At 38.3% G+C, this 144,179-nt stretch overlaps 1 protein-coding gene and 1 long non-coding RNA gene across 2 annotated transcripts; one reads left to right on the top strand and one right to left on the bottom strand.

The window, feature by feature from the left end:
• Window positions 1-34,795: 34,795 nt before the first annotated feature.
• On the bottom strand, window positions 34,796-58,305 carry LOC118605325. The gene is made up of 3 exons (XR_004952065.1): window positions 58,206-58,305; window positions 49,205-49,309; window positions 34,796-34,981 (listed from the first exon to the last, which is right to left on the bottom strand). It is a non-coding gene; the product is annotated as an uncharacterized LOC118605325 (long non-coding RNA).
• A 17,427-nt stretch (window positions 58,306-75,732) lies between these two features.
• On the top strand, window positions 75,733-114,533 carry SRD5A2 (steroid 5 alpha-reductase 2). The gene is made up of 5 exons (XM_016136070.2): window positions 75,733-76,054; window positions 106,483-106,646; window positions 109,411-109,512; window positions 111,899-112,049; window positions 113,990-114,533. Exons 1-5 carry the CDS (start codon window positions 75,774-75,776, stop codon window positions 114,054-114,056), a joined length of 765 nt encoding a protein of 254 aa, XP_015991556.1. The 5' UTR covers window positions 75,733-75,773; the 3' UTR covers window positions 114,057-114,533.
• The last annotated feature ends 29,646 nt before the right edge of the window (window positions 114,534-144,179 follow it).

Below are 144,179 nucleotides of genomic sequence, written 5' to 3'. Positions count from 1 at the left end.
TTTTCATAACGGCTGAACCAATTTACATTCCCATGAACATTGTATGAAAATTCCATTTCCTCTGCAACTTTGCCCCGCCTGTTATCTCTTGCCCTTTTGATGATAGCCATTATAACAAGTAGAAAGAGATATCTCATTGTGGTTTTGAATTGCATTTTCCTGAAGATTAGTGATATTGAACATCCTTTTATGTATCTGTTGGCTGTTTGTATATTGCCTTTGGAGAAATGTCTATTCAGTTCCTTTGCCTATTTTTTAATCCTTTTTTTTTTTCCTTCTTGTTATTGTGTTCTATGAGGTCTTTATTTACTTTTGGATAGTATCCCTTTATCTGATATGTGGTTTGCAAATATGTTCTCCCATTGCATAGATTGCCTGTCCATTTCATTGATAGTTTTCTTTTGCTATGCAGCATTTTCATTCGATTTAGTCCTACTTGTTGATTTTCGCTTTGGTAGCTTGTTCTTTTGGTGTCATATCCAAAAAACCATTGCCAAGAGTAATGTCAAGGAGCTTTCCCCCTATGTTTTGTTTCTAGGAATTCTTTTTTTGGTTTCAGGGCTTATTTTAAGTATTTAATACATTTCAAGTTAAGTTTTATGAGTGGTTAAGGGATCCAGTTTTATTTTTCTGCATGTGCTCGTCCTATTTTTCCAGCACTGTTTATTAAAGAGACTATCCTTTCCCCATTGACCAGTCTTGGCTTCCTCATCAAATATTAGTTGACTGTATATTCTGTTCCATGGATCTAATGTGTCTGTTGTAATGCTAAGTACCAAACTGTTTCTATTATTCTAAAATTGTAGTATAGTTTGAAAGCAAGAAATGTGATACATCCAGCTACGTCCTTTCTCTGGATTATTTGGCGATTCAGGATCTTTTGTGATTCCATACAAATTTTAGGATTTTTTTTTCTATTTCTTTAAAAAATGCCGTTGAAATTTTAATACAGATTATACTGAATCTATTGATGGCTTTGGGTAGTATGAACAATTTTTTTTTTTTAACAGTATTAACTCTTTTTATCCATGAACATGGGATATCATTTTTTTCCCCTAAAGTACCTTTGGCAGGAAAGCTGCTGTCAGGCACAGAGTGTGATCTTACTTTACCCTCTGTCTCTTCTCGATGAAGTTTGTCCAGAAAGAGCTCTTAGCATTTAGTATGGCGGGTAGTTGAGAAAACAAATTCCTTTTATTTTGTTCTGTATATGGTTGTGAGAATTTTTCTTCAACTGAGGGTAAACATCCTCTGCTCCTTTACATCTGAATGACTTCTCACTCCATATTTGGTGGGCAAAATGAACTTTTCCCTGGGGGTCCAATTTCACCCAAGTGTGAGGTCACAGGCAGAGGTGAGGGCCAATTTCTGGCACCTTTTTTTTCTGTGTTCCTGGCTCTCTGGAAGACCCTGGCAATTCATTGTTATGGATGTAGGTCTCTGGAAAATGGAAGGTTGCTCAGATGAGCTCTGGACACTTTTTAGCTGTAACTCTGAGTTCTATGAATCTGTCTCCAAAGTGATTGGTCACTATCTTGAGCCCCTGCTGCCAGCCCGGGGTCATTTTTTGGAGGCAGTCTAATCAGGTGAGATTAGCACAGGGCACTGCTCCTCCAGGGCACTTCTTCCTCACACTCTTGGTGGTGGTGGTGATGATCACCTCTGCAGATAGCTGTGGGTTTCAAGTAGAGATCCACCCACTCTGAGCCCAAACACACACTGTTAGTACTCAGGGGCTGGGTGTGGCACTAGAAGCCCACCGATAAATAGCCTTGCCTCATTTCTTGACAGTTGACTCTTTCTTTGAAATGCCACATTTCCTCTCTGGTAAAATCAAACCTGAAGGAGGGAAGTAAAGCTCTTTACAGAAAAAAAACTAAGTGTCTATCAGTAGAAGAATGGATAAAGAAAATGTGGTATAGATATACAATGGAAATTAGCCATAAAAAAAATCTTACCATTATGACAACATAGATGGACCTTGAGGGCATTATGCTCTAGTGAAATATGTCAGACTGAAGCCAGTTAGTTAAAAGTAAAAATAAAAACAATAAGATCCTGACATATAACCTTTTATCTTCCTAGAGGGCCTAGGTTTATATCTTGTCTCTATTTTATTACAGATTCCAGGAAGCAAAACAGTCCTTTAGCTGGCCAGTTATCCGCCTTGCCCCACCCAGCCTCTTTCTCCTGGGCCTCCTGTGTCTTGCCGGCCTAGTGGCTTTTCATCCATTGTCTGTGAGGCCAGAATCAACCTGTCACTACTCTGGGCTGTATGTGTTTCCACCTTGCATGTCACAGAAAGCCTGTGGTCTTGGAAGAGGATCAGAGCAGTGTTGCTTTGGTGTCTTCCAAATTGTAATGGTGGTAGGGAGGATGGCCCATAGAATCAGTGTAGGTGGTAGAGTTCTCCTTAGGGGGCAGAACCATCACAGTAGATTAGCCGTTATGGCTGTGGAAAGACTGATCCTCAGGACATGCTCTGGATGGGTTATAAAAGTGAGACAGAGAGATAATTGGGGGTCTGATTGAGCCACGAGTGGGAATGAATCAAAGGAAAGACAAAGGGGGCCCAGGAACATGAGAAGGTAGAGCTTAAATGTGAGGCAATCAGTGAAACTTTCCAGGAAGCAGGGGTAATTGAGAACTTTTAAAATAACAGGAATATCTAATTATCAGTACTTTGTTGGCTGGAGCACATCCCCTCTCTATTGCCCCAGACTCTCAGCCTTGAGTTAGTAGTGTTCCAGAAAGAAAGGTGATTAAGGAGTCCACCAGCTTGATAAAAGAAAGTGAAATACAGATCAGATTTCAAGAATTTAGTGAAAGTGGGCATTCAGAATTGAAATGTAACCCCCAACAGAGATATTAAAAAGGTTTCCAGTTTTCCCGATTTACATGGGATGGAGGTTTGAGCCAATTTACTTAAACCTTAGAAGCCAAGATGAGTCAAGCAAGTGTAAGATTTGGGGGTTTTCAAGAGACTGATTCATGATATGATACCATAAGCTCTGTCATTGAGAGTGGTGTTGTTCAAAGAGTGACTCTGAGCACTGGCTTTGTCAGTTTCTCTTCACCAGTAAGAGTTTCATAATGAACTGAGTCTGGGAGGTGATGGGTGGTCTGCCACTCAGCTTGCCTTGCAGAGCTGCAGCTCACATTAGTGTGTTACAACTTTGGGAAGTCTGGCAGGGAAGATTAAGATTATCTAGTTGCTTTTTTTTTTTTTTTTTTGAAGCCTAAAACAACAACAACAACAACAACAACAAAGGAACGCATTTTGGTTTCCAACTACTTGCTAGATTTTTCTACCTTTGTTTAACAAAAGCATTGCCAAATCAACATGTCTAAAACTAATAGTCTTTCCTATGAAGTACAATTATCCTCTTGTCATTTTACCATCTTGGTTAACAAGATCACCACCACCTAAGTCATCCAAATTAGAAATCCAGTTTATTTTTATTTCTGACCCTTTGTTCTCTCTCACATCTGCCACACACATGATCCATTTAATTTATTATCAGATCTTACTGATGCCTGTAAAATCATATATCCCTTGCTACATGCCGGCATGGCAGAGTTTTTATAATTTTCATACATGTTGAATATTTAAGATACATCAAATCCACACAACATGAAATTATGTTTCCATATTTCAAGCAACAAACAATTGGAAATTGAAATTTAAAAATACCATTTATGATAGCATCGAAAAAATGCAATATACTTAGGGATAAATCTGACTAAAGATGTGAAAGACCTGTACACTGGAAACTACTAAATTTTACTGACAGAAATAAAGAAAATGTCAGTAAAGAGAGAGATATGCCTTGTACATGGGCTGCAAGTCTCAATATTAAGATGTCAGTTCTCCCAAAATTGATCTATAGATTCAGCACAATCCCAATCAAAATCTCAGGAGGCTATTTTAGGTAGAAATTGGCAACCTGATTCTAAAATTTGTATGGGAATGCCAAGGACTTAGAATATCTAAAACAACTTTGAAATAATAATAAGAAAGTTGGAGGGCTATTTGATTTTAAACCTAGTTATTAAGCTATAGTAATCAAAACACTGTAGTATTGGCATGAAGATAGACAATTACATCAAGGGAATAGATTACAGAATTCTGAAATAGACCCACACATAAATGGAAAATTTATTTTATTTTTTTATATCAGTGCAAAGGCAATGCAATGAGAAAGAATAGCCTTTTCAACAAATGGTGCTCGAATGACCGGATATATATATATAGCTCGAGTCAATTCCATGCACCAAGTAGAAAAACTAACTCAGAATGGATCATATACCTTAATGTGAACCCTAAAACTATAAGAAAACATGGAGGAAAATATGTGACATTGAGTTAGGCAATATTTCTTAGAAAAGACACCCAAACCATAGTCGATAAAAGACAAATTAATAAATTAGACTTCATCACAATATAAAACTTCTATTCTTCAGAATACATTTTTTAAAGAGAATAAAAAGAGAAGCCACAGACTGGGAAAAAATTTTTTGGAAAGCATATATTCGATAAACGACTTGATTCCAGGAATATAAAGAACACTCAAAACTCAACAATAAGAAAACATAACCCAATAAAATATGGCCAAAAAATTTGTATAGGTGCTTCACCAAAGAAGATGTATAGATGGCAAATAATTACATGAAAAGATGTCTAATATCACTACTTATTAGGGAAATGCAAATTTAAAACTATAGTGAGACACTACTACATACCTCAGAATAATTAAAATTAAAAAAAAAAAATTGGGAACAGAGGAAAATGGTGGACTAGGTAAAAGTTGGGTTCATCTCCTCCCAGGACAGCATTGAAATTACAACCATATTATAAAATAATCAATATGGAGAATCACCTGAAGTCCAGCTGATCATAACAATTACATCCGATAATATAAAGGAGCGACATCGAAGCCGCAGGCGACCAGTGCTGTGAGCTGCACTTCATCGGTGGGGGTAGGCAGGTCACTGCTGCCATCACGAACATGGGCAGATATTGAGGGCCTGTGGGCCAGTCTCAGACAGCAGCTGAGACCTGGGTCTTATGCAGGAACTCACGACAGTTACCAAATTTGCAGCAAGACTGAAACTGTATCTACCTGACTGCTACTGTCTCTCTGAGACCCCGTCCCACCCAACCTGCAGACTGTTTGGGACACTGTATTGGCTTGCTGCCAAGCTCAGCTCTGAGCGATTCAGGACCAAGTGTTCACAGCAGGTGGCCATAGTTGTGAGTGGCCTTCCCAATCGCAACAAAAGTGGCCAGCCTTGTAAGCTACATTTCAGTTCCCAGAGGGTGACCAGTGCTATGAGCCGCATTTCAAGGGAAAACATGGCGGAGTGAGATGTCCTCAGATCTCTCCTCTTGAAACAATAAGAAACTGAACATCTAAACCCCAAAAAAAACCACTCAAACTGCACACCAGCATGTCTGAGTGTGGGATCTGTACGTAAGAGCTACCATAGGTATTTAAGGCATGATATAAATCAGGCATCCAAGAGGCTTAGATGCCACCTACTGGAAACCAAAAGGAAAACACCTTCTTTGCAACAGACTACAGACAGACCTTGATAAAATAAACCTTTCTGGAAAACAGCATAATACACTTTCATTAATGCCTAGGCAGAGAAATAGTCCATTAAACACAATGAACAACCAAGGTGACAAGGCATCTCAGAAGGAAAGAGAAAAATCTCCAGAAAATAAGCTTAAAGACATAAAAATACGCAACTTAAGTGACAGAATTTAGGATGGTACTTCTGAAAAAACTCAATGAGATGGAAAACAAATCATATCAACAATTTCAGGTATTGAAAAACAACTAGATGAGCAGAGAAAGGAGATTAAAACCCTCAAAAAGAACCAAATAGAACTTCTGGAGATGAAGAACACACTGCAAGAGTTGAAAAATGAAATAGCAAGCTTAGGAAATAGAGTTGACCAAATGGAGGAAAGGATCAGTGATATCAAAGACAGAAATCTAGAAATAAATCAGAAGAAAGAAGAGAGAAACCAAAGAATGAAAAATAATGAAAGAAATACAAGAACTAGCTAATACCATCAGGAGAGGAAACATAAGAATAATAGGCATTATCGAAGGTGAGGAAAAGCTGCAGGGGACTAGAAAGCATTTTCAGACAAATAGAGGGCAAGAATTCCCCAAATCTAAGGAATGAGCTGGAGCTTGGAATTCAAGAAGTCAACAGAACACCCAATTATCTCAACTCAAAAAGGCCTTCACCAAGACACATTGTATTAAAGTTATCAAAAACCGACAACATAGATAGAATTTTCAAGGCAGCCAGGGAGAAGAAAATGGTAACATATAAGGGTAAACCCATTAGATTATGATCAAACTTCTCAGGACAAACCTTACAAGCCAGAAAGAAATGGAATCGAATATTTAAACTATTGAGTGAAAGGAACTACCTGCCTAGAATAATGTATTCAGCTAAGCTCTCCTTTAGATATGAAGGAGAAATTAGAATCTTTTCAGACATACAAAAATTGAGGGAATTCTCCACTACAAGATCTGCACTACGGGAAATACTGAAAGGGGTCAGGTCATCTAAAACAAAATAACAACTACAACAACAAAAATACATAATTAGGAGTAAAGTGACTATCAGGCAAATAGAAGCAGAGGAATGCAACCCTTACTAAGAACAGGGGATTATAGCTTAAATAATAAGCGAATTGTTATAACAAGATAGTAATGAACATTCAGCGTACATAGGGACAAATCGAGACAATAACTAAAAAGGGGAGCATTCAAAGATCGAAATCTGCAAAGGGGAATGGAGGAGATAAGGCATGTGCAGAAGAAAATGCACAACTGTATATGTATATAATTATCCTTTTCATATTTGTAATGATAACCACACACCAAAGATTCAGAGCTGAAGTATATAACATAAAACAAGAAGAACCAGAGGCAAACCCCACAAAAGCCAACCAAAATAAAGAAAACAGAAATATAGGACAAGGAAATAAGGGAAACATCAAGCTACCAGAAAGCAAAAGATAAAATGGATATAAGAAGACTTCCTATTTCAATAATCACCCTAAATTTAAATGGGCTGAACTCACCAATAAAAAGGCACCGAGTTGCAGAATGAATCAAAAACCAAAACACAACCTTATGCCACCTCCAGGAGACACGTCTCAGCTCCAAAAATAATTATAGACTCAAAGTGAAAGGGTGGGAAATAATATTTCAAGCAAATGGCATTCAGAGAAAAGCTGGAGTAATGGTACTAATATTGAACGAACTAGACTTCAAAATAAAAAAGGTAAAGAAAGATACTGAGGGACACTTCATAATGATAAAGAGAATCATGCACCAAGAAGACATAACATTTATTAATATCTATTCTCCCAATCAGGGAGCCCTGAAATATGTAAAGCAATTACTAACAGAACTAAAGGGAGAAACAGACCAAAACACTATCATTGTAGGGGATCTAAATACCCCACTGTCGTATATGGACAGAAAATCAATAAGGAAATAACATCCTTAAATGACACATTATACCAACTGGACATAATTGACATTTACAGAGCCTTCCATCCCAAAACAGCTGCTTACACATTCTTCTCTAGTGCACATGGAAAATTCTCAAGGATTGACCACATACTGGAACACAGAGACAGCCTCAATAAATATAAGAGGGTTGAAATCATACCAACCATATTCTCTTATCATAATGCTTTGAAAATAGAGATCAACTGCAAAAAAAAGGGAAGAACCACAAATACGTGGAGATTAAACAACATGCTGCTCAGATTTCAAATTATAATGTACACCTGAAAATTATGTAATTGTATTAGTCAACGTTACCCCAATAAATTTAATTAAAAATGAATAAAGAAAGAAAGAAAGAAAATGATAGAATAAAAATAAAAGTTTGACTGGAAAAAAATTTTTAAAAGATTGACCATACCAAGTGTTGGAGAGGTTGTGGAGGAACTGGAACTTTCAGGTGCTGGTGGTCTGAATGTAAAATGGTACAATCACTTTGGAAAACAGTTTGGTAGTTTCTTAAAATGTTAAGTATAAATTTACTACATGAACCAGCATTCCACTCCAAGATAATTTATTTACCGAAGAGAAAAGAGAATGTATATATCTATGTAAATATTTGTACACAAATGGGTATAACAGCTTTATTTACAGCCCCAGATGGTAAGCAACCCAAGTTTTCATCAACGGATAAATGGATAAACAAATGACAGTATATCTATACAATGCAATACTATTGGCAATAAAAAAGAATGAACTGTGAATACAGTCAACAACAAGGATGACCCCCTAATTATGCTGAGTGAAAGCAGCCAGTCTAAAAAGAGTATATACTATGTGCTTTCATTCTTATAAAACTCTATAAAATTCAAACAAGTCTTCAGTGACAGAAAACAGATCAGTTTGGGGAGGGGAGGGTCATAAAAGAGTGGAAGAGCAAAGAAGAGTGGAAAAGGAAGGGTTGTAAAGGTACATGAAATGAGACTGGGCGATGACTCAGATATTTACTGTCTTGATCGTTAAGTGATGATTTCATGGGCGTTTGCATATTTCAAAACTTATCAAATCATACACTTAAAATATATGGTTTATCTTATGTCAATTATATTTCAATCAAACTTTTTATTAAAGAGATGGTTCCAACATCTGTTTGAGTGTTTGAGGTGTGGGTGGGTAATTCTGGTGAACCAGTTTAGGGTTGGAAAAGGGAATCTGAAACTTGGGGGGAAAACTGGGAAAAAAAAGATTACAGGAGTAAGTTGTTCCTCTCTCTCTCTCCTTCCCTTCTCACTTTTCTTTTCTTCCCTTCATCTGACCACCATAAAGACTTGAAATGATAAATATTGTTTGTATAGTCAATAATTAAAAGTATGAGAAAGGCTGGTTGCATTGAGGAGTGAGTACAAAGAAAGGTTATTGTGGAAAGAAACTTTAGAAACACTTGGCAGATGCTCGAAGGGGATCCTGAAGAATAAGAGAAACCAGTGCGCTAAGAAGAATGGTGGGCACATAGGGAAAGACTTAGTACAAGAATTAGGACTACATTGTATTTTCCAGGGCTCAGGAATATCTCCACTCGGATAAAGAAACCAACCATCCACAGGGACTGTGCTAATTAATGCCCTGTTGTTTCTGATGGAGCAATGTGCTGTTTAAAGGATAAAAGGCACGAAGCTAAGCCTCAGTGAAACTAATATCCTCAGCAGATGGGAGTCATTTCACATGTATCCCTTCAGCTAGCTCAACAAAGCAAACGATATTTGCTTGGAACCTGCAACTTCTGCTTTTATAATGAGACCATATGAAATGCTGAGAGCCTTTAAAGAGGTGTAGTAATTTATCTCTTGATATTTGGCATAAAGTGAAGAACAAAAATTTAATTTTATAGAACAAGAGTAGGAAAAAAAAGTATATAGAAACACGTGTGATGTCTTTAAACTGGTGTCCTGACTGCAGGCTCTTTGAGAGCTTTTCAGGCTTTCCTGCTGCCCCTGCCTGAAAAGGCCTGATGATAATTTCTAACAACTGCTCAGTTCTTGGATTAGTAGTATACAAATGCACCAAGGGTGAATTAGTCAGTTATTTCAGAGAAACCACAGGAAATTGTAGGAAAGAACCCAACAGGGGTTGAATTTCTATTTTCTTATATTTAAATTCCTATAATAAAAAAGAAATGATTATTGAAATCTTAAGACTTTCCAGGAAAGATTTAATATTAAGGTTAATTGAATGAAGTATCTTATCCAAAATCTTTAGAAAGAAATGGGCTGGATTTTATACCTATGGCTTAAGTTAACAGTATTCATGGGAGAGCAGGAACCAAAGAAAAGCCAGCCAACTGATCCAACAAATAAAGAAACTGAAACTCACAAAGATAAAAACACTTTATATACCAAATAAAGCATCCTACGCTGAGTGGTTTACACGATGGCACGCAGACCTGTGTTCTAATCTCTGTTCTGACTTGGATTAGTTGTGTGACTTTGGGAGGTTGCCAGTCTCTCTGGGTCTCTGCTCCTCTGTAAGAGGGCCCATAACACCTAGGTTACCAAGAGAATGTGATAAGGAGTATGAGAAGGGATCTCTGGGCAAGCGCCAAGCCCAGGTTACCCATAAATGACCATTTAGTTTTCTCCTCTTTGTCGGAGAATAACCAGTGCTGACAGTGTAGGGTGCAGGCAGATAGTTTGCTGCAGAGCATAAACCAATACCAGTCTCCCTTCCTTTGCTGCTTCTGCTCCTGTACTCTCATTGGGAGCCTGAATGAGAAAGGTTCTCTCCTTCTGACATACAGGTTTGGGTAGGGTTAGTCAGAAATGTGATCTGTCTGGCTTTTTCCCTGTTACACTATGTCTTTGACCATGTTTCCACCAGCCTGTGGCCTCTGTGCTCTGCACTAGCCAGGCTCTGGTGCTGAGTCATCATGGATGAGAAAGTAGGAGGTGAGGAGGCAAGTTATGTTCGGAGCTCAGAGCTGGTATTTCCAAATTCTTCTGAAGTGCCTCAAACAGGGCACTAGCCTGGTACAGGCAGGTCCTCTCCCCAACAGGCTTCTCCTTTAACCTTCCAGATGTCCTACACTGTATGAAGGGAGGGGAGTGGTCCATGGCTTCAGCACTAAAGGAGTGGAAAAGTCCTATCCCAAAGAGAGGGTGCTTCTGTTCTGGCTCTGTTTCTGTTTTGTTTTTAAACTTCAGGTTTTCTTTATTAGGAAGGATTTAAATTCGCTTACAGTTATAATCACCATTTGTTATCTGTCATGCTTTATATTCATTAACTCCATTCTCACAACCTTGTAATATACATATTAGTCCCATTCTACAGATGAGAAATTGGAGGTTTAAACAGCTATTAGGATTGCAAAGCGACAAGGTTAGTGACAGTAGTATTAGAGCCCAGATATGTTTTAAGAAAAATTAAACCTGTTGTCTCTGATCCTAATTTATCTGATTCTCCACTCCTTTCATGCCACCTCGCACCCCCCAAAAGGCATTCTGGCCTGCAGCAAGTACTAATTTAAAGGATTTATTTTCCATGTAAATCCTGAAAAGTGATCTCTCTCATTGTCTCATCCCTGGGATGTCATTATAGAGAACTTGCCAGCTGGGAAAAGATGCAAAGGACCCCATAGCATCAGTGAGCACAGTGTGTCCTCATAAAACTGGTGCTTTAAAAGCAGCTACATTTTACTGAGAATTAAATAGCCAAAAGTTGAGGGTGATTTTTTGCAACTGAACGAATGGAGCTGCATTAATTATATATGAACCTTATTCTGAAGTGGTCCTCAGTTCACAAATTCCAAAGGAAGCTGGAAGAGTACAGTATGCAACCTTCTCAGAGGTGACTGATTGATCGGTCTTCTCAGGTTAGGAGGTCTTATTGGGAGCAGTTATGATACTGAATTGTTTTATGGCTTTACTCTTTTAAAAGGCTCTTTTAAGCCCACAGAGCAGAACCAGGCTGGCCCATCTCAGAGCTCCAGGGCTAGAGCCTAAGTGCGTCAACTTTTTTTTTTTTCTAGCTAAACAAAAACAAACACAGTATTTCTTTTAAAACTGAAAAAAAAAATTAAATTAATGAAGAGTAGTCTGAGAAACAGGGTAAAAAGGACAACTTATTTTGTAAGAATGAACTTTCAGAATTTGAAGTCCTTGTGAATTGAATCTGTTTTAATTTTCATTCACATAAAGGCCTAGGCCCAGGTCTAAAATTATTACCATAATATTCCATGAAAAACTTTCCTTTGTCATCCACATTGTAGTTGAGCGATTGGAGCAATAGAATTCTCTTTACAGTCAGAATGGACATAGAAGCATGGATGGTCATGCAGTATGCACAAAGCTGTTAGCAAAACTCAGAAATAAGCAAAGATCTCATTACACCAAGTGTAAATCTTATATAACAGGATTTGGGGCATTAAGTGGTTTTAAAATTTTAGTATTCAGTATGACAAACTTTTATTGCCTCAGAATTTCTTTGTTGTTATAGGCGTTCAAAGCACCTTATTCATTCTGAGAGAATCAGTTTTTATGACGGTAATCAGCTCTTAAACAGATGAGGAAAGTGATGCCTGATGTTATGACATGAACTCTGCTAGTCAGCTGTAGCTATCAGTTTAATTTGTGACTATCAAGTGACTTACTCTGTTGCAGCTGCAGAAAAAGGGGTACAGGCTTTGGAATCATGTTTCTTTGTATTTTTATTTTGTCTTGGGAAATCACAAAAGATTCTTAATGCAGACTCTGCTTGCATAGATGGAGGGGGAAGCTGAGATTCTGCTTTTCCGACCGGCTTCCAGGTGATGCTGAACCTGGTGGTCTGGCAACCACACTTTGAGCGACAGAACCTTAGTTTTCTCATATGTAAAATAAGGATGGAAAGTACTGGTTGGGTAGACTGTTAGGAGCAGTAAATGAGTCAGTGAGGTAAAGCATCTGATACATAGGAGGATTACCAAAAATATTAAGGTCTTACTCTCCTTTCCCCATTTTATTCCTACCTATCTCTACAGCTTGTTTGGCTTTTCAATTTTCCTCAGTTGCAGTTTTCACTTGGTTCATTTCCATAATTGTGGCATAATCAGGTTCATGGCAGAAAGGCATGTATGAATAATTAACAGTCATCCTCTGCCCTCTTTCCCCAGATCAGTGTTTTGTATGATATCCAATGTTACATGGAAAATCTATGCCAAATGTGAATGCTTAGACTTGAATTGACAAGCAACTTATTCAAAGTAGATCTAAACTGTTACTTAACCATTAACAAAAAAATGATAATTTGGGATCACAGAACAAAACATAATTATATTCTTATAAGATATACCTGAAAAATAGTTTTTTCCCACAATGGTTAAAAATAAAAGAATGGACAAAAGTATGCCAGGCAGTCAAAACATAAATGAAATGAGGGTTCTAAACTTAATACCAGACAACTTAGAATTCAGTTCCCAAACTATTCTAGACAGTAGAAGAGAACACTTCCCAACCCATCCTCTGAGGCCAGTTTTATCTTGATACCAAAACCAAAGACATTTCAAGAAAAGAAATCTATAAGCCAATCTCTTATGAACATAGATGCAAAAATCACTCTTGAAAAAATACTGCAAACTCAACCTATCAACATATAAAAAAGAATTATATAGATCCCAAATTGGACTTATTAACATTTGAAAATCAATAAACGTAATATACCACATTAATCAAAAGGACAAAAATCACTTGATTGGTGCAGAAAAAGACACAGAAAAAGAATTTGATGAAGTCTAGTTTTACTCAGGATAAAAACAGGATAAAAAGTGTTTGACAGATTATGAGTAGAAGGAAAGTCCCTCAACCTGATAAGGCTCATCTGTGAAGACCTATAGTTAATGTCATACTTAATGGTGAAGGAGTGAATGCTTTCCCTCTAACACTTTGAACAAGACAAAGATGCTATTCGTACCACTTCTATTCAACACTATACTGAAGGTTCTAGCTAAGGGAACTGTCTTAATAAATTCAGGCTGCTGTCATAGAATACTGTAGACTAGGTGGCTTATAAACAAAATAAATTTATTTTTCATAGTTCTAGAAGTTAAGTCAAAGATCAAGGTGCAGGCAGTTTGGTGTCTGCTGAGGGCCCACTTCCTGGTAGACAGTCATCTTTTTTGCTGTCTTCTCACATGACAGAAGGGGCAAAGGACCTCTCTCAGGCTGCTTTCATAAGGACAATAATCTAGTTCACGAGGGCTCTATCCCCATGGCCTAATTACCTCCAAAGATCCCACCTCCTAATGCCATCATGTTAGAGGTTAGGATTTCAACATGAATTTTGGAGGGACACGAATATTTATTCTATAACTAGCAATTAGTCAAGAAAAAGAAATAAAAGACATCCAGACTGGAAAGGAAGAAGTAAAACTATTCACAAATGTCATGATCTTGTATATAGAAAATCCCAAGGAACCCACTAAAGACCTATAGAATTAATAAACAATTTCAGCTAAGTTATAGGATATAAGATCAATATGAAAAATCAATGGCATTTCAATGTATTAGCCATAAATAATCTAAAAATGAAATAAAAGATAATTCTTTTTATAATAGCTTCAAAAAGGATAAAAAAGTAATTTTAACAAAGTTCATTTATGAAGGGAACATTATAGTTAACACAATTTGACAAAGATAAATACACTAAAACAGAAAAACAGACTAATCTTACTTATAACTATAAATGAAAATGAATAGATAAAATACTAGGCAACAGAATCAGGAGCACCTTAGAAGAAAAATCCATTATGATCAAGTGGGGTCTAGTCCAGGAATACAAGGAAAGGCTCATTTTAGAAAATTAAAAATAATTTTTCATAAACAAGAGGAATAAGGTAGAAATAGTGGCAATTTTAATTGAAATAACAAATCTCAGCTCAAATATCAGAACCATGCATTTTGGCATTTAGCATTTTATGCTAAAATCAGGAACAAGTGCCTGTTAGCACCATTGTTACTTTACAATGTGCTGGAAGTACTAGCTAATGCAATTAGAAGAGCAAATAAATTATAGAGACATACAAATTATAAAGGAAGAGGTAAAACTCTCATATAGAGATGACATGATTGTATACTTCGAAATAGAATAGTTCGAAAACTTATGTGAAACAATAACAAAATTCAATAAAATAGCATACAAAATTAATACAGGGAAGTCAGTAGTGATGTATTTATATATCTATATATACATATATGAACTAGTTAGGAGATTAACTCTCACTTAAAACAGCAATAAAAAGATAAAAGACCTAAGAATTTAGCAAGACACTTATGAAGAAAACTAAAACTCTCCTGAAAGACAAAAAGAAGATTTGAACAAATGCAAACTTTTTGCATGGTAGAAAACAATTTCATAAAGTTGACAGGTCTCCCCAGGTTAAATTATACATTTTATATAATCTCATTAAAAATACCTGTACATTCTTCCCCTGAAATGGTAAAGTTTATTCTAAAATTCACATGACAAACGAAACAAACAAGATCATTTGGTGATCATTTTGCAGTACATACAAATATTGAATCATTATATTGTATACCTGAAACTAATATGTTATATGTCAATTATACCTCGAGAAATAAAATAAAAAGAAAGAAAGAATAACCAGGAAATTCTAATAGAGAACAATGGAGGAAGGTTTACCCTATCAGATATTAAACCATAAAAGATCAACAATTTTAAAAGTATGGTAATGGTGTTTGAAAGAGGCAGATGGGCCAGTGGAGCTGAAGGGTGTCCAGAAATAAACCCATATACATACAAGAATTTAGTAGATGATAAAGTGATAAATGTGCGGTGGGGGAGAGGGGAGGTGGACTGTCTAAATAATGTTGGGACAACTAGAGAGTCATCTAGAAAAAGATAAAATTGGATCTATACTTCATGTTACAGTAGAATAAATTCCAAGTGAGTCAAAGATTTAGATGTAAAAAATGAAGTCAAATCGATGCAAATAAAATGTGACAGTTTAAAAGTCTTTGTCTAGTAGATCAGCCATCAGGTCTTCAGGGCGTTTCTGTTGACTTTTTTTTTTTTCCCTTTGGTGGGCCATACTTTCAGTTTCTTTGTATGCCTTGTGATTTTGTTGAAAACTGGACATTTGAATCTAATAATGTGGTAAACTCTGGAAATCAGATCCCCCGCTTTCCCCAGAGTTTGCTATTTTCTGGACTTTTTTGTGTGTTTTAATTGTTGTAGGCTGTCTCTGTGTGAAATATCAATTTGAATATAAACTTAAGGTCTTAGGTCTTTTCTGAGCCTTTACCTTTCCCTGGGCAAGCATGGTCACTTTGTAATTTTCCCCGTCTATGCGGTTTTTTTATATCCCCTGAAAATTATTTTAATTGGAGCGTGGGAGGGGCTTGCAACAAACTAAGGGCATGCTACAACAATGGTTGCTGTCTGTCTGTACCTCTGTGATCAGTAGCAACAATCAATAATCAGTGCATAGAACCTTTGTTTGGAGGACCAGGTCCTTTTTGCCCACCCTGGTTCTCATAAGCTATATGCAAGCTGTTCTAGGAACATATGCACAGCTTCCTGCCGTGTGGCTAAGGGTGAAGGTTAGGTAGCTAATACCATGTCAAGAGCTGAAATTGACCCAAATTAACCACACTTTAGTAGAAGTCCGTTTTGAATTTCTTTCTAGCCTGCTATCTTGCCCTCTGACTTTCTATCTCAAGACTATGACATCAATTCTTACTTGAATTTGCAGCCTGCTAGTCTGCCCTACAGATTCTGGACTTGCCATCTTCCATATACATGTGAGACAGTTTTCTAAGATAAATATTTCTGCCTCTGTCTCTCTCTTTATCTATCTGTCTATCTATCTATCAAAGAGAGAAAATGGAGCAAAGAACAATTGAGACAAGTAGAGAATAAATAGCAAAATGACAAACTTAAGTCAAACCATACAATGTTAACATTAAATGTAAATATTTTAATACTTCAATTAAAATTAGAGATGAATAACTTGGATAAAGAAGTAAAACCCAATTATATGCTGTCTCAAGTAATGCACCTAGATTATAAGAACACAAATGGCTTAGAAGTAAAAGGATGGTGTATCAGTGTGGATAACCAATAGTCTCCGTCTCTCTTTTTCTCTTCCTGTCTGACTTTAAAATTAATGCTTCTACTGTGCCACCTAACTTCTGATAGGTATTGTTTATCAATATGAGGTTTTTAAAATATCAGTAATAAATTAAAATTTTGTTAAATAATTTTTTAAGAATTTGTTGAAATGACCACATAGTGTTCTCCTTTGCATCTATTTTGAATAAAATTAGTATATTGTTTTCTATCTGTACTATCCTTATTCTGTATTGGTATAAAAATTATCTTAGCTTCTTAGAAAAAGATAGGAAACGTCCTCCTTTTATATGCTCTATAAATCTTCGTGGGCTTATTTTAGTAGCAAATATTTTTATTACTTTTACATGCTTTTATATGGTTAGTATTCTGTTAAATTTTCAAAAAATTCAAAAAGCTTTTTAATTATATCTTTCTTTTTAACATCTTTATTGAGATATAATTCACATATAAAATTTACGCATTTAAAGAATACAGTGTAAGGTTTTAGCATATTCAGAGTAGCAAAATGCAGTAGGTTTAATGGTGTCCCCCCCCCCCCCACCAAAACTGACCCACTCAGAACCTCAGAATGTGATCTTGTTTGGGGTAAGGACCTTGCATATGTGACAATGTGAGGTAACGATCTCAAGAGCAGATCACTCTGAATTAGGGTGGGCCCTAAATCTAATGACGAGTGCCCTTATAAGAGACAGCAAAGGAAAGACACAGGGAGACATGGAGGGAAAGCCAAGTGATAATGGAGGCAGAGATTGGAGTGGTGCATCTGCAAGCCAAGAAATGTCAAGGAAAGGCAGGAAAGGCAGAGCCACCAGAAAGAGGAGAGAAACATGGAATGAATTTTCCTTCAGGCTCCAGAGGAACCAGTGCTGCTGCGACCTTGATCGCAGACTACTGCCCTCCAGAGCCGTGAGAGAATACCTTTCTTTCTTTCTTTCTTTCTTTCTTTCTTTCTTTCTTTCTTTCTTTCTTTCTTTCTTTCTTTCTTTCTTTCTTTCTTTCTTCCTTTCCTTCCTTCCTTCCTTCCTTCCTTCCTTCCTTCCTTCCTTCCTTCTCTTTCCTTCTCTTTCCTTCTCTTTCCTTCTCTTTCTTTCCTTTCTCTTTCTTTCTTTCTGCCACAAGTGTATGGCACTTTGTTTTGGCAGCCCTAGGAAACTAATACAGATTTTGGTACCAGAAAGTGAGGTGTTGCTGTAACAAATACTCAAATGTGGACTTCACTTTGGCATTGAGCAATGGATAGGGACTGAAAGAGTTTTGAGGTACGTGATAGAAAAAAGCCTGGATTTCCTAGAAATGCAAATGTTAAAGATGATTCTGTTGAGTACAGAAGAAAGTAAAGAGTATGGTAGAGAAAGCTTTTTTCATCTTAAGGAATACATATTTAATCATGAACAGAAGTGTAAAAATATGAACGTGAAAGATGCTTCTGGTGAGATCTCAGAAGGAAATGAAGAACATGTATTGAAAAGTGGAGGAAAAGCAGTCCTTTCATCAACCACAAAGTGAAGATCTTAAAAACAGCCAGATAGAAGACAAATCACATACGAAGGAATGACAGATTAAAACCTGACAAATAATGAAAGCTAGAGATGATAGAATAATATCTTCAAAGTGCTGAAAGCAAATAACAGCCTACTTTGAATTATATATTCTGGAAAACAGTCTTTCAAAATTAAAGGTGAAATAAAAAAATTTTTCAGGAACACAAAACCTGAGTACTTATTATTGACATGTTTTCACTTAAGAAACTTCCCAGATACATATTCAGGAAGAAGGAACATAATCTGAAAGGAAAAGTCTGAATTGCAAGAAAGAATAATAAGCCAAGAAAGTCACGTAGATAGTTGTCAATGGTCTACAATGGCTTTGGCTGAGACGACTCAACCCACCTCCATGTGCTTGCCACATTTATCTGGCAGACTAGCCTGGTCATGTTCTTGTGGCAAAAAACAAAAACAAAAACAAAGACAAAAACACCACCCCCCCCCCCAGACCGAGAGAATGCAGAAAGACACAAGTACTTTTTAAAATTTCTGCATGTATCAAGCCTGCTAACATTCTATTGGTTAAGTCACATGACCAAGCCCAGATTCAAGAGGAGAAGTAGACTCTACTATTATGTAGAAAAAACTGCAGAGTTCCAGGCCAAAGGGAATGGCTACAGAAGGAGGTGAAGAATTGATGCCATATATTCAATCTACCATAGTATAAAAGCAAATTCTAGAAGAACTAAGCAAATAATATGATCTACTAAAATTTGGTGGTGGAATAAAAGGAAGAGGATGGATAGAAAGTGAGAGGAAGTAGAAGTGAGGGTGATATTAAAAATGTTATTTAACAACCAGTAAAGCGTGGACATCCATTAATTAGAATAGACAATGGCCATTATAGGAGTAGGATCCTGGGGAGCATTTGCTGTGGGAGACATTGATTCGTTTATTGCATGGAAGGGTCTGGGGGTCCCAGAGGAGAGGTAGGGAAAGGCACTTTGGAGCCTATTGTGAGGATATGTCAGTATTTGAGCCACCGTTACAACTGTAGTAGTGAGAGACTGCATATTACAGACAGACAATGGCCAGACCATCTATAAAAAGAACTGCGACGCACAATCTGCAACAACCGTCCCAGGAAAGTAGCCCATTACCTATAGTAACTCCACCTCAGACTAGCCAGAGAAAGCCAAATATGCACACGTAACCAATCACATAAGATGCCTTGCTTCTAGGTAGCCCACCTACAGCTTACCCACCAATAACCTCCAATTAGGGCATACTTGAAGGCTTCCCTTTTTTCCTGTTATAAAGCTTTATCATTTCTCTGCCTGCTTTTGAATCTGTCACAACACAAATGATGGCGACTGACTCCCTTGGTGTAGAAAGCTCTCAATAAATAGCCTTTGCCTCTTCCCATTTGGTTGATCATTTATTTCCACAGCAGTGTGCATGTCCGAATACCACTCCTGAATGGCAATGTACTAATGTCATCATTACTCATTATGGGGAGCTTATAGATTCTGTCTAAAGAAATAAAGTATTAAGTGTATATAAAGAGATTAAGAATTGGATGCATTACATACAATCATAGTAATTTTATCAGACAAGATATTTTCAGCTGCATGTTACAAAAATAACCCTCAATTTATTCAAACAAGAAATAAGAGTCTCCTTCACCCTGCCCAAGGGGGTCTGCTTCTTTTCATGTGTGCTTTTCCCGTCAGTGAGATCAGCGAGTGAGGAAAATGTTTTTCTTCACACCTTCTTCTCATGTCTTGGTTGGCCAGAAGAATGTGGACTGGCAGGAAAAAATGGGACCATCCTGCTCTGCTTAAATCAGTTATGAATCATACCTTTGGGGCTGGAAGAAAAGAGCCCATTTACTAGCAGCAAATACAATAAAATACTCAGAAATATACTTAACAAGAAGTATAGAGCCCCATAAAATGAAAAAATTTAATGCTATTGAGGGACACAAAAGACAACTTGAATAAATGGAAAGGCATACTTTGTTTTTGGACATCAAGACTCAATTTCACAAAGATGCCATTTTGTAAATTTATAAATTTAATGCAGCTGTAGTGGAAATACCAAAAAGATTTTTAAACCGGATGAGTTAATTTTAATACTTGGGTGGAAAGGGAGACATGCAAGAATAATCAGAAACAATTTTTAAATTTGAAAACTGGCTTTTTCTGCAAGATGGGAGGGTGCTGGGAATCACTTGTCCCTCCAATAGATATAACTTCCATGGCAGTGGAAAAGTATCATTTATAATTTAAATAATTAAATAAAATTTATTTACAGTTTTACTTTAGAATTGTAAAATAGCTCAAAGACATGAACAGGCCAAGATAAGCTGATGAACTAGGCAAAACATTCACTAATCTTTTTCTGTCCATTTCTAAGCTTTCGTGAATTTTTTTAAAATTAAGTTTATTGGGGTAACATTGATCAATACAATTATATAATTTTCAGGTCTACATTATAATTTGACATCCGTATATTCTATTTTGTGTTTACCACTCAAAGTCCAGTGTCCTTCAGCTACCATATATTTGATCCCCTTTACCCACTTCACCCTCTCCCTCCCCGCTATATTTGACCCCCTTTACTCCATCTACCTCCCCACTATTCCTCCACCCCACTAGTAACCACTAGTTTATAGTCCATTTCTGTGAGTCTCTGTTTGATTGTTCTGCTCATTTGTTGCTTGTAGGTTTATATCCCATATATAAGTGATATCGTGTGATTTTCAACTTTTTCTGTCTGGCTTATTTAACTTAGCATGATTATCTCGAGGTCCATCCATGTTGTTGCAAATGGCAGTATTTCGTCTCGTCTCTTTTTATGGCTGAGTAATATTCCATTGTATATATGAACCACAGCTTCTTTAGCCAATCATCTGTTTTAGGACACTTTGGTTGCTTCCATGTCCTGGCTACTGTGAATAATGCTGCTATGAACATCGGTGTGCAAATATCTTTATGGATATGAGTTTTCAAGTCTTTGGGGTAGATACCCAGTAGAGGGATTGCTGGATCATATGGTAGATCAATTCTTAGTTTTTCGAGGAATCTCCATACTGTTTTCCACAGTGACTCTACCAATTTGCTGTCCCACCAGCAGTGTATGAGGGTTTCTTTTGTTTTCATGAATTTTTCTGACAGTACCCCTAACTTGTGATCATAATAATCTCAAAAAAAAAAAGAGAAAAATTATTTTTATCATAAAAATAAAGCTAATTCATTAGATTTGGCTTTATTATTTATTATAGGTTAAACAAGTGTTAATTTGCTATAGAGGCCTCCTAAGTTTGCTTTGTCAAATCAGGAGCCGTGTGGTATTGAACGGTTACAAAATTAAGTTCTATTAGGAAATTTTCAAAGGAATCTTGGATTGCACTTTTAAAAGCCTCTATTTAGGGGGATTTTCAACATAGAGCATGATATTAGTTTGAGGCATATAACAATGATTCGATATTTTGTATATATTGCAAAACAATCACTACATAAATCTGGTTAACATCTGTCACCATACATAGTTACAGAACTTTGTTTTCTTGTGATGAGAACTCTCAAAATCTACTCTCAGCAACTTTCAAATACGCAATCAGTATATTATTAACTATAGTTGCTATGCTGTACATTACATCCCCATGACTTAATTATTTTATAATGGGAAGTTTGTACCTTTTGACCCCTTTACTCATTTTGCACCCTGCCCAACTGCCTGCCTCTGGCAACTATCAATCTCTTGTCTGTATCTATGAACTTTTTTTTTTTTAGATTACATGTGTAAGTGAGATTATGTAGTATTTGTCTTTCTCTGTCTTGACTTATTTTACTTAGCATAATGCCCTCAAGTTCCTTCCATGTTGTTGCAAATGGCAGGATTTACTTATTTTTTTATGGCTGAACAATATATATTTGCCACATATTTTGCTATATATATATATATATATATATATATATATATATGCCACATTTTTTTGATTCATCTGTCCATAGACACTTTAGTTGTTCCCATATCTTGGCAATTGTAAATAATGCTGTAACGAACAAGGGGATATCTTTTTCAGTGAGTGTTTTTGTTTTCTTCAGACAAATACCCTAAAGAGGAATTGTTGGATCATATGGTAGTCCTATTTTTAACTTTTTGAGGAAGCTTGGTGGTGTTTTTCATAGTGGTGGCACCAATTTACATTCCTACCAACAGTTCAGGGATGTTCCCTTTTTTCTACCTCCTCTCCATCACTTGCTATTTCTTGTCTTATTGATAATAGGCATTCTAATAAGTGTGAGGAGATATCTCATTGTGGTTTTAATTTGCATTTCCCTGATGATCATTGATTTTGAGCATCTTTTCATGTACTTGTTGGCCATCTGTATGTCTTCCTTGGAAAAACATCTATTCAGAACTTCTGCCCATTTTTTAGTCAAATTGTTTTCTTTGCTATTGAGTTTTATAATGTATATACATATACACAATAAGTTTCAGCTGTACACTTTAACAGTAAGGCATACATAGATTTACACTGTGTGTTCCCCACCCATAGTTAGATTTCTTTCTGTCACCACATATTTGTCCCCCTTTACCCCATTTACCTTCTCCCTCCCCCTCCCCTCTGGTAACCACTAGTCTATTACCCATAAAAGAATTTTGTTTAAAAAGATAAAATCATGACTCCAATACAAATATAAAATGAACATGTGTTAAGATTTTATTTAACCAATTTATTAATGAGGGGACCAGTACGATATCACAACCATTACCTTGTTTCCAGTATTATCAAAAACAAACCCAAAACTCAGAATGGAATCTCATTGGTCTGGCTTAAGTCATTTATGTCCATATTTGAACTGATCACTATGGCCAGAAAAATGGAATGCTCTAATCATCCATGTTTGGATCTATGCCCATAGAGGGACTGAGAATGGAGGAGGGATGGTTCTTCAATAAAAAATGAGGGTGTTGGTATTGACAATAAAGAAGGAGGATGGATATTCGGCAGACAAATATAACAGCTGTCTACTATGTCAGTATTTGGCTGAGTAAAAAAAAATAGACTAGAGATGGGGAACTTAATTTATTCACTAGAATAGGCTGTCTAATACTGGAGAGATAAAAAGAGAGATTGCAGGTGTAGACTCAACTAAACTTGGCAAAAGGATTAATATGAAAGTAAAAGATGTCAGAGTCTTCTAGCCTGTGGACCTGGGATGATGATTGGAGTCATAATAAAAATGAAGAACACATAGAAATAGCAGATATGGGTAATAAGAGGAAGAGTGAAGTCTGAACACCTAAAGGTATATTGAGACTTTGGTATATTTCCAGGCTCAGTCAGAGAAGTTAATAGAACAGGAAAGGGTGAGATAAAAAAGAAAAAGTAATTGATGGAGCAAGAGCTCAGCCAAGATGGAATTAAATGGAAGGTCTGGTGTTGCAAATAGTTTGGTATGCTTTTTCTCCAGAAACAAAAGGGAACAGTCAGAGGATGGCTAAAGCTATGGAAATGATTTGAAATAGAAGAGAGAATTGAGGAAGTTCATGTAGGATGACTTCAAACCTCTTAGAGGAGGAGGAGACAGAGATGGATTTACTATGAGCCTAATAAAACTTAAAGCTTTAGAATCTCTTACTTTCATGGACCCTTCTCTTTCCTATCAATGTGCTCACATGTTTTTACAAAATTTGCAAAAGTACGATATTTCAGCTACAGCTGGTTAAGATTGCTGTTTCTTCTTCAGCCTCTTTTTTTGTCACAGTTTTCCCTCTTGTGGATTGGCCATGGAGTGGTGAGAACATTTTTGGGATCTGGCAAAGGGGAAGCTGAGTTGGGGACATATTTAATTTGGGTTTAGTGCAATATGTTTATTTTGTGTTCAGTCATTTCTCTATAATCGAGTCATTTCTAGCAAACTTGGTATGCTAGAAATGACTTGAATGGCTTACTGGTATATTCTACTGCCCGCTGAGCTGACTTAACCTGACATCAGGACATAAAGGTACAGGGCCACAGGTCATAACCCAACATAAACATGTTCTACAGTGCTTGGCATCAGAAGTATATGGACAATGGAGAAGAAAGAAGATTTGAAAAATATAAGGAGGCATAAGCTAATTTGTGGGAATTTTTTTCATATCTTATAGCTTATATAGCTTACATATTTAGCTTATAGAAAGAAACTTAGTAGAGGTTTTTCTAAATTTGACCGTGATCCAAAAAATTTATACTACATCATCAACAACAGAATTGGGAAATTGAAAAACTTTTCTAAAATGTCAGTATAAAAAAACCTATAAATTTTGATTGACTATGCTAAGGGAGAGACTGAATTATCTTCCTGTTCTCTCTCTGGAAAATGATATTACAAAGCCATTTGTCATGCAAAGAGATGATTAAGAGTATATAAGAAAAAAATTATAAGGAGAAATATAGAGGTATGTTGGGCAATTTATTACTAAAAATATTGCGTAATTTTTCTATATATTATAACATTGTGGCATTTTCTACCTACAAAAACTTTGTGCTTTGTGTTATTTCTTATGAATACAAAATATATTCTTAATTTTGTATTTCTTTCCTTAAAGAACCCTTCTCCGCAAATCATATACGCTTCAGACCTCACAAAACCTCCTAATAGGAGGCTCACTCATCTGTGCAGATGGTGCGGGGCATGTGGGTGAGAGCATGGTGTGAGTTTCTATTTGAGGGCTTCAGGAGAGTGGAAAAAGTCTGGAGTGATGACTGTAGAACTGGGCTGGAGAATCGACCAAGAAGAGAGTGAAGGGGCAGGAGAGCTGACTGGGGCTTCTGCTCAGGATAGGTAGCATATCTTCATTTTTGAAATGGAGAACAGCTGGCAGGAATCCCTTGTAAAACAGCATGGCACCATTATAGATTTTGAGTGAGCGGTGAAGATCAGAGTCAGATTGAAGATTTAAACAAAGCAGATCTGACAGCTGATAGAATGACTATAGCTAACTTTGGCAGAATCTCGTGAATCCTTTACTGACTCACTAACATTTGCTCCTGAGATGATCTCACTTTACACTGGGCTCTTGCCTTGTTCATCACTGGTTTATCTCTTGTCGAAACACCTGTTCTAATGGGCATGAGTTTCACAGTTTGTGAGCCATACACCAATGTAGTTCCTCTGACACACATCTGTGCATAGCCTCCTCCATGGGGATAAGTCTCTTTTCTCTCTTGGGATGATCTAAAGGCAGATGTGTGGTCTAACCTTAATTAGTGCTCTTGAAACAATCTCAGTAGCTGGAGCAGCTTCTCTCTGCTTGGACAGTTTCTCATCAAATGTTTGGGACAAGACCCCAAGTGCTGATGCTAGTGAGTAGAGAGGAAACAGTGTAACCTGGCCTTTGCATCCATGCGGTCTTTCCCGAAGTCTAGGAAACTAACCCCATGGATGGCCAAGTGGAAAAGTGGTCTTTGAAATGCAGAGGGGAGCTAGCTTCAACAATGCACCGGTGAAGGCTGATGACTAGACTCGCAATCATCCCTATTACTAAGGCATCTCTTGATAAGGTAAACCCAGCTGCTTTAGGGTGACTGGGTTTCAGGAGAAATTATACAAATGTTGCTTAATTTTATTAGGTTCCCATTCTAATTCTGTTTATAATATCTTACTGTTTTCCTTACCTGGGAGTTCAGAACATAAGCTATTCTCCACAGTAAACAGAGGCTTATTAAAACTTGACAGAAGAGGAGAATGGAAGAAGTAGATTGGATAGATATGGGGTAAAGTAATAAAAACATAGTTAAGATTTATTCAATGGTTAATGCTTGTCAGTGTGATAACTTGCATTCATAATATCTATCTACCTATCTATCATCTATCAATTATCAATCTCTCATTTTCACTTAATTTTCACAGTGGTATATGAGGCATATGCTCTTATCATCCTTCTACATATGAGAAAACTGAGTCTTAGAGAAACCTAGTAACCTGCCAAGGTCATACAGTTAGTGTCAGGGCCAGGATGCAGTCCAAGTATATCTGACTGCAAACCCCATGCTCTTTACCCCTATTAGAAGCTGAGAGGTTGCTAGGTGAAGGTGAGTGTCAGTGGTTATAGATAGGACACAGTAGCAGGCATGAAGAAGAATAAGTGGTCATCACAGGAATGGAGCAACAGGTATTACTTCTGGTGACACTAATCGATACTACATTGCAAGTAATTTGTGCTACTAATAATTTGTTATTGCTAATAATGTAATGTTTGTAAATGGCTTACATGAAAATAATTTAGAGCAGATTTAAAAATCACTCTTAATATCACTCTTACCTAGATTCTACTATGCGTCTCTTTAGCGAGAAAGAATGGAGTTACAGGTGGCTGCGTTCCTACACTGAGGAAGGGATCCTAGGTGTGAGTCAACGGTCATGGGAGTGAGGCAGCAACAAGGTAAGAACCACTAGACTGAAGATGCTGTTTACAGAAGGATGTTGCAGCTCCTGTGTCTATTGCTCTCAAACCTCTGTGCAGCAGATAGCAAGCAAGCAAGACCTTTAGTTTCAGTGGGCTACGGGCCCTGGAAAATGGCACCTTAATAGCATATGGGAATGTCCTTAACTCTTGTTTCTTTCTCTCTATCCTCCCACACACAGTTTCAGTGGACCTCCCTGCTATCCCTCCATTGCCCAAATTTCTGCTTCCCCAAGTACTTGAACACACCACTTTCCAAGCAAAAACTTTTAGGAACACTTTTAGAGGAGTTGAGATCCCTGACAGGCCTGGACCCCAGTTTTTGTTAACATTTGATAGGGTGTTTGAGAATTAGTCCTGAAAATCACTACTTTTCCCCTACATGGATTTTTTTTTTTCTTGGAAGGCCATAAAGATAAAAGGGATTAACATTTTTACTAGGTTGATCAGGTTACATACTGCCAATGGCCTGACACATCACAAACAATAAAGTAATAAAAAGCATTTAAACACAGTCTATTTTTTTTTTTTTTTGCCAGCAGTCTTTTCAACAATCATAAAACATTAGGATATGACAAGTAAGAGATTGGAATCAGACGTGCCTATAAACTAGTGCTCACTCAGCTTGTGCAATCAGGATGGGAGAAAACTTGAAGGGTATGACGGGTTACATAAACCGAGATTGTGAGCCAGTGATGAAAGCTCTGGGCTCACCTTCTTCCCTCCGCCCCTTTGGCTCTTCCGGTGTCCTCCTACTAATGAAAATTTGAACCTAGTTTGTTTATGACTGCTCTGACCAGCAGCTTTGGGCCCCATCTCTTCCTGATACTAAGGGCATTTAAAATGCTGCGCATGACATTTTACCCAGTGCCTAAAGCCCTTTAAATTTAGTCTTTGAGAAGTTAAGACTAGAAGAGTGATGTTATCAAAAATGGCGATTTCCTTTGGAGGAAGTTAAAAAGTGCAGATCGTGGCAATATTTCAGACAACATTCAGTTTACATTTCTTGACTCTTATTCACAGTCCATACCCCTGTAACTGGACAGGGAGCTAGGATAGAGAGGGATCCTGTCTCCCACGCAAGTCAGTCTACTTCACCCATATTTTATCGTGGAATTTACCATTGCCTTGTCTCTTCCATTTAGATTGTAAATCTCTTGAGTGACTGATATCTTAGCGTTCATTAAAAGTTGACCTTTATGTTCTTTGCCTAACTAGGTCTATTAATTCTTTTAGATTTAAAAATCACCCTTTCATCAATGTAATTTCACCTCAAATGATATGATCTCTCCTTGGCAATTATCTACTTGACTCATGACATATATATATATATATATATATATATATATATATATATATATAATGTGTCTATTATACATATATAATGTGTATATTATACTGCACACACATATAGTGTAATAGTTATGAAGATACTAAGATTTCTGAGATTTGCTTACATATTATATATGTAAAAGTTATAAATCTCTCATGGAAAGTTCAAAGTCAAAATGTAAAAAGGGCCAACAGAAGTTTACTCCCCACCAACCTGCCCTTTCTGATGCCCATCTTCAGATTTTCTACATCTCAGTACATGATACCGAATCCATTCAGTTACTCAAACTGGGAGCTGAGAAGTCACCTTTTGTTCTTCCCTTTCCTTGACCCAGACATTCTATTCACCATCGAGGCCATCTCCCAAATATGTCTAAAATTCTACTCTCCTTTATTGCTTTAATCTGAGTCACCATCACCTCTCACCTGGACACAGCAATGGGCTCCGAAATGGTTTCCTGTCTACATTCTGGTTCCTACCAACCCATTCTCTCATTCTCTACACAATAGTCTTTTTATTCTGCATCCATACTCACATCCACTTCTTACATTCCTGGGTTAGCTTTAAGCAAATCTCAGACAGCTTAGTGTCTTCATCCATAACTATTACACTGTGTATGTATAGTATAGTATAATATACACATTATATATGTCCATATGTATGTAAGTATACGTTCGTATGTACATGCATACGTATATGTTTACATGTATATGTATGTACATACAAACACATATGTACACTCCTTTTTTTGTACACATAACCACACCAGTATTAGCATGCTTAAAAATGTAATATTTAAAAATATCAAATTCTTTTGAGTCAGTATTCAAATTCTCGATTATGTCATAAATTTCGTAGCTTAACAGTTTTTAAAGTATCAGGATCCAAAAATATACTTTGTGAGTCTTTGATACGTCTTATAAATCTATTTTAATTTCTTTAATTAACTCTCTCTTAATCTCTAGGGCCTCCCTACTCTCTTTATTTCCCCCTTGCAATTATATCCTACAACCTTGCTGAATTTATTACTCCTCATAGTTTTTTAGTGGACTATGCAGGATTTTCTATTAAAAATCATGTCATCTATGAATAGTGTTGATTCTTCCTTTTCAATCTGAATGCTTTTTATTTATTTTTCCTAATTGCCCTTGCTAGAACTTCCATTACAATGATAAATAGGAGTGATGAGAACAAGTATCCTTTTCTTGTTTCTGATGTTAGAGGAAAAAGATTCAGTGTCACTCTTTATAGTATCTAGTTCCTTGATAAAAATTTTAAGCTCCAAATTTATCTCCACAAATTTAGTAAGCATAATAGTTCTACAGTTCATATCTGATAATTCCAATATCTCATGTCTTTGTGGATCTGCTTTTTTCACTGGTTCTGGATTCTGTTGTTTTATCTCTTGGTGCATTTTATTGTTTCCGATAGTCTTCAGGTCATTTTCTTTTTAAATTACTTACAGAAGTAATTTGAAGCCTTAGATGGTATTATCTTCCTTCAGTGGGGGTATTTCCCCTTTACCAGGAACCTGAGGATTCTAGTTGTTGAAAACCCAGATTTTATGAGTCACCAAGATGACCTACTGAAGTATAGTTGTATCCCTAATTCCCAAGGCATATCTTCTTGAGGTCTTAGTCCTGAGCAAGGAATATTTTAATAGTTTTTGTCCTTTTGACTGTGCTGGACTCAAATCCTTGTCTCTGCCAAGGTAAAGTATAATTCTACCATCCATCCTTCTCCCTGGAATGGGCATACCTCCAGGGCAGAGACATTTTTAAATGGTGCAGTTCTTCAGGATATCAACCTCCTGACTCCAGTTCTTGTCTCCTTCCAGCACTAACCTGCCAAAAGTATAGCTCTGTCCCAATCATTGAAGATCTTCAAGGCAGAAGTATCTGGTTCATCTTTTGAAATCACCATCTTGTTAAAACCACCCACATATTAAAACACTTATAAGAGCATCCTAATGTCTCAGGAGAGAGTCTGAACTGTTTGATTTTTAAGGACCCTAGATTTGGGCCCCAACCTATCCTTCTAGCTGTATTTCCTACTACCCCCCTTATAGAAACTTCTGCTCCCTGAAAACTCATTTGCTTTCCCAAAGACATTATGCTCCATTGGATTGCCACACTTTTGCCAGTTCCCTCCTTTTTCCTTGGAATGCCCTATTCATACTCTTCCATCAGAGATAGGGTTAAGTCCTACTTTCTCAAACAATACTTGTTCTACTCCATGTTGCTGTCACAGCAATTATTTATATGATCCTCAACATAGATTATAGTCTTGCATTTCCAAATCTCTAACCTCAAGTTCCTCTTCTATAAAGTGAAGCAATTAGAGGAGATGCTTTTTGAGTTTTCTTCCAACCACAGTAGTTTATTGTTTACCCATTTCTTTGTGATATTGGCTTTTTCTTCATATTGACTGAAATGCCTTTCAGTTTATCAAATTTCTTGAGACTCTGCTATGTGTCCAGATCTGTATTTGGCCTTGTGGAGAGTACAATGGTGAATATCAGAGTCCCAGATTCCCAGGGGCTCTCAGTCATGTGTATGTATGTGGGAGTGATGGGAGAGGGAGCAGAGGGGAACAGAGACAGATTCATTCATAAGAAACTTGGACATAAGGCAAATTAAGAGAGATGCTATTGAAGAATCATAAGGTGGAATGAGAGAGGGGAGAAGGAGAGATTAATTTCAACTGGGATCATCTGGAGAAGTCCCAGGGCAGAGATGTGATGGAGCTGGATTTTGGCTGATAACAAAGACTTTAAGAGTAGATATGGAGTTGTGAAGAGGAAGGGCAAAGAAAAGGCAATAATAAGGGCATGAACATGGAAGTGGGAGAAAACAAGGAGGGCCCTAGAAATGGTATGGGATTTCAGCATGGCCAAATCATGGAGGGGCGGGGGTGGGTGGGCATGAAGCATTCTTCTCCGAGATAAGGTTATAGAAGGCCAAGACATTTGGATTTTATTCTTTGTGATATTAGTGGAGATTTATTGAGCAGGGCTGTGACATGATTATTAATGTCTGTTGGTAAAGGGAAGAAAAAAGATTGAACAGAAGTTTGAAAGGAGGACAGTCTCCCCACCAATAATCAATAAATAACTATTGCTAACAGTAGAGAGGAAGACACAGCAGCGTATTTGAGAGATGAGGAGAATTATTTTAATTAACTATTTAGGCCTATTGTGCGCCTAGAGCCCAAGTAATCCCTCTTTAATAAGGATCTAAGGTAAGGCAAACTTCACTTTAACATTTTATTCATTGTTCCTGGGTTGCCTTTTTAACGCTGTGGGTGGGAATGAGGTGGGCTGTGGTGGTGGGTGGTGGTGGGGGGACAATATGTGTTTGTAGAGAATTCTGAGGAGTGTCACTTTCTTTATGTTGGAACAAGGTGGCAAGGGGCTCAGCTCATCCTCTCTCTCACCAGGTTGCTGCGGTACAGAGGTATTTCTGGAACTCCTGCCTTTGTTAATATTATTAACCCAGGGTTCTCAGAGACCTGGGGCTTTCAGAACTAATAGAAAGGAGGAGAAATTTAGAAGTAATCTTTAGATTGGCGTGTTATGTGTGTGTGTGTGTGTGTGTGTGTGTGTGTGTGTAGAAACTCAACTGATAAGAAGGTCAAGAGATAAAAAGGTCTCCTGTTTTGTCTTTCGTGTGTTCCTATGTTCTTATCTCTTGGATTATAGTCCTCAGTTCTCTGGTTCTTGTTTTCCTGCCTGCCTCTTAAATGTTCTACTATAAACATCTCTTCCTGCTCCAAACGGTTTTTGGTGGCCTCCATGGTTTCAAATTCCAGTGACAGACAGATGACTCATAAATCTTTATCTTCAGCCATAACCTCTCTCTGAAGCTTCACACCCTTTTTTTCCAACTGTGTGCTCAGTATCTCAACCTGTGGTTTGTCCTTTAGGCGCCTTGAAACTAAGATGTCTCAAACACAATTCCTCATATCCCCTAAATATGCATCTTCTCCTCCACGTTTTCATGCATGGTACTGTCTACTCGATGAGTCAATCTAGAAACTTCAGACACATCCTTAGCTCTTGTTTTCCTCAATACTGTGGCAATGGGATGGAAAAGAAGAGGGGGGAGAAATGAAGTTGGGGGATTTGGGAAGCAAACCTTGTAATGAGACAAACAAGGCAAGGAAAGCAGGGAGGTAGTGAGTGGTGAGAGAAGTAGACAGGGGCCATATCTCACAGGGCCACATAAGTCATGCTAAGAAATTTGGATCTGATTCTGGAGGCAACAGGGATCCATCCCTTGGAGGGCTTTACAAGTGGGGCACACGCGATGAATTTTGGGCTTTAGAAGGCTTGCTCTGACTGCAGTGCGAAGGGCAGATTGCAGGGGCTCACATTTGAGTCAGGAAGAATGTCGGGATCTGTGTGCAGAAGGGGAAATGATGAGATGACAAAGAGGAGAAGATTAGGTCCTGAAGAAAGGCAAGGCATGAGCTCAACGAGACAAAGCCGGAGTTTTAGGTGAAGAAGAATCCTTGGAGGATGGCTACTTGGAGGGCGAGTCCTACCTCAGCTACGGACATAGAGACGGGGACTGAGAGGGGAAGTCTGAGTGTGAAAACATTCAGGGACAAAAAAACTAGCCTATGAGAGTGAGGACCCATCTTTTCCCTTCATCATGGAGAAACAATCAGGAGATAATGAATAAAAGTAATTGTGGAATAAATTACAAGGGCAGAACTTAATATTAAAAATTGGTGCACAACAATTGAAATAGGAACTGAAAGGAAAGGATTATTTTCTTACAAACTGTAGTGCTGATTATTCACAAGTCTTTACTGTCGTCTTCAAGAAAGTGGACCAATTTTAATGTCCAGCTGCGGTTCATGGCCCCGGTTACACAGTGAGTGGTTGCAAGGTTGTTTTCTTTTGCTCAGAAGCCTATCTATAAATCATTCTTTGAAGATAAAGCTTTCTTTTAAAGAGATGTTAATAAATTTACAGTGCTTCTCTGCTTATAAGAAAGTGAAAGGAGAAACTGAAAAGTCAGGAAAAAAGAATTACTCATACATAATATCTCTGCTAACAGAGACTTAGAATCATGCCAACCAAGCAACATTTGTCATTTTTGTTGAGAATAATTAGAATACGGGAGAAGAGAAAAATTGATTTCTTTTCCAATGTGACCTCAGGACTGATAAAGGGAGGTGTGATCTGGCTGAGGGTACTAAGGTCAGTTTCCATGAGGCTCTTTTATGTTCTAGAAAAGGTGAAACTTAAGTTGTTGTGGAAGAGATTACTACTCACCCGTGTAGTAATGTGGAGGCTTTCCTGTTAGCTTGGTTAAGCAACTTAAGTCTTTTCTTAAAAAATCAATATAAAATTTAACACCTTTTTTACCCTCAGGAAAAACAACTCAGTGAAGATTAAACTTCATTTACAAACTTTTCAAGTTCACATATGATCCTCATTAGTGAACATTCAGACGCATTTGTATTGTTGCATGGTTTCATGCACTGAACTAAAGAATCATTCAGTCACTGAGCTCTTTACTATCTCATCCGCTTTGCAAGTACACAGCAAGAAATGGCTCCTTAGTCTGAGGTGGCCAAGTCATTTCAGCAACTGAGCGTTTGCTGCTTAAATCATGCACGGGTATAAGCATTTAAAGGCAGCATTTTTATATATTTGATGCAATTGTTCAAAACTAGTCTTATTAAACAACCAAACTTACTGTTTATTGAACACCATACCCTCCATGAATGCATCTAAGCAAACAGAGAAATAGATCTCAAAATTGTCATCAGTTGCTCTAGGGTAAGAAAAGAACACAAACATTTTCCAAGAGGCAGAGGCAGAGGCTATAGCTAAGTTTCAAGAGAGGATGGAATATCATTCAAAATGGGATCTCAGTGGCCTTGTTCAAGTATATCATGATGCTCACTTTTAAGCGAAGGTTCATTTCATAGTATTAATATCACAAATGTGGACAAAGTGTTCCTGAGATCTAGCCATCAAGAATGGCGAAGATATAAACCTTAATGACTTCATCTCTGAAATTCAGTTAAAAAATCAATGATCGTTATTAACTTTGAGAGGGAAAGCCCTCAAATGTGTCCTCTCTGTCTCACCCTGACATCAGAAGTGTCCTTCATACACTTTTGTTCCTTTTCTTTCTAGTGCATTAAAATTAATGGGGGTGAGGGGTGGGGGGGCTAAAGAAATGACACGGAGTCAATGGGCATGCCAGATCTTGTTACTTTTTAAACTGAGCGTCTAGTGGCTTGTAGTATTGCCTTCTTGGAAAGAACAGGAGGCTAAGGTGCAGATTTCCATTTCAAATAGAATTTTATGAAATGTAAGGGTGATAATTTTTAACTTAATAAATTCCATATTGTTTGAATAACAGGAATATCGATACCTGGTCAATACTTTAAATCATGCCAGTATTCTCAACAGTCAGATAAATAATGTGAATTTGAAATAACCAAATTTTAAGTTATGGTTTATTCTGATAAGAATAGAAATTCTGCTTGCATTGCTGACATAAAGGAAAAAGTAATGCCCTTCCTACCCTTGGAAGATGTGGTGGCTCCTGCCAGTTGCAGGCGGTGTAGATGTCTGGTGGTTGTCAAGTGTGGCACTGGTTTGTTCCAGATGTTTGGAGTGTTGTTCTGTCTGTGTTAGCAGGTTAGATATAGGGAACTCTTTTGATCATTATATTATTTTTGTATTGTCACTATAGTAGTTACCATAAACTTGGTGGTTTAAAACAACACACATTTATTTTCTTACATTTCTGGAGGCAAAAGTCTGATCAGTTTCACTGGCACGAACCAAGGTGTTGTGAGGGCTGTACTCCCTTCAGAAGCTCATGAAATCCGTTTCCTTGACTTCTCTAGCTTCTAGAGTGACACTGCTTGCATTCCTTGGCTCATGGTCTTTTCTTCCATCTTCAAAACCCACAGTGTAACATCTTCACATCTCAGTCTCTATCTGTCTGCTGAGGACGTCATCTTGCCTTCTCTCGTCTGTAGTAGAATCTCCCTCTGCCTGTCTTTTTATAAAGATACATGTTATTATATTTAGAGCCTGCCTAGATAATCCAGGATAATCTCCCTATCTCAAGATTCTTACCTTAATCTCATCTGCAAGGCCCCTGTTACAATATAAGGTAAAATTTATAGGTTTAAAGAATTAGAACCTGTATGTTTAGGGGGACATTCTTCATCCTATTACAGTCATGAATCCTCCTTTTGCCCTTCCTTTACTTGAGTGCCTATAATGTGTCCATTATTGCGATAGTTCCTAAAGACACTTGGATCAATTAGAGTTTATCTCTACCTTCAATAAATTCAATTTAAATGGAAGTATATGCATATAATAATGACTGTAATGATATAGACACCACCAGAGAGGTTTACAAACTGGGTTTTCAAAATATCGAGGAAGGATGGTCATTTCTCACTGAAAAAGCAGGGAAGTCTTAGAGATTTTCCTATGAGAATATTTTAAGTGACACAATAACACTGCAATCTGGAGAATGATGAGGATGGTAAAGTGTCTGAAAATTGCCATCTGAGGAATAATTAAATAACCCAGAGAAAAGAAAATTTAGAGGATATTTATGGAAGAAGAATTGTTCTTACTTTCAGTTACATGGGAGAGAAGAACTAAGATTAATGTGTAGAAATAATAGGAAAGTAGATTTGACTCCTCATCAGAAAGTACTTCACAATAATTTCGCACAAGATAGTGCATGTCCATCACTGAGAGTGGATAGGCAGAGCAGGATGGGTGTCTGCTGGCATTGGGGCAGAGAGCATTTCTATATTTTAGGGCATTTAGGATAGACATCCTTCAAGGAAAATTTCTAAATTACACAAATTAAGAAGATTTCAAAATAACTTAGAGATCTTATAGGAATAGTAAATCAGTCATGATATGCTATGTAATGCTATAGTAAAAAAAATCACAAAATAGGCTCATTTCTTGCTCAGGTTACATATTTGTTTCAATTTGATTTGGGGCTCTGTCTTATATTGTCCCATTTGGATGACAGAGGCTCCATTTGGAATATTGCTGGTTGCCGAAGCAGGTGTTCTATAGTGTTTCATATAGGCAAGCAATTAAAATACTCCAGCCCTATATTACATATGCCCCACATTATTGCCCAGAACCAGTCACATGGTCAATTCTACCATATATCTTGAAGGTGAATAAAACTAATATCAACTATAGCCCACTTTTTTGACACTAAATCTTTGGCTCACTCTCTTCCCCATGCACAGAATGCCTCCATCTCCTCCACAAGAGAGATTATCCCCAAAACAAGGCTCTCTGGGTGAAGACTAGAGTCTCTACATGTAGTCCATGTGTGGCTCTTGATTGTGAGATTTATGAGATTACAAGTTATCTTCACCCTTCCCCCTACAACTCGAACTGTGTCCAGTGCTTGAACAGGGATAGGATGACCACAATAAACATTCCCACTCAGAAAGGAAAAAAAAAAAAAAAGGAGGAACAAGAGATATTGATATCTAGCAATTATGAAATCTACCTGGGTAGATATTTCTGAGAGCTGTTTACCCAGTGACGGTCCCTAAAGACACATAGGTGAATGAGAGTTTACATTTACCCTCAAAAAAAACTCAGCTTAGATGAGGACATAGCTGCATATAGTTGGCTGGAATGCAAGAGAATGCAAAAACAGTTTTTTGTCGTAAAGGAGGGATAGTTAATTCTCAAAGAGAAATTTGGGAAACTCATAGAAGTCTATCTTATGAGACTGTGTTAAGTGGAACATTCCCATGTTTGGCCCCAGTTAGGCTCTCTGAGGACCCTGCAGTCCAGTCGCTGTAGCCCTCGGCCCCACCCTTAGGGAAGCTTCTCCCCTTGACATTAATCTCATTGACCACAAACAAAACAGTGAGAACAGCCTTCTTGGACCACTTGCTGTCTCTGGAGATTTGGAGTCCTAGGGTTATTATAACTTTTAAACAGTCAGTGACTCTATTAGTCCAAGCCCGTACTTCTTTGGTAGTTCATACATCTCTTTATCGGTTTGATTAAAATCAATCCCAAGTGCCAAATAGTCATATCTGCAGTTCCTTTCAAGACATCATCCTCAGATTTTCTGTATTATCTTGATCTCTCTTTTGAGTTTAATGGTATTCAGTGGGATAACCAGACCTTTAGCACATTTTTCCTGAGTTATTTTACCTAATTAAAAGAATTTCTTTGGTGGTCCTATAATAGGATTTTTTTGTTGTTGTTTGAGATTTCTTAATCCATTCATAGGTGTCAGCTCTCAGCATAATGGCTCTTGCTGTGATTCTTTCTTCAAGCTGAATTTTGATCAAATTTATCTTTATTGCTGGAGTTAAGAAGCAGGTGCCTCTTCCAAACCTGCTAAGACGTCTCGTATTTCCTTTTGCTCTAGCTTGAAAAAAAGCCAGTTCTTTTATGAGCTATTTTTTTTCATAATTCTTTGCCAAATGCAGCAATAAACACATTCAACTCTTGTTTCTGGTTTCAGATATTTTATACAAGTTCACTGAGTACATGACTGCCTCTCATGTTATTGTTAGCTATAGTTTTACCAAATGCTATGCCACTAGGTAACTGAATAGCCATCTTTCCAGCCTCCAATATCAGTTTCCTCACTTCCCATTACATGATCTTTTACCCAAGGCCACATATTTTAGATTATTATTTAGCAATATCCCTTATCCCTTCTGTTATCAGTATCTGTATTATTTAAAATAGGTTAAACTAGGTTACGGCAATAAAAGAACACCAAATCTCTGTGGCTGTAATCAATAAAAATTTATTTCTTGTTCTAGCAAAGTCCATTATGGGTTGGGAACTCTCCAGAACATCTGTCTTTTATATGATGGTTCAGCATCTTACCTCCATATCAACATTTGCTTCTATGATTACTCCAACAGTGGAACAATAGGGTGGAGTGTTGAGCCTTAGCAATTAAAAGATTCATGTGGAATTAAAATGTGTGACTTCTAATTTCTTTGGCTAAAGGAAGCTACATCTCAAGGAACTCAAGGAAAATCAATTCCCTGGTAAGCTTGGGGAAAAAAAGAATTGTGCAGCCCTGATATCTATCACAGATGTCAACTTTCATTTTTTTCCAGGTAAGAACTTTGAACACACACACACACACACACATACACACACACACACACACACACACAGTACATATATACACTATACTGCTGCATCATAATATATAATATGTTATACCACATTACAATATATATGTTACATACACATTATAATACACACATTTTATATCTATATACGTGTGTGTGTGTATAAAAAATCAGGGTTGAGCAAGCACTAAATGTTCACACAAGTTGTATTAGCAAGTAGTGCAGACTCCTGGGGAGTGCCCTTTGACCAAATAATAAAGGAGAAAATACTGTGCTTAAAGAGTATTCCACATGATATTCTGGTACCAGCTATGGCATCACAGTCCCACTCATGGGTAGCCCTGAAAGACGGTAAAGAAATGATCTATTGTTTAGTTATGGGGCCACTGGAAGACAACACCTGGTAAGTTGGGGGTGCTGTTCTACAAGATGTGGTATATCCTCTGAGCCAACATTTTATATAAGGTGCTGTTTCTTTCATTTTCTCCTATTATTCCATAGTTCACCAAGAGAAGGAAGTAGCCTGGCTCCTTGCTCTATTGTACCTAATAACCCACTCACATTCATTTTGCTTCCCATTTCTGTAACTTCGGGATCTGTTGGTTTAGGAGTCTTAGTTTCCAATAGAAGTTTAGTTCCAGTAGTGGGTACAAAACGGTTCAATTAACCTGGAAGTTAAAAATGCCACGTGGTTATTTTGGATTTCTCATGTAACTGAGGCAAAGAAGAGAATCACTGTACTGTATGGAGTTATTGATCCTGGTTTTTAAGGGGGTATTAGGGTTGTTGGTACAGAGGAATACGTTAAGAACCTAAGAGATTCTTGCAGTGGTCCCCAATGTTTTGGCACCAGAGACTGGTGCCGCTATGAGAATTTAATGCCTGATGATCTGACGTGGAGCTGAGGCAGTGATGCTAGTGCTGGGGAGTGGCTGCAAATACAGGTGAAGCTTCGCTTGCTCTCTGGCTGCTCACCTGCTGTACGGCCTGGTCCCTAACAGGCCACAGACTGGTACCGATCCACAGCCTAGGAGTTGTAGACTCCTCCTCTAGAGCATCTCCTAGTGCCTCCATGCCCTATAGCAAAAGTTAATTGCAGACTATAGCAACCCAATGCAAGCTAGTAACTCAGATTCTTCAGGAATGAAATCTGGAATTATCTGATTAGATCAAGAAACTTCAACTGGCTGAAGGCAATGGGAATATGGAATAGATAGTGGAAGAAGGAAGTTATAGATAGCTATGATGGATCAATTGTAGAAACAAGGACTTTAGTAGCTATCAAGAACCTCCAAAGTAGCTTCTATATATTAGTTCCATTTTACAGATAAGGAAACCAAGGTAAACAGAAGTTAGCGTGCCTAAATTCACACAGCTGTCAAGTGTCTGGGCCAAGCTCTAACCAGATCTATCAGACTCCAAAGCCCATGTTTCTTCAGTTATACTCCAAAGAAGACAAAGCAGGAATGTAACTTAAAAAAAAAAATGGGTAAATAATTGGTATAAGGAAATGAAGGTATAAGGAAAAAAGTTCATGTAGAGTTTCAATAACCTGGAAAAATCAAGACAAAACTTAGTAGGATAATCCTGCCATAATTCCAAATCCTGTGGCAGGAAGCACAAAAGTCCCGCAAGGAAGGAGACTTTTAGCCCGAGGAGCCTTCTAGTGTGAAGGGAAGGTACACCCACCCACCCTCCCCTCTGCAGCAAACCATTTCTGTGCATGTGGTTGTTAGGTAGGTAATGCCAGCATTGAGCCAGGCATTAATCCCACGGAAGAACAAAGCCATGGGTCTGTCATGCACTTTGCAACTCTTAAATATCACGCACTGCAAAGTGATCAGGAAGCTAAGTGCTTACTTAGGACATTGTGGGGTGAGGCTTAAAGATAATCTGTTAGACACAATTTTGCATTCTCTTCAATCCGAGATGGTGCTCAAAAGGATCCAAGACCACAAAGAGCATTTTTGGGTCTCAGCCTACTATTGTTTGGAATCAGAGCTGCTTCTGGTGTTCTGAAGGAACTGGAGGGCACATCTGGAAGGTCACATCTGGAGGGTTGCTCAAAACACCCAAGAAAGCTCTGCCATTTTATCTTTCCAAAGTACTGCATAAAAATTTCTCAAGCACGTAAATGGAGTATCAATTCCAGACTTTGTCTCTTTGGGACAGCAGAAGTTTTGAACCTTCTTTAAAAACAAGATTCAGAGTAAAGAAATAGAAAAGTTTTACAATGGGAAGGAAGTCCTCATAAAAAGCCTCTTTCAAAATGGGAGGCCCTGAGTATTAATAGTACTGAGGTGTCCTCATCAAACTCCTGTTGCTCTGTGCAAGGCCACGTTTTGGTGCTCAGAGGAATTGGGTAGAGGTATGACAGGTGCTCCAGGCCACAAGAGAGCAGCACCCACTGCTGTCTCTGTCTCCATCTCTCCTGCTGGGGTTGCCCTTACAGATTGCCCCTGGGTTTTCAAATGGGCTGGGGAGTTGCCACCACTACATATAGCCCTCAGGGTAGAGTTCCTTACAGAGTGCTTGTAAACCACAAGCATCAGTGTCACCTCGAGTGGCTCTAAAAAGGCAGATCCCTAATATCTACTCCAGACTCCCTTGGCATCTATATTTAAAGAAGTTTCCCTGGTGATATTATACATGAAAGTTGAGACCCATCTATGTCACCCGATAGTAGCAGTTAACCATCTATTGAATGCTTATTATATGCCACACATTTTATTTTTAGAGTTTTATCTATATTATTTTATTTGCTCTTGACTCCGTTCTCCAAGGTTAGAGCTATTATTATCCCCACAATTTTTACAGAAGCTGAACCTGAGGCACAAGGAAAATAAATAACTTCTTCCAGGTCACGCAGTAATTAGTGAAGTCAGGATTTGAACCCAGGGAGTATTATAGAAAACGTGTTCTTAGTCATTATGTTATACTCTGAATTTGTCCTTTTCCTTATTTTGGCCAAGACAAATAAAATTTTTAAAAGATGAACTATCCTAAGAGATGAAGGGAAATTGCATTTCAGGGGAGATTTCTTTATCTCTGCACCACAAGACTATCTGGGCATGGTTGGTTTGGTTGGCATATCTTCCTCGGTACAAAGTCCCCTTTCACTTCCTGTCCCTTACTCAGGAGGAGACATGTTGCCCCATCTGTACTCCAGCCTGCATTCCAGCCTGACTTCCTGCTCCTCTGCCGGAGCCCCAGCTCCCGGTCAGCGGGTCTGCACTTCCTCGTACGTACACCTTGGCCCAGTGTGATCGCTCCGGTTTTCCCACCTAGCGAAGGACAGTGGATCCTTATACAACCTTAAGGACTGGCCAGTTCAGCTCCTCCTTTCTCAGAGAATCTAGCAGGAAACCCACAAAAAATCTTTTTCCTGAACGCGTCAGGCCCACTTTTCAGCCCTCAGCCCAGTTTTCTGCATTCTTCCTTTCTCTCCTGGAGTGGGTGGCAGTGCTTAGCTACCTCTCTTAGAGCTTCTCTAACTGGAGGGGTTCTGTTCTCATTGTGACAAGAGGAGCATAGGACTCAGTTTCCTTATTGCCCTAAAAGCAGACACATGGTTCTTTTCCTTTGAAGAGTTTTAGTGCCATTTGTTACACAAGTAGAGCAAATCGTGCAGTTTAAGGAACTTAACTCTATTTTTGTTGTTGTGCCTGGTGCACAGCCCTTAATTCTCTTCCCGAGATGGCTACTGAGATGGACTTTCAGCTTTCTGTTTCCCCTGAGGGTGAAGTTTCATCAGCATCTTTCCTCTTAACATAGTTAACATAGTGCAGTGCAGTGCAGTGCCCTGTGTCCCAAGCTGGGTATCTCCACTCCAGTGACTATAACCTGTGTCACCAAGCCTGCGTCCTGCTCAGAAAGGCCTGCTTTTGGGCGTTGGCTCTCAGAAGTCTTCCTGGCCCATTTCTTTTTGAGATGAGCTCCTCAGCTCTTAGGTCAGGTATGAGAGAACAGCCCCATCCTTACTTTATCATCACTGTTACTGTAAGTATATATGCTTAACTTTAATATTATAGTACTGTCGTAATGTAAATTCTACAAAATTAAATAGATAAAATAAATTAAAATTTAATTAAATCGATTAATTTACTTAATTTATTTAATTAAAATGAAATAAAAATAAATGCATTAAATTCCGTAAAATTAAAATTCTGACTATTCCCCTGAAAGAAAGCCCAGAGTAGTAGAAGAGCAGGTTGGCGGGGCCACATCAGTGCTCACGATCGAGCCGTCATCTCTTAATAGACATTTTCTGGGCAGGGGAGAGAGAAAATCTGCTACTGTTCTGGCTTTGGAGGTTAGTTGGTGATGTGAGGTAGAGAAATCCTGAGGAAGATAGAGCTGGCTTTGGGGGGCACTAGAGTGAACAGGCTAAGAATGGACATTGGAGTCGGACGGGCTAGGTTTGAATCTGTCCTGCTTAAACGTCTGTGGTAACTTAATGTGGGCAAGTTAATAAATTGCTATGTCTCAATGTTCTTATCTGTTGAAGGATAATAATCATACCTACTTTGTAGGGTTGTTGTAAAGACTAATGAGATAATACACTTGGCTTCTAGGAAATGTTGTGTAAGCGTTAGCTATCTGAAGCCACATGGCCAGAGAGAGAGTGGAAGAGAGAGAGAGAAGCTGCTGCTTCTGGTCTGAGTACCACATTTTGAATAGCAAGACTGAGGACAGGCGTCAAAGTCCAGGGGAAAATGCAGGGAAATCCTGGAATGATTGCAAGAGGAAATGAGGAATGGGAGAGTTGGAAGGAGTTGTAGCTGCTGTTTTCTTGTCTTATATGTAGACAAAGTAGCTTAATGCAGAATCACCCGACATACGGAGGCAGTTATAGACTCCTAGGTCCTATCTTAGACTTACTGAATCAGAATCTTCAGGGGAGGATTTCGAGAGTCTGTGTTTTTTATAAGCATCCCAAGTGATCTGTATCATTAGACAGGTTTAGGAAATACTGACAAGAGTGTTGAGGAGAAAGGCAAGACAAAAACTACTAAGCTAGATTCAGACTTTGACCTTACAGTGGAAATCCAAAAATTATATGTGATATGAGGGAGGTTTTCTGAGTCATCTGTAATTGTTTTACGCATTGCTTGAAGAAAATTTCCATTTTACTGAATATTTGTTTAATGATTTGCAGGCAAAATTCACATGGTTTTATGGCTTTAAGTTCAGAAGATGATAGGAAAACTTTGGAGATGAGAGAAAGTGGTAACAAAAAATTGGAACAAAATACCTGGGAAATGTGAGTTCCTGAAAAATCTGAGTTTCTAGAAAGAAAAATGACATTAACAAATGAAACATTAAACTCCTATCATATGTTGTATTAGGAGATCATCGAAACCCTGGTAAGCTCTAGATTTTAATTGTTGTCTTTGAAAATCGGTGTTAAACTTGAAACTCCAGAAGAGTGTCTTCAGACATGCTTTGCAAAGTTGAAAGTATTGATTAATGGGGTAGCCAATTTCATCATATTAGGAGCCACAGATATGTCTATAAATGTGATCCTCAGGACAAAAGTAAGGTGAAGTGAGGTTCTACCTCAAAGGAGCTCTCCCACCTCCCCCGCCCCAAGCTCAGAACAGAGATTTGATCTCATGAGGAAACTCGACTTTGGACCTCTGAGGACACTCAGTGTATGTAGCTCAGTGAAGCTCACCTGGTGGCATAGATTCAGCCTCAAGATTTCCAAACTTCATTATCATTTTCCACATTTTTTTCCTAGCATTATTTTTATTGTGGTAAAATACATATAAAGTCTACTACCTCAATTATTTTTAAGGGTGTAATTTAGTGGTATGAAGTACATCACATTGCTGTGCAACCACCACCACCATCCATTTCCAGAACTCTTTCATCTTGCAAAACTAAAAAGGTCTCCATTAAAGAATAATTTCCCATTTCCCCGTCCTTCCAAACCCTGGCAACTACCACCATTCTACTTTCTGTCTCAATGATTTTGACTACTCTAAGTACCTCATATAAATAAAATCATACAGTTTTCATTTTTTTTGGTGTCAACTTCCATTTTTAAAGCAGGGAAAATTTGTCTTAATCCAAGTTTCTGCCCCTTGTGCTTTTTCTCTCATGTTTACACATCACACCTTCACATACACTTTGTCCTATCACTCTTTTCTCTTTACTCACATGTGAAACTTTTCAAAATGTTGATGCAAAAGATGAAACATATTTTTGTTCTTACTAAACTGTTAAGGATTGTAATTCTTAATGAATATTTTCTTAGTGGAAATATTTTCGATAGAAGCGAATACTTTAACAGAAACAACTGCTTAGCAAAGAAATAAATCTCAGATATCAGTGAGTAAATGAAAGATATTTATGTTGGATGGGAAAATATGGGTAAGGGTAAAAATTCCAAGGCCTAGGCCACAGCCCAGCCCAGTTAAATCAGAATCTTGGGGGGTGGGCTCCAGGTATCTGTGTTTTTTTGCAGTTCCCCCAGTGACTTCATTGTGCAGTCAAGGTTGAGAGTCGCTGTCCAAAGCAAGCACTAAGACAGTGGCTGTCTGTCATGCCTGCTCGTGAGAATCCTTAGGGGAGCTTTAAAAAAAGCGCCCAGTGCTTGAGCCCTGTCTCAGACCAATTAAATCAGAATCTTTGGGGAATGAGGCTGGGCAACGAATGACATCTTTTTAAAAGCTCCCAAGTGATGCTAATGTATAGCCGGGGTTGAGAACTACCAAACTGAAAGATGAACCTTTTTGAGAGATTAGTAATAAATTCATCATTGTGTTTAAAGCAAGCCCCATAATTGAGTATATGCATTATTTTTTTAACCTTAAAATAAAAAATAATTTTGATGCTTCATATATAGTTTCTGCTTATGGAAAAAATAGAATACTACTATAAAGCAAAGGACTGAGAATGGTATAAGTGCATATCAAAAAAACGAAAATAAACAAATGATAATAAAAGTCTCCAGATATAATCACTCTTAATTTTTTGATGTATATAATTTCTTTCTTCTAATTTTTATTTCCATATTTAAATGAATTCATATCGTACATACTTAAAAAGAACTTTATTGTGGGGCAATTTTGAACATATACAGAGCAGCCTGAATAGTATAATAATCTTTTATTCTCAGTCACTTCACTTGTATCATTTTCAACTCATGATTCATTTTGTTTTATCTAAACTGTCTTCACTTCTTCCTCTCTTGAATTGTTTTTGAAGCAAATCCAAGGCAGTATATCATTTCTCCATAAATAGTTTTTAAATTTAATATATTATAAATATTTTTCTGTGTCACTAAATATTTTCCTATTACTCATTTTTAATGGCCTTATAGTAGTTCATCCTATGACTCTATCATTATTTATTTGGACAAGCCCCTGTTGTTGGACGTTAAAATTGTTTCTAATGTTTTACTACTAAATACAAACCTTTAATGAATCTCTTAGTGAATCTTAGTGTAAAATCAATTCTCAGAAGGGGAACCGGTAGCTCAGAAATTTTGCATGCTTTAAACATTTTTTACATGTTTCATCAGACTGCCATATTCTGGGTAATTAGGTCTGGCCCACACTCAGTGGAAAGGAGTTACACAAGGGCATGAATAACGGGAATTGGGGCTTATTGGGAGCTGTTTAGAAGTTATCTATCACAAGTTCCATGCCAAAATTTGAAGCTTGACTCATCTTCAAGAACATATGAACGTAGTTATTTTATAGTCTGTGTCTAATATTTCTAAAATTCCTGTGGGCCTTTTAATGTAGACTTTTATTTCTGCTGGTTCCATCTCAAGGCTTCTTTTCTCCTTGCATGTCTGATTATTTTTAGTAATGTGGATTATCCAGTCATTAAAAAAATTGTGAAAATAATTTGAGGCCTAGGAGGATGTTGTCTTTCTCTGAAGAGGATTTAAAAAGTTTGATTTGGTTAGATTATGGTGGTACAGGGGAGAGGTAGCAATTTGGATTCACGTAAATCTGAGGTGAGGGAATGGGATTTTCTGTATTACCTGGAGAGCTTGAAGTTGGTTTGCAGTCCATATAAGGGCTTGTTTATTTTTAATTTATTCTTCCTCTTAACAAGTAAACTTTCAAGGTTCAGTCCAAGATGGGGGTTGTTTCCCAAGGTCCCACACGCTTTATGGTCTTTGATTCTAACATTTGTATTCGATTTTCCAAAGCATGACTCTGCCTTTTACTTATCCTTTCCAGAGTGATAAATGTCCCCAGGACAAAAACAGCCCAATTACAGGGATCACCTTTTTGAGTTCCTGCCTTCTTCCTAGATCTTGGTCCAGTAATTATTCTACCATCATGTTAGCTTTTTGATACTTAAAAAAAATTTTAAAAATATTTCACCACCTTTTTTAATCCATCTTTGGTGGCAGGGTTAGTCTGAATGACCCAGTCCACTCTTCAGAAGCTGAGGACCCAGATGCTTTCCTTTAAGTTTTACCACAAGTTTATATTTCTAAAAAATATATTTAGGTTTCTTTTTCGAATTTATAAACACTTTTTGTATGGTATGTGTTATTCTGAACCTTGCTTTTTTTTTTTTTAACACAATATTATGTTTCTCAGTGTCAGGCATGTCGATGTGTGCAGCTGTACTTCATTAATTTTCACCAAGGTATAGAATTCTATTATATGCTTATATCACTTTATCAATCTCTTATCAATGGGTACTTGGGTTATTTTCTATAGTTTTTTGATTATGAACAGTGCTATAGTTACATTTATAACATTTAATGAAAATATTTTGAAAAAAACTAAATAAATGTAAAAATATGTCATGTTCATGAATAAGGAAATTCCGTATTGCAAATATGTCAGTTTTCCCCAGATTGATTTATAGATTTTCTTCTAAAACAAGCTAACAAGTAAAAACCTCAACAAGCTCACTCGTTATTTTGAATCCCAGTGAAATAATTTTTGCATCCCAGAGAAATAATTGCTTCATTCAGAGATTACCAATGGATATAAAACCATTAGCTGGAAGTTGTTTGGAAAAAGGATATTTGCATAATGCCAAGGTATCATGCCACAGCTGACTTGCTAATTGCAAACGGAAACATGGACTTTTACAATGGAGAGATCTGGCATTCACTCTCTTAACCAGGGAGCAAACTCAATATCAGTAATGGTGGGACAATCTGTCATGATGTGACTCATGATGCGATGTAGTATTAAGTACCCAACAATAATGATGAAGTATGTGTGCCAAAAGTATTTCACCTAAAGTTAGCCAAACTTTCAAGTTAGCCATATGTTCCACTTACAGGAAATACGAGATATAGAAGAGAAAATTAAATAACGCTATTAAGAAATAATCAGACAAATCTAGAATGTGAGACAGGTATAGGACAACTAATTTGATAGCTATAAAATGTCAATGTCATTTAAAAAAACGATGAGGGGATTATTCTAGAATACAAGAGTCTTAAAAGACATAATAATTAAACATGATATGTGTGCCTTGATTGCATCCTGGGACAACATAATACTAATTTCTAAAGACGTGGACTGAATATGAGATGCTTATAGGGAATTGTTAGTTTTCTTAGATGTGATGATAGTATTATAGTTATGGAGGAGGAATCTTTCTAGCACTGGAGAAGCTCGAAGGGCCCCTGGCAGATGTTCAAAGTCCCTGTAATGGACTAATGGAAATTGAAGACATTTGAGAACCAATTGCTTCCTTTAGCCCTTAACTCCAGTCTCCTTTCCAAATCCATATTAAACCCTAACTACTACAAATGGGAGAACTGACATGCTGAGTTACTTCCTGGACTCAGGCTTAACAGTAGTACACATGGCCAAAAATCTCTAAAAGGGGAGAAAGGAATAGCCAAGCCCGCCAAAATGCTGCAATGTCAATCTCCGCATATACAGAGCTGGCTGAGGAGCAGCAGAACTGATGTAGGAACTGGATGAAATCTAGGTCACGCATGGGTGCCAGAGGCAGGTGGGCGTTCATGAGGAGCCATATCAAGTACTGTTTCTCAGATTTGCCTCCTTGGGATAATACCCAACCCCTCAGGGTTTGGGGTTTAAGTGCTAGTTAAATATTTGGATTTCCAGGTCTCTCTCCAGACTTGCTTCTTCTTAACATGCAGATGATAACCCTAGAATCTTCTTTTAAAGCATGTTTAGAAAACACGGGCATGGAGGAAAGTGCATTCTAAATTGGGATTTGGCCTGTTAACCTAATCCTCTGTTAGCTCTCTGCCGAAACGTTTGCTTTTATTTGTGACTGGTGATTTGCATTTATGCTATGATTTCAGACTCTGGTAACATGTGGGGGCCTTATTTGGATAGAAATAGAGATCATTGTTGCTCAGTGAACCCTTTCAAAAGTCCAGGAAAGGGACAAATACCAACCATTTTCTAGATATGGTGCCAGGCCTTTTAAACATGCATTATTTCGTTTATTTCTCATAGCAACCTCAGGTAGGTAATATTTCCTTTAACACAGGAGGAAAATGAGGCTCACATAGGCTTAGTAACTTGCCTCAAATCATAAATTTAAAAGGGCAGGACTAAGATGTCTTTGAACACTCTGGTTGACATTAAAGCCCTTAGCTGCTCTGTGAGAAAGGAATGGTTACATTGCCTTTGCGACGAGCAGGACACTCCATCTTGGGGAGGAGGAAAGTGACGCACAGAGGTATGAAGTGAGTTGCTGAAAGTTATACGGAGAGCGATGGTGGATCCAGGATGGATCCCAGGACCGTTAGGTCCTGTTCTGGGGCTCTTTATATCAAGCCATTTAGGTGCCTGCTTGTAAGAGGAAACCAGGGTCCTGCGGGCCCCCCATGGTCTCCTGCACAGAGTCCTTCCTGGCAGAAGGTCCCCCTGTGGAGGTTTGCACTCTGGACTGTGTTATGTGCTTCCTGGCTAGCTTCACTGACCACACTCAAACCCGAGTCTCTCTGCTATGATCTCAGGCCTTTGTATTACCCATCTCTCGTTTGCTATTTCCCATACATTGGAACAACTAAGAAAACCATATAAAAGCACATGTGTATGAGTTGGCTCTGTTAGATGAGGTTTTTAAAGAAATTTCCCTTGAAATAGAAGCCAGGCATTTTGTTTTAATGGCTGCCTGTGAAAACTTACCTTGTACTCATTAATAAAGCAAAAGAGGAAAGTCGCCAGGCAGGGGCACGGAAAGTGACCACAGGAGACAGATGATTCAGTGGGCCGCAGGCTGTGTTCTTTGACCTGGTGAACCAAGGAAGCTCTCTGTGAGTCACAGTTGGTGCCCAGCAGCCTCAGGACACCGCGGGAGCACGGACCTGCACATTCCTTTCCCTCCCCCTCACCCCCATTCCACGGCCTCACCATGTTCTGGGAATACACTCCGAGCTTTCTTCATGAGCGGTGTAAATATGTTCCACACCTTCTCTCATGAAATCCCCTCAGCCAGGGATGCTTTTCCTGATTTTTCTCTCTAATCGAGTCCTAGTCCTTTTCTAAAGTTAAGTTCAAATTCTTTCTCCTCCGTGAACAGCTTTTCATCCCTTGCATGGAGACAACCGCTCTTACTGGGGTTGAAGGATGACTGTGTATTTCTGTGCCTGAAGCTGTGGAACTGGCCAGCTTGGCCCTAAAGGAGGGGAGGGGACGGCCTCTGGGAAGAGGGCTGGGTGCCCACCCCTCAGCTCTCCTTCTGGAGGACATTAGAAGCCTAATGGAGTCCTTAGAGAGATGGTTGCAATGGACTGTGAAGACGCTGAAAGGACTTTAAGAGAAATCTGAGGGCACACTAGGAGGAAGGAGCTGACACCAGAAGTGGTTTTCAGAACAAGGACTGTTCAGGGCAACAAAATCACAGGCTGAGTAGTCAGAGATGTGCTAAGTCTTACAGTGGAAAATGGTACAACCGCTGAGCCTGGATTCTAGTGACTTCATAGAGTGTCACTGGGACTTAGGCAGAAAAGGCTTGTCTTTTTAAAAGACTAAGAGAGCTAATGAAAGCATTTATGGCTATGAGATGGGTTCTTTTTCACTTGGTCTCACACACTCTCTTTGAGGATGCCTCTGTGTGGGGGATTTGATCTGGAATCGTCTAGCTGTGTTGCGGGCCACCACTGACCTGTGTCCTACCTATGTCCCTTAGGATCACCTGAAATTGTCAATCTAGTTTTGAAGATCAAGGTTTCTCTTAAAGATATTTCCACAGTTAAGAGAAAAAATACTTTTCAGTGGTTGGACCCTGCTAATGCTCTCTTTTCCTATAGTGTCTTACAGAGCTCAACACTCGTCTCAGACCCCACAGTGCTCTGAGGGACCCCTCAGCTCAGTTTAGAGTCAGATTAGTTCCATGGCCTTGTGTGGGCTTCTAAGGGAGAAGGAAAGAGGAAAATACGATTATCCTTCTGAGTAGAGAGTGAAGATAGAGATAATGTTGGAGGTAGATGGGATTGTATTATTAATTTATTGGAATGGGTATAGAGGTATGCTTATGAAAAGTTGACCCCAGAGCAAACTCTTGAAATTGGAAATATTTTTTTGTTAATCTTCATAATTAAACAGAAGGTGATTTTTCAGCAGGAAATTTTAATCCTAAAGTGGTACAAATTGTACTTTCCAAAAGTAACCTCTTCAAAAAATCAGACACTTTAAGAGAAAAATGTTTCGATAAGACATAAATGATGATTAGAAGTTGCAACCTATCCATTTGATGACGAATGGAACATGTTGTATTAGAAACTGGGTCGCTTTCATTGCCAGACTCCTTGGTGCCCTAATGGAGATGTTTGTGGCATCTTGGAAAATGTAGTGAAAAGAAGGACTAATTGGTCTTACAGAATCTAAGGAAACTTGATTCTGTGCCATTATAGCATGGCACCCACAATGAAGTTTTCTACTTTCCTCCTCTTTATCAAGCATATAGAATCAGTACAATTATAAAATACAGGCACTCCTCACTTTGCATGGTTCCAATATGAACAAATTTCTATGAACGTGAATTAAATAACAGCAGTCTCCCAACAACACAGTTCAAATGTCAGTTACCACAGTATAGTAACTGTGAGTAATTGCATAAAGTACAAACTTCACTGCTAACTCTTCCACAAATTACTGTGTAAATAACAGATGCATATCATGACCACTGACCAATTACATCACTTCTTTCAAAATCTCTCGATGAGTAGTTACTGAGCCCCTGTTATTCAGACCACCTGCAGACAGGAGAGCCATCTATAGTTAGATTGTTTCCTTGTTACATATAACAGTAAAAAATTTTTTTTAATTGAGAAATTAAAAAAATGAAAATGAAATTGAATGAAAATTGAAAAACAGAACTGCCTAACATAGATGAAAGTGCCGGAAGGAAACAAGGAATGATAACAGTGGAAATGAAATTTGAATTGAACATAAATGGAATTCTAGCAGAAATAGCTGACTGTAGAGATGTCAATACAAGCACTGTTTAGGAGATTCTAGATACAAGTCTTGCCTTCACCAAGACATAGAAAAGAATTTTGTTTCTTATCATAAGTCATACAGCAAGGAGGCAAGCACGGTTGGAACTACTCTTGATAATATATTTTTTTAACAAAGAAATAAGTCACTTTACTTCTCAATGTTTCTTATTTGTTAAATTATAATATACTAAACACACATTAGCTTTACTATATTTCATTTCCCCATACATTTATGACCAACAGTAAGAGAGTTTTTAATGCTTTGACAAAAGTGTTTAAAGGTCATGGAACAATTGTAATTTTTCCCATTGATTATTAAAGTGGCTTTGCATGATTCCAGCTTGCATAGTCATTTTTAAGGTATCGTACTACTGTGCAAAGTGAGGACTGCTTTCTCACACACACACACACAAACACACCCACACACCCTTCAGGCTTTGATTTGCTAATTTTTGTTTGGGATTTTTTTGCTAATTTTTGTTTGGAATGTTCACTAGAGATTGGCTTATAGTTTTGCTTTTATAGTAGTGACCTTATTAGGTTCTGTAATCAAAATTATTTTGGCCTCAAAAATTGGAAAATACTTCTTTTCTTTCCTATTTTATGAAAATGATTGTGTATAAGATTGGCATTATTTTTCAAATATTTGAAAGAATTTACCATTGAAGCCATCTTGTTCCAGAGATTTTTTTTTGTGGGGAGGTTTACAATTAACACTTCAATTTTGTTAAAAGATACCAGATTTTCTTTTTTTTTCTTATCTCAATTTTGATAAGTTTTGCTTTTCCAAAAAATTTTCACGTCATCTAAAAATTTAAATTTATAGCTATAAGCTCATTTATGATATTCTTTTACTATTATTTTGATATTTGTAGAAACTCCAGAGGTATCTCCTTTTGCAGTCATGATATTGGTAACACGTGTCTTCTATTTTTTTCTTAAGTGTTGCTAGAGGTCTATCAATTTTATTAAATTTTTCAAAACAATTTTTGTCTTTGTTTTCCTGTATAGGATTGTTTTCTATTTCGTAATATTTATTTCGACTCTACTCTTTAGAAATTCCTTTTTATTGTTTTGAGTTTAATTTACTCTATTTTTTTAATCTATTGAGTCTGATACTTTAATAATTGATTTTTAGCTCTCCTTCTTATCTAATTCATATATTTAATGTTACAGAGTCTCCTTTTAGCACTACATTAGCTGTTTGCAAGTTTTGATGTCCCCCTGTTTTTATTTCCATGTAACTCAGCCTACTTCTTAACTTCATTTGTGAATTCTGCTTTGATCCACGGGTGATTAGAAATATTACTGGTTAATTTCCAAGCTTTTGGAGTCCTAGCTGTTAATTTCACCTTGCTGTCTAGCTTCATTTCACTATGGTCAGTGTCCTGAGTAATTTCTGTCCTTTTAAATTTATTGAGGCTTGCTTTTATGGGTAAAATTATGTCTCCCCAAAGATGTTGAAGTCTGAATCTGTGAATGTGATTTTATTTGGAAACCGAGTCTTTGCAGATTAACAAGTTAAGATAAGGTCATTGGGTGACCGTAATGACATATGACTGTGTCCTTATAAAAAGGGAAAATCTGGACATGGAGACAGAAAAATACCAGGGGAATGTCACGTGAAGATGAAGGCAGAATCTGGGTGATGTATCTATAAGCCAAGGAACAGCAAAGATCGCCAGCAAACCACTGGAAGCTAGAAGGGAGACATGGAACAAGTTTTTTCTCATAGATCACAGAAGGAGTCAATCCTGCCTACACCTTAATCTCAGACTTTTAACCTCCACAACTGTGAGATAATAAATTTCTTTAAGCCACCCAATGTGTGGTACTTTGTTATGGCAGCCCCAGGAAACTAATGTATTTGCTTCATGGTTCAGCAAATATTTGATTATGCAGCATAAAAGAGTAATAAAAGATCAAGAAAGAGCTCCTGGAAGATAAAAATAGGATAGCTAAAATAAAACATTCAGTAAAAGGGTTGGAAAATTAAGTTGAGGGAATATCACAGGCAATGAAGAGACAAAAAGAAGGCAAATAAGATAGAAAATATAAGAAAATTAGAGGATTAAATTATGAGGTACAACATCTGTTTCATAGGAGCTGCAAAAAAACCAAACTTCTGAGTTAAGTTCAGGTAGAAGAAATAATAAAAAAAAAGTGAGAAAAGTTTCCATATTTGAAGAATATATCTCTACATTCAAATGACTGAGTCTGCCTGTAAAAAGTGAAAAATGACAAAACACAAGGAACATCATTATGAAGTTTCAGGGTATTATTCCAAGTGATGGTTCTAAAAACTTCCAGAGAGAACCTATATGATGAAAACTATAACACCCTATTAAAAGAAATCAAAGAAGATACAAAGAAATGGAAAGATATTCTATGTTCTTGGATTGGAAGAAACAACATAGTTAAAATGACATTACCTAAAGCTTTATACAGATTTAAGGCAATTCCCATCAAAATCCCATCGATATTTTTTAAAGAAATAGAACAAAAAAGCATCAGATTTATATGGAAGCACAAGAGACCCTGAATTGCCAAAGCCATCCTGAGAAAAAATAACAAGGCTGGAGGGACTGTAGAATAATTCGAATTATACTACAAAGTGACAGTAATCAAAACAGTATGATATTGGCAGAAAAACAGACATACAGATCAGTGGAACAGAATTGAGGGTCCAGAAGTAAACCCTTGTTACATGGGCAAATAATTTTTGACAAAAAAAGCCAAAAACATACAGCAGAGAAAGGAAAGCCTCTTCAATAAATGGTGCTGGGAAAATTGGAAAGCCATCTGCAAAAGAATGAAACTAGACTGGTGTCCATCACCACACACCAAAATTAACTCAAAATGGATTAAGGACCTGAATAAAACCTGAAACAATAAATTGCATGGAAGAAAACATAGGAAATGAAACTCATGAACCTTGGACTTAAAGAGGATTTTATGAATTTGACCTCAAAGGCAAGTGAAGTGAAAGCAAAAATAAATGAATGAGACAACACCAAATTAAAAAAAACTTCTGCACAGCAAAAGAGACTGTCAATAAGGTAAAGAGACAACGATCCAAATAAGAAATTGTATTTGCAAGCAATGCCTCTGATAAGGGCCTAATATCCAAATTATACAAAGAACTCATACAACTCAATAATAACAACAAAAAACAAATGATCCAATCAAAAAGTGGACAGAGGACCTGAACAGATACTTCTCCCAAGAAGACATACAAATCGCCAACAAATATTTGAAAAGATGCTCAGCATCGCTAGCTATTAGGGAAATGCAAATCAAAACCACAATAAGATACCATCTCATACTTGTTAGAATAGCCGTCATCAACAGGACAAGTAATCACAAGTGCTGGAGAGGATGCATAGAAAACAGAACCTTCATACACTGCTGGTGGGACTGCAAATTGGTACAGCCACTGTGGAAAACAGTACGGTGGTTCTTCAAAAAACTAAGAATTGATCTACCATATGATCCAGCAATCCCTCTACTGGATATTTACCCCAAAGACTTGAAAACCCATGTCCATAAAGATATATGCACACTGATGTTCATAGCAGCATTATTCATGGTGGCCAGGACATGGAAGCAACTGAAGTGTCCTTTGAAAAATGACTGGCTAAAGAAGCTATGGTACATATATACAATGGAATATTACTCAGCCATAAGAAGAGATAAAATAATGCCATTTGTGACAACATGGACAGACCTTGAGATAATCATGCTGAGCAAAATAAGCCAGCCAGAAAAAGTTGAAAATCACATAATATCACATATATTGGGCTATAAACCTAAAAGCAACAAACAAAGAGGACAAACAAGCAAAGACTCATCGACATGGGCAATAGACTAGTGGTTACCAGAGGGTGGGGGTGGAGAGGGGCGGGGGAGATAGATGGGATAAAAGGGGTCAAATATGCGGTGATATAAAGAAATCTATCTATGGGCAGTGAACACAGAATGTAATGTATATATATGCCTTACTGTTGAATTGTATGCCTGAAACTTACTGGATTTCGTTAACCAATGCCACCATAATAAAATTAAATTAAAAACAAAGGAAAAAAAAAGATCAAACAAAAAAAGATAGATAATAATGAGTTTCAGTGAAAACAAAAATAAAAAATAAAATAAATAAAAAGTTCCAGAGAGAAGGAACATTCACATTTGAAAGATAACAAATAAGAATAACATCTAATTTTTTAACCTCAACATTTGGCAGCTAGATGATAGAGGAAAAATAAAATTCTGAATAAAAATACTTTATAACCTAGAACTTTATATTTAATCAAAACATGAAACTAGAATGAACACTTTTTTCGAACATGTAAGGTTTCAAAAAAAAATTACCTATCATATACATTTTATCAGGAATTTACCAGAGAATATACTCCACCAAAATAAGGAAAAAATCCAGGAACTAGAGATCCAGTTTAGAATAGCACTAATGGGAAGTTCCTAAATGGAAGTTATGCAGCAATCCTAGAGAAGCAAACTGCAGAGAAAAGTAAGAGTTTGGAAGAGTCTGCAAGGGCGGGGTGTGCTTGAGAGAAGGAAAGTGGTATATTTACAAGAGAGACAAAGAATATTCATTGTATATAATTGGAGACCCTGAAAAAGAAAACCAAAACAATAAACCAGAACTAATATGTAAAAATTATAATTCGAGGAAAATCACCTGAAATAAAAGAAAATCCCTATTAACATATTAAAAGGACACACAGTGACTTGGGGGAAAATTCCCATTATAGTTAACTTTAGATGTTTCTTAATAAAACTGTTATATTTTAAAGATAAAGAAAAAAATCCCCTGGGCCTCTAGGTAAGCAACCTAATCACTTGCAAAAGCAAGAATATTAAGGTTTCATCAGACTTCTCAATAGCAATATTTAACGCAGAAAGTTGTTTAAGAACTTCGACATAAGGAAAGAAAGTCTGAGCCAGTGATTTTATAGCCATCTAATTTGTTCTTCAAGTATCAAGGATACATAACAGCTGTTTTGAATATGCAAGTACTCGTTAGCTCATGCTGTGCAAGCTACTAGAAGACAGGCTTCAGCCAAGCAAGATATGATTGGAGAAACTTAGGCCAAAGAATGGATGATGAGCATTGGATATATTCAGCTATAGACCTAAGAATGAATCAGAGGAGGAAATAAAAGTGGAAAATGGTACCAAAATGTTATGTGTATGATAAAGTATAAAAAAATCAAAATTATAAAAATAAGAGGGAAAGGGGAAAGGAGGGGAAAAGTAAAACAAGTGAAATGATTTCCATACAGGTTTAATTACATGTAATAATATAAAGCTGTCAAGTCCGATAATAGAAGCCAAAATAATATTAAACATACTGAAATAGGCACTAAAAATAGCATTCAATGACATTCTAGTAGCATAGTATCCCTAGCGGCCAGATTTTGGTTTATCAGTCCCATTTTCCACAAAAAGGACACCTTAGGTAGATGGCTGATTTCACATCTGGGGCAGAGAATATATACGATGAGCCTAAAATCTCTTGTTTTTCAGAAAGCAAGTAAGTAGTCAAAGAGTAATGGGATCATGTCACAAAGATACAAGAGCCAGCCTGGGGGGCTCACACTGGCCAAAGTTGGGACAATTTGATGATCAAAAAGAACAGTGACTATAAATTATTAAAAGATATTAAACATAAAAAAATCAATGAATCCTAATCATTTGTTTGAGAAAAATCCCAAACAAAGCAAAACCTTGCTTACTAACCATTGAGATGACTACTACAGCAACTTCTTACCCTGAATATTAGTATTTAAAAAAAAAAAAATCAAGCACAAAGTAGAGACTTGTGTCAGGACAACGACATTGATTCAGGTTTTAAGAGATGATCTTCCTTACTGAAGAATGCCTGCTAAAAAACAAAGAGTTGGAGAACTAGATAGTCACAACGTATGCAGCTCAGACCCAGAGCTGGCACCAAGGGGAAAAATGTGAACTTACTTGGAGGGATCTGGTAATCACCATATTGGCCCCGATGATTAAATCAATATCCAAACGGTGAGATGACCGGAGACCATGTGCGGTCTCCAGGGGTGAGGCAGGGTGATGCACGTCGCATCACTTAGGACCTATTCTTGCTTAAAATGTTTAACCTAATTAAGCTGTTATCTCTACTTCAGTTTATAAGTAATACAGGTGATACAGGGAAAAAATTAAATAATACCATAAGAAAACATAGCAAAATCCAAAATGTGGCTGTTCTACAAGACAGGTAATTACTTTGATCTTTTTTAGTAGGAGAAAAAAAAGAAAAGGTTGGCCGTTCTCAGTTAAAAGAGACTTCAGAGACACATTCACCAAATGCAGTGGGCGGTACTCGCTTGGACAGTGGTTTGAATAAACCAGTTACAAAGGTATTTTTTTTGGGGGGGGAGTAACTGGGAAATTTAAATATAGAGTAGGTATTAGGTGATATTAGGAGATTATTAAGAATTTCGTTAGGTGTGAAAAATGCTATTGCGATTATATAGAAATAGGGCCTTACTTTTCAGAGATATATCGGGGTGAGATATTGTAATGTCTGTTATTTGCTTGAAAATACTTTAGTAGAAGAAAAATAAAGAAAGCATTTTTGGTTTAATTATCTCACCTATGAGTGAAATCATATGGTTCTCAACTTTTTCCATTTTACTTACTTCGCTCAGCATGATGAACTCAAGATCCACCCACGTTGTCACAAATGGCAATATTTCATCTTTTCTTGTGGCCGAGTAATATTCCATTGTATATATGCACCACATCTTTGTCCAGTCATCAAGGGAGGTCAAATATTTGGTGGCAGCAGCAAGTTTAATTTTGGATGGTGAAAACACAATGCAATATACATATGATGTATTATTGAATTGTACACTTGAAACCTACTTGATTTGATTAACCAATGCCACCCCAATAATTTTAATAAGAAACAACAACAAAAAAGTTTTAAGACAATACTAGTAAAAATGTTTTTTCAACAACAAAAAAAACCCAAAAAACAAAAAAAAAGCAAAACTATTGCAAAATATTAACAATTGCAATGTCTCGGTGATGTGTATATGAAAGTTCATTATACCATTTTCTCTACTCTTTTGTATGTTTGAAAATTACAATAATAAAATTTTTTTTAAAGCTTTTGTAGCTAAAGATGTCTGACAATTGAAATGCCTGGCTGCCTCAGTATCCTTCTGGTTCCTCTCTGAGGTTAGTGGAGAGGGAACTGGAAATTATTCGGTAGAGTGATAGGATTGTTTCATTACTGGCTATGAGCTTTAAGGCCCTTAATCATAAGGTTGGAAAGTGACCAACAGGACAACTGACCAGGACACAGGGTGTGACCACATGTTCAATGGCTTTTTCCTCGGTTCCATCTTGGCCTGAGGCTTCAAGTGCCATCTCACTGGAGGCCAGACTGTCCTGGACAGAGTCCCTTAAGCAGTGGAGCAGTCATTCAGATGGTATTTCACAACTTGTGGCCTCCCCTCTACCCCATTAGGGAGGTTCGACTGGGATCAATTATTTGTCTATTACTTCTAGCTCTGAGAGTCATTTATCCTCACATCCTTGTGTGTCTGGCCCAGTGAAGACTTGGGACCTAGGAGAAAGCATGAAGCTCCTCTAGAGAACTAAATCACTCTATCTTTGCCTGAAAACACCAGGTTTGAGAGAAATAGGGACTTTGGTATTTAAATAATTAACACTCTAATTTCTAATCTCAGCGGATTAAATACAGATTCACTGTAATGTATACCTGAAAATTTGAAGTGAGCCTTTCATTTATAGATAAAGACAATGTAGTGCAGAGAAAGGGAGTTTGTAGGTAGAGCTGGCCTCTTCTTTCTGAATTCAGATTCTTTTCAACTTACCATACTTCCTACTCAGTTGCTTCAAACTCTTTGCCTCCATCAAAATCCTTTCCTGGTGTTATAGCAGTTTTTCAGATGTTTCTACCTTCTTATGCCTTATAGTCGACTTTGATAAACATTTAAAGGACCAGATTGTGCTTTACTTAGAAAATTGGGGGAATCACGGCACCTGTAACATAGGCAATTATGGTGAGGACAAATGAGTAATGGGTACTGATGTCAGAGAATGCTGCTGGAAACAAACACGGAGGGAGGCTGGGTGAGGCTTCAAGGTGGTATTCTCAGTGGGATCCTCAAATTGAAGTCAGTCTTGTAGGACAAGAAATTTTGTTTTTGTCTGTGTTTCCAGAGCACAAGACGGTCCAGACCCAATCTACCCATCTGAAATTAGCAAGAGATTTCTGTGTAAACCAGCAAAACTTTTCAGAAAGACCTGCCTGGCTATCCAGAGGCCCTACTATTTGTGTCTGTGTTCAGGGCATTCTCTTCCCAAGGGACATAACTGTCAAAACCATCACCAGCGGTTTGCCTGGTGAATTTTGAATCAGAGCAAAGGATGTTGGGTAAACTGGGAGGACAGAGTATCTTATGTGAAGTCAACTAAGTAAACACTGAGGGAAGAGGGACACTACTTTGACTTAGGCTCGACTGTCTCCCCCATGTTTTCTACATCCTGGTGCCCAGTATCAGAACTGTGCCAAAACCTCCGTTAGCTTGACTGCCTCTCAAGTAGATTCAATGAGATGCTAAAGGGTGTTCGAAACAACTTCCATAGATGCTCTAACTTGTTCCCCTACCCCACCCCCAGTCTGCTGGCTATGGTTAGAAATCTTGCTTCCTGACAGACAGAATGGCACTGTGAGACAATAGCTGCCTTTGTGCTTTGATCCTACATTTCCCCGGGGCCAAGCCAGACTGTGTTTGAGGATAGGAGAAGAGCGTGAGTTATTTTCCAGGTAAGAACCATCTCAGTTCAGACCCTTTCTGTGTCAGGTTCTGCTTGAGGTTTGGACTCACCCAGGCGCCACAAATTCTGATTCACACCAAAGGTAGGAGGTTTAAGGAAAGGTTTATTGGAGAAAGCACAATGAGGCCCCCTGTTGAGGTCTAAAATAGCCACAGGCTTTTGTTTTAGAAGCCATAGAGACCCCTCCTGATGATAAAGCTAGTTCAGATTCCTGGGTGTCAAACATGGCCCTGGGACAATGAACCCAGAGTTTGAACTTGATTTTGGAACAAAGGTTGCAGCTACTCGCTTCTAGGACTGTGCCAGTTTATAGCAAGGTCTTCACTGGAGTCCTATGGACTGTCTGTGTCAGATAGTTAACTGTTCTTTATAGAATGGTAAAGACTCTCCTTTACTCTGTAATTCTATTTTTCTATTTTTTTAATTTCAAAATGTTATATTCTTGTATGAAACTTATAATGGCAAATATTATTTTAAAAAATTAAATATGAGGTGGGGAGAAAAAAAATAGCATAGATGATAGAGGCTCTGTTCATCCCTCTGGCAACCAAATCAAAGTTGTGACAGAAACAAGAAGCAGCAGCAAAGAAAAATCGCCTGAGATCTAGCCATACAACTAGAGAGAAATCCAAAAAGCACCCTGCAAGGCAGAAGGTAGGATGGGGCGAGGACGCGGGGCTGCCGGTCTGGAGCAGCTGAGCGAGAGGGAGGCTGTGGCAGCAGCAGTGGCAGAAGCCTCTTAAAGGGGCCACGGCCGCGAGGAGATTTTCGAGGTGACAGACCTGCATGCTCTGAGCACCAGTGCCATTCGGCTGCGCACAGGGGTACTGGGGACTTACAGGAAGACATTGTGAGAGTGAGGGCCGAGGTGGGACTAGCTCAGTAAGGAAGTGTGTGCGGCATCCATTTTTTCCCTGTTCAGCCCTCCCCCTCCCAGTGCGCAGACTGAGCACTGCCCTATTCGTGACATCCTCAAACTGGGTAACGGAGGTCGCTCCGCCCAGAGGATTCCCTGAAACCCCGCCTCCCCCAACCCCACAAGCCACATCCAGGTATATCCTCAGCTAGTCAGATGTGCCTTGCTGAGCAGCATCTAGACTCACACTGGAGGCAGCTGGCCTTGGTTTCTGGCGTGGTCTTTTGAGGCAACTGTAAGCACAGTATCTGTGGGTTGCTTGCTGAATCTTAACAGGTGGCTCTGGAGGGGTAGAGGCTTGGGCTAAGTTTGGCCTGCAGCGGAACCCCCCTCAGGACTGTGCCACTGAACATCTACTACACAAATCCACACTAATAAGACTAGGAAAGTTAGGAGCTTTGCTTAGTACATAGAAATAGACATGGAAAGGCAGCCCAAATGGGAAGACAAAGAAGCAGAAACCATATGAGAGAACAGAGTAGAGATCCAGATACAATGGAGTCAAGTGATCTAACAGATACAGAGTTCGAAACTCTGGCTATAAAGCTGCTCAATGAACTTTTGGGAAATGTAGAAAACTCTAACCAAGAGATAAAAATGGAGATAGAGATTATAAGAGGGAACCAGTTTGAAATGGAGAACATATGATCTGAGACGAGAAGTATATTAAATGGAATAAACAAAGGAATGAACAAAGTGAATAAAGAAGAGGATCACATGCCCTATCTAGAGGACAGGAAAGCCAAATGAGGACACTCAAACAGAATGGCAGGAAAAAGTTGGCCAAGACTATAAAGGTGATTTAAGGGCACTATTAAGGTTCCAAATATTCGTCTGATCGGCGTAAGTGAAGAAAATCAAGATGTTGAACAGATGTTTGAAGAAATAATGATGGGGAACTTCCCTAATCTGGTGAAGGAAATGAACATAAAACCCCAGGAAGCTCAGAGGATTCCGAAAATCAGGGATCCAAAGAGGCCCACACCAAGACACATCATAATTAAAATGCCAAAAGTTAAATACAAAGAAAAAATTTTTAAAGCAGCAAGAGAAAAACAAATAATTACATATAAGGGAATACCCATATGACTGCCAGCTGATTTCTCAAGAGAGACTATGAAGGACAGAAGGGCTTGGCAAAAAAATATTCTGGAAAATGAAGACCCAGGATATACAACCAAGAATAATTTATCCAGCAAAGCTATCATTTAGAGTCGAAGGACAGATAAAGAGCTTCCAAGACAAAAATAACTAAAGGAATTTGTCACTACCAAGCCAGAGTTACAGGAAATGTTGGAGGGACTTCTTTAAGAAGAAAAAACATGTATCAGAAACAGGAATAAAGAATAGTAACAACTACATCCCTATCAATAAGTACCTTAAATGGAAAAGAATTAAGTGCTCCAACCAAGGGATAGAGTGGCTAAAAGGATAAGAAAACAAGACCCCTACATATGAACAGGAAGGGAATGGAAAAAGGTATTGCCATGATGAACCGAGAAGGTATTTAAGTCAGACAGAGAAAGATAAACACTATATGATTTCACTTCTGTGTGGAATTTAAGGAATAAAAAGAACAAACTGATCAAAAACAGGCTCACAGATATAGTGGACAATTAGGTGATGGGCAGAGGGTAAGGAGTTGGGGGGCTGGGAGAATGGGTGAAGGGTTAAAGAAGTACAAATTAGTAGCTGACGGATGGTCACGGAGATGGGGAGCATTGCATAAGGAATGCAATTAGCATTAACATATTGGCTAAGTCGAGGGTCAGGGAAGGAAGGAGCAATTGGGGGGATCATTTTACTAACTATATAGATGTCTAACCAATGTCCTGTATACTTGAAACTAATTAAAATTTATAAAAATAAAAAGAAATTGAAAAATTAAAAAAAATTAAATTTAATTAGCAAAGTAAAAAGTTGGCAATTCTTGGTTCCCAATTTTAAAGAAATTAAGTGTAGTCTGTGAAATTTCAAAGTGTAAGAACCACTGTTTTTGGTTTTCCGAGAATAAATTAGTTTCCCAGGGGCCTAGGACTGGGAGGGAGTGTTTTTTAGAAGAGTCGGATTTAAAGCTAGGTGCTTCTAGATTCATTCAGCTCCTACTGCCCTCATGCACTATTCCTTTATTACACCTTATTTGCCCTTTGCTTTGACCCAGATTTTTCTTTGCGTGGACCTGCTTCTTCAAGAACGCAATGAACTTGGCCCACCAGAGCTGTGGTCTGTGTCCACCCCCATAGCTTATATCCTTTGATGTTAGTACTTCCCTTACTAACTGCTTGTTCATTCTCATTCAGTACACAGAAGGGGATGTCTCCTGTTTTTTCTAATGATACTTTTGCCTGACAACTGGGGAATAGGATCACATTAATAACAGAGTGTCCCACAGAACAGGCTCTAATTTGATGATATGATTTGAAAGCTCTGTGTAACACTAAAATATTTTCCAGGAAGACCTGCTACCCTGTCTAAAAATTCTCACTGAGTCATTGTTTAGGAGTCTTCCAGAAAAAAAGTTGTTGTATTGAAATGTGGTATACTGGGGAGTAGTAGCACGTTGGCATAGTTTAATAGAGCTGGATAGCCCGCGATCATAAAAGAATTTACTTCATCAATATTTTCTTATCACAGGGCCCTGGGAGAATAGGACAGGGGCAGGCAGGTTTTGATATTGGGTTGAGACAGAATGTGCATCAGAGTTTTCTAATTAGCATAGGTTTCCATCTGGGTACAGTAGGTTGCTAAAAAAATGTCATGATGTGTATGTAAGTGTGTGTGTGTGTATTGAAACACAGAGAGGTAATGATATTTAATAAATGACCGGAACGAAAAGAAGGTATTGTGTGCTCCCAAATATATGGATTAAAGGCATTAGCTATAAACTCTGCCTGCTTCCCAATTCTGTCCAGGTCTGGGCTTAGGGGGAGAGGCACCCCCAGCCCTAATATTTGTGGGGATGGGCAGAGCCAAATCGAAGCACCAGTTTCATATATCTAACTATTTAAAATTTATAAATCAAGCTATCGAACTATTAAGTAAAGTATATTCTTTGTTTTTTTTTAACTTAACAAATAAATATACAGTTGATCCTCATTATTGTGGATTCTGTGTTTTTAAATTTGCCTTCTCTCTAAACTTTATTTCTAACCCCCACATCAATACTCGCAGCATTTTCTCAGTCATTCACAAACGTGCGGAGTGGTGAAAAATTTGCGTTGCCCAGTGTGCATGTTCCCAACTGAAGTCAAACAAGGTAACACTCTGCCTTCCTTATTTATTTATTTTTTTTTAAATTGAGATGTAATTGACATATAGCATTATTTAGTTTCAGGTGTACAACATAATGATTCAATATTTCTGTATATTGTGATATGATCACCGTGAGTCTAGTTAACATTCATCACCACAGTTACAATGTTTTTCTTGTAATGAGAACTTTTAAGATCTTTCTCTTAATAATTTTCAAATAAACAATATAGTATTATTAACTATAGTCACCATGCTGTACTTTACATCCTTAGGAACTATTTATTTATAACTGGAAGTTTGTATCTTTTGACCCACTTCACTCATTTCATGCACCCTTATTCCCCTCCCCGCAGCAATCACCAATCTGTTCTCTGTATCAGTGAGTTCAGTTCTTTTTGTTTGTTTGAATTCAACACTTAAGTGAGATCATACGGTATTTGTCTTTCTCTGACTTACTTCACTTAGCATAATGCCCTCCAGGTCCGTCAATGTTGTCACAATGGCAAGATTTCCTTCTTTTTCTATGGCTGAATAAAATTTTATTGTATATATGTATATACATATATATCACGTTGTCCTTATCCATTCTCCATTGATGGATAAGATGTTTCTATCATCTTGACAATTGTAAATAATGCTACAATGAACACAGGGGTGCCTATCTGTTCGATTTAGTGTTTTTGTTTCCCAAACTGCAATTGATAGTATACGGTAGTTCTATTTTAATTTGGGGGGGAAACTTTCATATGTTTTTTATAGTGGCTGCAGCAATTTATATTCCCATGAACAGTGCACAAGGGTTCCCTTTTTTTTTCACATCCTTGCTCAAGCTTACTATCTCTTGCCTTTTTGATAATAGTCATTCCATCAGGTATAAGGTGATATGTCACTGTGGTTTTGATTTGCATTTCCTTAATGATTACTGATGTTGTAATCATTCGGTAGGTTGCCTTTTCATTTTGTCAATGATTTCTTGCCATGCAGAAGCTTTTTAGTTTTGTATAGCCCCTTCTTTTTATTTCTGCTTAGCTGCCTTTGCTTTGGTGTCAGATTTAAAAAAATTATTACCAAAGCTGATGTCAAGGAACTTACCAGCTATATTTTCTTCTAGGAATTTTATGGTTTTAGGTCTTACATTCAAGTCTTCAATCCATTTTGAGTTAGTTTTTATGTAGAGTATATTATAGGGGTCCGGTTTTGTTCTTTTGCATGTGGCTGTCCTATTATCCTGACTGTTTATTAAAGACTGTCTTTACCTCATTGTATATACTTGGCTCCTTTCTTGCAAATTATTTGATCATATACGTGTAGGTTTATTTCTGGGTTCTATATTCTATTGCATTGATTTATGTGTTTGTTTTTTTGCCAATACCATACTATTTTGATTACTATTGCTTTGTATGCAGTTTAAAATTAGGGAGCATTATACCTTCAACTTTGTTTGTTTTTTTCAAGATTGCTTTGGCTATTGAGGTCTTTTGTATTTCCATACAAATTTAAGGATTGTTTTTTTCTATTTCTGTGAAAAATACCATTGGAATTTTAATTGGGATTGTATTGAATCTGTAGTCTGCTTTGGATAATATGGACATTTTTACAATATTAATTCTTTCAGTCTAAACACATGAAATATCATTTCATTAATTCTTGTATTCTTCAGTTTCTTTCATTAAAGTCTTATAGTTTTCAGTGAACAGGTCTTTCCTTGGTTAAATTTCTTCCTAAGTATTTTATTATTTTTGATGCAATTTTAAGTGATATTGTTTTCTTAATTTATCTTTCTGATAGTTCATTATTACTATATAAAAACAACAGATTTTTGTACACTGATTTTGTATCCAGCAACTTCATTAAATTCATTTATTAGTTTCAACAGTTTTTTAGAGCGTTTAGGGTTTTCTATATATACTATCACGTCAAATAAAAATAGTAACAGTATTATTTTTTCCTTTCCAATTTGAATGCATTTGTTTCTTTCCCTTGTCTAATTGCTCTGCTAGGACTTCCACTGCTGTGTTAAGTAAAAGTGTAGAGAGTGGGCATCCTTGTCCCATTTCGGATCTTAAAGAAATGCCTTCAATTTTGAGTATGGTGTCAGCTGTGAACTTGTCATGTATGGCCTTTATTATGTTGAGGTACATTCTCCTTATACCCACTTTGTTGACTTTTACTATAAATGGATTTTGAATTTTGTAAAATGCCTTTTCTGCAGCTATTGATGATCTCATGATTTTAAACCTTCATTTAGTTAATATGATTAAATTGAGGTCATTGAAACAATTTTGGGTGGTAAACACAATAGAATATACAGATGTCAAATGATAATGCACACCTGAACATTATATAGTTGTATTAACCAATGTTACTCCAATAAACTCAATTAAAAATTAAAAATAAATAAATAAATTGAGGTTGTTGAATCATCCTTATATCCCTGGAATAAATCTCACCTGACCATGGCATGTGATCCTTTTAATGTATTATTGAATTTTATTTGCTAATATTTTGTTGATGATTTTTGCATCTATGTTCATCAGAGATATTGGCCTGTAATTTTTTTTTTTGTGGTGTCCTTGTCTGGTTTTCTTATCAGGCTGATGCTGGCCTCATAAAATGTGTTTGGAAGTATTTATTCCTCTTCTATTTTTGGGGAAGAGTTTGAAAAGGATTTGTATTAATTCTTCTTTGAATGTTTTGTAGAATTAGCTAGTGAAGCCATCTGGTCCTGGACTTTGTTGGGAAGTTTTTGATTATTGATTCAATCTTGTTACTAGTAATTAGTCTGTTCAGATTTTCTATTTTTTTATGATTCAGTCTTGGTAGTAGGTCATATGTTTCTAAGAATATATCCATTTCTTCAAAGTTGTTCAATTTGTTGGTGTATAATTGTTCATGAAAGTTTCTTATGATCCTCTGTATATCTGTGACATCAGTTGCAACAATTTCTCTTTCATTTCTGATTATTAATTTGAGTTTCCTCTTTTTTTTTTTTCCCTTGGTGAATCTAGCTAAAAGTTGTCAATTTTGTTTGTCTTTTCAAAGAAACAGACCTCAGTTTCATTGATCATTTCTATTCTATCTTTAGTCTCTATTTCTGATCTTTGTTATTTTCTTTATTTACTAACTCTGGACTTCATATGTTCTTTTTTTAGTTACCTGAGGCATAAAGTTAGGTCGTTTATTTGAGATCTTGTTTCTTTTTTTTTTTTTAAATTACAGTTGACAATATGTTAGTTTTAGGTATGCAACATTGTGACTAGACATTTATGTAACTCATTAAGTGAGCACCCCAATAAGCCTAGTACCCATCTTACACAATACATAGTTATTACAATATTACTGACTATATTCCCTATACTGTTTTATATCCTTGAGACTATTTTTATAACTGGAAATTTGTACTTCTTTTCTCTAACTTTTCAATTACAGTTGACATACAGTATTATAGTAGTTTCGGGTGTACAACATAATGATTAGACATTTATATATCTTACAAAGTGATCACCTCAATAAGTCTAGTACCCATCTGACAAACTACATAGTTATTATAATATTATTGACTATATTCCCTATGCTGTACTTTAGTTCAGTCCCTGTGACTATTTTCATAAATGGCGAGTTGTACTTTTTAATATCTTTACCCTTTTTACTGATCTCCCAAACTCCTTCCCATCTGGAGACCTTCAAATTATTTTCCATATCTTGGTCCCTACTGTCTTTTGTTTTTCTTGGGTGCAATCACTGCTGGTTTTCACAGCCAGATGTTATGGGGATTCATTTTCCTGGCATTGGCACTTCAGGCTGGAGAGCCTGGTGTGGGGCTGGAACCCCTTGCTCATCAGGGGTGACATCCCATAGCTAGGATATCCCTCCCAATTCTTGATCACCACTCTGTGCGTGTGGGACCTGCCCATTTTGAGTCTCCACCCCTTCTACCAGTCTTGTCGTGGCTTCTTCTTTATATCCTTAGTTATAGGACTTTTGTTCAGCTAGTCTTCAGGTGGTTCTCGATGATGGTTGTTTTGATGTGATTATGGGAGGAGGCAAGCACAGTTTACCTATTCAGCCATCTTGACCAGAAGTCCAAATTAAGTTATTCTTTAGCTATACATGGTAGTTGGCACTAATTCTAAAATATGTCTTTAGTTTCTAGTGTGGTAGTCATAATGTGTGCTTTCTTTTTAGCTTTGCAAACAATTATTTTAAATACAGTATTGGTTTGGCCCAGTCCATTGGTTATTTTTTTCCACCTGAAACATTCCAGAGATTTGAGGAGTAAGATGTATAAGACAGTTTCTCTGGGATAGCAACTCTAGGACCCCATTTTATTTTCCACACTTTATACAGGTAAACCATTTTTATCTTTTATACCATACTTTCACTATGCCATTTCTATGTTTAAATATATTTAGATACATAAATACTTACCGTTGTGTTAAAATTGCCTACAGTATTTTAGTACAGTAACATTCTGTACAGGTTTGTAACCTAGGAGCAATAAGCTATAACATAATGTCTAAGTGTGTAGTTGGCTATACCATTTAGGTTTGTGTAAGTGCACTTTATGATATTTGCACTGTGACAAAATTGCCTAATGATGCATTTCTAAGAATATATCCCTGTCATTAAGTGATACATGACTGAAATGAACTTGATTTTCTTTTCTCTTGAGAATGTGTTTTATTTCATTGAGGCTTCCTATGTCAGGTAATCTTGACTTATATCCCGGACATTGTGAATGTTGAATTGTAGAGATTATAAGTTATATTATTTTTCTCTCATGTATATTGTTTACTTTGTTTTAGCAGGAAATTTTCCTGGCTATGCTTGAACTTTGAACTCCGTTTCTTAGGTCACTATTCAGAACTTTGGTCTTAAGCTGAGTAGCTTTGTGTTTGTTTTGCATGTGTGCTATTCAGAATGTGGGTAGACAGAATTTGAAGATTCTCTAGTTCTTACCTTTTAAAGAATATGATAGGTTTGTTTGTTTGTTTGTTTGTTTATTTATTTTTACATATGCCTCTGCTGTTGCTGTATGTACTATTCAGACTGCACTTAGCTCAGGCTTAAAGTTTCAAAAAAAGCAAAAAAAAGAAAGAAAGAAACTTATGGTTATAGCTGTCCATTTCCCTGCTCTATGTGAATGTGAACTCCTCATCAGTATCTGTCTGATGCTATTAATTCTCCAGAGTGTCTAGGTAGGTTTTTTTTTTTCCTCCCAGGATTTATCAGTGGTCCTTGCAGTGTGTGTGTGGGGGGGGGGGGGGGGGGCGGGGGGCAGAATCTTAGTCTATCATGCCTAGAAGTAAAACTCACCTTTATTTTTGAAGGATATTTTCACTGAACATAAAATTCTTGGTTGAAAAAATTATCTTTCAGCACTTTAAATATATCATTCCATTGTCTTCTGGCTTGCATAATTTCTGAGAAATCTGTTGTACTTATTACCTTTGTTTCTCTATGTCAGTTTTTTTTTTCCGCCTGTTGCTTTAAAAACTTTCCCCTTGAGTGAAGTGGGTAAAGGGGATCAAACTGGACTTTGGATGGTAAATACAATAGAATATATAGATGTGAAATTATAATGTACACCTGTAAATTATATAATTGTGTTAGTCATTTTTATAAAAGATAAAAATGGTTCACCTGTATAAAGTGTGGAAAATAAAATGGGGTCTTAGAGTTGCTATCCCAGAGAAACTGTCTTATACATCTTACTCCTCAAAATTTTTTCAATGTTAAGTTTTTTTATAAACTTAATAAAAAAAACTTCCTCCCTTTTCACTGGTTCTCAGCAATTTAATTATGATATGCCTTGTTGTAATTTGGGTGTGTGTGTATTCATTTTGTTTAGAGTTTATCAAAGTTCTTGGATCTGAAGATGGAATTTTCATCAAATTTGAAAAGTTTCTAAACATTATTCATTCAGCTTCTTTCCTTTTCCTTTCCTAACTTTTTCTGGGATTCTATTATGTATATGTTAGATTTCTTGATATTGTTATTGATACAGGTCACCAAGTTTCCATCCTCCCATTTATTTTTACTCTGCTTGATTTTTTTGGATAGTTTTTATTACTGTATCTTCAAATTTCTTATCTTTTCTTGTGCAATGCCTAACACATTGTTAATCACATCCAGTGAATTTTTCATTTCAAACTTTTTCCATTTTAATATTTTCCATTTCTCTCATTATATTTATTCTTAATCCTTAAACATATTAAACATACTTAAAATGGGTATTTTAGAATATTTACCTGTTAATCCATCATCACTGTCATTTCCAGGTCTGTTTCTGGTGATTGACTTTTCTTTTGATTATGTGTCACATTCTTCTGCTTCTTGACATGTGTCTAGTGAAGAATTAACTTTAGCCAGACTGAAGTCTGATCTTTGTCCTAGCAACTTGGGAGATAGCCTCTAAACTGTTGAGATTAAGAATTGGCTGATTTTAGGACATAGAAGTAACCGAAGTGTCCTACAATAGATGATTGGATAAAGAAGTTATGGTACATATATACAGCAGAATATTACTCAACCATTAAAAGGGATGAAATACTGTCATTTGCAACAACATGGATGGACCTTGAAATAATCATGTTAAGTGAAACAAGCCAGACAGAAAAAGTTGAAAGCCACGTGATATCACTTACATGTGGAATATAAACCTAAAAGCAACAAATGAACAGGACAAACAAAAAGAGACTCATGGACATGGACTATAGACTAGTGGTTACCAGAGAGTAGGGGGTGGGTAAGGAGGGGGGAGGTAGATGGGGAAAAGAGGGTCAAATATGTGGTGACAGGAAGAGCTATAACTATGGGAGGTGAACACACAGTGTAAATATATATATGCTTTAGTGTTAAAGTGTACAGCTGAAACTTATTGGATTTCGTTAACCAGCATCACCATAAAATAAATTAAAAAAAAAAAAGAATTGGTTGGTTTTATCTCCAGGTCCTGGAAAGTTACTTTTACATCTTTTGAATTTTCTGAGTTATAGAAATATCTTTGCTATTCACATGGCCCCTGATAGTTTATACTGACTAGATGACTCAGAATTGGGACTGGTTATGCTGGAATGACAAACAATGTAATTAGAGGTTGGGGCTTTGACCCACGTGATATCAACCTGACCTCTGGGGATCAGAAGGGTCTGGAGGTTGATTTCAATCACCAGGGCCAATGATTTAATTGATGTGCTTACATAATAAAATCTAATAAAAACTCTGGATACTGGAACTTGGGTGAGCTTGTCTGGTAGATGATATACTATGTATTGTCCCACATGATGTGCTGGGAAGGTAGTGAATCCTGCTTGCATGGGGAGAGAACAGGAAGCTTCATGTTAGGGACTCTCCCAGACTTTACTTTATGAACTTTTTCTTTGGGTTAGTTCTGATTTGTTTCTTTTCTTTTTTTGTTATAACAAAACTATAATCATAAGTATAATGCTTTCCTGAGTTCTGTTATTGAACCTGAAAGGTTAGTGGGAACCTTCAAATTTATAACCAGCTGTTCAGAAGTGTGTGTGGTCTGAAGACCCCTGAATTTTCTGGTGTCTGAAGTAAGGGCAGTTTTGTGGAGGATACTGTCCTAAATCTGTGAAATCTGACTCAACTCCAGTAGACAGTGTCAAAAGTCAACAAAACACGTTTAGTAATTTGGGTGATGTTGGATATTGCGAAAGCTACATTGTTTCTTGTCTGGATTTCATTGTCATCCTTTCAAGAGGATTGGGCTTTGTTAAGTCACTTGTGAATCATCTTGATCCCTTTGGGTGATTAATTTTACATTTTGTTAAGGAGGTAGCTTTCACTCTAAAAATCCCTACCACTAAAGCATGACCTTCTGGGATCATTACTAAATTTTAGATGATTTCTAAGTTTCTCTCTCTCTCTCTCTCTCTCTCTCTCACACACGCACATGCGCGCGTGCGCACACACACACACACACACACACACTCACATGTACCATGCCACAACCATCTCTAATTTCAAGCTCTTATACTCCGGACCACTCTTCACCTGTCCTAATCACCTTAGAGCCATGTACCAGACAACTAGAGATAGTCCCTAAAATCAAGAGCACACTGAAATTATCCAAACTATCCAGCTCTAAATTTAACATACTCACCCTATTTGTCCATTTCTTCCTGTGGAAACTACAATAAAAGCTCTTGTCCGTGTTTTCCTCTCATTCCTTCTGCCTCCCGACTACCCTGCTTCTTCCCTCTGTAGTCTTATATGATGTGCTATGCCTCCTGTTTCTAGGGATCTGTGCATATAAACTTCCTTCCTGACAGTCATTTTCGTGTCTGTGTGTCTTACCATACCTGATTAAAACAAATCTTGGGTACCATTAAAACACACACAAATAGTAAATACCATAGTGATTACATTTGTATGAAGTTCAAAAGTAGTCATAGCAAATTACGGTGTTAGAAATCGGAGTAGTGGTTATTCTGCAAGGAGATATAAGGAGGTATGCAGGGAGATTTTGAAATGCTAATAACCTAAGTGCTGGTTAGGCAAATGTGTTTAGTTTGTGCATATCAGTCAAGCAGGATATTATAATTTGAGCACTTTTTCTATGTCTATAATACAGAATGTTTGCATTATGGGTTCCAATTCTCTATCTCTCCCTGTATTCTTGTCCTTTGCCATGTAACTTTGCAGTACTCTCCCCTCTGATTCTGGAATCCACCATGTAACTTGATTTGGCCAATAGAACCAATAGGGACTAAGAGTATACTAGTTCTTCGCTTGAGCCTCAAGAGGTCTTGCGTGTTTCTTGTACTCTTGTGCTTCTGTTATTGAGATTACAGAGACATGGCAGGACTAGCTCACTCATCCTAGGATAAGAGCCATGTGGAATGGAACAGAGCTGCCTCAGCTAAGTTTCCTTATCCAACCCCAGCTTGCAGCCTGTGGGCTCTCAGTTGCTCCACAGGTGAATGAATGCACACAGCTGAGGTCAGCTGACCCCATCTGACTCACAGATGCATAAACTGAAGATAATGGATTCTAATAAGCTACCGACTTCTAGGATAGTTTGTTATGCTACAAAAGCTAAATGATACCATAACAAAAAAAAATAATAATGAGGGCCAAAATTGGACACAGTTAGGAAAAAGGAGCGGAGGAAGTTGAGACAGGAGAAATTTCATTTAAAAAAGAATTATTCTGTTGATGTGGGTTTGAAATGTCACATTGCTTTTTCTCCCAATATTTATGGCATCAAGAAATCTGTGGTTTCCTGCATCTACATGCCAGCCTCTTAGGGAAGCTATGGCTATTGACAGAGAAGAAGTAACAACCAAGGATGCCAGAGGGAGGATCTGGGTGTGGATAGGTCATAGAAGAAAAGATAAATTGGTTAAGCTTTGGGTAGGGGTGAATTTCGGGTCACTAAAGGACATCAAAGTGGAATGATTCAGCAGGAAGGAAATATAGATCAGAAATTCAGGTCTTTCCTGGAGATCTAGAATCGAGTGTCTTCAACTAGCAGGTAGTACCTGAGGAAGGCGTAAAGCAAAAACAGCTCTGAGAAGCTCTGAGAACCAACACTCAGTTACTCCATGAAAACGTACTTAAGTCAGTATGGGTGATTCTTACGTGGTCATCAGTTGAAAGTTGAAGCATGATTGCTATTTAATTTATAACCTAACAGGGAGATGATAAATACCTGTTGGTCAGCAAGCAGAGGGTACAGTAGCACTAAAACATCACCATATTCCATGTGTCCCAGAAATCAGAAAACACCCCCAAAACGGGCCAGATGTGACAGTGGCTTTCATTGGAACATGAGGGCAGGAGTGAGTGGGGAGATAGGCGCAGAGCTCCTGAGAGGCTGTGAGTTGGAGCTAAGGGGGAAGAATGAAGAGAGCGCCCAAGAAAGACAAGAGAGAGAAGGGAAAGGACTGGGTGGAGTCCGAAGTAAGGACCAGAGGAGAAAATTAATAGGGATAAAGTAATCAAGAAGAGTGGGACAAGAAGATGTGCGACAGCAGGTGGGATGTACCACCCTCAAGTGGGAAGCCAGGCAGGCAACGAGGGATGAGAGGACGAGGGGCACAAAACGCAGCTGGAGGGCAGCAAGGAAGTCTGGGTGCTGGATCACAGAAGGGAAGAGGAATCAGATAATGAACGAGGTAGGAGAAAGGCTGGGTGGCGGTGGAGAGAAGGGCAACAAATGGGAGGAAGAGAGAAACGACCACAGCAGGGAGTTCAGAGCGCCCCGGCTCTCCAGGGGCACCAGCATGTAGAGCCCACCTCACCCGCTCGAGGAGCTGGGACAGGGCGTCTCGCCGGGGACGCCCTCGACGGTTGCCTGAACCTGGCCAGCTGCAGAGGTCCCGGGGAGGAGAGGTTAGGGCACACGAACAGGGTCACTGACTGCTTCCACGCTCCGCGCGCAGCGGATGCGCTGCTTTGACAGGCAGGAGGCTCAGGGGCGCCCCCGGGGGTGCAGAAGAAAACCAGGGAGGAATTACTGCCTGGGAGAGGCTGGTACCTGCCTGGAGACGTGACGGTGCAGAGAGCGCCTGATGCCGAAAGTGGCAAAGGAGCGCGGTGCCCGTCCGGAGGGGCTGGCGGACGCGGCCAGCGCCTGGAGTCGAAGGGCCGGAGGTCGAAGGAAGGATACAGGGTGGGGTGAGAGCGAGTGAGGAGTGAAGGGAGCACAGGGAACCAGAGGGGTGGGGGAGATCCCGGCTCGCGTTGGTTCTAGTGGAGGGGCTCTGTGGCGACAGCACGGAGGACGCGTGTGGGGCCGAGAAGCGACCTGGGCTAAATCGTCCCTGTGGTTTTCTCTCTTAATTTCTTAGTCACAGAAGTTGTAGCGTCAGAGCTTGATGGATGAGGAGCAAGTTTTCGAAGGGCAGTCTAAGGGGCGGGGGACCGGTGGCAGGTTGTGGAGAGAGTGGCCGCGTGGGCGGAGGCCCCGACAGGGGCTCGTTGAAGGCTCCGGGGCCTCTGGCCAAGTTTTGGCCCCGCGAAAGCCTTCGTCCTTCCCTCCTCCCTTGGCCGCCTTCCGAAGCCCCGGCCCTGAGAGAGGGGCGTTGCTGCTGAGCCAAGACAGAGGGGGCCGAGCCCAGGGGGAGGCAGGGTGGAGGGCGGGAGCCAAAGCTAAAGGGGCGGACACAGGGTGGTGTCTCGCGCTCGATAAAGGGGCCGCGGGGGCCGAGCTCTTCTCTGCTCGGGCAGCGGCCACTGGCGGGGACACGGCGCGATGCCCCTTCGCTGCCAGCAGAGCCCGGTGCTGGCGGGCAGCGCCGCTTTGGCCGCCCTGGGTGCACTGTTACTGTACTTCGGGGAGCCCTCCGGCTACGGGAAGTACACAGGGAGCCTGACGCCTGCGGGTACCCACCTGCCCGCCCGCGCCGCCTGGTTCCTGCAGGAGCTGCCCTCCTTCGTGGTACCGGCGGGGATCCTCGTCGGGCAGCCGCGCGCTCTCCTGGGCCCGCCTGCGACTGCCCTTCTGGGGCTCTTCTGCGCTCATTACTTCCACAGGTAGCGTTTCCCCGCTGAGGGCGCACCGCGAGGCTCCGGGCGCGCACCGAGGACCGCTAGGGGCAGTGCTGGCGGCTGCTAGGGACGGGGAGCCACCTGTCAGGGCCCGGGCTGCGGGCGGTAAGCGAGCAAGCGGAGAGTGGAGAGGTGGTCGCGGGGTAGACGTCGCTTTCACTACCCCAGGCCGCGTGCGCACATCTCGGTTCCGCTCCGAACTCTCTGGCTGCTCTGGGGAAGAAGGTGGAGTGGGGTGGGAAGAGAGTGGGAAAGCTCAGGCTGGGCAGGGCTGTTGACCTAGACAGTTCCCTCTCCACCTCTGCAAGGTGTGCCTCCCCTTCCCCTCCCCGCCCCCCCCCCCCACCCCGCGCCTTCTCTTTCTTCCTTCACCTTTCCTGTGCAGGGTAGGGGCGGGCTCGTTCAGGGATCTTGAGAGAGTCTAAGTGTTGGCACCTCTCGAAAGAAACTCGAATCAGAGGGACTGATCAATTTAATCTGTGCTGGTCTGAGGAAGGAGGTGGGCAAAGTAGGGCTCGGACTTCAATGGTGAGAAAGAGAACTGACGGGAACCCACCGGCCAGGGAGGGAGAGAGCCCCACTTCTCAGGCTCCACCAAAAAGGGACTGCCTTCACTACCAACTCCTCTACCTTTCCAGTTCCCCTGGGATGTAAGTGTGACTGGGTCGAAGTTAACCGTAGAGCTCAAATATTCCAAATTAAAAATACCACATTCAGGAGAACTTTGCCATCTGGTCTGAGAAAGACAGGAAAGAAACCAAGGGCTTTTAGATTCAAATGACTGCCAACTCCCCTGCCCCCCGCCCCCCAAAGACACACCGGGGAAGGGAAGGAGACACGATCAATCGAGTTGCCAGTTGATCCTCAATCATTTAGCACCTATTCTCTCACATAACCCAAAAAGTAAACTTGTGAGATATGCATTTATTATTCCTACTTTATAGACAAAGAAAATGAGACTGAGCGAAGTTAAGTGACTGAATGAAGATGATACAGCTAGTGCCCAGCTAGACTAAAATCTAAGCTTGTGAAACTCTATGGTTCAAGACCTTTTCACCATGTTAAGCAGGCAGATACTCCATGCAAGGGAAGACAGGTCCATGGACAGAGAAAGGTTGCCAAATTAGGTCAAGAACTTGGAACAGAAGCACAGCCTTATACTTAGGTAGAGAATTTCTTGGATCCAAACATCAAGGGAATCTAAATTAGAAATCAGGGTAAAGACTGTCTCTGGAAGCTGAAAGGCATAATTCCCTTTCTCTTATAAGGGAAAAATGATGCCCCATGTCAGGAGAAGGAGGTGTTAGAGAAATTCCAACCTGTTTTTTCCTTGTAATCTTTTATTATCCTCTGGATCATTTTTATTAATCAAGATTTAATATTTACACAATCATAACTGTGTTTTCACTCTTTTAAAAAAAGTATTGGCAAGCAATAAGAACTACAGTTTCGGAAATGGGTGTCCTTTCCACAGTTATTTACTAAAAGCCTGTTATTTTACCCAGATTTAGATGTTTTAATCTGCACAGAAAGAAGGATGTTGAGTGCAGGAGATAAGAGACCAGCTTTTGATTTCGGTGTTTTTGGAACAGACATTTGATAGAAAAATATGATTCTATCAGACGATTACTTTTTTTAAAATTTAATTTTATGGTGACATTGGTTAACGAAATCCAGTAAGTTGCAGCTGTACACTTTAACAGTAAAGCATATATATATTTATACTGCGTGTTCAGACAATTACTTTCATTTTCAAATTTACTACTGTCTGTTAGTACCATAAACAATATTTTTATGTAATCACTTAATCTTAATGATTCGTGTTTTCTGAGAATCTTATTAACATAACTTTTAGACTGGTTTTTGAAACCAAAAGGCACTTTGCATAATAAATTATGACTGGCACATTAAAAAAAACAAGGTAATCACCCATAAAATGAATGTTGACATATTCTTCATCTTCTTTAAGGGTAGATTTAAAATATAAATATAATATAAATAAGCATTTATATTTATTTATATTGATTCTGCCTGAGGGAAAATTGCCCACTGAAAATACAACTCTGATTTAGTTGTCCTGAGGCATGAAGAGGTGATGTTTGTGCATCTTTGCACTCGTGTGAACTCTTTCTTTGAATCTACTGTAATATTGGATCTGTTATCATTTTGAATACAAGATGTTCTGCTCTGTGCTAAATATTCTATGTGAATTATCTACTGATCCTCATTGAAATCCATTTAGATAGGCACCAGTATCACCCCCATTTTGCAGGTGGGAAACTGGGGCAAGCAAAGATCATGCAGTAACTTGGGACTCAGGGTTCAGACTCAGAGAATTTGAGTCCAGAATTCAGGCTCTTAGATAAACTATTTTATGATTAACTATTTAATATTTGTACATGCTGCCTTGTTCTTGGCTTTTAAAAACTATATTTAGGTTTAAGTTATATTTTTCTTTAAAAATTGTTTTAATTAATTTATTTTTTAGGGTAATGTTAGTTAACACAATTCAATAAGTTTCAGCTGTACACTTTAACACTAAAGCATATATATATTTACACTGTGTGTTCACCTCCCATAGTTATAGTTCTTCCTGTCACCACATATTTGACCCTCTTTTCCTCGTCTACCTCCCTCCTCCTCCCCCACTCCCTACCCTTTGGTAACCACTAGTCTATAGTCCATGTCCATGAGTCTCTTTTTGTTTGTCCTGTTCATTTGTTGCTTTTAGGTTTATATTCCACATGTAAGTGATACCATGTGGCTTTCAACTTTTTCTGTCTGGCTTGTTTCACTTAGCATGATTATCTCAAGGTCCACTCATGTTGTCACAAATGGCAGTATTTCATCTTTTCTTACAGCTCAGTAATATTCCATTGTATATATGTAGCACAGCTTCTTTAGCCAGTCATCTATCGTAAGACACTTTGGTTGCTTCCATGTCCTGGCCACTATGAATAATGCTGCTATGAATATCAGTGTGCAAATGTCTTTTCAGGTCTTTGGGAGTAAATACCCAGTAGAGGGATTGCTGGATCATATGGTAGATCAAATTCTTAGTATTTTGAGGAACCTGCATACTGTTTTCCTTAGTGGCTGTACCAATTTGCAGTCCCACCAGCAGTGTATGAGGCTTCCTTTTTCTTCACATCCTCTCCAACATTTGTTATTACTTGCCCTGTCGATTATAGCTATTCTCACAGCTATGAGATGGTATCTCATTGTGGTTTTGATTTGCACTTCCCTAATAGCTAGTGATGTTGAGCATCTTTTTATATATTTGTTGGCCATTTGTATATCCTCTAGGGAGAAGTATCTGTTCAGATCCTCTGCCCATTTTTCGATTGTATTTTGTTGTTGTTGTTGTTGTTGTTGTTATTGAGTTGTATTGGTTTTTTATATATTTTGGATATTAGGCCCTTATTGGAGGCATTGCTTGCAAATATATTTTCCCATTCGGATGGTTGTCTCTTTACCTTGTTGATGGTTTCTTTTGCTGAGCAGAAGCTTTTTAGTTTGATGTAGTCTCATTCATTTATTTTAGCTTTTACTTCCCTTGCTTTTGAGGTCAAATTCATAAAATCCTCTTGAAGTCCAAGGTCCTTGAGTTTCATTCCTATGTTTTTTTCTATGTATTTTATTGTTTCAGGTTTTATATTCTGGTCTTTAATCCATTTTGAATTCATTTTGGTGTGTGGTGAAAGATACCAGTCTAGTTTCATTCTTTTGCAGATGGCTTTCCAATTTTCCCAGCACCATTTATTGAAGAGGCTTTCCTTTCTCCACTGTATGTTTTTGGCTTTTTTTGTTGAAAATTATTTGCTTGTATAAATATGGATTTACTTTTGGACTCTCGATTCTGTTCCATTGGTCCATGTGTCTGTTTTGGGGCCAATGCCATGCTGTTTTGATTACTGTCACTTTGTAGTATAATTTGAAGTTGGGCAGAGTGATGCCTCCATCCTTGCTCTTTTTTCTCAGGATGGCTTTGGCAATTTGGGGTCTTTTGAACTTCCTACAGATCTGATGATTTTCTGTTCTATTTCTTTAAAAATGCTGATGGTCTTTTGATGGGGATTGCATTAAATCTGTATAATGCTTTAGATAATATGGTCATTTTCACTATGTTGATTCTTTCAATCCAAGAATACAGAATTTCTTTGTATCTTCTTCGATTTCTTTTAATAGGATCTTATAGTTTTCCTTATATAGGTCATTCACTTATTTAGTTAAATTTATTCCTAGGTATTTTATTATTTTCATTGCAATTGCAAAAGGAATTATTTTTTCAACTTCTTTTTCTGACATTTTATTATTAGAGTATAGGAATGCTATGGATTTTTGAACATTGATTTTGTATCCAGAGACTTTACTGTATTTACTTATTGTTTCTAGTAGTGTTCCTTTGGAGTCTTTAGGGTTTTCTATATAGAGAATCATGTCATCTACAAATAGTGACAGTCTGACTTCTTTGTTTCCTATTTGGATGCCTTTTATATCTTTCTCTTGCCTGATTGCACTCGCTAGGATCTCCAGTCACCATTATATTAAATAACGGTGGTGACAATGGACAGCTTTGTCTTGTTTTTGATATTAGAGGTAAGGTTTTTAGTTTTTCACTATTAAATATAATGTTGGCTGAGGGCTTGTCATATATGGCCTTTATTATGTTAAGGTACTTTCCTTCTATACTGATTTTAAGTATTTTGATCATAAACAGATGCTGTGTCTTGTCGAAGGCTTTATCTACATCTATCGATATAATCATATGATTCTTATTTTTTAATTTGTTTATGTGGTGTATCACATTAATTGATTTGCATATGTTGAACCATCCTTGTGTCTCTAGGATGAAGCCCACTAGATCATGCTGTATAATCCTTTTAATATGTTGCTGTATTCGGTTCACTAGTATCTTATTTAGGGTTTTTGCATCTGTGTTCATAAGAGATATTGGTCTGTAGTTTTCTTTTTTTGTGTGTCATCCTTACCAGGTTTTAGTATCAAGGTAATACTGGTCTCGTAAAATGCATTAGTAAGTATTGCCTTGTCTTTGATTTTTTGGAAGAGTTTGAGAAGACTAGATATTAAATCTTTGAATGTTTGGTAGAATTCATTGGTGAAACCATCTGGTCCTAGACTTTTACTTTTTGGTAGTTTTTGATGACTGTTTCAATTTCCATACTGCTGATTGGTCTATTTAGTTTTTTCAGATCTTCTGATTCAGTCTAGGAAGGTTGTATATTTCTAAGTCCATTTCTTCTAGGTAATTAAATTTGGTGTTCTGTACTTTTTCATAGTATTCTTGTATGATCCTTTGTATTTCTGCGGTGTGTGTCATAATTTCCCCTCTTTCATCCCTAATTTTGTTTATTTGTGTCCTTTCTCTTTTTTCTCTAGTGAGTCTAGCCAGGGATTTGTCAATTTTATTCACCCTTTCAAAAAACCAGCTCTTTGTTGCATTTATTTTTCTATCAATTTTTTTGTTTGTTTTCAATTTCATTTATTTCTGCTCTAATTTTGATGATTTCTTTTCTTCTGCAGACTTTAGGCTTCATTTGTTCTTCCTTTTCTAGTTTTTTAAGATGAAGAGTTAGGTTGTTTATTTGGGCTCATTCTCATTTTTTTTTTTTTTTTTGAGATTGGCCTGTAATGATATGAACTTTCCTCTATTACTGTTTTTGCAGTGTCCCAAACGTTTAGATATGTTGTACTATCTTTATCATTTGTTTCTATGTATCTCTTGATCTCTCCTTTTATTTCTTTTCTGACCTAGTTTTTGTTCAGTGGCGTGTTGTTTAGTCTCCATGTATTTGTGGTTCTTCCCGTTTTCTTTTTACAGTTGATCTCTAGTTTAAAGCATTATGATCAGAGAATATGGTTGGTATGTTTTCAATCCTCTTACATTTGGTGAGGCTGTCTTTGTGTCCCAGTATGTGGTCAATCCTTGAGAATGTTCCATGTGTACTGGAGAAGAGGGTATAAGCAGTTATTTTGGGATGAAAGGCTCTATAAATGTCAATTATGTCTAGTTGGTCTAATTGTGTCATTTAAGGATGTTATTTCCTTATTGATTTTCTGTTTGGATGATCTGTCTATATCTGACAGCTGAGTATTTAGATTCCCTACTATATAGTGTTTTGGTCTGTTACTCTCTTTAGTACTGCTAGTAATTGCTTTATATTTTTCAAGGCTCCCTGACTGGCAGCATAGATATTAATAAGTGTTATATCTTATTGGTGCATGAATCCCTTTATCGCTATGAAGTGTCCCTCAGTATCTTTCTTTACCTTTTTTATTTTGAAGTCTATTTCATCTGATATTAATACTGCTACTCTCACTTTTTTCTGAATGCCATTTGCTTGAAATATCATTTTCCACCCTTTCACTTTGAGTCTGCATTTGTCTCTGGAACTGAGGTGTGTCTCCTGAAGACAGCATATGGTTAGGTTTTGTTTTTTGATCCAATCTGCAACTCTATGCCTTTTTATTGGTGAGTTCAGTCCATTTACATTTATGGTGATTATTGAAATATGAGGTTTTCCTATAGTCATTTTATCTTTTACTTTCTGGGAGCTCGGTGTTTCCAATGCTTCCTTGTTCATGTGTTTCTGTTTTTTGATTTGTGTATGTGTGTGTGTGTGTGTGTGTGTGTGTGTGTGTGTGTGTGTGTGTGTGTTTTGTGGATTTTGCCTCTGGTACTTCTTGTTTTATGTTATATACTTCGGTTCTGAATCTTTGGTGTGTGGTTACCATTACGAATACGTAGAGGATTGTTATATATATAGTAGTCCATTTTCTTCTACATGTGCCTTATTTCCATTTTCCTTTGTGAATTTGGATCTTTGAATCCTCCGCTTTTCAGTCATTGTCTCAATATGTTTCTACGTATGCTCAACATTCATTACTATCTTGCTATAGCAAATCTATTCTTATTGTTTAAGTTTATTATGCCCTGTTCTTATTAAGGATTGCACTCTTCTGCTTCTATTTACCTGCTAGTTGCCTTGCTCATAGTTATGTATTTTTTTGTCATTTTGTTTTAGGTGAGCTGACCCCTTTTAGTATTTCCTGTAACGCAGACCTGCTCGTGGAGAATTGCCTCAATTTTTGTATGTCTGGAAAGGTCTTTATTTCTCCTTCATATCTAAAGGAGAGCTTTGCTGAATACCTTATTCTGGACTGGTAGTTCCTTTCATTTAATAGTTTGAATATTTGATTCCACTCCTTTCTGGCTTGTAAGGTTTGTGCTGAGAAGTCTGACGATAATCTAATGGCTTTTCCTTTGTAGGTTACTGTCTTCTTTTCCCTGGCTACCCTGAGAATTCTTTCTTTGTCATTGATTTTTGATAATTTTAATACAATGTGTGTTGGAGAAGGCCTTTTTTGGGTTGAGGTAATTGGGTATTCTGTTGACTTCTTGAATTCCAAGCTCCACCTCATTCCTTAGATTTAGGAAAACCTCGTCAACTATTTGTCTAAAAATGCTTTCTAATCCCTGTTCCTTTTCCTCTCCTTCTAGAATGCCCATTATTCTTATGTTTCCTCTCCTGATAGTATCAGCTAGTTCTTGAATTTCTCTTTCATTATTTTTCTTTCTTGATTTCTCTCTTCTTCCTTCTGATTTATTTCTAGATTTCTGTCTTTGATATTACTGATCCTTTTCCTCATTTGCTCAACTCTATTTCCTAAGCTCGCTATTTCATTTTTCATACCTTTTAGTGTGTTTTTCATCTCCAGAAGTTCTACTGGTTCTTTTTGATGGTTTCAATTTCTTTTGGATCTCATTGAGTTTTTTCAGATGTATTATCCTGAATTCTCTGTCATTTAGGTTGCATATTTCTATGTTTTTAAGCTTATTTTCTGGAGATTTTTTTCTTTTTTCCTGAGCTGCCTTGTCACCTTGGATGTTCACGGTGTTAAATGGACTAAATCTCCACCTGGGCATTAATGGAAATGTATTCCGCCTTTTTTCCAGGAAGATTTATTATATAAAGGTCTCTCTTTAGCCTGTTGCTAAGAAGCCATTTTTCTTTTCGTTTCCAGTAGGTGGCGTCTAAGCCTATTGGATCCCTGCTTTATATAAAGTCTTAGAAATCTCTCTTTTTTCCTTATATTCAGTCATGTCACTCCCCTCAGCGCAGTCCCTCTCAGTGTTAGTTTTGGTAACATTTGCTTAGATTCTCCTGGGACTCTGTGGTATTAGGTCTTGGAGGATATCTGGATTGGGGTATGGGGGCTGTGGCTCAGCCTCGTGTTTTGCCACTGTGGCTGGTGACAGTCACCTGCTGTTTCTCTGCTGTCCCCACTTCTCTGCTTTCTGCTCTGATCCCTGGGCACTGCCACTGCGTGGGGGTTACAGCCCTCTCGGGCCGGGCTGTTCAGGAAACCTGCTGCACCTTCCCGCCTCCCCTTCCTTCTGCAGGGAGCTCCGGCTGTGAGAGGCAGCTTCTTTGTTTCTCCCGCTCCACCACCTGACTCCTGAGGTTCTGACCTGTGGTAGCTTTTATTCACAGATCCCTCACTCGGGCATGCTTGTGTGTTGGTCAGGTATTTTTTGTTAAATTGTAGACGTTCGGCTTATTGTTGTTTCAAGGGTTTCAAGGGGAGATCTGGAGACATCTCTCACTCTGCCATGTTTCTACATGACTATTTTTATAATTGGCAGTTTGTACTTTTTAACCCTTTTCGCCTTTTACCCATTTCCCCAACTCCCCTGCCACCTGGCAACCATTAGTTTGTTCTCTGTATCTCCGAGTTTGTTTCTGTTTTGTTTCTTCATTTATTTTGTTTTTTAGATTCCACATATGAGTGAGATTGTATGGTATTTATCTTTCTTTGTCTGATTTATTTCATTTAGTGTAATACTCTCTAGGTCCATCCATGTTGTCACAAATAGTAAGATTTCATTTTTATGGCTGAATAATATTCCATCGTATATATGTACCACAACTTCTTTTTCCAATTGTCTATTGATGAGCACTTAAACTGATTTCATACTCTTGCTGTTGTAAATAGTGTTGCAGTGAACATAGGGGTGCATATATCTTTTTGAATTAGTGTTTTGGTTTTCTTTGGATAAATACTCAGAAGTAAAATTGCTGGGTCATAAGGTAGATCTATTTTTTTCTTTTTTGAGGAGCCTCTGAATTGTTTCCCAAAGCGGTTGTACCAATTTGCAATCCTGCCAACTGTGCATGAGGGTTCCCTTTTCTCCACATCCTGTCTAATACATGTTGTTTGATGTTAGCCATTCTGATAGGTGTGAGGTGATAATCTCGTTGTGGTTTTAATTTGCATTTCTCTGATGGTTAGTGATGGTGAACTTCTTTTCATGTGTCTATTGGTCCTCTGTATATCCTTTTTGGAGAATCGTTTATTCAGGTCCTCTGCTCATCTTTTAATTGGATCGTTTGTCTTTTTGGTGTTAAGTTGTATGAGTTCCTTATTTATTTTAGATATTAACCCCTTATCAGATGTATCATTGGCAAATATCTACTTCCATTCAGTAGGTTGTCTTTTTATTTTGTTTCCTTTGCTATGCAAAAAACTTTTAGTTTGATATAGTCCTTTTTGTTTATTTTCTCTTTTGCTTCCCTTGTCTGAGAAGTCATATTCAAAAATTGCTAGGGGCAATGTCAAAGAGTTCACTGCCTATGTTTTCTTCTAGGACTTTTGTGGTTTCTGATTTTACATGTTAGTCTTTAATCCATTTCAAGTTCATTCTCGTATATGGTGTAAGAAGATGGTCCAGTTTCATTTTTTGCATGTATTTGCCCACTTTTCCCAAACCATTTATTGAAGAGCCTATCATTATCTCATTGTATATTCTGGCCTCTTTTGTCATAGATTAATTGACCATATATGTATGGGTTCATGTCTAGGCTCTCTAATATGTTCCACTGGTGTATGTTTCTGTTTTTATGCAGTACCATGCTGTTTTGATTACTTTGGCCTTGCAGTATATTTTGATAGCAGGTAAGCTTGGTAATGAGGGTACATTAAGGAAAAAGCATCAGGCTGCCTTGGTTTTAACCTGTCTTGTTCATATCTATGACACAGAGAATAAGATGGGAGGGTAAAGAGGTCGGGTGTGGCTTAGAGTCTTGCAAAATGTCCCCTGGAGACTGTTCAGAACAGGAATATGTCCTGTTGGATAGAAGTTAAAACTCTGCACATTTCTCTATTCAAGGGTGACATGCTAGAATTTAAGTTTCAGAAGGGAAAAAGATTCTTGTCTCCTTTTTTTTTTATGGCTGTGTCCTCCGTGTACAGAAAACTGCTCATACATAATTGATTAGTACTCACTAAACTTTGTTGAATGCATGAATGATCTCTACTTCTGACATCAGTACAGGCAGTTAGAATTGTGGGAGAGCTAGCAATTACTTAGGAATCATTGCTGAGATTGCATGGCTATGTCAATTCAGATAATTCCCTTCCCTTTGGAATCTATTGTTGTGGATGTTTAGATAGTTTAGCCACATGAAAATGACTGCTGTGTAAGCATATTGCCTAATCCCACTGCCAAGATTCTTTGAAGTTTATTATCTCGCCTCCTGTTGACCTTGACTATAGTCCTGGAATGATCCTTGGCCCATACTCTTCAATTATCTTCATTTTTCTAAGAATCCTTGGTATTCCACGCAATGGGTATCGCATCACCTATACCTATAGCAGGTGATGTGAATTCAGGACTTGGATGTGACCTTAGTATATGAATGAAAAAGAAAAAGAAATCTCTTTTCACAAAAAGGTGACTTATTGTAAAAAGTTGCCGGGCAGCGCACCCTTCCATAATGCACATCCAGAAGCAGGGTGGAGTATACATATTAGAATCTGTGTGAATTTAGAGAGCTCTTTCTTGGGGTTTATATGCTGAAACAGATGACATTTCCTAATTAGCCAAATATAATGATGGCTTCAGTAAAATACCTTTCGCTCTATTAGTTCATTTTTCAGCAATATGAATTCTTCCCCATTCTTCAAGACTAAGATCAGGCACCACTTTCTCCAAGAAGTCCGTCTCTATAAATCCAGATGCGATGCTGTTCCTTGGGCTTTCATAGCATCCAGTGTGGCTTTCCACAAGGCACTTCCCACACTGCATCATGATTACCTGTTTTAAGGAAACATCATCCTCACCTGTCCCACCTCCTCATTTTATAGAAGCAAAGCACCAGAAAGTTCGGTCAATTCGAGGTAAAGAGGGGACTGGAACTTGAGTGTCCTGATGTACCCTGCCAGTATTTCTCTAATCTCATCAGAGGTGCATATGTCTCTAATCAAATGTCACAAAGAAAATTATTCATGGGTTGAGAACCAGGGTGATGATTAATGCCTACACTGGAAATCATCTAGACAAATCTCCTCTCTTACAGATTAAGAGAAAAGCCCAGGCAAGGCGAGTCGCATTCTTCTGGTCACTTAATCATGTGTTAAGGATATTAATGAGGTATAATTTGGGTCATTTAAGATTAACCGAAGGGTTATTTTGAAAGGGGTCAGCAAACTTTTTCTGTAAAAAGCCAAATAATGACAATTTTAGGCTTTGCAGCCATATAGTCTCTGTCCCAACTACTAAAATCTGCTGTCATAGCATGAAAGCAGCCACAGACAATATGTAAACACGTGATTGTGGTTGTGTTCCAATAAAACTTTGTTTACAAAAACAGGTAGTGGATGGTGTTTGGCTGGTGGTGGGTCATAGTTTGCCAGCAAGTCCTTAAAAAAACCATAAGTGATACTGCTTTATATTCAGTGCCTTGGTAATTCTATAATAAAATTTCATTAAATTCTATAGCAAAGCAGTGGGCATGTTTTAGAAGATTTCTGCCACATATAAGTAGGAATTTGGTAGTAAAAATATTTCTTTTTGAGAATTTGTGGATTCCAAGTTCTTTATTTGAACCTTATGCGAAATAGTAGTCTTGGAGTTTATATTATAAATGGGATGACATCGTAAGCACATCTGAAAAATATAGAGCTATGTTTGTCAAAAATGTAAACCTGCTTTAGAGATCTTACCACATTGAAGGAAGGATGAACTTTTTGCTCATTTTAAATCTAACTTAGTGTCCCTTAAAAAGAACAAACAAGGTAAGAAGACTCAGGCGAATTGGCATGAACCATAGGCCTTCCCAGTGATGCCTGTTCTGAAAAGACAGCAGAACGAGAGAAGGCCTGAGCTGGACCTTTGAAAGCTTATATTTTCAAATTTACAACCAGGTAATTCACTTCTTCCTTGGGAAGGAATGGGTGAGGGACAGTGGCCAGGCCAAGAGGGATGCTTCAATGAAGGGCCCTCAGCAAGCAGGAGCAGGGCGTAAATGAATTCTTCACTAGAAAGAATACAAACATCGTCTACCTGTTGGTTTTGGTCAAAGCCTGGCAACTTGGTTCTGGCTACTCCCTGTCCTGCTGTTTGACCCCCCGCTATGTATGACAACAGGGACATCAAAGTCTGTACTCAAGTTGTTTAAAAGTTTTTATGCTCAATCCAGGAGCCTCTAATTATAGTCAGCTCTGTATCAGAGCTCTAAATTTTCAAACCCTCTAAACTGGAGCCAACAGTGTACTTTGCCTTCTATTTTGTAATAAAGAAAGGAGAAACTAATATTTGTTGAGCTCTGGGTGTTCCAGGAATTATGTTTCGTGTTTTACAGTGGTTATTTCATTTTGTCCTTGAGACGATCGCTATGATTAATCCTATTTCACAAGTGGCTAAAATCTTTCTGATTGCCATGATTGTGGGAGTGAGTGGGAATGATGGGCAAGCACTTGAGCTAGTCCTCAAAAGATGATCTATTCCCAGATTTGTGGGTGGGAATGAGATATTCAGTCAGGAAAAAGTGCCCTTTTGGTGACCTATGACTGAAAATTGCTCTCCATATACTCTGTTTTGGAATACCTCTCTTTTCAATTTCCAAATATCTCTTGCATCCATGCCACAATATCCAATTCTACTCTCCAAGCCTTAAATCAGGCTCTGTGCTGTATTCAAAGTTCTTTCATTATACTTGCTTTGTGTTGTCAAGGCTGATCTTACAAGTTACTGTGAAGAAAATATGGCAGCTTGCTTTTGATGTTTTTCCTATCTTGCCATGAAATGTCTTAAGATCCATTTCTGTTTACAGTTTCTGTTTTTCTTAAAGAAAAAGAAAAGATAAACTAGTTACTCAAGTGAATTTATAGTTATTCAGGCCAAGAAGTTGACCTGATTCTCTTTTTATACTAAGATTTTGATCTTCTGAGGTACGTACGTATATATGTATGTATAAACAAAGAAAGAAAGAGAAAAGGTCAGTGGTCAATAGCCCATTACTTGTAGAAGATTATAACTCAGTGACGATTACCTTTTCATTACTCAGAGAAATCCTCAAAGTTTCTTAAAAACTTGGTAACCTATTTCATGTTCAGAGTGAACTTTTATTTTGAGATAGAGACAGGAAGAAAGGAAAAATGAGCGAGTGAGCAGTTCCAGGGTCTCCCAATACCACCAGGATACAAATATAAAGGTTTGAAAACATATAAACAGAAAATTTAAAAATGGCGTGCTGTATTTTAGGTCTTTATGAGTCAGTCATCTCAGTGGTTTTCATAAATAGATCTACTGAATTGTCATCAGATGACATCTGCAGGGGATTGACAATGAGACTTGGCTGTACTCACTTCCAGGACATCAGAGCAAGATGGGAAGAAGTCCCAGGAGCCTTGGGGGAAACTTCACATTGAATTTTCCCCATGGGACTGCCTTTGATAGAAAATGTTCAACCACTCCATTGCAGAGAAAGGAAACTGTTTTCATTGAATCAGCCTTTCTTTTACTAGATTTGGCAATCTAATTTCTCTGTGTGGACACAGATTTGGAGAAGCCAAAACATCTGGTCAATGCCAATTTGAAAAAATTAGTTACATCTGCCATTGGAGGTTATTAGGTCAGTGGTTGTTAAACTCTAAGTGCATATTTGAATCATCTGGGGAAACTTTTGAATACTACTAATGCTCAATGTCCTATGGCTAAGATCCTGGTTAATTTGTCTTGAGTGTGCTTCTGCCCTTTTAGTGTTCCTAAAGTCCCTCAGGTGATTTGATTATGCAACCAGTGGTGAGAACCTCTGATGTAGACAAATGCCCATGCAACTGCTTCATGTTTTTCACATAGTGACATAACATTAAAAACTGTTCAATAACATAAACTCTGGAACTAGCTCCACCTGAACTTGAATCCCAGCTCTGACATTTCATAGCTGGGTGATCTTGGGGTAAGTTAATCTCACTGTACCTCAGTCTCCTTATTTGTAAAATGGGGGTAATAATTCCTATCTCTCAGGGTTATTATAAGGATTAAATGACTTAATATGTGCAGAACACTTAGAACGTTATTTGGAGCGTAGTAAGCTCTATATAAATATTAGCTGTTTGTGGTCCTTTGCTGGTATTTTCCCTGCTGGATGTCTGAAGCGAACTTAATTTTAATGATTTAATATTACTCTAACAAGGTGTGTTATTTCCCTGTAGCTGCTATAATACATTACTACAAATTTGGTGGCTTAAAACAACAGAAATGTGTCTCTTACCATTTTGGAGGCCAGAAATCTGAAATCAAGGAGTCAGACTGTGCTCCCTCTGGAATCGCTAAAGGAAAACCCATTCCTTGCCTTCTTTGACTTCTCGTGGTTGTGAACATTCTTTGTCTTGAGGTTGCATCTTTGTGCTGTGTTCACATCGCTTTTTCCTCTGTGGGTCTTTCTTTTTTTTTTTTTGCCCCTATCTTGTATAAGGAAACGTGATGACATTTGGAGTCTACCTAGATTATCCAAGAAAATCTCTTCTCAAGATCCTTAATTTAATCACATCTTTTGCTATCTAAGATAATATTCACTTTTTTTTTTATGCTATAATAAAGTAATAGTCGCAAATTCTTGGGATTAGCGTGTGGGCATGTCTTGTTTAAGAGCCGCCATTCAACCTACTCGAGGTCATAATAAAAAATAAGCAGATGGGATGCACCACTGGTTTATTCTGTTTAGTCACCTTTTCATTTGGCCTGCACATCCCACTCGCTAATATGCCCAGAACCATTATTTACAATGACAGGTATGATCTGAGTATACAGATAAGTGACTTTTCATTGACAGTGTTTGTTATCTTTTGGGAAGGACTCAGGGAAGTGGGCCAAAGGCTCAGGGGACTGGTTGGCCCAATGCCCTTTGGCATACAGAGAGGCTCCAACAAGGAAAGACATCTTGGGTTCTGCTCCAAATGGAATAAAATAACTTTATTTTATGATTAAATGCAAGCTAAAATGCTCACCAATGCTGGCTTTAAATTTGGAAAAGTTTGATGCTTATTTCAAAAGAGAACAGTACATTAATTAGGACTCTCAGTTCTAAGTGACGGAAAAATCAATTCAGATAGACTTAACTAAAACTTGAACTTATTAACTCTCATAACTGGAAAATTCCAACTTCGGGTCCAGATTGATGCTGTGGTTCCAAAGATACTATCGAGACCTGGTTTTTCTCTCCAGGTCTTGGCTCTCCTCCTTTTACTGGCTCTATTCTCAGAAAGGCTGTCCTTTGGAGGTAGCAAGATAACTGTAGCATCTAAGAGCTTATATCCTTTCAGATCCACATGGAAAAGAGCAGTTCTAGAAGAAATATAAACAAAACCTTATTGGGCCTTGTTGGGTCACATACCCATCCCCGAAACACCCAGTGTTATCGGGCTATCCCTATTCTGATTGGCTGAGGAACCTGGAGAAGATGAACCCAATCATAGGCTAGGGCTGGGGAAAGAGGTAGATGCCTGGCAAAGAAACAGGGTAGTTACCATAAGAAGGAAGAATGAATATTAGGTGGAAAGTATAGCATACTACTATAGATATAACAAGGTCCTTGGACTGAAATGACTAAAAATCAAATCTGGATTCTCTTGAAGAGCATGTGGAATTTTTTTTTTCAATTGTATACTTCAATCTTAATTTCCCTTTCCAATTGGAAATGAGTGAATTATTTTGAAGCAGAGGACCCTCATTTAAATCCCATCCTTGCTGCCTCTTTGGCCTTGGGAAAAGCTCTGTGGTCTTAGGAAAATTATTACACCTTTGTGAGCTTCATATTCTTCACTGGCCCAGCAATATCACTCACTCACTCACTCACTCACTCACTCATTCATTCACTCACTCTTTTTTTTTAAGGCCCTGAAATTCCCACCATTCAAGAGTTTTCTTTGGTTTAAAGCAATGTGTTTTGCAAAAGGGGTCAAATATGTGGTGACAGAAAGAAATCTAATTATGGGAGGTGAACACAGTGTAAATATACATAGATTTTAGCTATCACTTAAAAGATAATAGGAAGTAGAACAACATGAAAGATTTGGACAAAGGAACACTAAGTTTCAAGAAGAGAACTGGAAAGATTTGAAGACTGAGAAATTTCCAGGAAAAATAAAACTTTTAGGGTGTGACAATCCATGTCTGGGATCCTGGAACTTAGGAGAAAGAGGGAAACAGAAGGAGAGGTCCCCACCTGAGTTATGATGAGAGCAGACAGAATGGCTGGAGCATAAAGGCCAATTTCACCACTGGGCTTAGTCTGGCCCTATACGTTCTACAGAGAAACTTGAATGTTATATTTCCTTGACTGGGGAAAGAAAGAAACACTTAGTCACTAAATTCTAATATTTTCCAGTTATATTTAATTATACCATTTAATTTTTTCAACTGCCTTCTGAGATTGGTACCATTATTATTTTCCTTTTATCAACGAGAAACTGAGGTTCAGAGGAGTTAAGTTGTCATGGTCATCATGGTGATTTAAAAATATGTCCACAAAATTTTTTGATATGACTTCCTTGAAAAGATGGTACCCAATTCCCTATTCCTTGCATGGAGGCCAGAATTTCTGACCCACTTCTAATAAATACAATGTGGCGAAGTGATGGTGCGTGTCCTTTGAGACTAGGTCATAAAAAAATGGCTTCTGTTGACATTCTCTTGGATTGCTTGTTCTGGGAGAGGGGGAGGGGAGAGCCTGCCACCATGTCGTTAGGCCTAAGCCACTTTTGCTTAAAGCCAATGTAGATAAGGCCCGGGTGAGAAGATGAGGCCTGTTGCCCAGTGCTAGCACCAAATATCCGTCCATGTGAGTGAGCCATCTTAGAAGCAGATCCTCCAGCCCTGGTCAAGCCTCCAGTTCAGGTCAACGTTTTAACTGCGATCTCACGAGGGACCCTCAGCCAGCACTGCTCAGCTAAGCCACTCTCAAATACCTGACACGTAGGAACCGCGAGTGAAAATACATATTTGTTGGTGTTTTTAATCACTAAGTTTTGGAGGTGATTTATTATGTAGAAATAAATAACTAATCCAGGCATATATTTAGGAAGTATTATCTATCGTTTCACTTTGCCTAAAGTATTACCTAAATTTAGTTACCAAAATGGAAACAACCAAATAGAAAGATGATGAATAAAGCTTAAAGTAACCCATTACTTACAGATTGAGTACTTTTAAAATTTCTTGAGTATTTATTGAGTATTTTGCCTCCCAAGAATTATGCCAGGTTCTGGGGTAGGTTTCATGAAACTGAGCAGTCTTTGGCCTAGCTCTTAGAACTGATCTATGGATGAATATCAAGCTGGTAGCATCAAAATCACCTGGAAAGCTTTCACAAATCCCTGAGAGTTTAAGTTAGTAGGTGTGGTAATTTTGATATTCAGCTGTATCTGCCACTTACCTGGAGAATTTAGGGGTTGTCTCCCAAGCCAGACAGTGAGAATATCTCTATAGCTATCCATAAACACAGCTGTTATAGCTGAAAACTGATTCACCAATTCAGCCACCATTGGTCATGTCATATATACATTCAGACAGGGCATATTTATTAGTTAAATTTTTCAAAATAATTGTAGATGCATGTGTACTTGTTACAAATAATACATAGAGATCTCATGTAACCTTTGTTCAGTTTCCTTCAAAGGTTTCATGTTGTGAAATCACACTACAATATCACAACCAGAATGTTGAGACTTCGGTACAGTCAAGAGACAGAATATTTCCATCACCAGGAGAATCTCTAACATTGCCACACTCACTTCCTTCCTGTTCCCACCTCCACCTAAATCCCTGGCAACTATTAATCCATTCTTCATTTCTATACTTTTGTGATTTCCACAATATTATATAAATAGCAGCATACAGCATGAAACCTTTTGGAACTGGCATTTTTTCACTCAACATAGTTTTCTGAAGATTCATCCAGATTGTTGCATATATTGCTAATTCATTTCTTTTTCATCACTGAATAGTATTCCAGGGTATGGATATACCTCAGTTTGTTTAATCTGAGTTGTCTCCAGTTCTTGACTATTATGAATAAAGTTGCTCTAACAATTTGTATGCAGGATTTTGAAAACATAATTTTTGTTTTTCTGGGATAAATGCCCAGGAATGCAATTGCTAGGTAATATGGTAGTTTCATGCTTAGGTTTTGAGGAAATTGGCAATCTATTTTCCAGAGCGGATATACATTCTCACCAGCTATGTATGAGTGATCCAGTTTCTTCATATCCTTCATGGCCAGTATTTGGTATTGTAAGTTTTTATCTTAGCCGTTTTGGTAGGTATACAATAATATCTTATTCCGATTTCTTTTCACCGCTTGCTGTGGACTACTTGAATTTTTTAAAAATCACAATGTTACTTATCTATTGCATTTATTATTTGTTTTTATTTAAAAATATTTTTTCAGTTTTATTGAGATACAAGTGACATATAACATTGTGTAATTTTAGGACGTACAACATGACTATTTAAAATACGTATATAAGTGAAATAATGACTACAATAAGGTTAGTGAACACATCTGTCACTTCATGTAGTTGTCACTTTTTTATGTGTGTGGTGAGCACTTTTACGATCAACTCTTTTTAGCAGTTTTCAAGTATGCATTATAGTTTTGTTAACTATATTTACCATGCTGTACATTAGATCCCCCAGAACTTCTTTATCTTACAACTGGAAGTTTGTACCCTTTGACTACCTTTACCTGCTTCCCTGTCCTCCCCATCCCCACTCCTACTTCTGGCAAGCACCAGACTTCTCTCTGTTTCTGCAGGTTTAGTTTTTTTAAGTGTCTGCGTATAAGTAAGATCATACGGTATTTGTCTTTTATCGCCCGGCTTATTTCACTTAATATAATGCCCTCAAATTTCATCCATGTTGTCAAAAATAGCCAGATATCCTTCTTTTCATGGCTGAATAACATTTCATTTCATGTATATACCACATGTTCTTTATCCATTCATCCATCAGTGGACACATAAATTCTGTGTCTTGGCTATTGTAACGACTAATGCTGCAGTGAACACAGGGATACATATATCTTTTTGATATCCCATTTTCATATTCTTTGCATATATACCCTGAAGTGGGATTACTGGATCATAAAACTGTCCTACTGTTCTATTTTTAATTTTTTCGAGGAGCCTCCATAGTGTTTTCCATAGTGGATGCACCAATTTACATTCACACCAGCAGTGCACAAGGAGTCCCATTGTTCTACATCATCGCCAACACTTGTTGTCACATTTCTTTTTGGCAATAGCCATTCTGGGGTGTGAGGTGATACCTCATTGTGGATTTGACTTGCATTTCCCTGAAGACTAGTGATGTTGAGTACCTTTTCATGTACTTTATGGCCATTTAGATATCTTCTCTGGAAAAATGTCTGTTTAGTTCCTCTGCCCATTTTTAGATAGGATTATTTGTTTTTGTTTGTTTGTTTGTTTTTGCTATTGAGTTACATGAGTTCCTTATGTTTTTTTGGATATTAACCCCTATCAGATATGTAATTTGCAAATATTTTTTCCATTCTGTAGGTTGCCTTTTCATTTTTTTGATTGTTTCTTTGGCTGTACAGATGATTTTTAGTTTGATGTGGTCCCTCATGTTGATTTTTGTTTTTGTTGCTTGAGCTTTTGGTATCCTATCCAAAAAATTATTTCCAAGACCAATATCAAGGACTGTTTTCTCTATGTTTTTTTTTCTAGGATTGTTAAGGTTTAGATTCTTACATTAAAGTCTTTAATCCATTTCGAGTTAATTTTTGTGAGTTGTGTAAGTAGGGGTCCAGTTTCATTCTTTTGGATGTGGATATCCAGTTTTTACAAATTATTTACTGAAAAAACTATCTTTTCCCCACTGAGTATGTTTGGATTTCTTATCTAATATTAGTTGACTGTATATTTGTGGGTTTATTTCTGGGTTCTTGATTCCGTTCCTTTGGTCTACATGTCTATTTTTATGTCAGTGCCATACTGTTTTTATTACTACAGCTTTGTAATGTAGTTTGAAATCAGTAAGTGTGATTCTTCCAATTTTGTTCTTCTTTCTCAGGATTGCTTGCCTCTGCAGTGTCATTTGTGGTTTCATACAAATTTATGATTGTTTTTTCTATTTCTATCAAAACAAATTTTGATAGATAGCATTGGATAATATGGATATTTTAACGATATTAATTCTTTTGATTCCTGAATATGGGATATATTTCAATTTGTGTCTTCTTCAATTTCTTTCATCAATGTCTTACAGTTCTTACCATATAGCTCTCTTTTACCTCCTTGATGAAATTTATTACTACATATTATTTTTGATGCTATTATAAATGAGATTTTAAAAATTCAGATAATTCATTGCTAGTGTATAGAAACACAACTGACTTTTGTATGTTGATATTGCTTCCTGCAATCTTACTGAGTTCATTTATAGTTCTCATTTACTAGGCTCCCTATTGACCTTTTCTGGTGTGTGTGTTTATGGGGTTGAGCCGGAGCCACAATTTTTTCTGTGGTGTTTGGCTATAGTAGAGCAGCTGTTTTTTAAGTGTTCATTTTGCTAAGTTGCTCCTTTTCCTGGTCATTTAACTAGAGAGAGTAACCTTTTGTTGGGCTTTTTTTTTGTCTGGGCCCATTGGCATTTAGTGGTTGCCAACTCCTTCTCCAACTCTAGGATATATGAGGGAAAAAGAAAACTCAAAGAACTACTGTCAAGTTATTCTTCAAAGCCAAAGATTTCTAGTGTGTGACATCTTTTCTCCACCTTTTAGAGTCTTCTTATGTTTGTTTTATATATCACATGCAGGAAATTAGTTGGAATTTATAGGAGGAATAGGGAAAAGTATATCTACTTCTTGGAAGTGGAAATTATGATGCATATTCGATATGCATGGGATATTATTTGAAAATTTATATGCATACGATATAAACTGTTTAAAGCATATGAAAAACTCATTCATTTCAACATTTATTATAGGCCTACTCCGTTCCAGGCATTGTTCAAGATACTGTAGATACCGTAGTGAACAGAATAGATAACATTCTTCTCCTTACAGAGAATACATTCTTATGAGAGGAGACAAACAATTAGGAAATAAAAGGTAGTATGTTACATGGTGAAAAGTGCTATTGGAATAAGGAAAGCGGGTTTAGGAAGACATTGAGTGCTGGAGACGTTGGTGGTTTGGTGTTTTGTATAGGTTGGTCAGCAAAAATAACATTTGAGCAGAAACGTGAAAAAAATGAGCCTTTTGTATATCTGGAGAAGAGCCCTCCAGGTGGTACATGCTGGTCCTGTTCAGGTAACAGCAGGGAGGCCAGAGTGGCTGGAGTGAGATGGGCAAGGGAAAAAGTGAAGACAGAGATAGAGTTGGGGAACCAGACCATTTAAAACCTTGGAATAAATAATAAGGGTCTGAGTTTTTCCTTAATAATGAGAGGGTTTTTCAGAGGGAAATAGTATGATCCATTTTACAGCTTTACTTTTCTGCTTTGTGGAGGGTAGACTACAATGAAAGAAGTACCAGTCACGTGAGAAGGCTTTTGCAAATGTCCAGGAGAAGTTTAATGATGGCTTGAACACAGAGTTGGTAAGATGTGGCCAGATTCTGGAAATATTTTGAAGGTAGGCTGACGAGATTTGCTAATATGGGCAATGAGAGAGGGAGAGAAGGAGAGAGAGAGAGAGAGGAGACTCAGGGAAGTACAGCTTTTGGGAAGGATGGGCAATCAGGGACTTGGGTTTTGATGTATAAAGTTTGAGATATTCTTTAAACTGGGCATCTTCTAGGAAGTTGGCCATATGAGTCTGAGTTCAAGAACTGCAGACATCTTCTCTGGAGACATAAATTTGGAAATTGTCATTCTGTAGATGGTATTTAAAGATTTGATATGAGACATGAAGGAAAGAGTCCTGGGCCCTGGGGCACTCCAATATTTAGAGGTCAAGGGGCTGAAAAAAAAATCAGCAAAGGAAAATAAGGAGAAATCAGTGAAGTAAGAGAAGAACCAAGAGAAAGTGGTGTGCTGGAAGCTGAACGAAGAGTTTCCAGAAGGATAGAATGATTACTTCGTCAAATAAGAAGAGGGACAAAAATTGACTCTTGAATTTGGAAATGTGGAGGTCTCTTGTTTTTGTGTGGGGAAGGGAGGGAGCAAATAAGAGTAGGAGAAGACATAGAGATGTCAAGGGTAGAGTTTTGCTGTGAAGGAAAGCAGAGAAAATGGGGATGGTGGATGAAGGGTAGGATAGGGCTGAGGACGGAGTTATTACTCTTTATTAGAAGTAAATTTATACATAGAAACCTTGTATTTAGATATAGAATTTAAATTTATTTTGATAGACAATGAAGTCTAAAATTTCATATAGCGAAATGTCTTCAATAGCCTCGATAATCCTAGCAATAGCATTTATATTTGAAGAAGACTTAGTTAAATTTGAGTTGGTCTATGCAAGAAGTATAATTTTAAAGGTTGTTTCTTTGGCTTAAATTGGATTTGCAATTTCAGTTAACCCTTTCCAATAAGAGTCCCTCCAAATGAATATTTACTGAGCAGTGATAGAAAATTTTATATACAGAGTACTCATCGGTCTCTGTATTGGAACAAACACAAAAGAATGAAAATATACATTAGTAGTGTAAGAGGGAATTAAAGGGAAGTAGTATTAAATCTAGGAAACTGAGTCTCAGGCTTTATGTGGGCCATGGGACCCAAAGGTGTAACTCACCTGCGACCCCTCCATAGTACTGATTTCAGCCTCTTGGGCTGCTTGATTCTTTTCCCCTTCCTCCTCATTCTTTTTATTCCTTTCTATATTGAAACATTGGGTTTGAACTGCTTCCAGCTTTTCAACATTAAAATCATTCAGATCAGAACCTTATTTGTTGTCCAGGACTCCTGCCTCTCTAGAGTTTTTTTGCCCGTGCTGCGTGTTCACCAGTCTCCTCTCGTTTCCTGCTTGGAAATCCAGCTAGCTACACTTCCCAGGCTCCTCTGCAGTTGTAGGGCCAAAGGAAGAAGGTGGGAGTGTGTACATCACTTCCAGCCTTCAGAATGGCCCTTACGATAACCTTTACACAGTCCTCCATGTTCTCCCTTCCTTTGGCGGCCAGAGGAGGAAGATGCCCTGGAAGAACCTGGCTGTGGAATGATCGTCAGCCCTGAACAGCTTTGCACCATGGCCTGAACAAGAATGAGCTTTTATGATGTGGAACCTCTAATACTTTGGAGTTTTTTATTATGCTAGTGAGCCTGTCCCGGTTAATACATACTCCTCTGGATGAGATGCGATGAATATTGATTTTGCATTCAGACTTAGAAGGTCCAGAGGGTCGGGGTGGGGTGGACACATGGTTTAATTTGAAAGCACAAGCTATATGCACTCTGTCCTGGGGTTTGAGTTCGTTTTAGGGGTGTTGTTGGCATGAATGTGGCCACATTAGGAGGCAAACACTGTTTTTTAATAGCCTTTCTAGGACCCTTTCCCTTGAAGAACTTAAGCCACATTTAGGCCCTCAAAGCTCTCATGGGATATAAATGGGAGGAGAAATCAGGCATTTTTTCCTAAATCATCTTATTTAATTTTTACAAGAATCCGGTGAGGTAATAATAGTAACAAGTTTATAGAGGTTTATAATCACCTATAATCATTATGTTTTTTGATACCCAATTTGTCACAATTTGTCCAGTGGAACTCCTTTCCAGTTGGCATTTATGTGATTTTGAGAACTCCTATTTCCTCTTTAACATTCAATTGTTTCCTTACTTTTCAACACAACAAACTGACTCACCTTGTACTTTTCCTGCCCCTGACTTAAAATGACTATCTCTCTGTGGTTCGCACTTCCCTCAGGGAATGATATTTATGAACAAAGACCTGGCCGTTTATTGTGCTTGCTGCTGCTGTGTGTCGTGATGCCTAAGTTTTAGAGTGGGCTGATTTTAAAAGTCATCAGTCCATTTCGATATTTCTAATTCAAATTTAACATTACAACTCTTTGTTTGATTTTACATTTGTTTCTTTTTCTTTTATACTGAAAATCTTAGTTCTTAATCGCAATAGCATATTTACTTGTTTGCTTCATCTGACACTATTCGTAAAATAATTTATAAGCTACGATATCATTATTACTGATACAAATAAAAGTTTCTTATTTCTATGCCAGTCTTTTTGTCTTTTGAATGTATCCCACTAAGGATATACAGTCAGATCACTTTGTTCAAAAGTCACTTGAAATGGTTCTTCTTCTATGTATGCTAGTGGTACCTAGTTTACATACAATTGGGTTCAGGTATCGATTTGTTTTCAGTTTTACAATTTGCTCATTCTTCACTTTTTGATGTGGTTTTATTTTCTAACTACCTAAAGGCATTTATGTGGTCCAGTTTTCAAAACCATATTAAAAGGTAAATTCAGTGAGATTTCACTTCCATCTCAATCTTTTTCACACTGTATCGTCTTCCTTTCCTTCTACCTTCTATAGGTAAGCATCCTTTCAAATTAGTTTCTCATTTATCCTTTTAGGGTTTTCTCTTTGGCAAAAGTAAGCAAATATGGCCACTTTGGTAATTAGTTTGTCAATAGTGTCAATTCCTCAAATGTTAACGCAATCTTAAGACTCAGAAATTCCACCCCTAGGTATCTACCCAAGAGAAATGAAAACATACATTCACAGAAACCTTGGATATGGATGTTTATAGCAACATTATTCATAGTAGCTAAAAAGTGGAAATCATCTAAATTTCTACCAACTAACAAATGGGTAAACAAATGTGGTACATCCATACAATGAATATTGTTTAGTAAAAAGAAAGAACAAAATACTGACACATTTAGGCCCTCAAAGCTCTAGAACATGAATGAACTTTGAAAACAGTATGATAGGTGAAAGAAGTCAGTCACAAAAGACCACATATTATATGATTCCATTTGTATGAAATGTTTAGAATAGGCAAATCCTTACAGACAGAAAGATTGGTATTTGCCAGGGACTGGGGGAGGGATATTTTAGGATTAACTGCCACTGGGTATGAAGTTTCTTTCTGGGTGATGAAAATGTTCTGGAATTAGATAGTGGTGATGGTTGCACAACTTTGTACATGCACTAAAAAACACTAAATTGTGTACTTTTAAAAGGGTGAATTTAAAGTGTGTGAATTTTATCTAATAAGGATTTTACAAATATATATATATTTCCTTTTCTTGATTACAAAGAGGTGGCAAACTATAGGTACTATTTTGCAGTTTTCTTTTTTCACTTAAAAATATATCTTGCGACTTGGATGAATCTTGAGAAAACTAAGAGAAGTGGAAAAAAACCATTTCAAAAGATTACATATGTGTGATTTAATTTACATAATCTTGAAATGACCAAACTGTGGAAAGGAAGAACAGATTAGTGGTTGCCAGGCATTGGGAGGTGGTGGGCATATGGCTTTGGCTGTGAAGGACAGCATAAAGGGCCATTGGGTGATGTAGTAATAAGAAAATATACTGGGAGTTTAAAAGTTTCATAAAATGTCATCCTCTGAGCCTTATACAAATACATTTAAAAATTGAATAATATTTGTGATTTTCTATGAAAATATAAATTTTCCAGAATTTATTAGGGTACCCCAGAAGGCATCTCAATAAATCAATTACCATGAGAGAAACGGAGATATTATCAATAATACCAGCAATCTCTTCGCCCAGTAATAAAGTCCTAGATAGACTTGGTAACTCTAATGCTATTCCAGAGCATGGTCAAAGAATGAAGGCTTTCAGATTCTTTTAAAGAGAGTATAATATTATTTGCAGATGCTGATATCCATGGAAAATTCAGGAAAATATACTGGAAAACTACTTTAAATAATAAGGAAATTCAGGATATGGCTGGGAACAAAATTAATATTTAAACAAAAAATCAAAGACATTCTTTTATATGTAACCAACAAATTAAAAAAATGTAAATGGAAGCTCCAATTTATAGTAATACATACACGCACAAAAAAAGATTTTTAAAATCTTGGGATTAAATGTAACAAAAATTGCAAAATCTCTATGAAGAAACTTAAAAACCTAATGAGGAACACACAAAAAAAGACCTGAATAAGTGCAAAGGAATCATCTGCACCTGAAAAGAAAGATTATGTTAACAACAACCTTACGAAGATAATGTTAACAAAGACACAAATACATTTACTGAGTTATTATTTGCCCTGTTCTAAGCACTTTGTATACCCTGACTCAATCTCACAACCCTACGAGATTGGCCGATAAAGAAATAGACACAGCCAAATTAAGTAATAAGGTCATATAGCTAGTAGTGGAAGAGGGCCTACAATTTAACCTCAATGCAACATTGCCTGAATTTTTCTTAACCAACTTAAAACTGACATGTAATTTCATACCATCAAATTCAACATATTAAAGTATACGTAGTTCAATGGTTTTTAGTATATCCAAAGGTTGTGCAACCATCACCACTCTCTAATTCTAGAATATTTTTATCGGTCCCCCACACTCCTGAACAAATCCTGTACCTAGTAACAGTCACTCCCCCTTCCTCCATCTCCTATCCCTTGGCAACCGCCAATCTCTAAAGATTTTCCTGTTCTGGACATTTCATAGAAATGAAGTAAGACCCTATGTGGCCTTTTGTGATTGAATTCTTTCAATTAGGAATTTGTTTTTAAGGTTCATCCATGTTCTGGCATGTAACACTACTTCATTCCATTTTATGGTTTAATAATATGCCATTGTATGGATATACAACATTTTGTTTATGTATCCATCGGTTGATGGACATCAAGTTGTTTCCATTTTCTGCTTACTATAAATAATGCTGCTATGAACATGTACAAGTTTTTGTATTAATACATGTTTTCATTTTTCTTGGGTAGATACCTATGAGTGAAATTTCTGGATCATATGGCAACTCGGTTTAACCTTTTGAGGAACTGCCAGACTGTCTTTCATAGTGGCTGCACCATTTTACATTCCTACCAGCAATGTACGAGGGTTCTAATTTCTCCACATCCTCACCAACACTTGTTATTTTCTGTTTTATTTTTTTCTAGTCTTCTAGTTGGTTTGAAGTAGTATATCATTGTAGTTTTGACTAGTGTTGTTGAGCGTATTTCATGGGCTTATTGGACATTTGTTTATCTCTTTAGAAGTAATGTCTATTCAAGTCCATTGCCCTTTTAAATTGGGTTGTTTATTTCTTTGTTGTGTTGTAGTTCTTCATATATCTGGATGTGAAATTATTATCACAAATGATTTGCAAACATTTTCTTCCATTCTGTAGATTTTCTATTTACCTTTTTTCACCTTTCGTCTCTTACTTATTTATTCATTCATTAAACTTCTTGAGTCTACTTACTTTCATGATAACATTTTTTGTTGCACAAAAATCCATAATTTTGGTAAAGTCCAATATATCTATTTTTTTCTCTCTTTAACTTTTAAATGACTCCTTCTAGTGAATTTTTCATTATTGTTGTACTTTTCAACTCCAGATTTCTATTAGGTTCTATTAATCTGAAAATAAAAAGCCAAAGTGAGAGGCAACAGTGTTTATTTGCGATCCAAAGATTAGCTGTGTAGGAAGCTGTCATTCAGTCAGAAACCCAAATAGTGTTTCGATTATGGGGTGAAGATAGGGTTGTTTTTTTTTTTTGTTTTTTTTTTTTTTTTTTTTTATGAGAAAGGAAAGGGAATAATACGTGAATAGAAGGAAAGAATTTCTATAGGTACAAATAAGCGAAGTTATTCTTTACCTACACATGGTGGTGCTAATTCTAAAGAATGTCTTTAATTTTCAGTTTGGTAGTTAGGATGTCTACTTTCCTCTGAGCTTTGCAATTTACTTATAGGTACAAACAAAACCATTTGCAGTGGTCAAAATAGTGTGTTGGTTTTGCCCAGTTCAAAGGTTATTTTGCCCAGTTCAGACATTCCAAAGATTTGAGGAGTAAGACGTACAAGGCATTTTGTCTGAATTGGCTACCCTCGCTCTATTTTAAAATGGCTCCATTTATGTCAATTTTTCTCAGTTCCTTATTATCATTTCTATCTTTTTATTAACATTCTTTATTTGATGAGACATTGTTCTTATACTTTCCTTTAGCTCTTTAGACATGGTTTCCTTTAGCCCTTTGAACATATTTAACAGTTAATTTGAAGTTTTCGTCTATTAAGTCCAATCTCTGGGTTTCTCAGGGAGTGTCTATTGGTTGCTTTTTTTTTTTTCTGATGTATGAGTTGTCTTTTGTTTCTTTGCATGTCTCATAGTTTATAGTTGTTGAAAATCAAGTGTCTCAAATAATATTATGTGGCAACTCTGAGAATCATATTCTCTCTGCTCCCCAGATTTTGTTGTTGTTGCTGCCTGTTGTAATAGTTTGTAGTAGTTGTGACTTTTCTGAACTCATTTTGTGAAGTCTGTTGTTGTGGCCACTGAAGTCTCTACTTGGTTAGCTTAATGATGAGTTAATGATTGGAGACAGATTTCCTTAAACACCTGGACCAATAAGTCTCCCTGTCTTTGCCAAGGACTTTTGTATACATGTTAAGGAACTCCTTCAACAATCACCCTGTACTTTCATGTGCATGGCCCTATTCATATGCATGGCTGTCTAGATTCCCAGGAATATATCTGAATTGTTCAAAGTTTCTATTGGCATCTCATTCCTCAGCCTTTCCTTTTAAATTTTTTCTTTTATTTTATTAAATGTATTGGGGTAACATTGGTTCATAAAATTATATAGGTTTCAAGTGTACGATTCAATAATCTGTCATATGTATATTACATTGTGTGTTCACCACCCAAAGTTAAATTTCTTTCTGTCACCATATATTTGACCCCTTTTACTTTTAAATTTTTTATTAGTCTATCTATACCCCATTGCCTCAGGTCACTTTATTGTTAAGACATTCAAAAAATATCTCCCCTCCTCAGAAACTTTGAGTACTGGGTAAGTATGAGGTGGAATAAAGACCTCATACTTAAAAATTGTAAAAAAAAATTGTAAAAATTATAACAATACAAATAAATGAACTATGGCTATACACAACAACATGCTTTAGTCTCAGAAACATAATGATGAGTTAAATAAAACACTAAAGACTATGCTAGGAATCATAGAGTATGATCGATTCATATGGAATTAAAAATGAGTGACATAAACTATTTTAGGGATGCATACGAATGTGGTAAAATTATGCAGAAGCAAGAGGAAATGATTATTATAAAAATCAGGATGGTGGTTACGTCTGGGGTGATGGTGGTACTGTGAGCAAGGAGGGACCCATGGGAGGCTTTCTGGGGTGATGACAGTGTTCTATTTCTTGACTTGGTAAGTGACTATATGGGTATTCATTTGATAGTTATTCATTAAATTATTCATGCAGGCTTATGAACTTTCCTGTGTGACCGTTCTATTATACCATAAAAAAGAGAAATTATAAAGAAGATATAGTTTAAGGTCTAAAATTTAGCATTATACCTTGGGCAATATTTTATTTTGAGGTTCTTTATATTTTTTAAGCCTTTCCTATATTCCTCTCGTTTCATAATTCCTAACATTTAAATAAGTTTCTATTTTCTCAAGGGATTCTGCAGCCACTTTATAGAATGCTACAGCATCAGTAATTAAATCATATAGAGACATTATGGAAAGCCATATGATCAAGTGGCTGCTATCTAAATGCCATTCCACTGCCACGTGGGGTAAGCCAGGCTTTACCTTTCTTCCCATGTAATCTGGATTTCACTTCTTGATTTATAGAAGCATCCAATTCTGGGTTCCTAGGTTTGAATTTATTAACTACTGGATGGACATGACATTTACCGTTCAAGGCCGTTGTAAGAATAACATAATAAATGGTGACTTATGGATTTTAACAAAACGAGACAGATAATATAAGTGCTTGTTTTAGAGCCAGATAACAATGTTCTTTCATTGCAGAAATTTAAGGGAAAATGGTTTTTACAAGTGGGCTTGATGTGATTACTTGTTTGCAACCTTTTCCTCTTATTAAAATTTTTCTAACTACGGATCTTAAACTTCCTCCCCCTATATCCCAGGACATTTGTTTACTCATTCCTCACTAGAGGGAGACCTTTTCCAGTTGTGTTACTTTTCAGAGGCTTTTTCTTCTGCATGGGAAATGGACTCCTACAAGGCTACTATCTGGCTTACTGTGCTGAATACCCTGCTGAGTGGTACAAGGACATACGGTTTAGCTCGGGTAAGTAAACCTGAACCGACACTTTTCACCCGGCACTGTGGCCCACAGTCTGAATCACCACCATCTCTTCTCACCCTATCACAGTGACCTCTCAATGCATCCATTCTCTTCTTCTCTCGCCCCTTCCCAAATCTTTTTTCTACATTGCAGCCTGAGAGAGCTTTGAAAAACATCACGTCTTTCCCCATCTCAAAACTCTACAAAAAGCTTTCAGAATAAAATACATTTTTTTTTTTTTTTTTTTTTACCACTGCCTATGAAGCCAAAATGTCCTTAGTTCGGCCCAGTGTCTCTTCCTGCCTCCACCCACCTCACTGACTGTGCCGTAGCCTCAATGGCCTTCCTGCTGGGCCTGAAATGGTCAAGTTTGTCCTGCCCCAGAGTGTTGTGCTGACCACCCTCTGCTTAGAATGCTCCGTCCCTTCATATTCATGGACCTTGGTCCCTCACTTTATTTAGGACTCTATCGATTGTGCCTCCTCAAATAGACTTCTCCTGACTACCTACCTAAAATTGTAGAAAATGCTAATTACTGAATTTATTTCATTATCTGCAAGAGTAACTAAAGTCTAGGAAGATTCAACTGTTGATACATTATTTTTAGCTCAGGGAAAAAATATAGAGATTATTCATTTCTTCTCTTTACATGTCACATCACATTTGTCAGCTTAGTACTTAGCTCCAAAACATGTGCCCACTGGGCTCGCTTCTCCCAAACTGCACTCACTTCATCCTAGTCCAGGTCATGATATCTTGCCTGGAGCACCACAGTGACCTGTAAACTAAACTTTCTGAATATCAATAACCCCTTTTTCTTACAACAGTCAGAGTGAACACTTGAAAACACAAATAACCAGAGGATTAGTTGTATGAATGCTAATACATGTGTACAATGGAGTACTCTGCAGCCGCAAAAATGAACAAAGCAAAAGAAAAACAAGAAATATCTCTGTGTGCTCAGGTGGAGACATCTCTAGAAATGTGGTAAAATAAAAACAAAGTGTTAACAGTGTATATAGTATGAGACTTTTTATTTAAAAATGAGATAGGAAGAGAATGTGTGAGTGTGTGTATGTGTGGGTGTGAATGTGTGTGTAAAATTGGAAAAGGAAATATTGGATTGATAAAAAAAAGAAACTAATAAAATACAGGTTACTTGTAAGGTGTAGGGTAAAAAGAATGGGATGGTGGGCAGAACTCTTCTTTCAATATAGTTTTGTCCTTTAAATCATGAAACTTTATAACTTAGTAAAAAAATCTAAATGGACAAAAGGTCCTTAAAATTGAGAACAAACAATAAGTATTTGAATGAATGAATGAATGAATGAATACAAGAATGAATCTCATACCATCCTTATGAGATAGGTACTGTTAGAATCTACATTTTACAGTTGAAGAAACTAAGACCGAGAGAGGTCGTGACTTGCTTGAGGACGTATACACATGTAGTCCAAAGTTCCTGCTTCTTCCACTGCTGTGCATGCTGCTACCCTCCTTCTCTCCACCCTTAACCTCCTACACTGGCATCCCTCCCCAAGTTCCCTTTCTTCCACGCCAGTGGTCTTTCGACTAGATAAGATTGAAATTCATTTTGTTTTGTATCATAGCAATTGAGGTGAGAGTGGATCTGACTGTTTTTAATTCAACCGTTCTTGATTTTGGCCTCCTATATTTTGATCAGCACAAATACACATTGTCGAGAGGAGAGGTTGGGCATCTGTGTGGGACAGCGAGAGTTTCTGGAGTGTAATGATACCCTTTGGGATGCAAGACCAGCATCCTTGATCTTGGCTCTCCTTGCCTTAGACCAGGGCCCTTTCTGACCAGTGAATGTGGAGAAGAATGTATGTGTGATTTTGCAGTGGTGGAAACCAGTTTTCTAAGTGCCAAAATTTCCTGTCTAGTTCATATTACTTTCATCAGTCAGGAGGGCTTTCAGCAATGAGTCATAGAAAACCAACGCACAATGATTTAAATAATTAAGAATTTATGTTTTATACATAACAAGAGCATTCCAAAGTAGTTGATTTCTTGAGTTGCTTGCTGGTGTCATAAATAGTGCCTGGGATCTTAGTGATATCTACTATATTGTTCTTAGCATGTTTACTTTTGTTCCTCATGATAGTTATTTCATGATTGCAAAACAATTGCTGTAGTTCAAGGTGTTACGTCTGGCAATGAAGGAGGAGGGAGGCAGTAGAGTTACTGGTTCCAGCTGCCCCTTTTATCAGAAAAGAAAAAGATTTCCAAGGAAACCCCTGGAAGATTCCCTATTACATCTTCTTGCCAGAACTAGGTCACGAGACTACCTTCCAGCCTTCCAGTGTTGATAGTGAGTGGAGATGGCCAAGGAGAAAGGGTTGGGATTGGTGGTTGAGTTAGCCAACCACAGTTTATTTGTGAGTGAACCAAAGGCTTACTATTTACTCGTTGTCTCCTTGTTTATTTACTTATTTATTTAAGCGTTTGAAGTGGTGCTGCCTCCTTCTCTCCTCTCCCCTCTGCCTCCAACACATGAAACAATGCACTTTTAGTCTACTGGTCTATGAAACAGCACAGCCCCTCCACCCAAAATTTGGACCAGAGCTAATCATTCCCTTCTTTTTTTAATTTTAAATTTAAATTTTATTTTATTTTGTGCCATATCTTAGTACCATTCTTAGAATTTGAAATTAAATATCCTTCATTTTTAGGAAAATATTGTGAGAAAAACACCAAAATCAGGACACATTTTTAACTTCTCCTCTCTCTCTTCTTTGCCAAGGTGTCTTCTTATTTATTTTGGGAATGGCAATCAACATTCATAGTGACTACATACTGCGCCAGCTCAGGAAGCCTGGAGAACTCACCTATAAGATTCCACAAGGTAATGTCTCCCCTGCCCTCCGGATTCCCACTCTTCCTTGGGAGACTAGCTGAGGGATTATGCTGTGAGTAACAAACTCCCCTGATTTGCCCCTGACTTCTCCTCCACATCCCATCCCACCCCACAACACATTTGCATTTCAGATTTGGACCCAAAAGTTCAAGAGAGGTATAAGGGTTCTCAGAAAGGGGCATGATCATGATACCCTGAAGATGAGGGGGAGTGAGAGGCTTGGGGTAGGGTGAGGTAGGCTGTGACATCATTGCAGCAAGTAAGGTTATCATATAATGTATTGGGGTTCTCCAGAGAAACAGAATCTATAAGATATAGATAAAGATATAGATATAGATGTAGCAATAGAGATATATAGAGATTGAGAGAGAGATTAGATATATAAAGAGATTAGATATATAAAGAGATTTATTGTAAGGAATTAGCTCACGTGATTATAGAGGCTGAGAAGCCCCATGATCTGCCATCTGCAAGTTGGAGATGCCTGAGAGCTGGTAGTGTAAGTTCCAGTCAGAGTGCAGAAGACTGATGTTACAACTTGAAGACAGTCAAACAGGGAGAGCGAATTCTTCCTTATTCCACCTTTTTGTTCTATTCAGGCCTTTATGGATTGGATAAGGTCCATCCACCTTGGAGAGGGTAATCTACTTTATTCAGTTTGTCAATTCAGATGTTAATCTCTCTAGAAACACCCTCATGGGCATATCCAGAAACCATGTTTTACCAAATATCTGGGCACCCAGTTGCCCACTCAAGTTGACACAAAAAATTAACCATCGTGTATGCAGAGAGTGTCAATCCTTCCTAGGTTAGCAAATAGAGCTGAATCAAGCATGACCAGCAAATTTGTCCTTTGCAATGAGTCTCACTAGACTTATCTAATGAGCAGTCAGGGACAGTGAGTGCGTACTTCCTGCCACTTGTATATTCTTATAGGTGTGGGCAGCCACATTTCCCTAAAACTTAGGAAGGAAGGTGTCATAAGTTCAAGTGCAGTTTCAGAGACAGAGGCTCAGAATTTTTGACATCCTAACTGCTTCCAAGAAACCAGAGTGTGAGCTGACAAATAGAAGCACGTGGGAGTGAATCGGTCCGAGTAATTCTTCAACATTCTTAGGTGGGTATTTGTGTAGGTTCGTGGCTCCCATCCTTTTTGACGTCAATGGAACCCTTTACATTTAAAAATTTCCTGAATCAAACATGGCGTTATTGCAGATTACTATTCATCGATTACCAAAATAATGATAAAGCTACTATGAATTCGGTAGCACGTACTGTAAATGGATTTAAATGTTGCTAACATCCTAACAGTGTTAACATCAAACAAAAATAAGACCATAGGTTGAGATATACCAGTTGCCATATTCACAGGCAATTTATAGACCCTTTGCAATAATACATCAGTGGTTCCTCCCAGGGTCTGGGAATCCCAGGTTGGAAATTGCTGATGCAGTTGTCATCCTTAGGACAACACCTGTAAGGGGTTTCAGTTTTTAAAATCTTCACTCAGGAACTAGACAAAGAAGAAAAGAGAAAGCTCTTAAAAGCTAGATCGTCCAAGTTAGTGAATCATGTTAGAGAATGATTTAAAAACAAAATATTCTTTATATAACTGTGGAAAGAAAATTACTTATTTTAGGTGAAACTTTTTCAGTTTAGTGTGCTGGCAGAAATTTCAAGTGTAGGTATGTATTTACTATGATCAGAAGTGTGTTGATTTCTAATTTAGTTCTGATATTAGAATACATGGTTGGATAGGAAAGTAAACTTTAAAAATCAATAGAAGCAGACCTCATCAGCCTCCAGGCGGGTAAAACCCTGCAGCTCCCACTCTCTCCTTTAAACTTGGACTTTTCGGAGGTGGGAGGGCAAATGCCAAAGGAGAATCGAATAACTTCTTACATCAATTCAGGGTTTTTATTACTATTTTCACATAGTGTGTTGTTTTACCCCACGTGACTGTGAACATGAAATATGCTGACCAGCATTGTGGGTGTCCAGGGAAAGAGGGAGAAGGTGAGAGGTGGCCTGGAAACGTTACTTAATATAATGAAACAAAACTGAGACCTCCTGGTCCTTATCCTTGTCCTGTCCAGAGTCAGCGGCCCAGAAGTTGTTAGATATTTGGATGAAACCCATCAAGCACCTGGGACCATTCCTTGGGATTGTAGGATGTTCTGAGGACAACAGGCTGTCGTGTGCTTTGTTTTCTTTTCTCCCCGGGAGGATCCCACCAAACTGTGATGACGGGGGAGAGTCTCCAGCCCCACATTTGTTCTAGCTGCCCTTATGTACTTTGGAACAACGCAGAGGGGTTTTAATGTCACAGTGATCCAGTTCTGATGACGGACTTTTTTGATTCTTCTGCTCGCAGGTGGCTTGTTCACGTACATTTCCGGAGCCAATTTCTTGGGTGAAATCATTGAATGGATCGGCTTTGCCCTGGCCACTTGGTCCCTCCCAGCACTTGCATTTGCATTTTTCTCACTTTGTTTCCTTGGGCTGAGAGCTTTTCACCACCACAGGTAAATTTTTCAGTCATGGTCATGGTATTCATATAGCTTTCTTCTCCAAACAGGCTGGTAGAAACCCAAGACATTTATTTTTACAAAGGGAAATTGATATGATAATCTTGATGAATTCCTAGCTCTTAAGCTCTCTCTGCAGCTGGAGTTTAGCTGGATAACAGTAGCAGTAACAATTTCTTTCTCTACGTGCAAAAATAAACCCATGTAGACAAAGGCACTCAAGGCGACTTGGGAAGCAAGCCATCCTGTTGAAGGCTTCCCAGAGAAAAGTGCCTTGCATCCACACGAGTTAGTTGTCCCAGGCTTTGTGCCCTCCAAGCAGGCTCAGCTGGTGACAGCTACTGGTTGGCAGTGGGCTGCACATAAGAGTCAAGAGATACAAGAAGTAGCTTCCATTTCCATGCCTCAATTCAGTTTACTGCCGCCACATTTCTCGAATGTGGGTAGGACCATGCGCAGCACTTTCCAAAGCTTCACAGGTAATTCTGAGGGGCAGCCAGGACAGAGAACCACAGGGAAAAAGCACTAGACCTGTGCCTAGTGTGGTGGCTATTTTTAATTCACAGTTCAGGTAATCACAGAAGCCTGGAAACTCCAGGATTATTTCCCCAGGATCTGTGTAATTCTAGGGTTTATTTGGGTACTCCCCTCCTTCCTCTGTCCTCACCTTCCATAAATCATAGCCAAGGTCATTACTGGCTTCCTGGGAAGACAGGGTAAGGAATCACTCGTGAGATACAATCTTAGGACTGTCCCACCACCTGGGAAATGCTGGGAAATTGCAGGGATTTAGAACCTTTCCTCTGTAGGTCTAACCTAAACCTTTCCTAACTCCGGTCTCCCTCCCAACCCCTGCACCTGGGATGGGGAGGGGATAAATAGTTAACTAAAAGTATCACCGGCAGGAAAAGGCTAACATGTGAAGTTGTTATCAGGCTTTAAATACAAATTTTGATCCTTTGTCTAGAATGGCATTTGTATTTGGAAGAAAGAGAAAGCCTATGATTACTGGAGAGCAAGAGGGAGAGAGAGAGAGAGAGAGAGAGAGAGAGAGAGAGAGAGAGATATTAGTTACCCAGGGCTGCTGAAACAGATGACCACACACTGAATGGCTTAAAACAGTAGAAGTTTATTCTCTCACAGTTCTAGAGGCAGGAGTCTAAAATCAAGGTGTGGGCAGGACCGTGTGTGCTCCCTGATGGCTCTAGGGCAGAGTCCTTGCTTGCCTCTTCCCACCTCTGTCTTCACATGGCCTCATCCCCTATACGTCTCAGTCTCTGTGTCTCTTCCCCACTTCTCATGAGGACACCAGTCATATTGGATTAAGAGTCTGCCCTGCTCCAGTCTGACTTCATTTTAATTTAAGTTATATCTGCAGTGACCCTATTTCCAAAATAAGGTCACATTCTCAGGCACTAGAGGTTAGGACTTTAGCATACATACATATATTGGGGTGGGGTGCACGATTCAATCCATAATACATGGTGACATTTTCTTGGCATTCCCCCACCTCAGGAAGGGATATTTTCCTGGGTTAACCTTGCCCATCACCTTTGGGGGGTCTCTGCTTCCCTGTACTTCCCAAGTGGAATCCACTGAGTACTTCTTTCTAGTTATTCTATTTTCTAGTTGTGTTAAAGTATACGTAACATAAAATTTACCATTTAAAGTATACAGCTCAGTGGCATTAGGCACATTCATGATGTTGTGGACCCATCACCACTGTTCTCTGGTTATTTTTATTTCCCAACGCAAAAAGTATAAACATTTTTAAGAGAGAGATTGCAGGAGGGAGAAAGATGGACAAGCAGACACAGGGAAGAGTCAGGCCCTGAATAAATGTAGGTTGATTTGTAAGAAGGGTTTCAGACACTGCAAACCTCAACTGTTGACCACAGCTTGATTATATTTATAATTATTTGTTTCTTGTCTTTTAGGTTCTACGTCAAGATCTTTGAGGACTACCCCAAATCTCGGAAGGCCCTCATTCCATTCATTTTTTAATGAAACCAAATAAAAAAGGAACAAAGCTCCCACAATACTATTGAAAATCATCAAGCTGCTTAATCTGGAACTTTTAAAGTTCTAACATATAAATACGTATAATAGTAGGCTTCTTGTAGTCGGACAGCTGGCCTGGGGAGTCTGCCTGATACTTACCTCGTATGTATTCTTGCCTTTCCAGGGAGCTCTACCCTGATCTCCTGTTGTAGCTTTCATAGGCCCTTAGCTATTCTTCCCAGAAAGTACAAACCTTCCCTATGTATTTTCTATGTGTGTGACCCAAGCACATGTGGCTTTTTATATGCGCTCTATATCAATGTAAGATAGCCCTGTAGTCAAGGAAGTTTGGGGTAGAGGGTAGTGTTTATAGATTTCATTAAAGAAACATATTTTATACCTATACAGATTAGCAGAGATTTAAATTCTGAAGCTGAACAGCCACACACACACACAAATAAATAAAAACCTGGCCACATCTTTTGTTTCCTTGGTTAATTATGAGAGCTGTGGAATGCTTAGGTAGACTTTTAACAGAAGAGTCCTCTCTTCATATTGCTGAAAATGTAACCATCCATTGACACTCTTTTCACACTCGCCTGTTGTCTGAGTGCCTCTGTCTTTCTGACGTTTTCATAATCCCTGTTGGAGATAGCATAGCCTAACCCAGTAGACTGGTGTGGGTTTTATTGAAAGTCAGGTTTTAATGACTAGCAAGAAAAAGACATGGCAGCAGATGGCTACTGAGAGAATAAAGACGTGTTTTAGAGTCGCTACTGCAAACTCTCATGTCCTTGGAAACCGGTGGAAATATCCAAATAATGAGCGCGTGTCAAATAAGATTTCTGAGAAAGTTCAGATGCCGCTTGCCGCAACAGTGACAGTGAAGCATATCAGAAGCACCCAGCAACTTTTCTCTTCTGGATTCTTCATCGCAGTCCGCAGGATGTGATCAAGAAGGTGTATCTTGGGCATCAGTCTTCAAGGGTCCCAAGGGCAGGGGCTGAAAGCTGCAAACGGAGGCAGGAATCTGGGCAGAAAACTTCTTTTATTTAGCTCAAACAGTGTTTCACATAGAGTATGATTTTTCTTTAGTTACATTCAAAGTTCCCAAAATGTAAAAATGAGGAGATTTCTACATTCTAGTTTCTTTAAAATAATTGCAGGATCTGGGCCCATGGAGCTAGCCAAGAATAGGAACTGATCAGCTCGTTCACATAAGAATTTGTAACCCCTGTGGAGGGATCACCCTAGTTAGCATGGGTGCTGAGACCTTGCGGTCTGGAAGGAAGGGGCTGAAAACTCATAATGAGAATGGATGAGACATTTATCTCCTCTGGCGTAGGTTTGTGGTAAGCATTGGAATATTTGTCAAACTCTTGAGAAATGAGTACGAATTTTATCAGATGTGGTGCTAAGTACAGAAATGCACTGTATGAGACACATAGGACACTCAAAAGATCTGAGAATGATGTAGATTATTGAAAAACAAATTACAATAATATAAATAAGTACTTTTGCTGTTCATTAAATGCTTCTCGAATCATGGATATTAAGTAATTTTGTTTGAATTAAAAGCCCCTGTGTCCCGTGAAAATTTTTATAAGGCATTGAGCTGTGTGTTTTTTTCTGTTTTTCCTCCTCCTCCTCCTCCTCCTCCTCCTCCTCCTCCTCCTCCTCCTCCTCCTCCTCCTCCTCCTCCTCCTCCTCCTCCTCCTCCTCCTTCTCCTTCTTTAGCATTGCTTCTTCTCTCTTCATTTTGCCAACTTGAAATTAGAGGCTCTGAGCTGAAAATAAAGAAGAATGACTTACGGAGCTTATCCACCTCAGTTCAGAGCTCCACGGAGGTGCAGTAAAGGTGCGGGAAAATGTGCTAAGGTTAGATGCTACCCCTAGTGTTCAGTAATACACCGTAAGAGAGGGGCGGGGACACATTCCTTGAAATGTGTCTTAAAGTATAGCTTGGGCTCTGTGGAATGAGACTTCCAGTTCTCTCCATGACATTGAAACTGCCTTTCTTAAATCCTTTATCTTATAACCATGCAAAACATCCAGGCTGGTCCTTGAAATGTAATGTGCTCAATAAATGACAATATTATTTGCTGAGAACTTGTAATCTCAGGACAAAACTGCTATTTAGTAGTTGACAGATGGTCACAGGAATGGGGAGCATGGATGGCATAGGGAATGCAGTCAGTGTTAATATGTTGGCTAGGTGGAGGGCCAGAGGAGAGAAAGAGCAATTAGGGAGCATTTTATAAACTACATAAATGTCTAACCAATGTAATGTATATTTGAAACTATTAAAGTGAAATTAAAAACATACAAAAAATACAAAAACTTCCTGCTGTTTAGCGATTGCATTTTTTGCCTCTGAGGGATGCTCTCTAGAATTTTATTTTGGTCAACCGTGATTTAATAAGGTAATTTACATATTTGGAAATTTTAAAAAAATCCTATTGTCATTTCAAGTTAATATTATCATGGGCCTTCTTACTTTAAATATAATGTAGAATTAACTTGGTACAATCATAAATCTTCCCTTGATAACCAAAGTATTCATAGTGATCTAAAACATTTGTTTTTGATCCCATTTTTCTATGCTTAGGGCTAGAATATGTGTGTGGATTGAGTACAGTAAGTTCTGAAAGTGTGCTCATCCCTAAACATATTTCCCATTTTTCCAAAGAATAGAGTATAACAAAAATATGGTTAATTTAGTTTTCAAAGGAGTGCTTTTTGGTTAAAATATGACAGTTCTTTCCAAACAAGATACTATGTCTTGCTCTTGCCAAAACTTTTGTGGAGGAAATGTTTTCCTGCTGACCTTGGAAGAGCCGTTGTAGTGCTTTGTTTTTCAAACAAAACTTCAGACATCAGCTAGTCCACCCTGTCATACTGTCGATGGAGACACTGAGACCCACGGTGTCACCGTGCCTCCCAAGTTCACATACCTAGTCAGAGCAGCCACCTTATCATCTACTTTTAAGGATCAGAAGTCCATTTTTTCTTTTCTATGGCACAGCAGGCTTTCATAAGGGAGACCCAGCAGAGCCTATGCAGATGGGTGTGAATTTTAAAGCCTGAACACACTTATTCACTCAATAATCATTTATTGAGTATCTGTGATATGAAAAATGGTAAGGAGTAGGAGGATATTGTTTACTTAGACGTGATTCTTCCCTTTAGGAGTTGGCATTTAGGTTTCTGAAGAACCCATGCAGGAGAGAAATAGCCAGAGCTTGAGTGCCGTGACACGATTCAGATCTCCACCGCCTGTCATGCCCATTGTGTGGAACCTGTTTCCCTCACTCTGTGGGGAGGATCAGACTGAGCCTCTTATCATGAACCTATTTTATCAAATGAAGGTGTAGTTGAGCTCTTGGTGTGGTAGAAATGGCATATGTGTTCAGTCTGGAAAAGGTTTTCAGTCACAAATTTCCCTTATCCCCAACACTTAACTTCATAAGGAGCAACATTGGCTTTGCTGTGTTCTAAAGAAGAAAAGACCTCTAATGAGAAATTTGCAATTAAACAGTGATTTAGGTGGTTAAAACCCTTTCAGGAACAAATAAATAAACCTAGGGTTTTTATTGCCCTGTCATTTTGCAATAGCTGTCCTGACTTTTTGTGGTAACTTCATGGCTATCTCACCAAGCAGCAAGGGAAAAAGCTCTTGGCACACGAAGGAACGTACTCACGAAGGGTCGTTTTCTTTCTTGCCTGGCTTTTTAATTCTCTAATAGGCTGTGGGCTGAAGTCCAGGCATGGTAAATAAGTAGGGTAACAATAAATGTAAAGCAAAACCTTCTAGAGAAGGCTGTTGATGGTTTTATAGCATCTATGCTACCCCATGATAAAAGAAGAGGCACAGCGCCAGGTTGTAATGTGGGTGCTTGGACAACTTAAAAGCCATTAAGTGCATTTAATATCTAAGAAAGAGATTTTCTCATTCTCTCTATAAGTCCAGTGAGCTGTGAGCTTAAAAAGTTCTATATTATCTGTATTGTTTCTCATTTCTTCCCACCAACCATAGATTGGTATTTGGATGAATAAAACATATTATTGGAGGAGGTTAAAGTATGTATTAAGCTATGTTGGTTCCTTTTGTCCCAACCTTCTTGGGTTTAGATTTTATCTTTGCTCAAGATAGTCATTCTAGGTGAAGGATATCAAATATCTCCCCCACGTGGCAGGCCGTGGCTGGGAGGCTGGGGAGGAAATGGAAGAAGGTGGTGAGTGATGGGGTAGGAGCAGGAGTGAGAAACGGGGAAGGTTGAGGGTGACATGAGGCGAAGGGCCTTCGGAGAGAAGGCCTAACCCCGACAGTGAGCTTCTTCCCTTTTCTTTGTGTCCCTCCTCATCCCTTACTTGTCTTCTCAAGGAAAGAAGTCAGAGAGGTGGGGCAGGGGGTGGGGTGGAGGTGGGGAGAAAGAGAGAAAATAAGCTCTTCCTAGGGTTCCCTTTTCATGAGAGAAAATAACTGAATTTCTTTAAACACAAGCCAGATGGCTGTGCCTCACAATAAATAATTTTCTTGTATTTCTGTCCACTCACCTCATAAAGATGGTTTGAAGTCTGTGCAGCAGTGAAACCGTGAGAAAGATTTGAAGAAATTGTTTTCAGAAGTGTGTGCAGCATCCAAGTTTGGTGAGGCCAATGGGGAGATGAGAACACCCAGAAGAGTAAGCATCCATCGGGGTTTTTCCTTTTCATGGAAAAAATACATACTATGAAAACATAAAAAAGATATGAAGTGGCTATAGTAATATCAGACAAAATATGTTTTAGAGAAAGGAATATTACAAGTGATAAAGAGAGACATTGAATCGTGATAAACAAGTCCCTTCATCAAGAAGATTCTTGTGACTATTGTTTCGTATATTTGAATACACCAAATAACAGAGCTTCAAAATATATAAGGCAAAATTTTATATAATTGAAAGGAGAGATAAACAAAGTAGTTGAATTTCAACATTCCTCTCTGTAAACATTATCCATACACTTTCAAATAGCCTATATGTCAAAGAAGAAATCACAAGATAGAAAATATTTTAAATCAAAGGAAAATTTAAAAAAATGACACGATGTACTGTATACTTGAAACTAATAATAAAATGAAATTTAAAAAAAACATGACGTATCAAAATTTGTGACTTGGGACATCCACAACTGGTCATGATGTAGTAATCAGAACTGTATTTACAGGTCTAAGATACCAGAAAAATATATGAAACAATGATCATATGCTGAACAATAGACAGTGCATGCCAGTGGTTTCTGAGCAAAGGGAAATAAATAAGGCAAGCCCACAATTTCCTCAGCTTATTGACTAGAGAAAGTGTCCAAGCCACAGCGCAGAGGCTGATGGTCTCTCTGAGTTGATAACATAGAGTTGAGGATTTAGGAATGCTCAGGAAGCTAGAATTCTGAGGACAGAGATATCTGGAGGAGTCTGGGAAGGGTTCAGAGACAGAGTCACATAAACTGGGTACTCATTATGTCCATTATTAAACTAGAGATGATTTTTAAAGATAGACAGAACCCCAATATATTTAATCGAAATTTGAGGATAGAAGAATTTAAAGGATGAAAACAAGCCTTGTAGCCTTCTGTACAGCAATCATTTGGGTTCTGGGGACTCTTAATTTTTATCTGGTCTTCTCTCTTCAGCTGAAGTCTACTCTTCCCCACATTCTGATTTCCACAGACTCCGTTTTATTTTTTCTTCCATAAAAAAAGTATTTCACTTTGAGCCAGGGGTCCAGGCAACATGTGTTCACAGGTAACAGGCTTAGAACTCTTCTTGAAATTCTTCTCCATTTTACAGGTGCTAGGAACACTCTAACCCTCATATCTCCCACTTGGCTACTAGCAGGATTATTAGCTGACCATAAAGTGGCTGAAATGCCATCACCCTTTGTCCACGGTGCTAATGCACTTTCTTCTCCATTCTAAAAATCCTAGAAATATGTTAGGTAAAAGCAAATTTGTTGTGTCCTGTATCAGTTTAATAGATTCAGTGTTTTCCTTTAGCATATAAGAACTGTAGGAAAAACGTAGATGCCTGGTGATCTCTGAGGACAAATCATATCAAACTTCTCATTCATTAAGCACTTCTATATTAAGACAATTGGTTAGGCACATGCAGGAGAGTGGATGTTACTTGAAAACATCTTTATTTCACCTTTATCCTTGAAAGATATTTTTGGGGGATACAAAATTCTTGGTTAACAATTTTTTTTTTCCATCAGAGCCTTAAAGATATTACATGTATTTTGGCCTCTTTGGTTTCTGAGAAGTTATGATCATTCAAATAGTTGTTGACTATAAATATGTTATTTTCTCAGAAATTACAATTTTATAATTTTCTCTTTGTCTTTGGTTTTCAACTGTTTGAGCATGATGTGCTTAGGTAAATTTAAGTCATTAACCAAATTTTGGAAGTTTTGGGCCATTATTTCTTCAAATATTTTTTTTCTTCCCTCTTCTCTTTCCTACCTCTTTCTTTTACTAATTTACACATATGTAAGACCTCTTGAAACTGTTCCATATATCCATGGTCATTTTTTTCCTGTTGTTCAGATCGTATACATTCTATTGATCCATCTTCAAGTTATTGCCTTCAGAGAAAAGCCATAAAAAATGGAAACTCGTGTTCCATTGTTTTCCTTGCTGCAGACTTCGACTCTCCGTAAAAAATTGCCTGCTTTTATTTTGTCTCTAGAGTCTCAGGTAGTCATTTTGTATTTTGTCTAGATATTATACCTCTATTTGCAGCAAGGTCACGTTTTTAGGTGTTCATTTCCCAATACGGTGAGCAGAAACTAAGGGTGTTATTTTATTTTGAAGTCAGCACAGGTTTAACTTAGTTCCTTATAATTCATGCAATCATATTCATAGACAGTTGTTGGATTACTAAATATAATGATTAAAGTCCATAAAAAGAATGAAAGAGAAGTTAAAAACTGTTCATTATATCACACTTATTAATAAAAAAAACTCTTACATTTTTCATTGATTTGCTCTCAGTTAACTGGAAAGACCTTAGTAATTTTCAAAGCCTTGATTTTTTTTATCAGTTAAAAAAAAATTAGGCTGTATTAGCTCGTCCTGAAAGATTCTACAGTGATATGTGATGTTGCTTGCAAAGAGGTCGTGTGAGTAAATATATTTGGAATCTGTAGGATTAAACAAAGATGAATAGGGTTCTTTTCTGCATTATTTTTCAAAGCCTTTAATATGCTAATACATGCCATGGGTTTCCAAAAAGAGGACAAGATTGATATTACTTTAGTTTGCTTTTTGTCTCAGGCTTTAATATGGTTCATCATGCCACTGTTACTGATCCTATCTTTATTTAAAACCTTGATATTTTGTTCATCATGGTTCTTTGTACATTAATTTATCTTTTAAATGCTGCATTAGAATTTTTTTTTCTTTTTTGATCACGGAAGTTTTTGGTGCTCCTTAAATTTTGCGCCAGAGGCGAGTGCCTTATTCACCTCATTTTCCTCACTCTAGTCCTGATGCTGACGGCGGCTGAACTGATAGATGTACTAATAAAACTTTTATTTCCTAAAGCATGAAATCAAACTCACCAACCTTCAAGACTCTTTATGGTTTAGCTCTTATCTTATGAGTCCCCACCTCCTCTCTTTCTCTACTTCCTTCTTGTCACATGAATATTCTGTAATCAATCCCTTCTCCAAGTTTTGTTCCACTTCTGCCCAAACCAAGACTGTCTTCTCCTTCTCATTTCTTCCTCTCAGCTAGTCCAGTTTCTTTCTCAGCATTCTGCTCAAATCTTTCCTCTTAAAAGCTAACCTGACCGCTGGAGGGAGGCCAGACTCACTCACTCCCTTTGCCAATTTGTTGTTCGTGAATTTCTCAGTGGGACCACACTACTTGGTTCTGAATTATGTGCTCCCTGGGATGGTTTCTTGGTCATCGTATGGGTGCATGTCTTGTCCCTCCTGTGGTCTAGAGCCCACCTCTCACACTTCTGTATCCTTTTAGCACAAAGCATTGTGTGAAGTCATACAGGACTCAGTAACTGCTGTTGATTTGGTAGGTAGCTCCAGAATGTCTTCAACGCATTCTTATTCCTTTGACTCTTTTCTCTTTTTTCTTATCCATAAATCTGTGAAGATCCATAATCTCAGGTTCACTTGGTTTCAGACTGTACTCATCAGATTGAACTCAACTCTAAATTCTAGAGGTTAACACGAGATAAAATTTCAAAAGAGTTCTCCTTAAAGATATGCAAATTTGTGAACACTTTTTTTCAAACACCCCTCAACTCACCATGTGTAGATATAATACCTGTGGTAGACTGGTCCCAATCTGCCTCCCATAGGTATAAATAGCAGAACTTTTCCCCTCAGAAAATGTAGGCATCTGACCAAGCATATACCTGATGGAGCAGTGGTAGGGTGGTGTGTGTTCTTGCAACACACATCTCTATTCTTTAAGCTATCGATCACTTTATCTCTTCCTTTACTGAGAACCTAAAACTATGCTGGGCCTTATGCCCTTCATGCTTATCTCGGTGCTGTGTAACTGGCTGCCTTATCTGCCTAGAATGTTGGAACTGGGAGTGGATGGTTGTTTAAAGGGCTCTTCAGAGTTTACTGAAGGTTTTCTTCAGCAAACAAACATTTGAAACTTAGATTGAGGGTGAAGGCTCTGGAACCAAGAGATCTAATAAAGAGAATCTGATGTAATTCCTTTCAGGCTTCTTTCTATTAAGTTGGTCTTCAATACCAGAAACAGAGCCCATATTTTGTGCAAAGAATCAGCTAATTGGTTCTTTCTTTTGACTCTGTTCGTTTTATTAATGAGTACCTCATCCTGCTGCAGCCTGTAATAAAGAAAAGTCTAATGCTGGTTTGCAAACTAATTGATCCTCTTAAGAAAGGCCAGAACTGGCCAGAGACTGCCAGAGCTGTGATCTCCTGGGATGAGCAAGAGCAAGAAAGCCCTCGGGGAAGATTGGACTGTTGTTAGATGCTTGTCATGCTGTTTTTGTCCTCATGGTGCCTGTATTGTTGTAAAAATGAACACAGGTCTAGGGAATGAGGAATCCTATGTTAGCTGTTTGTTCAACTGAGCTGACCTTTTACAAGCTCTTAAGATCCCACAAATTAGTCACTATGGACACCACAGGCTCCCCAGGGAGCTACGTGAAGGAAAAACTATATTATTGTAGTTTTCTCTTGAAATACTTGGTGAACTTCAGACTGGGTGGTTAACTCCAAAAGCAGGTAGAGGGGCCTTTTGCTCTGGGCCACTCACTCCCTGTTCTCAGTCTCCCAGGTGTGGAAGGGTGAAGAAAGAGAAATTCAAAAAGAGGTCCATCAAAGACTAAAGGGGGACGAGGTTTTTCTGCTAAGGTCTGGCTCAAAGGTCACCTAAGTCAATTTATCTATGCCTTTTACCCTGGTGTCCAAAACTTCCAAGCTGGTCAAGGGACAGAGTAGGGGATTTCTGAACAAGAGGAAACACCTAAATTATCTTACAAGTCATCTAAAATGACTCAAAAGACAAGCCCAAGAGCGATCAGCAGAATTAGAGGGCTAGTGTCCTAGGCTGCTGAACACATGACCAGCCAGTGTCACCTGCTAACAGACTCACAGGAGATATATAGATATGTGTACGGATTAATGCATGATTTTTGTGTGCATCGGTAATGCATTATTTATTTTTTTTGTGTGAGTAGTATTTCATTCTATGAATATACCACAGTTTATCTTTTTTCACTTATTGATAGACATGTGGGTTGTTTTCATTTTTGACTCTTGTGAAAAAAAAAGCTACTACTGACATTTTTGGAAAGACTTTTTATAGACACATGTTTGCATTTCTCTTAGGTATATACATAGAAGTAGGATTTATAAACAATAAGGTAGATGTACGTGTATTTTTATCAGAAACTGCCAAAGAGTTGTCCAAGGTCAAAGTACCATTTTGCATTTACACAACAATGTATGAGAGTTTTAATTCCTGCACATCCTCACAACATTTATATTGTCAGTCTTTTGAATATTAACTAACTGTCCCAATGGGTAAGAAATGGTATCTCATAGTAATTTTTAAAAAGAAGCTTATGAAGGTATAATTTACACACAATAAAATAAAATATACCCATTTTTTTTTAAATGGCACGGATTGATGAGTTTTAAAAGTTTAGGCACTTATGTAACTACCACCACAACCCAGGTATAGTATATACTGTCATCTATAGAATACTTCCATACTGTGGAATTTGTGTCCCTTTCCTGTTAACAATGACACCCCCTCCACAGCCTCATCGCAACTTCAGATAACCACTGAGCTGTTTTTGTCATTATTGATTAGTTTGTCCTTTATGAATAGAATCATAAAGTGTGCAATCTTTTTTTTTTTAACTTGCATAGTTCTTTTTTTTTTTTTTTGAGTTATAGCCATGCTGCTGTATCAATAGTTTTTTTTGTTGCTGTTCTGTTTTTTTAACTGAGTAGTTTCCATTGAATGACTGTGCCACAGTGCATGAATATTGTTTTTCATTTGCTTGCTGATAGAAATTTGGATTGTTTCCAGATTTTAGCTCTACAAATAAAGCTGCTACTAATATTTGTGTACAAGTCTTGAGTGGACAGAGAAGCAAGGAAATAATAAAGGCCGGAAGTAATGAATTATGGAAAATAAAATAATTTACATAAGATTAGCATACTAAAAATTAGTTCTTTGGAGAGAAAAACTAGACAAACCTTAAGCAAGACTGATTGTGGGGAATAAAGAAGGCATATACAATTTTTAATGAGAAAATGAGAGACATAATTATAGAGGGAAAAGCAATGTGATAAATAACAAAAAGCAATATGACAGATAACAGAAGCAATAACAAATAACTTTTTTTTCTAAAAGTATAATAATCTAAATTGTCTAAAGAAGAAAGAAGTTAAATAAATGAATAGGAATAATAAACTTTAGCAGTAGGTGCAGATGAGGAAACTGAGACAGAGGGATAAAAAGTTTACATGGTTTATAGAAACAGGAGTCTATGATTAATAATAATCATGATTAAGAAGAGTTACTAGTTAAAAATTCTCATGCCTCATGCCTAAAAGAAGAAAGATTTACAGGTAGGTTTTACCTAACTTTCAAGGGACAGATGATCTCTCTAGCTCACGCATATTGTTTAAAATGGAAAGCTGCACAGCTCATTTAATGAGACTAGGGTAACCCTGATGTCAAAATTATAGTCAACTTATGAGTGGAAGCAGAAAAATCTCAAATAAAATGTTTGTAACACGTGTTTATAAATAACATATATCACAACAAGAGAGATTATTCCGGAAATGCAAAGATGGTTCAACAGTCAAAAATCTATTAGTGCAATTCTTCCCATTAACAGATGAAAAGAAATGCTATATGATTTGAATAGGTGCTTAAAAAGCATTTGAGAAAAAAAAAACAAACCTTTTTACTAAGAATAAAAGGGACCCCTCTCTTAACCTGACAAATAATGTTTTTAAATATTATAGCAAATATCCTATTTAATAGCTAAAATCCAGTAATAAGAAAAATGCATTTACCTTTATGATTCGTAACCAGGAAGAAGGTTCTCACCAGGAATTGAACTGCCTGGCACCTTGATCTTGGACTCCACAGAATTGTAAGAAAGAAATTTCTATTATTTAAGCCCCCCAGACTATGGTATTTTTGTTACAGCAGCCCGAACGGACTTAAGACACCAAATAAGGGATTTTGCCTGTGTAGGATTTCCCTCGCCTGACCACTCCCCTCTTTGCCCCCTTCTCTCTCAGTGTTTGCGCTTTTTCCTTCACTCTCCACTTCTTCTCCTCTTCATTTTGCCTCCTAAGTACTGATGTATTCTCCAGGAGAATGTCCTCGGGTCCCTGATTTCCTCTCCCGCACTTGGTGGCCCTAAACTAAATTCATGATCCTCCTTTCACGCCTAGTCATTCTGTGGCCACCATGCCAGTGACCATCTGGGACCTTACCTGCTCCCCAACATCAGGGGTCTCTCAGCAATGTCAGAATGAGTGGCCGAATTGGAGGTTGCAGACCATGGTGTCTCAGGAATATTTTTCTGGTTTAAGCTAGATAGTGTTTGCGATAGATGGGAAATAACACAAGTTCAGATTTTCATCTGCTCTTGAAACCTGAATTTCCACATGGCCACCGTGAGAGCTGAGGGGCGACCACCCCCTTTACTCTAGGCATGTGCCATCCCATCTGCTGTGCTGTTTGCCATGATCTCTATAATTGTCTGTTTTTCTCCAACGAGATACCTGGCATGCTTTGCTTTATTTTATTACCTGCACAGACCTTGTAGTAAGGCGTGTCACAAATTTGTCTGGAAACATGCTGGTGCTTCTAAAAAAATGTCGAATTATCATTGCATGTGCAAAAAATATAGATACTATTACAATAGTATAGCAATGTGGGCTTTAGACGGCTCTATCTCAATCTTTACACAGAAGAAAATGAAATCAAGTCCTCTATGAGTGAAGAGGGGTTCCTTTTAGAATCTGCAGTGGCTGCTCTCTGCCAGTCGTTAATTATAAACATGGCAGAAAAGCAGTCTGCTTAATATGTGCCTATATAGCATTTAGAAAGAGAACTTAGAATATATTTGGTCCAAGGACCATGATAACCTCCCCTCCCCCCAAGATCAATGATCAAGTTCCCCAAGTTTGCTTAGTGATTTCTGCCCTCTTGGTTGGACCCATTTATTGAGTCAGTTGGGTTATTACTGAGTACAGGTTTCTAGATCATCGTTTTTGATAGGAGCTATGTGCCACTTTTCTACACTGCCGACTTCATCCAGTGGGCGTAGAGTTAGGCCCCAAGGACACTAGACGGTCACTCACTTTTCTTGGAGATTCAGCTCCTTCCTGAGCTGTGCCTTCACTGGGAGATGGTACCAGGCTTTGGAATACTGGGTCAAGGTTTGATAGCCTCAGCTCCATGCAACAGGGGTGTCAAAGGCACACCTGAGCCTGAACAACTGCTTCTTTCCAAACAAAACAGAAAATGGTGTTTTTGAAAACTCCAAAAAAAATTTATTGTATTATTAAACCAGGGATAGATAACATGTAGGAATAGATTATAAACAAAGAAAACAGCTACCAAGTGATAGATGGTCCTTTGAATCTGCTTCAGTTCCTTGATAACATTTTGCAGGTGTAATCAGGTTCTGCTCTGCTAACACAAGGCCACAAATCGCCTTGTTTGTCAGCAGTTGACTGGTTGTATTTACGATCATATTTTCCCAAATATAAAGATCTCCAGGAACCTTATTAGTTTAGGAGCTTTCATTACTTTACAAAAGTTTATGTACTTCTCTCCCTCTCTCATGAAACAGGGGAGACATTTTAAGAATAGGTTTCTTCTTAAAGGTCTGAATATATTTTTTTCACCATACTAAGCTATATTATGTAAATAAAAATATGGTGTGAGCCAAATACACCCATAATCAACAAAAAGAGTTTCTCTGTAGGCGCTGAGATTTAAGTATCCTATCAAATGAAATCAGCTTCATGTTGAATTTATTTCCCCAAGCCACCATGTTTCTGAGATCTTATTACTTCTGGCAATGGAAAAAAAAACTGGCTGCTCTTACAGAAATCGTCTGGATAGGTAGAGGAGTAAAACCCGGTCCTCTCAACTCAAGCAAAGCCAAAGAACGAAGTTAATCTCGAATGGCATGATTTGCTGCTTTGGCCTGGGAGTCTTCATGCCCTTGAAAGTGGGATTTGAGAGCGTCAACGCAACTTGGCCACCTGCTTCAATTTCCATTTTATCTTGGCAGATCTCCTTTGGCCAAATGTATATAAAGTTGACTCTTAATTCAAGAAAAAAAAAAACAATAAAAAGAGAAGAAAGGGAAAGTAAGTCGATATTGGGAGAAGAAAGTAGGAAAGGAAACATTTATTGAAAACTGACCATAGCCAGGCATTTTGTTTATTTTATCCCATTTAATGTCATAAAATAGTAATGAGTAGGTATAGTGTCCATTCTATTAATGAAAGATATGAGACTTTGAGAGAGCACCTGGCTAACTCCCAGGCCCATATTCTCTCTGTTACTACACGGAGAATGAGAAAAGTGAGAAGAAACAAGTCTGAAGGATTATGACCCATTCGCTTCAGGGATTTATTGAGAAACTGGTGTGAGGGAGGCGATGAGGCTGGATGGGCTAAGGTGAGGATGACAGGCTAAACACTATCATTTTAAAAGGCTGAGAATCAAATATGAGGCCCCAGGAGACCTGGCCAACCTCTTGACAGCAGAAGCTTATGTTTCGATGGTTTTGGAGTGTTTGGAAGGATTTCGTGGTTCCTTGATTTAGGCTGATGCGAATGGTGAGTAGCGGAGTACGTCACATCCATTAAGGAGCAGGAAGTGGACAGGTGCCAAACGTGGTCTAACTGAAGTGTTAAAAGACTGACTCTGCTCGTTTTGTGGAGAACAGACAACAAGGGCTCAAATGTGGAGTCAAGCAAACCAGTTAGGGGGCTGGGGCGAGACAGGGTGGTGGCAAGAACTAGAGTGGTAGTGGTGGAGAGGAGCTGGGTTTACATTATATTTTGAAGGTAGAGCTAATATCATGGCTGAAAAGATTGGAGGTAATGTTTGAAACTGAGAAGTCAAGAATTATGCCAAGATGTTCTTTTTGGCCCGATTGAAAATGTGATGGGAAAATATCAGAGTAGAAATATTTTTGAAAAAGTAGAAGAGGAATAAAGTCCTGTTTGGGATATAATAACTTTGACATATTTATTAGTCATTCAAGTGAAATTTTTTGGAAGACAATTGAATATGCGAGCCTGAAGATATCCTATATAAGTGGGATATTGGGGCTGGAGGTACCTACAGAAACATACGGCATTTAAGTCCGTGAGTTTGGGTGAGATCACTATGGGAGTGAATACAGAAAAGGAAGAACAGAGGTCCATGAATCAAGGGCCATCCTGGCTTTCGTGTTAAGAATAGCCAGTGAGCCATCTTGGAGCCATCCGCGATTTCTCTCTCTTATACCCCACATTCACTTTATCAACACATTCCTTTTCTAACCACCTCCACGGCTGTCACTTCAACCCCAGCTGCCACGTTAACTCCTCTGAATGATTGCAGTAGCTTTTTAGTTTTGTTACGGCAGCCCAAGCCGATTGATACAGATGGCAGTGACTTCTCACGGTGCCTGATCTCTGGGTACTAGTACCTCTCTCTCCCTCTCCCCACTTGGTTCTCTAGGACTTTTAGCACTTTTAAACTGTATCTCCTCTATTAAATCCCTTTTTGTGCTGAAAATGCCTAAGGCGATTTCCTTTTTTCTGATGAAATCCTGATTGCTATTATATTTGCTACCAAGTATGCGGGCATATCATGTTGGACCAAACTTCATTTATCGATATAAGTGCAATTGACAAAGATTTTGAAATCTCTGTGTTATCTGGACCAGCTAGGAGTGGTTACTGTCAGTTTGCTTGTTTAGTTAACTGAAATCTGGACTTGACAGTGGCCTAATTCAATGAAATTGAGATGCCATAACCTCTTTGGTATAACGAAAAGGAAGGAAGCCAAAGGCTTAAAAGAGGAAGGTTGGAAGACATTTTTTAGATGTGATCCTCCCACATTCCACTATGAAGACACAAAGCACTGAGAAATTCATTGATGAAAAAAAAACCCCCATAATTCCATAAAACTCTGTCTATATCTTGCTAGCTAGGGATGAAAGTGGTAGATACCACTTTGCAATGCACCCCCAGAGTGGCTGAGACCAACTGCCTGAGACTACATGGACCCAATTATCGAAATGGTCAGTAGGGATGAAACAGCAATCTGAATGTGGTGACCCATTATGGCTATTTGATCGGTATTCTTAGGACTGATAGGTCGGCAGCCAACTAAAGCAATAATTATAACCAGAAACGTTTGAGATCTGCACAGTAGGGAATGAACTTGTGTCACCACAGTGAAATTGTGTCCTCTCACCCTGATCCCAGACTCAAGCCAGTTCTGTGACTCGGAGCCTTTGGAATGAATGAGAGACTGGGTCTCCTTGAGGAAGGAGCCTGTGAAACTGCCACATTATATAGTGTGAATATTCCTCCAAGACTTCCCCGAAGGACCTGCATCTATATTATCAGAATGACAGTGAACTGAGGAAAGAGAAATAACAATATCATGAGGAACTGTAGATAATCAATTGGAATTAATGTTAATCCCTGGGGACTTGAAATGCATCCACAGTTTGCCAGAGTGTGAGTTTATGGATTTGGGGTGATAAATGGTGTTTTAGTCTAAATGCATTTCACAGTGGGCCTATGGAGCCTTTTAATTTACTCCGGGACATCTACTAAGTTCCTGAATGCATGATTGGAATAGATCCACTGGTAACTGGCAGAATCACCACCTTGGTTTCCTGACTTATGGACTGAGGGCTATGAAAATAGAGAGATCCAAGCAGAGGTCACGGGGACTTCCTATCAATACCTGGGTGCATTGCAATAGTTAGTGCCATCATTAAAGACGTGAAAGATGTAGGGATGGTGTTCCTTCCATATCCTCACTTACCTTGCCTGTTGGCCTGGCAAGAAAGCAGATGGATCTTGGTCTGTGCATTGTTGGAAACTTAATCAGATGCGATTCCAAGTGCAGCAGCGATGTAGCTAAAGTAGGTGCCGTGGGAGACTGAGCCACCTGTTCATCCGACTTACTTATGTTTCTGAACCATTTCTACTCAATTATGGTGTGGTGTTTTGTATGCCCAATGCTGTAAACTAGGATTCAGATGCTATCCATCTCGTAATGAGCAGCTGGGACCGAATTGTGCTTTGGGCTCCATTCAGGCATTCAGTCTCAATGAGGGCTCAATACTAAGCCAGAAGCTCTTTCTCAAAGTAGAATAGATATTTGAAGAGGAGGACATGGCTTTGCTCCAAACCCTCAGGGGGCTGTACTTCTACTGGGGCTTGCCAGAGATTCTGTAAAGTATCTTTATCTGCTGTAGACACTATGAACATCACAGGATCTTCTGCATTATAAGGCTCAAACGGCTTAATAAAAATTCCTCAAAATTGGATCCTTAAATTTAATTTTTTTCCTAACTGGCCTAATTACAAAGGCTTCTCTTTCTCCCAGCCTAATTCGAATCTGGTGACTTTATGGGTTTCTCAATAAATGAGTCAGAATAACTAATGCACGTAAACGTGGTATATATGTAGCATGACCTGACATTCCAATTTGCCCAGGCCAGTCCCAGTTGATCTTAAAAGATAAAATTTCTACCAACACATAGCCCTTAATGTTTTATTCCCTTGGGCAAACGTTTTTATTTTTACACAGATCTTCACCATTTTACTTTCCTGGAAAAATACTTTGAGTCCCTTACAGAGCTTCGATATGTTACTCCCTTGGACACATACTGTGACCCTTTATAGATCTTTAATATTTACTGGGCAAATACCCATCATCTCTGAGTGTATGCTATCAGCATCCATTTCAAATGGCCTATCCAGAAAGCATCCACTTTATAATGGCAAAGTCTGATCTCACAATCCTGTTGGGTATCATGAGGTCCTATCTCCCTCTGGGACCTCCTCCCTTAGAGACTTCGAGTAAATTCTCAGAGGATTCTTTATATAGGAAAGAAACTTTGATGTGTTAAGAATATGGTAATCGACGCCTTAATCTGGTAAAACACTGACCACCTTCATGTTGGCCTTTCCCAGGCAACACCCCTCATGCCTTTCTATGGATCCTATTTTTTGGTTCAGGAAATAGAATCGACTTTGAGAACTGTAAGCAAGAAGGGATTTGATTCAGAGAATTAGGTCTTTTCAAATCAATGGAAGGGCTTAAGGATCAGGTTCCAGAATGGCCTTTCTGAAGTGAGCCACAGAAATAGAAATACAGTACTGATCTACCTTGGGAGCTACTCCTCTGAAACTGTCAGTGTGGCTATAGAAGCAAAGAGTCACTATCTTGCCAACTGCTGCTCATGCTCATAAAATTGGAGAATGGACACTCTGAGCCACGGTCAGGGTTAGAAGTTAGATCGAGAAAGTATGCATACTACCACTCTTTCTCTACCCTTCAGAAATCTGGAGACTGGACCCTGGAACCATCTGTGGGAATGCCACAGGTTTCTATAGCTTTCTTTCCAGGAAAATGGCCTCCATTACCCCTCTTTCTGAAAATCATACAAGTGTATCTAATTGATAGAATCAAATTCACATCCTGAACTCTAGCTACAATGAAGCCTTAGAAATGTAGTTTTTACTCTTCCAGCCTCTCCAGTAAGAACAACTGTAAAATGGAAACTGGAACTGGGTGACCCAATCCAGAGCACCCAGCACAGATGCTTCCACCCCCTTTTTATGGAGAATTTTCTGAAGAGGGAAAGTAACTTAAACAAGTCCATACCTAGCAAATGGAAGAACTGGAACTTAAAAACAGTTGCCAAATTCGTAGTCTTTTTAGTCTACCACCCTGATATTCAGATATCTGGGTATGTTGGTTCTGGAGCCCCTTTGGAGGGCCTCCCATGCAGGCCAAGGTCAGCCACTGCCTATGACTGGCCCAGGGCTACCTGGTAGGAGCTACAAAGCTATCCGTATTTGGTTGCTGCCTGAGCTGGGCCTGGAGGGATGTGGGAGAGGCCACATGGTGAAACAGGTTTATTGCCACCAATACCGGGCCTGGAGGAGCTCAGCAAAAGTCCCAGGGGCCCCTCAAGCCTGAGACTGCCTGCTAGCTGCCCAAAAGTCTCAGCAGCTGAATGACCCTTGGGGGCACCAGAGTTGGATGAGGCAGAGTCCAGGGAAACACCAGGGTGTGACAAATGGTGTACCCATTTAGTGCAGATTCAGATCTGTTGCCAGTGCTGAGCCTGTGGCCGCTTGCAAAAGTCTCGGTTTACACCGAAGCCAGCCGCTGCCTGCCTCAGGCCCACAGACCCCCAAGATTTGTCTAAGAAATACTGTAGCTCAGGCTGGGGCTGGTTTCTCATCACCGAAAATGTCTCCAGAGGTGGGGAGTGGAGGCCTGTTACTTGCTGAGGAAGGAGCCCCCCCCCCCACCTCCTGCTGAAAGCACTGGTAGGGGCTGATTGCCCAGTAATCACCTGAAATTGCTACTGAGCAATTTGCAAGTTGGGTGGGGCGGGGTCTCAGGCAATCACTGGGGCGGAGCAAGTAGATCTCACTCGGCCAATGCAGATTCAGTTTTGGCCATGTGGGGGCGCTCGACACCCGCAAGATGGCGCTCACCTGCAGGCTGCACCAGAGGAGGTCTCAGCACAGGGACTACGTTAGCGGTCCTGCCAGCCCTCGTGCGGAAGCCACACAACTCAGGCTTTCCCTGTATGTCTCTAGCACCAACTGAGCTGCTGCCCCTCCGCCAGAGCTCAGGGTGAGTGCCTGCGAGCGAGCGAGTCTGTGCGCGGGCCCTTTAAGGGGATGTCTGGTGCTCCAGCTGCCTTCCGTCTCACCTGGATGGCTGGACTTTCCACTGATTTTCACAGCCACATTTCGTGGGGACTGACTCCTCTTCTTAGCACTTTAACCCTTGGCTGGAGGGCCCTGGTGTGGGGCTGGGGTCCCTTGCTTCTCTGGGGGCAGGGGTGGGGGTGGCGCTCAGCTGCCAAGATATCCCTCCCATTGCTCAACCACCACACGTGGGTGTGGGACTATCCCGGTTCACCTCTCCGCCCCTCCTACCAGTTTCGATGTGGTCTCTTATTTATATCCTCAGTTATAAGAGTTCTGGTCAGCTAGTCTTCAGATTGTTCTCCAGGTTAACTGTTTCATAATGTAGTTGCAATTTTAAAGGGGTCATGGGAAGAGGCATGCACAGCATTTATCTGCCCTGCCATCTTGACTGGAACTCCTCCTTAACAGCGTTTTGTTTTGTTTTGTTTTGTTTTGTTTTGTTTTGTTTTGTTTTGTTTTTAAAGGAGGTGAGAAAACAGGGACAGCCCCATCATTTTTTCAGCACCTGGGGCTCTAAGACTTTGTCTGGCCCTGCCATACCAAAGTGAGTACTGCAACGTGTTACAGAGCCCTTACTGAAAATGCCCCTTGTGGTTTGGTTTTATTTGATGATTTGGCAATGAAAGTTGTATTGGAAGATGGATTTGCAGGGATTTTGAATTGGCCTCTGTATCCAGTACAGAGGTTTTTCTTACTGGGTCACAAATTATCTTCCTGACTCTCTGTTTCCCTAGGAAAGCTTAAGGCCCAGGAGACACCTCCATGCTCAAAATAAGCTTCTGTTGCCAGAAAATCTTCCAGGCACACGTGGATTATATTTGATTAAAAGTGTGGGCAAAGGCTCTTGCTGGGACCTAAACCATAAATGTTTAGCTTAATGGACCATCCTGTAGCGTTCCTTAATGTTTGGGGCCACCTATAATTAATGACTAGTGGGACGGGCATTTATAACATGGGAAATATGGTTGTCCCAGCATAGGGGGTTTGGTGAGGTGTAGATGGAGAAGCTTCTGAAAGCCAGGGGTCAAAGCTGTTTCTCTCTCTCTCTCTCTCTCTCTCTCTCTCTCTCTCTCTCTTTCTCTCTCTTTCTCTCTCACGCACACACACACACACTTTATTTTAAAATAAAATGCAAACCTCTGAACAGTGTAGGTAGATATGGCTTTTGCTTATCACTGACCTAATTTACCAGCTACTATAGATGTTATACAGGGGCTCAGATGGGCCTCAGACCGGAAGACAGGGAAGAACAGGGAAGCAGGTTCTCATGAGAATGGGAGTCCAGTCATTCCAAGGAAGAGTATGTAGATAACGCACACCCAGGGGCTTAAGCTTAGTCAATATGTAAGTTTCACAGAGGCGGGAAACGGTCAGGGAGTGGGATGGCCGGGAACACTTTCTGGGGTTGAGACTCGGAAGGAGGGGCGGAGCAAACATTAGGGGGCAAAGGCAGAGATACACTTGTGGAGTTTCGCAGAGACGGGCGAGTCCATGGAAGAGGCACAGCACGGTTATAGCCCGTGACGTTGGTGCATCCCTTCCTCCTCTGCATTCCAGCACATGTGTAGTGGTACTGGGAAGAGCCAAGACCCCACGGAGGATTGTAACTGAACTGTGACAGTTACCTCACGTTCAGGGAACTAGGGCCTTCGCAAAAGTGAATTGTCCAGGTATCTGAATATCAGAGTGGTGGACTAAAAAGACTACGAATTTGGCAACTGTTTTTAAGTTCCAGTTCTTCCATTTGCTAGGTATGGACTTGTTTAAGTTACTTTCCCTCTTCAGAAAATTCTCCATGAAAAGGGGGTGGAAGCATCTGTGCTGGGTGCTCTGGATTGGGTCACCCAGTTCCAGTTTCCATTTTACAGTTGTTCTTACTGGAGAGGCTGGAAGAGTAAAAACTACATTTCTAAGGCTTCACTGTAGCTAGAGTTCAGGATGTGAATTTGATTCTACCGATTAGATACACTTGTATGATTTTCAGAAAGAAGTGAAATGGAGGCCATTTTCCTGGAAAGAAAGCTATAGAAACCTGTGGCATTCCCACAGATGGTTCCAGGGTCCAGTCTCCAGATTTCTGAAGGGTAGAGAAAGAGTGGTAGTATGCATACTTTCTCGATCTAACTTCTAACCCTGACCGTGGCTCAGAGTGTCCATTCTCCAATTTTATGAGCATGAGCAGCAGTTGGCAAGATAGTGGCTCTTTGCTTCTATAGCCACACTGACAGTCTCGGAGGAGTAAACATTTTAATAGCGATCTTTCTAAAGTACATTGTTTACTCACTCATTGTTTAAAAAGAGAATACCAAACTTAATTTGGCTTCTTTTTATTAACTTTCACTCATCAATAGAAGGAGCCATTATTATACTATTCTTTAATATAATGATACTTTCTGGGGTTCATTTGGATATATAGTAATTTGTTTCTAAACCAGATAGCCTTTCACTCTTTTTCTGGTTTCCTGTCTTCTGCTTAAGATTTATAGTCTCTTTCTTAGAGTCGATTTGTACTGTGTTACTTCTGGGTACTGCCAATCTGCCCATTTTTATCAAACCACCACCTATTTTAATATAATAATACAAATGAGCTGTAGGTTTCAAAATCAGGTAATAAGCCTTGTCAGCAATGTGTATAAACTAAGCTCTGCTAAAGCTGTGAGTTAGCGTCTAATAGCATTGCCTATGGGCTCCTGGTGGATGAGAGAAATTCCAGGGAGAATGGCTGAAGGTAAAGAAGCAGCAGCAAGTTTGAGAGACCCAGACAAGGCGAAGACAGGGAGGCCAACCAACAAGGGCATGGCCGTGTCATAAATCAGTCCAAAAAGATCCTAAAACCAGGAGTTCAGTGCTAACGAGTAGAGCCGAAGTCCTCCTGGAGCCAAAGCTATTTTCCCTTTGTTCTAATACATACTGCCTGCTAATCAGGTGGAATATTTACCATAAAAATGTGAAGAAATGCAGGGAGCAGGGGAAGGAGCTCAGATGAATCAAGAAAATCCTTTTGGAAATTATCATGTGGAATTTTAATCCTACAGCCTACACCAAAAGAGTAGAATTTCTCTTTGTCATTCCCAGACTTGGTTTTTGGCATTGCACCTCTTCTCTTTCAAGCCAATCCTGTGTGTTGTCAAGATGTAAATATTAACACTTCTTCTCCTGGCATCTTAACCTTGCCTTAGGTACGGAGGTGAGGACTCTCAATCAGCTCTTAAAAATCCATGCTTGATGGGAAAATGTAACCAGGCTTCTGAGAGAGGGTTGGCACAGAGATAAGATAAGGAAGTGCAGGCAGGTAAGGGGGAATTACAAAGTGAACATGAATTGTGCCCCCCTAGGCAATCTGTCAGCGAGAGAGACAACCTGGATTGTTCATTACTATGAGGCTTTGCCCTAATTTATGTCTAACCCTCACCATCTTTAGAAAAGTATGTAAAGAGCGGAGGTCAGCTCTCATCAGGAAGAGTAGGCTTAATATTGATAATAAAGAGAAAACTATTCCCTTACTAGAAGCACTATATTTAGTAAAACATCTCGAGATTCTGTTTTTTGACATGAAAGAGTAGCCCTCAGAGGATTTTCTGGATTGGCTGGCATCAATCAAAGAAGAGTAAATCATCCTGCACAATTAATGAAAACAGAATCTTGAATGTCCAAGGGTGACCTAAGAGGGAGCGAGGTGAGGAGACCCCCCGCCCCCCAGCTGCTCCACCTTCCTCCTTCCACCAAAGACACGAGGAATAATTAAGGAAAAGAGAGAGAGAGAGTGTGTTGGGGACAGGACCTAGAAAGATGCACACAGCTGAGAAGGGGAGGCAGGTAAGATGCTCCGTATCCAGTCTTGGGGAATTCATGCAGGCTGTGATCTCCCCGTCAGTGTCCCAAGATCTTCGGTGCAACCCTCCTCTTCACAAATGCCTGTACGGTGGCGCTTTGGAAAAAACAGGCAGAGGGACTGAGTTCCAGGTGTGGGTTGCCGCAAGGTGGAGAGGGAAAAAAGCGGCAGGAGAGATGTCATAGAGTACAAGAGTTCTCTGAAAGAGATTGGGTTAAGTGATAACGGGGAGAAGTATAAGCCTCTAGGAATTCCCAGTGATGGTAGTGAAAGAGGGTGCTGAGTGCTCATCATATTCAGGATCAAGTTCATTTGTGTTTAAATATCAAAGGACAGGCAATCTGAGTGGACTGGAGAGTAAGTCGGCCAGGCAGTCAGGAGCTGCAAGGTTTGGCTTGAAGAAGAGAAAGTGTCAAGTACAAAACAGTGTAATATAGACCTTAAGTTCTGCACTTGGAGCAGATCTTTCGATTTCTTAATATTCCCCTCGTCCTCTTGTAAGGTGCTAATAACTTTCCATAAGTCGGAGAGGGAAGCTTCTCTTCTAGCACATCCTAGACTCTTCCCACACTATGTTGTCCGACTGGCCAATGCGGTTTCTTGCTAATTCCTAAAAGAATCCCTGTACTTTCTTCCCATTGTATACAACAGGAGGTCATGTCAATTCACGCTTCTCTGATTTTAAAAACACACGGTACCTCCTTTTTGTTCTTTAAATCTTAAAAGACCTTTGATGGAGAGCAATAAAATCTCATCTCAGTAAAGAAGCTAATTGCAGGGTTTAAAATACTTGATGAGAGACTCTTTCCCTTGAGATGAGGATACCTTCCAATTAGAAAAAAAAAAAAAGATCCTCAAGGTCAAGTCCCTCAACTAGATGCTTGGTGCCTACGTGAGCTTCTGAGCACTCCTCATCTGGGTTTGAAGCCATATGGTCTAAATGACTGCTCTTTTTGGAAGAGGACAAAGCTGAGCTGGGGAGTAGGAGCAGTCAGACAGCTATGTGTGCTCTCTGGAAGGTTTCATGTGGTTGCCAAATCCTTTCCCTGAAAGAATGGAACAGTGCCTGTGAGAAATTTTGCCATCAGGTCATCCAAAGCTTGTAAGAGCCTTAGCCAGTCAGAAATCTTTATTCATCAGAAAAGATTTTATGGGTGAAATGAAAGTTTTGGACTAAGTTTTTTCAGTTTCATGAGTAAAACCAGAGTGAATTTTATAGTAAATGAAGCTTAATGAGTCATAGTAGCATTATTCACATTGGTCAAAAAGTAGAAGCAACCAGAGCGTGGGAGGTAGGGGAGGAGTGGGGAGATAGAGGGAGGTAAAAGGGGTAAAATATGAGGGGGTAGAGGGAGGGTGAAGTGGGTAAAGGGGATCAAATATATGGTAGCTGAAGGAAACTGGACTTTGGGTGATAAAAATTATATAATTGTATTAACCACTGTTACCGATGAACCTTGAGGACATTATGCTAAGTGAAATACTCTGGTCACAAACATACTGCATGATTCCACTTATATGAGGTACCTAGAGGACTTAGATTCACGGAGACAGAAAGTAGGATGGTGATTGCCAGGGGCTGAAGGAGGGGAGAACAGGAAAAAGATTAATAAGCAGAAACCTCATTTAAAGTAAAGTAGAGAGGCCAGAAGGGGGCGCTCTCATGTCCTCTGTTGATCCTGACGCATAGTAGGGGAAACTGTAATAGCCCTTCCAAACTTCCTTTTCCTCTCTATAAAAAAGCTTCCTCTTTGTTTTAGTGAACTTGCACGTGGCCCACCATGGTTGCATGTTGTGGACTGCAATTGTTATTTCCAAATAACCCTATTTTGCTGGAGAAATATCTGGCTGACTTTTTGTTTACTGTCAACAAATGGGTGCAGAGTTTCAGTGTGGAAAGTTGAAAAGTTCTGGAGATGGGTGATAGTTGCACAACTATGTGAATATACTTAATGCTACTGAACTGTACATTTAAAAATAGCTAAATGGTAAATTTTATGTTATGTTTCTTTACTACCAAAAAAAGCTTAGTGAGAAAGATATCGCGTTATTTGCAAAAATTTTGTGTTTCTTTACATTATGTTTTTTAACATGTGTTTCATGAAAGCACTCATGAGAAAAAGATTCTGTTATTCAAATCAGCTAGGGAACCAGTTAGGCACAGAGCACATTAAGCACAGAAAAGTTTCTGACAAGGCCCGCATTGGAAATTATTAAGCTTTGTTTAATTCAGCATTTCACATATATATATTTTGACCCTAGAATACCTTTTCCCGGAGATCCCTTGAACACGGTTAGAACTGGTATTCTGTGAAGCAGCAGTTTGAAAAGCATTACGTAAGTCTTTCTCCAATCTATATAGGAGGTGTGTCTGGAAAGTAATGGGTGGTTTTCTCTATGGACTGTAGAGGCTTAATTCTTTATAGATATACCTAATGAATGTTGTAATTAGCAATTAGAGATTAATTAATTTGCAATGATTTATTAGTTCAATAAGGAGACCATAAATAAAAGGCTCTCAGTGTGTAGCTAGATCCTCAAACTAGCTACTTGAAAACTAGTTGCCTGGATTTTGCTGATAATGGGGGCATCCACAATCACATGGGGGCAGCTACCTTGATTGTAGGCATATGACTTATAAATAAAAATCAGTCAGGTGACAGTAACTGTCTAACAAATGGCTATTTTTTTTTTTTTTTTTTTTTTGGTCTACCAGGGACTTCTCTTTACCCTGGCTTGGATGGAGAAGCTAATGTTAAGAAATGGTCTTGCTTTTGTAGTTTTTGTTTCATGCTTAGTTTTCCCTGCATCTCTGTCTGAGAATCATTGCAGAAAAAGAAACGATCTCACAGTGTATCTCATTCCCACAAATCAACATTTTGGGCAAGTTATGTTCACCTACTGGATTTCATATTCCCATTTCTAAAATAAAGAGCATAGATTAGATTGCAAAATTTTCCTCCAGCTTAATAAAAACACCTTTTTTTTTTTTTGAGATAAAAAGTAATATTTCTTTTCCTCAGCAAGTCAACATTTCTGTCTTTACCTTGTGAAAGTTTTGAGGTCAACATAGTTCCTGTTTTATATTTGCAATTTGCACACAGTGTTTATATTTCATACCTTCAAAACACTTTTCTTAACAGTTCTCTTGTTCTTGTGCCACATTTATTGCCAGGTTTTTGACAGATTGCTCTTAGAAAAGGTAGAAGTTTTAAAATTTCAGCTATTTTAGAAGAGAATAAAACATTTCAAAGTGAAATAAAGCAAAGTTTTAAAAACTTATAAATGGCAACATTCAAGGGCAACCAGTAAAAGAATTGAAATGGAGGCTAGAACTTCTAAACAAGAAAAGAGAAAGAAATTAAAGAAGAAAACAAAACAAAAATAACCTAATATTTAAAAAAGGAAGAAAAATTATAGAAAAGAAAGAACAAAGTAAAATGGTTGGAACAAGCGCAAGTATTTAAATAATTAATAAAATGTAAATGAACTTAAATATACTAGTTAAAATAGTCTTAGAATGGTTTGGAAAACAACACAAAATTCAACCACGTGCTCTTACAAAAGATACACTGCAAACTTAAATACATGGAAGGTCAAAAGTAAAAAAGGATAGAAAAGGATAGGAAATATCTAAATAATAGAAGACTAGCAATAAGATATTAATTTCAGATAAAATAGACTTTAAGACAAATCTTTAGGAGTAAAGTGGTCTCTACATATTTAAAAAGCTTAAATCACTAGAAAGATGCTTTGACATAGTTTAAAAAACATGAAGCAAAAATTGATAAGATACCTAGAATTACCAAGAGAAATGGATGAATTCAGCATCAGATTGAAATATTTAAATTAAGAAATTTACAGTTATCAAGGGGTGAAACAGACAAATATTAGGACTGTAGTTAGGATTAACTGATAAAGTATGTCATTTTGCTTATAAAATTTGGCTGAGTATTAGGCACTACTCTAGATTTGACGGTAGAGGGAGACAAATAGGTGCGGTGTCTGATATCATGAATCAGAGTCTAGGTCCTGGGCAGTATGGAGAAGGGTGACTAGGACGTGCCCTCACTTTGGCATGGAATTTAGAGGTGTTGCTCACATACTTTGGACTGAGGTCTTTGTTTGAGCCTTGTCTCTAGCACTTAGGAGCTGCATAATTTGGGACAGTAATTTAACCTCAATCTATTCATCAATAAAATGAGATGCAATGCCGTATTTGAAGCTTTTTGTACAATACTTGGCATAAGTTCTCAATAATTGGTAGCAGTTAATATTATTAATGTTTCAAAAAACTTTGGATCAGTAGTTGCTACTGAACCCAATGATAAAGTTTTAATAACAATCTGATAAATAACAGTACTTTGTGGATGAGTATCATCAGATGGATGAATCTTTTCCCATGAATCCTAGTTTTCCAGTTTCTAAATTCTTTTTAACAAACTACATAGTTTTATATATTTGGGGCTTACAACTGATGAACCTGAATCCTATGGCTACTTTTAACAGTTCATTGTGTGCTTAGAATTTCAGAGACAGGGTAATGCAATAGGTTTTCCTTAGCATCCTTGTCAAAATGATCACTTTCCCCTGGATATGTCTAGACATTCTAAGAAGATATTTGTGTAAAATTCAAAATCTTAAACTATTAACCCATTATTTACAATAATTATTTTTATCAGTGGCTGCCTATTAATGAGCTACAACTCATTTTAAAATATAAGCACCAAATGTGGCCAGGATTCAAAACGGAGGTATCAGGGCATTTCTACTCTCTGTTATACATTTAATACATCAATAAATATTTACTACAATATTCTGAAATGTCAGAAACTTTTCTAAGTCAGACTTGCGGGAAAATACAACTATGAATATGTCATGATTCCTACTCTGGAGTATCTGTTTAGTGGGAGCAATAAGACAAATAGAAAAATAACTCTAATATCCCTAGGAATAGGAATAGATCACTATCTCTACTCAACATTGCTCTGGAGATAATAACCAATATAATATGGTAAAAATTATAAAGAGAAATGAGGCATAAATATTGAAGATGAATAATTAAAACACTATATCATACAAATAAAAAGTACTAGGACAAGTGAATTTACCTATGTCATAGGTTACAAGGTCATTACACAAAAATAAACTGTATTTCTATATATAAGCAATAAAGCCTTGTAAAATGAAATTTTTAAAGCAGTATCATTTAGAATAACATCAAAAATATAAAATGCTTGGAAATAAGTTTAACTAAAGATGTTTTAAGTTCTCTACACTGAAAATTACGTAGCATTGTGGAGAAAAATTAAAGATCTAAATGAATAGGGAGATATATGATGTTTGTGGATTAGAAGGCTCAATATTGTTAAGATGTTAATTTTCCCTAAATTGTTTTATAAAAATATAATCCTTGCAAAACTCTAGTAGCCATTTTTGGGGGGTAGAAGTTGACAAGCTGGTTTTAACACATAGAAATAGGAAAGACCAATCAGGAACATGATGGAGTGAGAGATGTCCCCAGATCTCTCCCCTTGAAACAACAAGCTGCACAACTAAAACTCAATAAAAAACAGCCAAACTGCATGTCAGCATGTCTAAGCATGGGATCCGCACATAAGAGCTACCATAGGTCAGAACCCTGGGTGTTGGGCAGTGGACTGGGAGTAATAAAGAAGCTGCCTCTCGCAGCTGCCAGAGCTACCTGTAAGAGGATGGGGAAGGGAGAAGGAGTGGCAAGTTCCCTGAATAGCCCTTCCTAGGAGAGCCACGAACTCCCCGTGGCTAGTGGCAGTGCCCAGGCATCAGGGCAGAAAGCAGAGAAATGAGAATGGCAGAGAAGCAGGGTTGGCAGAGAAACAAAAGTTGATTTTTACCAGCTGTGGTTGCAAAACTGAGGCTGAGCTGCAGCCCCCATCCCCTAACCCAGAGGGCCCCTTTCTCCATCCCTTCCGAGACCAAACACTGCAGAGCCCCAGGGGATTCTGAGCAAATGCTACTGAAACTATTGCTAACACTGACAGGGACTGAGACTGAGGGTCGTGAGTATGATTAAATATCTATAAGAAAAACAATGGCGTTACTAAGGTTTCATATAAAGCAAGGATCCAAGAGGCTTAGACACCAACTTCTAGAAATCAAAAGAAAAACGCCTTCTTTGCAACAGTGTAGAGAGACCTTTATATAATAAATCTTCTTTCTAGAAAAAAAGCAGAATACACTTCCATTAATGCCCAGGTGGAGAAGAAGTCCATTAAACACCATAAACAACCAAGGTGACAAGGCATCTCAGAAAGAAAAAGAAAAATCTCCAGGAAATGAGCTTATAGACATAGAAATGTGTGACTTAAATGACAGAGAATTCAGGATGGCACATCTGAAAAAACTCAGTGAGTCTATGGCCATGCTACCGTGAACATGCCTGATCTCATCTGATCTTGGAAGCTAAGGAGGGTCGGGCCTGGTTAATACTTAATGGTGAGAAACCAAAAAACTTCCCTCTCAAATCAGGAACAAGGCAAGGCTGTCCACTATCGCTACTGTTATTCAAGATAACATTGGAGGTCCTAGTGAGTGCAATCAGACAAGAGAAAGATACAAAAGGTATCCAAATAGGAAATGAAGAAGTCAAACTATCACTATTCGAGGATGGTATGATTATCCATATAGAAAACCCTGAAGACTCCACAAGAACACTGCTAGAAACAATAAGCAAATACAGTAAAGTTTATGGATACAAAATGTTCAAAAATCCGTAGTGTTTCTATACTCTAAGAATGAAGTGTC

The sequence above is a fragment of the Rousettus aegyptiacus genome, unplaced genomic scaffold (genome assembly GCF_014176215.1).
Source record: "Rousettus aegyptiacus isolate mRouAeg1 unplaced genomic scaffold, mRouAeg1.p scaffold_m13_p_7, whole genome shotgun sequence".
NCBI classification, from domain to species: Eukaryota; Metazoa; Chordata; class Mammalia; order Chiroptera; family Pteropodidae; genus Rousettus; species Rousettus aegyptiacus.
This window is presented reverse-complemented; position numbering and strand designations above follow the sequence as displayed.

Coding starts and splice junctions, on each gene's coding strand:
- SRD5A2 (XM_016136070.2), top strand. CDS start 75,774: ATGCCCCTTCGCTGCCAGCAGAGCCCGGTGCTGGCGGGCAGCGCCGCT. Junction 106,647..109,410: donor GGACATACGGTTTAGCTCGG/GTAAGTAAACCT, acceptor TTCTTTGCCAAG/GTGTCTTCTTATTTATTTTG. Junction 112,050..113,989: donor AGAGCTTTTCACCACCACAG/GTAAATTTTTCA, acceptor CTTGTCTTTTAG/GTTCTACGTCAAGATCTTTG.